General features: G+C 45.5%; 3 protein-coding genes across 3 annotated transcripts; all 3 read right to left on the bottom strand.

Moving 5' to 3' along the window:
- Positions 1–5,873: 5,873 nt before the first annotated feature.
- SH3BP5L (SH3 binding domain protein 5 like) lies at positions 5,874–19,962 on the bottom strand. Its single transcript, XM_073638038.1, has 7 exons — positions 19,779–19,962; positions 13,536–13,759; positions 12,858–12,920; positions 12,644–12,772; positions 12,119–12,280; positions 10,519–10,692; positions 5,874–6,622 (listed from the first exon to the last, which is right to left on the bottom strand). Exons 2-7 carry the CDS (start codon positions 13,722–13,724, stop codon positions 6,209–6,211), a joined length of 1,131 nt encoding a protein of 376 aa, XP_073494139.1. The 5' UTR covers positions 13,725–13,759; positions 19,779–19,962; the 3' UTR covers positions 5,874–6,208.
- A 7,427-nt stretch (positions 19,963–27,389) lies between these two features.
- On the bottom strand, positions 27,390–31,479 carry RPS5 (ribosomal protein S5). Its single transcript, XM_073642024.1, has 6 exons — positions 31,326–31,479; positions 29,762–29,867; positions 29,270–29,479; positions 28,380–28,508; positions 27,599–27,697; positions 27,390–27,511 (listed from the first exon to the last, which is right to left on the bottom strand). The coding sequence occupies exons 2-6, from the start codon at positions 29,864–29,866 to the stop codon at positions 27,443–27,445; spliced, it is 612 nt and encodes a 203-aa protein (XP_073498125.1). The 5' UTR covers position 29,867; positions 31,326–31,479; the 3' UTR covers positions 27,390–27,442.
- A 20,240-nt stretch (positions 31,480–51,719) lies between these two features.
- TEKTL1 (tektin like 1) lies at positions 51,720–127,137 on the bottom strand. The gene is made up of 8 exons (XM_073638037.1): positions 126,993–127,137; positions 71,828–72,267; positions 60,215–60,319; positions 59,877–60,021; positions 59,631–59,785; positions 58,657–58,752; positions 57,715–57,828; positions 51,720–52,096 (listed from the first exon to the last, which is right to left on the bottom strand). Exons 2-8 carry the CDS (start codon positions 72,248–72,250, stop codon positions 51,914–51,916), a joined length of 1,221 nt encoding a protein of 406 aa, XP_073494138.1. The 5' UTR covers positions 72,251–72,267; positions 126,993–127,137; the 3' UTR covers positions 51,720–51,913.
- Between the last annotated feature and the right edge of the window lie 16,915 nt (positions 127,138–144,052).

Raw genomic sequence — 144,052 nt, 5'->3', positions numbered from 1 at the left:
AGGACAACATCACCACTGGACCTACAGCCTGCTGATTGCCTTATCAATAGCAGGTAACTCCATTGGTATATCACTGACCACTGGTCACCCACTCACCCACCCCCAAAAAAACCTAACCAGCTTGTCTTCATCTCAGGTACCACTACCTTTAACCTCACTCCGCCTACCACAAGGAGCCGCCAATCAAGTATAGCAGATCTACGAACCTCTGTCTCCTAAAATCAACCACTCATATTGAGCACCTTGACAACCTGAGAAGCAAGACACTAGCCAACTATCCATTTACTTATTTTTTATTATTTATTTATTAATACCTTTTTATCCATTGTGTGTATTTAGTTTGGTGATACTTAACACCAATATTGAGCTTGGTGGTACCAAACACCAATTTTTAAACTACTCCCTTATTTTACGCGCAATTTTATATCGCCTGTGTATCTCAATAAAAGTCTAATTCTTTTAACCAAGCATCTCTCCCCTTCTTTCTCCAATCTCACTACCATTAGCGCGAATTTATATCTTTACCTTGACTTAGTTCAAACTCGGACATTCGTGGTTCCCTGTCCACAAATTCGCTGCCATTGCTAGTGACTAGCTTTACAGCGCCTCCTACACCCAATACCCGTTTTTTGTTAATTATTTTAATTTACTGAGATAATGCCTTTTGTGTTTTCATTGGCTGTAATCCATAATCATCAACATTAACAGAAATAAACACTGTAAATAGATCCCTCTGTGTGTAATGACTCTATATAATAGATCCCTCTGTGTGTAATGACTCTATATAATAGATCCCTGTGTGTAATGACTCTATATAATAGATCCCTCTGTGTGTAATGACTCTATATAATAGATCCCTCTGTGTGTAATGACTCTATATAATAGATCCCTCTGTGTGTAATGACTCTATATAATAGATCCCTCTGTGTGTAATGACTCTATATAATAGATCCCTCTGTGTGTAATGACTCTATATAATAGATCCCTGTGTGTAATGACTCTATATAATAGATCCCTCTATGTGTAATGACTCTATATAATAGATCCCTCTGTGTGTAATGACTCTATATAATAGATCCCTCTGTGTGTAATGACTCTATATAATAGATCCCTCTGTGTGTAATGACTCTATATAATAGATCCCTCTGTGTGTAATGACTCTATATAATAGATCCCTCTGTGTGTAATGACTCTATATAATAGATCCCTCTGTGTGTAATGACTCTATATAATAGATCCCTCTGTGTGTAGTGACTCTATATAATAGATCCCTCTGTGTGTAATGACTCTATATAATAGATCCCTCTGTGTGTAATGACTCTATATAATAGATCCCTCTGTGTATAATGACTCTATATAATAGATCCCTCTGTGTGTAATGACTCTATATAATAGATCCCTCTGCGTGTAATGACTCTATATAATAGATCCCTCTGTGTGTAATGACTTTATATAATAGATCCCTCTGTGTGTAATGACTCTATATAATAGATCCCTGTGTGTAATGACTCTATATAATAGATCCCTCTGTGTGTAATGACTCTATATAATAGATCCCTCTGTGTGTAATGACTCTATATAATAGATCCTTCTGTGTATAATGACTCTATATAATAGATCCCTGTGTGTAATGACTCTATATAATAGATCCCTGTGTGTAATGACTCTATATAATAGATCCCTCTGTGTGTAATGACTCTATATAATAGATCCCTCTGTGTGTAATGACTCTATATAATAGATCCCTCTGTGTGTAATGACTCTATATAATAGATCCCTCTGTGTGTAATGACTCTATATAATAGATCCCTCTGTGTGTAATGACTCTATATAATAGATCCCTCTGTGTGTAATGACTCTATATAATAGATCCCTCTGTGTGTAATGACTCTATATAATAGATCCCTCTGTGTGTAGTGACTCTATATAATAGATCCCTGTGTGTAATGACTCTATATAATAGATCCCTCTGTGTGTAATGACTCTATATAATAGATCCCTCTGTGTATAATGACTCTATATAATAGATCCCTCTGTGTGTAATGACTCTATATAATAGATCCCTGTGTGTAATGACTCTATATAATAGATCCCTCTGTGTGTAATGACTCTATATAATAGATCCCTCTGCGTGTAATGACTCTATATAATAGATCCCTCTGTGTGTAATGACTTTATATAATAGATCCCTGTGTGTAATGACTCTATATAATAGATCCCTGTGTGTAATGACTCTATATAATAGATCCCTGTGTGTAATGACTCTATATAATAGATCCCTCTGTGTGTAATGACTCTATATAATAGATCCCTCTGTGTATAATGACTCTATATAATAGATCCCTGTGTGTAATGACTCTATATAATAGATCCCTGTGTGTAATGACTCTATATAATAGATCCCTCTGTGTGTAATGACTCTATATAATAGATCCCTCTGTGTGTAATGACTCTATATAATAGATCCCTGTGTGTAATGACTCTATATAATAGATCCCTCTGTGTGTAATGACTCTATATAATAGATCCCTCTGTGTGTAATGACTCTATATAATAGATCCCTCTGTGTGTAATGACTCTATATAATAGATCCCTGTGTGTAATGACTCTATATAATAGATCCCTCTGTGTGTAATGACTCTATATAATAGATCCCTCTGTGTGTAATGACTCTATATAATAGATCCCTCTGTGTATAGTGACTCTATATAATAGATCCCTCTGTGTGTAATGACTCTATATAATAGATCCCTGTGTGTAATGACTCTATATAATAGATCCCTCTGTGTGTAATGACTCTATATAATAGATCCCTCTGCGTGTAATGACTCTATATAATAGATCCCTCTGTGTGTAATGACTCTATATAATAGATCCCTCTGTGTATAGTGACTCTATATAATAGATCCCTCTGTGTGTAATGACTCTATATAATAGATCCCTGTGTGTAATGACTCTATATAATAGATCCCTCTGTGTGTAATGACTCTATATAATAGATCCCTCTGCGTGTAATGACTCTATATAATAGATCCCTCTGTGTGTAATGACTTTATATAATAGATCCCTCTGTTTGTAATGACTCCATATAAGATCCCTGTTTGTAATGACTCTATATAATAGATCCCTCTGTGTGTAATGACTCTATATAATAGATCCCTCTGTGTATAGTGACTCTATATAATAGATCCCTCTGTGTGTAATGACTCTATATAATAGATCCCTGTGTGTAATGACTCTATATAATAGATCCCTCTGTGTGTAATGACTCTATATAATAGATCCCTCTGCGTGTAATGACTCTATATAATAGATCCCTCTGTGTGTAATGACTTTATATAATAGATCCCTCTGTTTGTAATGACTCCATATAATAGATCCCTCTGTTTGTAATGACTCCATATAATATAGGAGTTTTAATTTTTGTATTGAAGAACTGAAATAAATTAACTTTTTGATGATATTCTAATTTAGTGAGATGCACCTGTATACACAAAGTGCTACCCGCTGGTGATCCGCAGTCATGGTCCCCATGGGTCACCCTTCGGACAATTCTCCAGTTATCATAGAGAGTGAGGGTTTACTCCAGTGTGATGGTGAAGAACGGTGTTATTCCCCAAGTAGTCGCAGATCCACCAGTCTCGAGAGCCAGGCACGCAGGAGAGCAGCGATGACGGACCCTCGCCCGATACCGCTGCTCACCGGCACATTATAGGTCACATAGAACAAGTCTCCTCATGTGTCGCCTTAATATTTCATCATCTCATATGTGATGAATGGGACCTGCTGACAATAAACGCGGCAGAGAAGATGAGCCGCTGTCTGTATCGCTTTAAGGAGACGATCCTGAATACCAGGAGACGGAGACTACAGGAAGCGCGAGATGTCATTGTGCCGTACCACGTCGCCAGCTGTGCCAGCCTGATCACTACCAACCCCTGCTGCTCCTACACGACGCCTCGCGCCTCAGGTGTCTGCCACAAATGACATTCCCTGCAGAGTCGCCGGGGGCACGGTGCCCTCCAGGATGTGGGTCACCATGTACAGATGTGATATATTCCATCTTACCTGCCCATGTGCAGCTTCTCAGAGATAATGAGAGATCCCGCTGCACCTTACAGAAAGCCATCCATGCTCATACTGACCTCCGCGCCAATCCTGAGGGATGCCCTAAATTCTGAGCCGCGGTCACAACTCTGTATGTACAGTATATTAACGTCTGCGGGCACCACAGAGAGGGCTGTGATCCAACTATAGACGGTCAGAACAACTGTGTACCATGTGTGTACATGAACCTACCCGTACCGGGGGCTGGAGGCACCTACAAGGCTTTCGAATTAAGGTCAGGAGACCCAGAGCCGGCCCAAGCATTACGGTCCCTACTCGGACAGCAAAACGCGGATGTGTGAAACCAGGCTTATCAGAACAATGCTTCTTTCACCACATATCGGCCACTTCTTCCCAAGTGCCTTCTGAACTTATCATACACTCTGAAAGCTAATATCCATCTTCATGAAGGGCAGAGATGGACGGAAAACAAGTAGACAGGAAATTGCACTCAACTGCTGGTCACGCTCTGAGTGCCAGTGCTTAGTATGAACAGTCCTTTTGTGGTGGCTACTTCCAGCAGTCCCATAGAGAGTGGACGGCGTGTAGGTCGAGTGTGCGCACATCCGCTCCATTCACAGCAGGGCTGGAGCGCCCAGTTCTTGAGTTCAAGGGCGTCCTAACTGTGTTAGGAATAACCCCTTAAACTGTACCAACATGAGCCCAGTGGCAGCGGGCGCATGCTCATTGTGCGGATAAAACATCGGCCGGTGCACTCCGCCTCACTGCACCCACTGCCGGTGGACTCCATACTGGCACTTAAAGGGGTTGTCCGCTACTTACATGCATTTTAAAAATAGTGCAATGGTGGTGCTAAAATGTACATAAAAAACCCCAAATAGTCTCTTATTGGACCCCCGCTGCTTCGCAGTACTGCTGTGAATGTCAGCCACCGTTCTCCTCACTTCCTGTCACGGGCGTGTCAGAGGTGACAGACAGTCGCCCTGCAGTGGGTTGCAGGAGATCTCTACGTTTGGCATTGCAGACAGTTTCTTAGATAAGAGGCTGTCTTTAGGACTGAGTGGCTACCTCTCTCTTGCTAATTAGCTCTCTGGCCTGGGTGTATAAATACCTGGTGTGTCTGAGGGGGAGTCGCTGGCTATATTCATTTCTACTTGTGAAGCTTGGCAGGAGCAGTACTTCATCCTCTCTGGAGCTTGTGGCCATGTGCTTATTTGGATTTTATTTAAAGCTAAGCTATGTCCCCTGTTTTGTCCACCCTTGTTGTCTATAGAGTTTATTGGAGGTTGACTAGTGCTCATCTCCTTCCATCCCTAGCCGTAGCCACACACCAGGGAGAGTAGGGCGAGGCACCCGTGCGGCGATAGCTGAGGAGGAAATATAGGGACGATAGTTGAGACAGGGTGACGCTAGACCAGACTATGAGGTCTCCCCTTCCCCCTTTCCCTTTCCCCACTGTGTTGCACTAAGTATTCCCCACACATGGTGTGACACTTCCTCTACCAGCAGAGGGCGTCAGATGCCACTGCAAATAAGTCGCTCTTGATTGGCTGCAGTAATCACCTGACAGGCTGAAGAAAAACAGGGGTCATCAAGAACAGTACGGAGCAGCTGAGGGGGTCCATTACAGGAGTACATCTATTTTAGCACCATCACGGACCCATGGCTAGTAGTAGAGCACCCTTAAACCTGATGCTTTTTCACCTCAATCACTTTTATTAGAATTTGTCAGGTGTCACACCGTGGTACCCCCTACCCCCTACATCTGTCGTAGTCACAAGACGAGCCCGGAGGTCTCAGCACTCTACAGAGACACCACAACATATTTATTGAGAGTGACATAGCGCTGCATCAAACAGAGACAGTTCTCATAGCAGCGACACGCGTCGTCGTCCTCCTCCTCGTGTCCGTTCATGTCCTCAATACTGAAGAAACGTCCTCCTGTTCCGGCTACAAACACTTCCCTGCACCTAGAAGCTTTCTGCTGGAAAATGTCAATGGATTAGATTCAGGCTTGTGGCTTCTCCTCCCGGTTAGTTGTGTTACTCTCTGTCTCCACCAGAACAATCTTTTCTAGCCTCGTTGCCCCCATTAGTCTAACAGAACAAACCCCAGCCCCCTCCCCCAGCCCAGCCCCCGCTCACAGACTGACGCTCCTGTTATGTCTATACAACGCCATGCTAGCCCTGTCCCCTCCTCGCTCTCGGCTGGCGCTGCTCTCGCCTTCCTCGGGATCGGTGTCCCTCCCGTCCAAGCTGGTCACGTCGCTCAAACCTCTCAAGTGCTCCACAGAATCGCTTTTCTGCAGGTCGGACGCAATGGTCTGCAGACTGAGGAGGGAGACAGTGTCTGCCGACGGGCCCATGTCCCCATCAATTATAGAGGTGGGGGCTTCAGCTCCGAGAGGAGGGGCCCGCAGTGTTAATAGAGGCCCGTGTGTGCGTCGGGCATGGATCTCCTCACTGATCAGCTCCAGATTACGCAGAGTCCCGGAATATCGCAGCTTGGCCTGAGACACCTTGACTTCCAGAGAGGTGACCCGAGCCTTGTGTTCCTGCAAAACAATGATAAAGATCGCAATTAAAGGGGTAGCCCACCTGCAAAACGTACCGGATATGCACTGGACGGGTGCCCGCTAGGACCCCCACTAATCACCAGATAGAGGGACTTGTACAGAGGTCTGGATGTACACACGACGAGCCGATCCATTCACCCAGAGAAGAACTGGGAATGGTGGGGGTCTTACTGGCTGGACTCACCCGGTTTCAATGCTTACGGGTGTGATAATTTATGGGATACCCCTATAACAAGAACGTATGGCTTCAGCCCTGACCTAGTTCTGCTCATACAGCGGCGGTCTGTGATAGCACAGGCGCTCACAATATCATGTGTACTCCCATCCTCCAGCACTAGGATATACCATCACTTTATGATCACTGGGGGTCCGAGTTCCTACCACTCCGATCCTGAAAATGTAGCGTTGCCCCCCCTTCTGAATAGCACAGGAACAGCTGTGCAAACAGCGAAGGACACAAAACCTCACAGACAACCGGCACACGCCACAAATACCTGGAGTAAATGCCGCTGTTCTCCTGAATCCGGTGATGGGTTTCTCACCTTCCTGCGCCTCTCTGTTCCTGAGATACGGCCTCTTCTTCCCTTTAGGTAAATCTAGTTTTTGTTAGCCAAGTGGGCGTGGTTATCAACTTGCCAGTGGAAGCTTTTAAAAGACCACTCCCACTTGTAGAACAAGACTAGATTTATGTACAAGGAAAGAAGAGGCCATATCTCTAGAAGAGAGAGGCGCAGGAAGAAAAGAAACACAGCGCCGGATTCAGGAGAACAGCGGCATTTACACCAGGTAGAAAAGTGAAGTGCTATAAACTATAGCTGTGTCCCCTTCATTTTCAGGATCTGAGGGAGTTGGCCCCCCATGATCATAAAGTGCAAGCACATCCTATATATAATGTAAATGACCCCATGTCTGTAGTAACTTCAGCTTCTGAATGAAGAACGGTCACTGACAGCAAGCGGAGATCCTACAGCCAGAGTTATGGCAGAAAGCTGCAGAGGTTTTCTTGCTGCAGCACTTGAGCTCCACTAACACCAGACTGGAGCTGCCCTTTAATAGCTGTATAATGAGGTCTGGTACCGCTCGGATAACAGACGATATGTCCGGCTCAGACCTCGCAGAGATCAGCGCTTTGTCACACAGATGTGACTGGCACCGGAGGCATCATGCCCTGCGGTCCTGGAGGCATGATGCCCTGCGGTCCTGGAGGCATGATGCCCTGCGGTCATGGAGGTATGATGCCCTGCGGTCATGGAGGTATGATGCCCTGCGGTCATGGAGGTATGATGCCCTGCGGTCATGGAGGCATGATGCCCTGCGGTTATGGAGGCATGATGCCCTGCAGTTATGGAGGTACTGTATGATGCCCTGTGGTTATGGAGGCATGATGCCCTGCGGTCATGGAGGCATAATGCCCTGTGGTTATGGAGGTATGATGCCCTGCGGTTATGGAGGTACTGTATGATGCCCTGTGGAGGTATGATGCCCTGTGGTTATGGAGGTATGATGCCCTGTGGTTATGGAGGTATGATGCCCTGTGGTTATGGAGGCATGATGCCCTGTGGTTATGGAGGCATGATGCCCTGCGGTTATGGAGGTACTGTATGATGCCCTGTGGTTATGGAGGCATGATGCCCTGCGGTCATGGAGGCATAATGCCCTGCGGTTATGGAGGCATGATGCCCTGCGGTTATGGAGGCATGATGCCCTGTGGTTATGGAGGCATGATGCCCTGTGGTTATGGAGGCATGATGCCCTGTGGTTATGGAGGCATGATGCCCTGTGGTTATGGAGGCATGATGCCCTGTGGTTATGGAGGCATGATGCCCTGTGGTTATGGAGGCATGATGCCCTGTGGTTATGGAGGTATGATGCCCTGCGGTCATGGAGGTATGATGCCCTAAGGTCATGGAGGTATGATGCCCTAAGGTCATGGAGGTATGATGCCCTAAGGTCATGGAGGTATGATGCCCTGCGGTTATGGAGGTACTGTATGATGCCCTGTGGTCATGGAGGTATGATGTCCTGCGGTCATGGAGGTATGATGCCCTGTGGTTATGGAGGCATGATGCCCTGTGGTTATGGAGGCATGATGCCCTGTGGTTATGGAGGTATGATGCCCTGTGGTTATGGAGGCATGATGCCCTGTGGTTATGGAGGTATGATGCCCTGCGGTCATGGAGGTATGATGCCCTAAGGTCATGGAGGTATGATGCCCTAAGGTCATGGAGGTATGATGCCCTAAGGTCATGGAGGTATGATGCCCTGCGGTTATGGAGGTACTGTATGATGCCCTGTGGTCATGGAGGTATGATGTCCTGCGGTCATGGAGGTATGATGCCCTGTGGTTATGGAGGTACTGTATGATGCCCTGTGGTTATGGAGGCATAATGCCCTGCGGTCATGGAGGTATGATGCCCTGCGGTTATGGAGGTACTGTATGATGCCCTGTGGAGGTATGATGCCCTGTGGTTATGGAGGTATGATGCCCTGTGGTTATGGAGGTATGATGCCCTGTGGTTATGGAGGCATGATGCCCTGTGGTTATGGAGGCATGATGCCCTGTGGTTATGGAGGCATGATGCCCTGCGGTTATGGAGGTACTGTATGATGCCCTGTGGTTATGGAGGCATGATGCCCTGCGGTCATGGAGGCATAATGCCCTGTGGTTATGGAGGCATGATGCCCTGTGGTTATGGAGGCATGATGCCCTGTGGTTATGGAGGCATGATGCCCTGTGGTTATGGAGGCATGATGCCCTGTGGTTATGGAGGCATGATGCCCTGTGGTTATGGAGGCATGATGCCCTAAGGTCATGGAGGTATGATGCCCTAAGGTCATGGAGGTATGATGCCCTAAGGTCATGGAGGTATGATGCCCTAAGGTCATGGAGGTACTGTATGATGCCCTGTGGTCATGGAGGTATGATGTCCTGCGGTCATGGAGGTATGATGCCCTGTGGTTATGGAGGTACTGTATGATGCCCTGTGGTTATGGAGGTACTGTATGATGCCCTGTGGTTATGGAGGTACTGTATGATGCCCTGTGGTTATGGAGGTATGATGCCCTGTGGTTATGGAGGTATGATGCCCTGCGGTTATGGAAGTATGATGCCCTGCGGTCATGGAGGTATGATGCCCTGTGGTTATGGAGGTATGATGCCCTGCGGTCATGGAGGTATGATGCCCTGCGGTCATGGAGGTATGATGCCCTGTGGTTATGGAGGTATGATGCCCTGCGGTTATGGAGGTACTGTATGATGCCCTGCGGTTATGGAGGTATGATGCCCTGCGGTTATGGAGGTATGATGCCCTGCGGTTATGGAGGTACTGTATGATGCCCTGTGGTTATGGAGATATGATGCCCTGTGGTTATGGAGGTATGATGCCCTGCGGTTATGGAGGTATGATGCCCTGCGGTTATGGAGGCATGATGCCCTGCGGTTATGGAGGCATGATGCCCTGTGGTTATGGAGGCATGATGCCCTGTGGTTATGGAGGCATGATGCCCTGTGGTTATGGAGGCATGATGCCCTGTGGGTATGGAGGCATGATGCCCTGTGGGTATGGAGGCGAGGTGCACTCTCATCCTGACTGGTGAATGTCGCATCTCATCACTCCCAGTCATAAAAACCTGAATCACCCAAGAGACGGCGGCGATCCGCTCTACTTATCTGCCTCCTCTCTGCCGGAGCCCATACAATGAAGTCTGGGGGAGGGGCTGGATCATAGGGAACAGAAACGCTGCTGTCCTCGGCCGGGTATACAGAAGCCAGGCTAAGCTGCAGCTGTGCCGGCGTCACAATCAGAAAACGCGGTCCTGGACTTTACATTAGAGAGGCCTCTGTCGCGCATTTCTTTTTAGGATGAGTCACTCACCTCTAACACAGTATTAAACTGCGCCTTCAGCTCAAAGTATGGACGACTCTTGATGATGACGCGTTTCAAGCTTTTCTGCAACGTCTGAACTTTGGCTTCAGCTTCGTGACACTGACGCGTGACCCTCTGGTGCTCGTATTCACTGCGCAGCCGCTCCTCCTCGGCCTCGTTCACCTGTTACCAGGGGACAATTGGTAAGAAAAAACGGGAAGTCGACAATCTACAGAACTAAGTGAACATTCAGCTTTAGTGGCTCACCCTTTGGTTACAATGATCCCCAAGCTGTGCCCCCAAAGGCTGAGAATACCCCTGAGCCATCCTCTAAGAGACCCCCATCCTGTTATATGGCACAGCCAAATCCAGGCCAACCAGTGTGCCAACCATGGCTACCCAGGCCGCATATCACTACACTGAACAAGAACACCGTGCAAGAAGTGTAATGTGCACAGGAAAAATAAACTTTACACTTTGTATCCGTTTGCCTGGAGAGATTAAGGTCACGCTTTGATCCCTTCTCTTTTGCTTTCTACTTTTCAGACCCATCTTCTCTGAGATTCCAGCTTGTGGGGCTGCATGCTCATAACTCAGTGGACTTTTCCCGTGTCGATCCAGGGTCAGTGACAAGTTGATGTTCCCCGAGGAGCCGCAGGCCGAGAGCTCAGCGGGCGTCACCCGAGGAGCGGCAGGCCGAGAGCTCAGCGGGCGACACCCGAGGAGCGGCAGGCCGAGAGCTCAGCGGGCGACACCCGAGGAGCGGCAGGCCGAGAGCTCAGCGGGCGACACCCGAGGAGCGGCAGGCCGAGAGCTCAGCGGGCGACACCCGAGGAGCGGCAGGCCGAGAGCTCAGCGGGCGACACCCGAGGAGCGGCAGGCCGAGAGCTCAGCGGGCGACACCCGAGGAGCCGCAGGCCGAGAGCTCAGCGGGCGACACCCGAGGAGCCGCAGGCCGAGAGCTCAGCGGGCGACACCCGAGGAGCCGCAGGCCGAGAGCTCAGCGGGCGTCACCCGAGGCCGAGAGCTCAGTGGGCGTCACCCGAGGAGCTGCAGGCCAAGAACTCATTGGGCATCACCTGAGGAGCTGCAGGCCAAGAGCTCAGTGGGAATCACCTGTGGAGCTGCAGGCTGAGAACTCAGTGGGCATCCCTGTGTATTTGTAAGCTCTATGGATGATCCTTATGGAACTACAGACAGAGCCCAGTGGGTACCCCAGTAAGGAGCTGCAGGCCCAGAGTCTGATGGGCAATTTATGTACAGCTGCAGGATCAAAGAACAGAGGGCTTTACCCATGGGGGTGCACACTCTGCTCTATCGGCATTCCAGTGGTTGTTCCCTACAGACAAGGCTTGGCGTACAGAAGTCTGCATAGAAGCTGGATACACAGAACATTAGAATATAGTTAATAGAAACTAATAAAGAATTTGTTTTATTAGTTGCAAAGATTACCATAACCCATAAGGGACCTTAGACGAGTGGGATCACTGCCGTATTCATTCTAAATTTACATTTGGGGATCTGAAAACACATTATGTATAAAAATGTAGTAGAAATCACAGTGTCTGTTACCCTGAATAACCCCGATGCTGCCCTCCCCCGCTCTGACCTTGCAGGTTGCGTGGTTCAGCATTTCCTGCCATGTCGGGTCCAGCCTGTTCTTGTCCGCAGTGACTCCTTGCTCTGCCACAAACACCATCTCCCGGGCGGCGGCGTGCATGCTGACCGCCCTCTCGTACCGCAGAGCTGCGCTGTGCGTGTCCTGCTGAGCCTGAGACGGAAAATAAGAAGTCAGATGTTTGGTTCTCCTCCCGTTTCTCACCTTTGCACATTCCAACATTACTGGAGAGTGGAGGATTGTGCGACTTTCCACATTTATTGATGCCGGAACGTAAAAGTATTTTATAACAAGACGTTGTGCTGAAAGTCTACAGCCCTTAGTACAATTGAATGAACTCTATTGCTCTCTGTTAGCAGTCAATGCAGAGGCCGACTCTCTTATAAAGATACATACACGTGCATGGAGCAGACATTTCTGGGAACCATGAATATTTAATATCTCCTTCTGGTTAGCGGCTCCGAATATAAACCTGACGCTGACTGTCCCCCTCCCCCGGAGCAGAGGGAACGTTACCTCCTTGGCCAGTCTCCGGGCTTCGTAGTACGGTCTGGCTTTTTCGATACAGGCTCCAAGTTGTGTAGCCAAAGAGTTCAGGCGCCTGGCAGACTCGGTCAGTATGCGGCGGTAGGCAGTGCGGGCATCCTGCAGGGGGCAGTGTGCAAAATGTCAGTGCTCTGCAGGCCGACACTGCGATATAGAAGGATGGATGGCGGAGAGCGGCACTTACATCCAACTGCAGCTCCAGCTGGTTAATCTCCTCGCTCGCCTGGTTCAGACGCTCTAATTCTTCCTGAGGAACACAAGACAGAAGAAAATCAGTGGAGGAGACAAAGAGACCGAGACGAGGGGACGGGGGAGCGTCAAAGCAATGGTGAAAATGACAACTAGCTGCACACAAGGGAGCAGACGGGGCTGCGCTGGGGGTAATGCGTCACCTGTGCTGGGGGCCCCTAGGTAGTGGGACCCCGATCTATCAGATAAGTCATCTCTCTGCAATTCGCCATCAATTGGCTGTGAGAGGATTGGCAATCCCTGCGCCAAATATAAGGCCAGGAACCTGTACCCAATACCCGATCCCAACCCTCGGAGGGTGGAGATGATGCTTCGCTATTAGGGCGATACCCACTACCTATCTGTATATTTGGTGTATCGCACCCGTGCTCCCCGTTCACAGTAGCCCCCGCGCGCAGGAGCGGACACAGATTTTTGTATCGCAGATTATTCTTCATCCCGTCTTCAGCCTCCACCAAGTTCTGACAGCGAGGATAACCAGGGAGATTGTACAGGAGCCGATTATGTAATTTTGATGTTGAGGAGTGTCGGGGACAGTGCCAGTGCCCAAGGCTCAGACATGAACGAGGATTCCTTGAATACTGTGCACATCTTCCATGGGAAGTAAATATACCTGTATCCTGGGGTCCAGCTCCTCCTCCACTTCTCCCTCCTCTTTCTTCCCCTCGCTGGTGCTGTTGGCGGCTTTCTTGATGTTGCCCTCTCCATGTCCAGCAGGCACCTCCACATGGATGCTTCTCTCTCCCTCAGCGCCGGGCGTGGGCAGCCTCTCCTCACAGGGGGGTCCTTGTGTGACCTCCATAACGGGCAGCTTAGCCGTGCATGGTACCACGACAACTGCAAAACAGGAAAGTTACCAACCTGGCTAGGTGTAACCAAAACTGTGTAACGGTGGAGCAGATCTCCAACCATGACCACCCCAAACCTCTACATGGACCCCTCGCTGATCAAGCGCAGATCCAGGGCTCTGGTTATAACATACTTACCTCCAGTATACGCGACTTCTAGTGCCCCCTCCCCCACTGTATACAGATGTCCTCCAGTACAGGCGGCTCCTAGTGACCCCCTCCCCCACTGTATACAGATGTCCTCCAGTACAGGCGGCTCCTAGTGACCCCCTCCCCCATTGTATAAGGATGTCCTCCAGTACAGGCAGCTCTTAGTGACCCCCTCCCCCATTGTATAAGGATGTCCTCCAGTACAGGCAGCTCTTAGTGACCCCCTCCCCCATTGTATACGGAGGTCCTCCAGTACATGCGGCTCCTAGTGACCCCCTCCCCCATTGTATACGGATGTCCTCCAGTACAGGCAGCTCTTAGTGACCCCCTCCCCCACTGTATACGGATGTCCTCCAGTACAGGTGGCTCCTAGTGACCCCCACTGTATACGGATGCCCTACAGTACAGGCGCTCCTAGTGACCCCCACTGTATACGGATGTCCTCCAGTACAGGTGGCTCCTAGTGACCCCCACTGTATACGGATGTCCTACAGTACAGGCGCTCCTAGTGACCCCCACTGTATACGGATGTCCTCCAGTACAGGTGGCTCCTAGTGACCCCCTCCCCCACTGTATACGGATGTCCTACAGTACAGGCGCTCCTAGTGACCCCCACTGTATACGGATGTCCTCCAGTACAGGTGGCTCCTAGTGACCCCCTCCCCCACTGTATACGGATGTCCTACAGTACAGGCGCTCCTAGTGACCCCCACTGTATACGGATGTCCTCCAGTACAGGTGGCTCCTAGTGACCCCCACTGTATACGGATGTCCTACAGTACAGGCGCTCCTAGTGACCCCCACTGTATACGGATGTCCTCCAGTACCGGTGGCTCCTAGTGACCCCCTCCCCCACTGTATACGGATGTCCTACAGTACAGGCGGCTCCTAGTGACCCCCTCCCCCACTGTATATGGATGTCCTCCAGTACAGGCGGCTCTTAGTGACCCCCTCCCCCACTGTATATGGATGTCCTCCAGTACAGGTGGCTCTTAGTGACCCCCTCCCCCACTGTATATGGATGTCCTCCAGTACAGGCGGCTCTTAGTGCCCCCCTCCCCCACTGTATATGGATGTCCTCCAGTACAGGTGGCTCTTAGTGACCCCCTCCCCCACTGTATATGGATGTCCTCCAGTACAGGCGGCTCTTAGTGACCCCCTCCCCCACTGTATATGGATGTCCTCCAGTACAGGCGGCTCTTAGTGACCCCCTCCCCCACTGTATACGGATGTCCTACAGTACAGGCGCTCCTAGTGACCCCCACTGTATACGGATGTCCTCCAGTACAGGTGGCTCCTAGTGACCCCCTCCCCAACTGTATACAGATGTCCTCCAGTACAGACTGCTCCTAGTGACCCCCTCCCCCATTGTATACAGATGTCCTCTACTACAGACGGCTCCTAGTGACCCCAACACCCCATTGTATACGAATGTCCTCCAGTACAGGCAGCTCCTAGTAACCCCCTCCCCCACTGTATATGGATGTCCTCCAGTACAGACGGCTCATAGTGACCCCCTCCCCCATTGTATACCGATGTCCTCCAGTACAAGTGGCTCCTAGTGACCCCCTCCCCCACTGTATACGGATGTCCTCTACTACAGGCAGCTCCTAGTGACCCCAACACCCCATCGTATACGAATGTCCTCCAGTACAGACGGCTTCTAGTGACCCCCTCCCCCACTGTATATGGATGTCCTCCAGTACAGGCGGCTTCTAGTGACCCCCTCCTCCATTGTATACGGATGTCCTCCAGTACAGGCGCTCCAAGTGACCCCCTCCCCCACTGTATATGGATGTCCTCCAGTACAAGTGGCTCCTAGTGACCCCCTCCCCCACTGTATACGGATGTCCTCTACTACAGGCAGCTCCTAGTGACCCCAACACCCCATCGTATACGGATGTCCTCCAGTACAGACGGCTTCTAGTGACCCCCTCCCCCACTGTATACGGATGTCCTCCAGTACAGACGGCTCCTAGTGACCCCCTCCCCCATTGTATACGGATGTCCTCCAGTACAGACAGCTCCTAGTGACCACCCTCCCCCATTGTATACGGATGTCCTCCAGTACAAGTGGCTCCTAGTGACCCCCTCCCCCATTGTATACGGGTGTCCTCCAGTACATGCGGCTCCTAGTGACCCCATCCCCCACTGTATATGGATGCCCTCCAGTACAGACGGCTCCTAGTGACCCCCTCCCCCATTGTATAGGGATGTCCTCTACTACAGGTGTCTCCTAGTGGCCCCAACCCCCTATTGTATACGGATGTCCTCCAGTACAGACGGCTCCTAGTGACCCCCTCCCCCATTGTATACGGATGTCCTCCAGTACAAGTGGCTCCTAGTGACCCCCTCCCCCACTGTATACGGATGTCCTCTACTACAGGTGTCTCCTAGTGACCCCAACCCCCTATTGTATACGGATGTCCTCCAGTACAGACGGCTCCTAGTGACCCCCTCCCCCATTGTATACGGATGTCCTCCAGTACATGCGGCTCCTAGTGACCCCATCCCCCACTGTATATGGATGCCCTCCAGTACAGACAGCTCCTAGTGACCCCCTCCCCCATTGTATACGGATGTCCTCTACTACAGGTGTCTCCTAGTGACCCCAACCCCCTATTGTATACAGATGTCCTCCAGTACAGACGGCTCCTAGTGACCCCCTCCCCCATTGTATACGGATGTCCTCCAGTACAAGTGGCTCCTAGTGACCCCCTCCCCCATTGTATACGGATGTCCTCCAGTACAGGCGCTTCTAGTGACCCCCTCCCCCATTGTATACGGATGTCCTCCAGTACAGGTGGCTCCTACTGACCCCCTCCCCCACTGTATACGAATGTCCTCCAGTACAGGTGGCTCCTACTGACCCCCTCCCCCACTGTATATGAATATCCTCCAGTACAGGTGGCTCCTAGTGACCCCTCCCCCATTGTATACGGATGTCCTCCAGTACAGGCGCTCCTAGTGACCCCCTCCCCCATTGTATACGGATGTCCTCCAGTACAGGCAGCTCTTAGTGACACCCTCCCCCATTGTATACGGATGTCCTCCAGTACATGCGGCTCCTAGTGACCCCTCCCCCCGAGTTACACAAGGATTTCTTCTCTATGCACACAGAAAGCCAATCTGCCATTACAGGAGCACTGCATTATGGGAGCACAGTAATAGTTAAACTGGAACATATCGGGGCAGTCCCCCAATTCTGGGTCTCTCTCCACATAAGGGGGCACACTCCAGCATACAGGACAAGGCAAAGGTTTGGACCCCCCGTTCATGTAGTGGTTTCCTTGTTCTTATTGGAATGTGCACAATGTAGATTCAGCCTGAAGGCAGCAAAACCACAAAGGCAGGAACATGTATGGAAACAAGGAGTAAAGAAACACAATCCAGAATGTGTGTTACCCCCCACATCACTCACATTTCCCCCTATTACTCTGATAACGGCTTTACACCCCTCGTCTTCATCGGGTCGTTACCATGAATGGCTTCCAATGATCAGGTCGCCTCGTCAGGAGGTCATGTGAGGAATCACCGGCCATCAGGAAGTGTCTGCGACCATCAGGTGTTTTCAGAGGAAGTGTCAGTGCACAGCTCCATACAGGGCCGAGTCTATTCCACTACTGTCCTAAGCCAGAATACAGAAGGAAGCACACGGCGACCGTCCATCATTACTGTCAGACATGAAGGTCCATCATTCTAGAAAATTGCTAGAACCTTGAAAGCATCCTCCAGTGCAGTCATGACAGCCATCAATCGCTACAATGAAACGGTCTCTCAAGAGAACTGTCGCAGAAAAGAAAGACCAAGAGTGACCTCCGCTGCAGAGGATAAGTTCATCAGAGCTTCCAGCATTAGAGACCGCACACTGACACCACCTCAGAAAATGGCCCTCATAAATGATGCAGACACCAAGTATCAGACACTTAACATCGGCTGTTCAGAGGAGACTGCAAGAAGACGCTACTGAGGACCACAAATAAGAAGAGACTAGTATGCACCGAGCAACACGACGACCGGACATCAGAGTAGAGGAATCAGTACTGGGGTCAGAGGAGCCAAAAGGGGAGATTTTTGATAGGAACCCTCGTCTTTGTGTGATGCAGAAAAGGTAAACTGATGGTTCCTATGTATGTGTCCACCATGAGGAATGGATGGAAGTGTTATGGTGGGGGGGGGGCTCTGCTGAAGATGGTGGGGAGGGCTCTGCTGAAGATGGTGGGGAGGGCTCTGCTGAAGATGGTGGGGAGGGCTCTGCTGAAGATGGTGGGGAGGGCTCTGCTGAAGATGGTGGTGGAGGGGGGCTCTGCTGAAGATGGTGGGGGGGGGGGCTCTGGCTCTGCTGCTGATGGTGGTGGTGGAGGGGGGCTCTGCTGCTGATGGTGGTGGTGGAGGGGGGCTCTGCTGCTGATTGTGGTGGAGGGGGGCTATGCTGCTGATGGTGGTGGGGGGGGCTCTGCTGCTGATGGTGGTGGGGGGGGGCTCTGCTGCTGATGGTGGGGGGGGGGGGCTCTGCTGCTGATGCTGTAGGTGATTTATTCCAAACTCAAACGCACTTCCCTAGTATGGCGCCCACAGCATTCTGCAGCGACCGTCATCACATCCATCCAGGTATCTGAGGTGGGACGTGTTCTGCTCTGGGTCTCGCCTCTTGTGCTCCTTGTTTCCATGTGTCCTTTCCTTCCTTCCTTATTTTACTGCCTTTAGTCTGAATCTTCAACGTGCACAACAGGTGTCCACACATTACACTTGTACTGTACATATGGGTCTCCAGCAGTCACTATATACAGGGGGGGGGTCTTCAGCCGTCACTATATACTGGAGAAGGGGGTCTCCAGCAGTCACCATATACTGGGGATGGTCTCCAGCAGTCACCATATACTGGGGATGGTCTCCAGCAGTCACCATATACTGGGGATGGTCTCCAGCAGTCATTACATACTGAAAGGGGGGGGGGGGTCTCCAGTAGTCATTACATACTGAAGGGGGGGGGGGGGGGTCTCCAGCAGTCACTACATACTGGGGGGAGGGGGGTCTCCAGCAGTCACTACATACTGGGGGGGAGGGGGGTCTCCAGCAGTCACTACATACTGGGGGGGGGGGGGAGGGGGTCTCCAGCAGTCACTACATACTGGGGGGGGGGGAGGGGGTCTCCAGCAGTCACTACATACTGGGGGGGAGGGGGGTCTCCAGCAGTCACTACATACTGGGGGGGAGGGGGGTCTCCAGCAGTCACTATATATACAGGGGGATCTCTGGCTATTATTGGAGTCCTCAGTAGTCACTGTGTACAGGGGGTCTCGGTTGTTGTATACAGGGGTCTTTGCTTATTATGGGGGTCTCGGTTGCTGAATACGGGGTTTCTCAATTGCTATATATGGGGTCCTCAGTAGTCGTATACAGGGGGGTCTCGATTGCTGTATACGAGGGTTTCTGATTATTATGGGGGTCTCCATTAGTCACTGTATATGGGGGTCTCTGATTATTATGGGGGTCTCCAGTAGTAGCTGTATACGGGGGTCTCTGATTATTATGGGGGTCTCCAGTAGTAGCTGTATACGGGGGTATCTGATTATTATGGGGGTCTCCAGTAGTTGCTGTATAAGGGGGTCTCTGATTATTATGGGGGTCTCCAGTAGTCGCTGTATACGGGGGTCTCTGATTATTATGGGGGTCTCCAGTAGTCACTGTATACGGGGTCTCTGGCTATTATGGGGGTCTCCAGTAATTCAGTCCCGGCTGTGACTGTAAGACAGGACCTGGCATTGCTGGGACTTGTAGTCCCGTCTCCTGTCACACAGCCGTTGCCCAAGGGCCCTGCTCGCCCGCAGCAGTGACAGGAGCGGTCATTCACCCACCTGCTCTCGCTTCTTAGGCCATCCCGGGTCAGAGCCCCGCGGTGACGTCACGGAGCGGAGAATGACGTCACTCTCCCCGCCGGTGCCGTGTTGTGCTTGCACCCAGTTGCCTGGGATCTAGGCGGCGTCCGATCACCCGGAACCGGAAGTGCCACCAGAGGTTACTCCGTACGGCAAGATGGCGGAGCCCTGTGTGTGAGATCCGTACAGTTGGGGCCGCGGCGAGGACAGAGACCCCAGAGTGTAATGTCAGAGGTGACGACCCCCGGGGAGACCAGCGGCCGCGGTCCGCACTGCTGCCATGGAAACAGCGGAACGCCGGCGTCAGCGCCTGTTACCATAGAAACCACCCGCTTCTCCTCACTGAGAACTACAATTCCCAGGATGCCAAGTGATACACAAAGAAGCTGTATCTAATCCTGTGTGATACCGACTGCTAAGCCATGTATCTAAGCTCAACATGTAAAATAAAAAGTATAATAAAATGTAAAGGCTTCTGAATAGTTACCAAAGTATATGGCTTTATCTTTAGTCCGTAAATTTCCCTCAAAAAATCTAACAATTTGTCAACAGAGCGCAGGCTGCCCCCCGGGGTCAGCAATCCCCCCCAGCGTCAGCAATCCCCCCGGCCGCTGCCACGCCACGGGTGGGAAAGTCTCTGCAGATGGCGACAAAAAACTCATTTATTCTGTCACAAATATCCGATTTTCTTACCACTTATACTGATTTTATTATTTAAGCTCATTATCGCTGTAATCGGAGGGTCGGGCACGACCACTGCACTGATACCAAGGCGGCCACTGGGAGAAGGGGTGGTCACTGCCAGACACTCCCGGGTTTGGACGAAGGCCGAGTTCACATGAGCAGAAGTCCTGAGCCGCTGCTCTCCTGCCCCATATTAACAGAGAGCCCAGCAACGTGTCCAGTCCAGGCAATACGATCCATACAGACCGGGGACGCTCATGTAAACATGGTCTTACTCCACTCCCCAGGTCTAGACCGGAGTCTCTGCCGCAATGACAGCAAGAGAACAGAGCTGCAGCCAATCAGTGAGTTCTGCAACAACGTGAGATGACGGCACAAGCTACTGTGCTCGCTGATTGGCTGCTGTGCTGTCAGCGCTGCAAACAAGGTTACGTTCCCACGATCCAGGAATAGCAGCACTTTGGACACAGCGTGGTTTCACTGCATGCGATCACACAGGCAAATCCACATGTGCTCATTGAACCATGTGGATTTACCGCATCCCATCCATTCAATTGTGGAAATTTCTGTTGCAGAGACCAGCGTCTCCACAACTGAGACTGACATGCTGCGGCTCGTCCACCTGCACCTCCGGTGCGTCAACGCAGCAGCTAACAAACACAGTGGGCATGAGATTTCTATAAATCATCCACTGTGCTTCTAATGTAGAACGCAGCGCAGGTGAGCTGCATCCAAACCACTGCTAATCCGGATCATGGGCATCTACCCTAACAGACATCAGGGGAGAGACTCGGCACTGGACCAGGGGAGAAAAAGCAAGGCCCAATTAAAATTGGAAGAGAAGAACGGCACTCCTTTGGTGAATAGGTGCACGGATAGGGTCCCAACCCTTACGATGCAGTACCAATGCGCCGCATCAGTGATTGGTACTGCACGCACTTGTTTGGCAGTATATATAAAAATGTGCTTGGTATACGGAACATACAGGCCCCCCGGCAAAAAGCCCACGCGAAACGCGCGTAGGGGCTCCTGTTTGTTTGACTCAATTTGGCACTGTAGCACTTTACGGGTGAGTTTACTGGTCGTATACGCTATTGTGTTTTTTCTGGACAGAAGGCCCCTCTGGCCAATACTGGAATTACGTTGAACATGCATTAATTAATTGTTATAGGGACTTTACAATTGACCTTATATACTTTCCTCATATGGATTATGTCCCTTCGCATCTTAGTTCCTCCAGGTGTCTAGACATCCTATGTGCAATATTATATTACACAGCAGTGCCAAATTTGTCACACGTTTGTGTCTTTTTATCTCTCGCCCTTCACGATTATGTGTACGATTATTTCTGTTTTTAATGGATTTAATTTTTTATTATCGTTGTATTGACAGCTTCTTGGGTCACAACTCCTTTTTTGTTCAGTATTGTTTCATACATTTAGTCTGGGAGGATCCTTTTTTGATACTATGGTCCGTACCCATTTAAATAGTTCCATCTCATTTTGTATTATTGTCTTACTGTGTATTTTCACAGCTCTGCAAATGGAACAAATGGATCTTCGAGCACGTGAAAAAACGTGGCTCACAAAACTTGATCAAGTGTTCGGTGATGACACAAATGTGGGTTTTAACTGCAATACCAGGGAGGTGGATGACATGAATGCCAAAATGAGAGAGTTATTCAGTAAGAAAACCAAATTGTGGTGGAACAAGTCATTTCTGGAGCGGTATTTGGTGAAGGGCTTGATACCGAGAGGCTTACGGGTACAGGTGTTCCCTTCATTCATCGTTATGGATGATGTTTTTAAACAACAATGGGAAGAGCTTTCCTCTACCTGTTCCAGGGGTTTTATGAATTTACTCATCCACTCTAACGAGACAACCCTTGGGGAAATTGAGAAGGAAATCATCTCAATCCATGAATATTTGAGCACACACCTTTCCCCTGATGACATGACCAAATTAAATGTTGATATGGATAATGACTTTCGGAAGTGGGAGAAGGAGATTGTAATGGTGAAAACGAAGAAGTATCAGAGAGACTGTTCAGATTTTAAAACCAACCATGTGTATAAATGGAGGGGCAAGGGCATGGGGAGAAGAACATATACCCGTTCTGGTTCCCTCTCCTCCGTATCCTCGGTAGAAGATGGCCTCAAGCTAAACTCAAGTGTGAGTTCTACCCTAACTGAGAGACTGGGGACCAATAAACATTTCACGGTTTACAAAAAGAAAACGTTTAACAAACGTTAACTTACCCCTCCCCAATCGGCTGAGAAAAAGAGTAAAACAAACAACTTGGAGGTAATCAATTTATCTAAATATATATTAATACACAGCGTGAAGTGTTGGAGCTGGGTCTTAACTTTGTTCCTAATAATAATTTTGATTTTTTCACTGCAGTGAAGGATCTACATCTCTTCTTAAGGAAGATTATCCTACAAAAACTGGATACTAAGGCGGACCCTTTGACTGATTTTAATACTGAGGCTGAGCTGGAGGCCATCCGTATTTTGGAGGAATTGGAAGGGGAGAGTGCTGGAACTTCACCGGGTACTTTTCCCACATCTATCTATCCTAGATCTACCACATTTCCCCCCTTTTCACTTTGTCCCCAAGTAGAGATTTTTTGCAGATTGGTCACGGAGGATTTGAGATCTGTTCCTACATACAGAGTTGGGGACAACCTTAATAGCCAACAAAGAAAGGCACTCTGTGAACTGAGTTCACTAAAGGACGTGGTGTTCAAACCAGCGGATAAGGGAGGAAATGTGGTGATCTGGCCCATAGGGATGTACGAGCGTGAAGCATTTAGACAATTACGAGACAGAGAGGCCTATAAAGTACTATCACATAACCCCCAAATCAACTTCTCTAGACAAATTTTGTCAATATTAGAGAGGGCATACATACAGGGGATAATCCCAAAAAAGGTGTTTGACGGCCTTGTGGTCGACCACCCGATTGTCCTCACTTTTTACCTACTGTCCAAAGTTCATAAAAACCCGGAAAAACCCCCAGGGCGTCCGATTGTCTCTGGCATAGGAGGGCTGTGCGATCCTATATGCAAGTTTATTGAATACTATCTGTATCCTCTAGTTGAAACGCTGCCCTCCTATGTCAGGGACACCACGGACGTCCTGAGAAAGTTGGATGGACTTGTTTTGGAACCTGACATATTACTGGCCACAGCAGACGTGGAATCTCTCTACATGTGCATTCAACACCAACACGGTTTGGAGGCGGTGAGGTTTTATTTGACTATGAGTAACTTGGATACATCTATGTGTCATTTGATTTTGGAACTCTTGGAGTTCATCTTAACACATAATTATTTCACCTTTAAAGACAGGTTTTTCTTACAAAGACGCGGCACTGCGATGGGCACGGCGTGCGCGCCATCGTATGCAAATCTTTTTCTGGGCTACTGGGAGAGGGAGGTTTTCGGGGATGGCGTGTGCGCCGCTTCCCAGGCGCAGTGCTGGTATCGTTACATTGATGACCTGTTCATCATTTGGCAGGGATCTGCCAATGACTTACAGGCTTTTATAGCTGAATTAAATGAAAACCAATATAACATCAAACTTACTCACAAGTCAGATAGGCGACAGATTGATTTTTTTGGATATACAGATCTCAGTGCAGGCCAATGATAATATTCAGACTGATGTCTTCCGTATGGAGACCTCAGTCAATGCACTTTTGCATGCCACCTCCGCCCATATGTCCTCCACTATACAGGCCATTCCCATAGGCCAATTCTTGCGTGCAAAAAGGATTTGCTCTACACCAGAATTATTCGAAAAACAATCTGAAGAATTGAATGAGCGATTCATCTCGAGAGGATATAGCAAACGCAGTATTAAGAGGAGGTATAATAGGGCAAAAAATACTAACCGTGATCAACTTCTGTCCAGGAATAAGAACAAACACAAGCTGGGCTTGACGAATAGCCCACCAGTCAGGTTTATATCCACATTTAATAACCGATGGACGGACATCCGTAACATTCTGAGCAGACATTGGTCTTTTCTGAGAACTGATTATAATATTCAAAAATGTTTGCGGGAGAGACCACTCCTCACGGCGAGGAGTAAGAATATTAAGGATTTACTCGTGAGAAGTCATTATGTTTCAAATCCTTCTCTTCAATTTGTCACGGGTAAACGGAGACTTGGCTGTTTCCCCTGCGGCTCTTGCTTAGCCTGTCGGAACATCGTTCGCTCAGCAAACTTTTGTTCATCAGAAGCCAGGGAATTTAAAATGATGCAATACATTGCATGTAGCACAACGTATGTCGTGTATCATGCCACCTGCCCATGTGGTCTTATATACGTGGGCCTCACGTCCCGTGAATTACGTGTCCATACACGGGAATATGTGAGGGATATACGTGCAGCAGCAAAGGTGCAGGACATGACATTACTCAAGACCATACCCTGACATTTTAGGTCCCACCATGCCTGTGATCCAGATGGCCTCAAAATCAGGGGCATCGATCGTGTTCATGGTGGCACCAGGGGTGGAGATCTTAAAAAATCATTGGCCCAACTTGAATGTCGGTGGATAGTAAAGTTGGGCACTATGACCCCGTCTGGTCTGAATGAAAAATGAAGCTTCTCACCTTTCTTATGAATCTGATTTCCAATTTATTCATTATTTCTCTTTCTTCTTTTTCCTCCATTTCCCTTGTATATTGGCTTTGTAGATTAAGCCACCCTGGTATTGCTTTTTTAACTTCTTAATTTTGCTTGTTCTATGTTTATTTTATTCTATTTAGTGGTCTCCTCACTTACATCGTCTGCCATCAACTGTGCACCTTTGTGTTTGACTCCTTTGTGCTCATCATGGAAAAGTTATTCCAATATCATCTGCGGCAGCGCTCCATTTATTATGATCAGACACTATGTATATGATATGTATCAATTGATGTATTAAAATTTATGTCCTTTTTTGTATGTACACAGTTGTGATATGTATTGTAATTAATGTACATGTATATATTATTTCTGTGTGCTTTTCATATATGGTTACCTGCTAGCATTATGTTTTATATGTTCACAGTTTCTGTTAATGACACTGTACCCGTATGAGCGATACCACCTGGGTGCGCATGCGCGCGGCTGTCTCTTCACGTCCTGTCCCGAACGGCATCAGCACGGTACGATGCGTGTCACTGACGTCACAGGAAGTACTCTTCCTGACACGCACCGCTCACATGATCAGCCGAACGAGACGGAAATGACGTTTGAGACTCCGCCGCCATGCACCACATCAGTGATTGGTACTGCACGCACTTGTTTGGCGGTATATATAAAAATCCGCTTGGTACACGGAACATACAGCCCCCCCCCCCCCCCCGACAACGAAGCCCACGCGCGTAGGGGCTCCTGTTTGTTTGACTCAATTTGGCACTGTAGCACTTTACGGGTGAGTTTACTGGTCGTATACGCTATTGTGTTTTTTCTGGACAGAAGGCCCCTCTGGCCAATACTGGAATTACGTTGAACATGCATTGTTATAGGGACTTTACAATTGGCCTTATATACTTTCCTCATATGGATTATGTCCCTCCGCATCTTAGTTCCTCCAGGTGTCTAGACATCCTATGTGCAATATTATATTACACAGCAGTGCCAAATTTGTCACACGTTTGTGTCTTTATCTCTCACCCTCCACGATTATGTGTCCGATTAGTTCTGTTTTTTAATGTATTTAATGTCATTACATTTTATTATCGTTGCATTGACAGCTTCTTGGGTCACAACTCCTTTTTTGTTCAGTATTGTTTCATACATTTAGTCTGGGAGGATCATTTTTGATACTATGGTCCGTACCCATTTAAATAATTCCATCTCATTTTGATACAATAGATTAGTAGAATCCGACACTCAACAATTGATATTTATTGAAATTAAAGGAAGTGTATAAAAATATGACGTTTCAGTCTAATTGACCTTCCTCAGATATACACTAGAGGCATATTCAAAAATGCATGGAAGCTAGACTCCATGCATTGATATACTATTTCTTAATTTCAATAAATATTAATTGTTGAGAGTGGCGGATTCTACTAATTTCTTGCAAGACAATTAAAGACGAGGAAAAAAAAAAAAAAAGTTTTTCCGAAACGGAAAAATCCATTTAAGTCAAGAGAAAAGTATAGAGAAAAGATACAGCAGCATTAAATGGAAGCAGAGAACAGAGAGGACACCGGCTGCACATGGGAGAAAAAGGAGACAGTCACCAGATTCCTGAGGAGGCCGGTGACCAAAACCTCTTTGGTGACTGCAGTGAGATCTGGTGGCCGCTGATGCTGAGGGTTCAGTTTGCAGTAAGGTGCAGACTAAACGCTGAAGGTCTCCATGTCCGAACTCCAAGGTGTCTCCCTCTACTAACCGAAAAGCACAAAAATTCTCAAAACCACAAACAAGTCACAGAAATTTGGGGATTTTGTGTGTAGCGCAAAAAACAAGTTACAAGTTACTTTTTGGGCCTATGGATCAGGGGTCTGTCTGGAGAATTAAAAAGAAAAAAAAACACGGCACCAGCCACGGCCCCCACAGTGAAGCACGGCCCCCTTTCATGAAGGACTGAATAATCCTGACACTGCAGCAGTCAGTAAAAGGGGCATTTCACAATGAATATGGAGAACCCACTTGTTATATTATTTTGTTCAGCGATTTACAATGCAATAAACCAATGAAACAAACAGCAGAGAGTTTAACTTTTGCGGACAATCAAAATATTAAATTGGAGGAGGGATCATTTTGATTACACGTTTAATGTCCGCGTCCTGCTGATTCTGAGCCCACATTTTGCCATTTGTTGTGTACACAATTAATATTCGTGAATATAATGACACCCTCCCCCCCCCATTCTTCCACAAAGTACACAGACACGTGGTGACAGAAATATCTTTTAATTGACGTGAAGCATGAGCAGAGGACGGCGCCGACTTAACGGTTGGATTTGGCGACTCTCTCCAGTTCATCTTTCTTCTTGATGGCGTAGGAGTTGGATGAGCCCTGGAACGAGATAACAGAATGGTGGTCATCTCCCCCACATCTCACAACCCTGTCATGTGCCTTCCTGCAGATAATGGCGGCACTCACCTTGGCTGCGTTGATGAGCTCATCGGCCACACATTCAGCGATGGTCTTAATGTTCCTGAAGGCGGCTTCCCGAGCCCCAGTGCAGAGGAGCCAGATAGCCTGAAGAAGACAGAAATGTCAGTGAGCCGAGCGGTCATATCGGCATGTAGCGACCCCACCAATACCACCGAACCTCGTACACAACCATGAACCCTGACCAAAGAGCAGCCGAGAGCTGTAACCCCTGCCGTGCATGTAAAGAGCCCACAGCATCCGCCGCGTGTACAGCAGAGCTAGGATTGCAGAAATATCAGCCATGGTCAATAGCAATCATGGAAATAGGTGGCTATGCTCTTCTCTTACCATCCCCCCTCTCCCAAGGACCTAACACTGGCACCTGGGGCTGCCATCTCCAAACAAGCAGTCATTGATTTTAATTTTTAGTTTAACAAATTTCTTCCTGATGGTATAAGATGCCCACATCACCCATCGTCTCCCGCACAGACGCTGCCTGGTCCCATCACCAGTCAGTTTATCAGCTCCAGTAACACCCCTGGAGGTCACCTCTACAGCCAGCATCTGGCTGCCACGTCTTCAGTGAAAAGGGACTGGTGGGGGAGTAAGGTAACACCAGTGTGGGACTGCAGGGTACGGCGAGTGTAAACCCTAGTTAATTTACATCAGTGGCAGCTCTGGGGCTGGAGGACCTCTTTATATTCCATGCTAGATCCATTTCCCAATCATTTATAACCAGATATTTGCAGCCCACCACGCAGCAGACCCCAGAGGTCCCCACACGTACCTGGTTGACTCTTCGGAGGGGGGAAACGTCCACGGCCTGTCTCCTCACTGTTCCAGCTCTACCGATACGGGTGGAGTCTTCCCGGGGACCGCTGTTGATGATGGCGTTCACCAACACTTGCAGAGGGTTCTGGTAAAGAGCTGGATGTATTAGTGTCAGTGCGGCCGGACTCCGCTCACATCTGCAAATCTCCTCATCAACATCAAATTTCTGTATCCGCTTCACCCAATCCTAAAATCTACTGGATCACAGCCAGACTGATGGACCATCTACAGCGAAGGATTCATCCACATCTATGTAACCTGCAGTTATTCTACGGAGATGCACAGACCCTTAACTTGCCGTATACCCAGGAGGCTCTGTATATACCCGGGGCCGAGAACACAGCGAGAAGCTGCCAAAGGGAGCTGGATGCCAAAGTGGAGCCACAAAATTACAGGTGTACTGCAGTCTACATATTAGACCCATGATGGCCCAGTTTGGGGACCGGTTTCCCCGCTGTCCCCTAGCCGGTCGCAGCATTGAGCAATACACCTGGTACAGGGTGGCAGGAATCCCACGACACCAGGCGCCACCAAGTCATCATCACGATTTTGGGGCCAAGGGAAAAGCTCCAAAATCTGGTAATAATGGAGGTCCAAACACATCAGAGGTGATCGGCCCCATGAATGTGACATTACAGAGGAATTTATCAGAAAACAGCAAAGTCCTGAACACTTTCTTTATGATCAGAAGAAAACAGCTGCAAATACATCCCTGCAGAATACAGGCCACCAAAATACAGCCGAGAGCATCACCATCCCCCGCTGTACTGACGTAAGCATCTGAACATCAGCGTCTCCCCCCGCTCTGTATTACACTATTGTTCCCTGTTGTCAGCCAGTCCTCACCTCTCCAGTCAGCAGGTGAATGATCTCGAAGGCGTGCTTCACAATCCTGACGGTCATCAGCTTCTTGCCGTTGTTCCTCCCGTGCATCATGAGGGAGTTTGTCAGACGCTCCACAATAGGACACTGAGCCTTGCGGAAGCGCTTGGCAGCATAGCGCCCCGAGCTGTGAGGCAGGAATTTGGCGTATTTCTCCTTTACCGCAATGTAATCCTAAAGAACAAGAGGGGACAGAGAACAGTGTGAGCAGAAAGCCACCACAACCTGCAGGAATAGCCCTACAGATACCACCGTGATACCGGGCACAGACTCCTTACAGCCATATGTAGGGGGGAGGAAGGCCCACGTCAGGTGCCGACAGTCGCTCCATGCAGAAACGAGAGGCGCTGCACCACCCCTTTAATTCCAGCAATTTGCTGGCCAACATTGTGGGGTGACCACAGACATCACCATCCCCCACCTGCAGAGACCCCACTACTTCTAGCTGCCATTTACCTGCAGGGAGATGTCGCTGATCTGGACGTCATCTGTACTCCATTTCCCAAACAGTTTAATTTCAGGGGTCTCGGCCCCGACAGGAGCGATTTCCCACTCTGCCATTCTGTAAAGAGGAGGAGGTGGTTACATCTACGAATACACCGGAACAAGCAGCACAGACATCTAAGACAACGGCCCAGAGAGCAGCGGCCGGATGCAACAATGGCAGCGTTAACCTGGAGAATTAACGGTTCCCTAATAATCCCTTTAAGGCGTCAGCCTGCTCATCACTAACATCGTCCTGACATGGGATGTAATTGTTCATCTAGCAAGCGAAGGAGACAGATTGGTTTGGAAGTGCATTGTGGCCGTGATGAAGGGAGACCAGGAGACACCCCCAATGAACGTCCAGGATAATCTGCATGAGACTCCATTTCACAGCGCTGGCACTTTGGATCACTACCCATACAGACGGACCACCTGGCAGGATCTCAGACGGTTCTCTAACGGAAGGGGTAAATCAGAGTCACGTACCACGGCGGCCATAAGGGAGTCTACGCGACTGCACAGAATGTGGCACGGATCGTACACACTAATCCACATCTCCACATGTGAAAGGATCCGAAGCTGCAGATGATCGGTGTCCAGCGGATTCTGCAGCAAATCCACATTAAACTGGAGCCCGGATGGGGATTTCTGCTGTAATGTCATGTTAACTTAAAGGGGAAGGAAAAAGTCATCACCGGGATAACTGATGGTTGTCGGGGGGGTCCGGACCTCTGAGATCAGCAGAACAGGGCACTTTCCCCCCATTTTAATGGAGTGGCAGCCTGACCAACACTGCATTCATTCCCTGAGGCGGCTGGAAATAGCCGAGCGCGGCCCCAAAAAGCACACGGTGCACGGCCGCCCCATCCAGACATGTGCCCCACTCCACAGATGGGTGCGGGACTGGTGACCAGATCCTGACCGATCTAGAAGTGGATCAGGTGATCACTAAATCCAACACGTATTCATGGCCTTAATGGCCGCAGAAGCTTCCACCGCTGCCGATAACGGGGTGTCTCACCCCCTTGCGCAGAGACCGGTATACACAGCACGCACACACGGGTGCAGATCTCACACAGTGGGGGAACAGGCACCAAAAGGGACCTCAGTAACCACGCTGGGTCCTCGCTGCCTCCATGTAACTGTACATAGTGAGCACACAATCAATGCAGAGAGATCGCTCCTTACAGCAGCTGCGCTGTCGTTACAGTGTAGCAGGGTGGGACAGGAGGGATCTCAGTGGTGCGGGTCCGGGCCGCACGTGTGACTATGTACAGATAAATAACCAGTCTGTGTAATATATATACGATATATAGGTCAGTGCACACTGTGCGGCTCCTGCATGATGAGCTCACTGCAGTCCATACACTCTGCACATGTCCGGCCGCCATGGCTCCAGCTCCCGGAGCTCTAACATAACGGATTTTCTCTTCACATGTGCTCCGACCAATCCTCGTTGTGCCGCCCGGCCTCCCCCGCACACTTCCTCGCTATACCCGCCGTTATCGCCTCTCTTCCCACCGTTACTACTCACGTGTAAACTCGCCTAAGTCCTAACCGGTCGGCGCTCAGAGCGGAAAGAGGCCGGGGCGGGGTCTCCTGCTCAGATATACAGGGGCCCACACTTCCGCTTGGGCCTGGAACGCAGCCTCTCACCCTCACCCCTGAACAGGGCGCGCACTGTGTAAAAGATAGGACGTTGGCACGTAGATGCCATCTTTACTGAGGGCCACGTTTGAGACGTCACTTCCGGCCACCATTGATTAAAAGGGCAAGGTGATCGTTCAGACATAGCCCTGAAGGGGTAGACGACATGTTAAGTGCTGGACAAGCGGCGTGGACTTCTGACACGTGACGTGAGCCATCTTCGTGGGCCGTGAATCAACTTTATTGAGATTGTGCATCTGCTGTGAACACTGACACGTGACTTCTCCCTGCCCTATAAATACGTGGTTGCGCGCTGTGACGCATCAATTTTGATTGAGCAGCAGAGATGGTTATATGATGGGAAGGAAATTTTTAACCCCTTTACCCCCGAGGGTGGTTTGCACGTTAATGACGAGGCCAATTTTTACAATTCTGACCACTGTCACTTTATGAGGTAATTACTCTGGAACGCTTCAACGGATCCCCCTGATTCTGAGAATGTTTTTTCGTGACATATTGTACTTCATGATTGTGGTAAAATTTCTTCGATATCACTTGCGTTTATTTGTGAAAAAAATGGGAATTTGGTGAAAATTTTGCAATTTTCAAAATTTGAATTTTTATGCCCTTAAATCAGAGAGATATGTCACACAAAATACTTAATAAATAACATTTCCCACATGTCTACTTTACATCAGCACAATTTTGGAACCAAAATTTTTTTTGTTATGGAGCTATAAGGGTTAAAAGTTGACCAGCGATTTCTCATTTTTCCAACAAAATTTAAAAAACCATTTTTTTAGGGACCACATCACATTTGAAGTGACTTTGAGAGGTCTTTATGACAGAAAATACCCGAAAGTGACACCATTCTAAAAACTGCACCCCTCAAGGTGCTCAAAACCACATTCAAGAACTTTATTAACCCTTCAGGCGCTTCACAGGAATTGTTGGAATGTGGAAGAAAAAAATGAACATTTAAATTTTTTCACAAAAATGTTACTTTAGACACAATTTTTTTTTATTTTCACAGGGGTAACAAGAAAAAATGGACCCCAAAATTTGTTGTGCAATTTCCCCTGGGTACGCAGATACCCAATATGTGGGGAAAAACCACTGTTTGGGCACTCGGAAGGGAAGGAGCGCCATTTGACTTTTTGAGTGTAAAATTTGCTTGAATAATTAGCGGACGCCATGTTGCGTTTGGAGAGCCCCTGATGTGCCTAAACAGTGGAAACCCCCCACAAGTGACACCATTTTGGAAACTAGACCCCCCCCCCCAAGGCACCTATCTAGATGCATAGTGAGAACTTGGAACTCTCAGGTGCTTCACAAAATGATTTGTAAAAATGAAAAAGTGGGAAAAAAAAAACAACCCCAACCCTAACATTAGCAACGCCGTTCCTAGTACAGCGATACCAGAATCATATCGGGTTTTTATGATTGACCGCTATCACACACTAAAAGACACATATTTTGTAAAATCTAGTTTTTGCATCACCATATTTTGAGAGCTATAATTTTTCCATATTTTGGCCGACAGAGTCATGTGACGGCTTGTTTTTTGCGGGATGAGTTGACGTTTTTATTGGTGCCATTTTCAGGCACGTGACAATTTATATCGTATTTCTATGTTTTGGCGCTTTTACACAAAAGCTATTTTATAGAAAAAATTATTTTTTGCATCGCTTTATTCTGAGAGCTATAACTTTTTTATTTTTCGGATTATGGAGCTGTATGGCGGCTTGTTTTTTGCGGGACAAGATGATGTTTTCAGCGGTACCATTTTTATTTATATTCGTCTTTTTGATCACGTGTTATTCCATTTTTTGTTTGGCGGTATGATGATAAAGCAGTGTTTTTTGCTTCGTTTTTTATTTTTTATTTTTACCGTGTTCACTGAAGGGGTTAACTAGTGGAACAGTTTTATAGGCCAGGTCGTTACGGACACGGCGATACCAAATATGTGTACTTTTATTGTTTGTTTGTTTTTTTTTTCATAATATTTATTGATGGGTACATTATATTTTTATTTTTAGTGGATTATTTTTTTTATTTTATTTTTTTAACATTTTTTAATTTTTTTTTTTACTTTTGTACTTTGTCCCACTATGGGACTTTCACTTTTTTTTATTCTGATTGCCTGCATAGCACAGGAATGGAGCACCATCCCTGTGCTATGCAGGCAGTCAGCGCTGCACAGTGATAAGATTGTTTGGTCATGCACTGCGCATGACCAAACAATCTTCCTGCTGTCTGGTGACCCGGATGTTGTCATGACGACATCGGGTCGTCATGGCGACATCGGGTCGTCATGGCGACATCGGGTCGTCATGGCGACATCGGGTCGTCATGACGACATCGGGTCGTCATGGCAACATCCGGGAAGCCACGGCAGACAGCGCTGGAGGCCGGAAGAGGAGGTGAGTATACCGATCACCTCCCCTTAGCTACTGCAATGCTGCGATCAACTTCTATCGCAGCCTTGCGGGGGTTAATGTGCCGGGAGCGGTGCGGGACCGCTCCCTGCACATAGTACCGGGTGTCAGCTGTGACAATCAGCTGACACCCGGCGGCGATCGCGCCCGCACAGCCTGTGTGCGCACGCGATCGCGATGACGTACTAATACGGGTCAGGCTCTTAAAGCCCAGGGCACAGACGCGTATTAATACATCATGGGCTGTAAAGGGGTTAAAAAAAAAAAAATCTTCCAAAAACTGAGTTAAGCTTTTTCTGAAGTGGTTTCCACTTGATAAACATCATTTTAAATGACCCAAAATGCTCCTTTTGAGTGTAGACTTGGTGACCTGCAGGGGGCGCAGTGACCAGGTGTCACTGCCGGGGCTGCACCAGATTGTGGCTGCGTATCTGGACTTGACTGATGGGTGCCAACCGCTGTGTCTCTGTGGAGAATGGTTTCAGCCATGGAAGTCTCTGGTCTCCTCCGATACACTGTTGATGGGGCCTGGTGAGATGGATGTGCTCAGGCTGAAGTGATGGCTGCAGACTGTAGAGGGCACATCTAATACACATGAACATGCATGGCCATAGTCTGTGGATGCGCCATAAGTGTCTGCAGAAGGCCTCTAAGGAGATGAACATATTACTCACGTTCTCCCTTGAAGAACGAGTGTAATGTTATGTTGTGAGCTGTAACATACATTAATATTGTGTTTTGCCTGACAGTAAGGAGAGTCATAGCTAAGTTTGGGACTAGCCCAGCGTGGGAGGGGCTAAGCTGAAGGGACAGACAGTTTGTTTTCAGAAAGGGTCCTGTGTGGGTAGAAAGCAGACCTAAGGTCTAATGTGAGCTGCACCGCATGAGGTGGGTGTCCCTAACGTGAGAGGAGACCGAGATAAAAGATAGCGAGATCCTAGAGGTAAGTAAAAGAGAAGTGGCCAAAGAAACAGAGTGGTCGATCGGAGACTGGTTCTGGGTCAGGTCACCTAGCAGTACGGCCCAGGGTTTATAATTCGTAGAAATAACGGGCCTAGATGGGAGTGAAGTCTGTAAGACAGAGAGAGAGAGAGTGCCCCGGGCGGGAGTTCCAGAGTGTCAGTGACTCGCCCCCTGGGCCGTGGGGCACTCGGGACCGTGCTTCTGGGCAATGCTGGGAGTAGTAGTGGCGACCCGGTCCCGTGGCTCAGGGTGGTCAGACCAGTGGCAGCCTTTTATATGTTTAAGGTAATGTCCGACTACGCCACCCGTGGATTACGGTCAGGGAGGACCGCCGCTGCAAGGCAGACCGCTGAGGCTGGTGTTGGGGGTGCAGCAGGGAATAGTACAACTCCCCACGGGAGGAGTGTTGCCTCAGGGCAGTGTAATAGGATGCTGGGGATGATGGTGCAAGCGCAGCAGTAACCACACAGAGTCCAATAATGCAGTCCAGGGTCTTTTACTGCAGATCTTTTCACAGACCCACCAGGAGTACAGGGTAGGAATGGACCTGGGTGTCTGAGGGCATTCGGGCGAGCTCCGCTGGTCAGGGTGAGTGGGTAGGCCTACCGTTCTCTCTCTCTGCCCTTGCTGACTATCACCCCCTTTAGTGGTGTGATAGCCCACGTCCCTGAGCTTGCCGTGTACTACGCCTGTATGGCTTGCGACTCGGGCCTTAGGTACCTGTAGCTTCTCCGTGCTGTACCGGTCCCTCTGTGTGGCGGAGCCTCCAGGCGTCTTGGCCAAGGGACCTGAAATCCCTTGCGGGTTGGTTATCTGCAGGGCCTGCAACCCTGACAGCCTTGGACCCCAGTGTCCAGTTGTGTGGTCTCTCTCTGCCAGGACCGGCTCTCGTCGCCTCTGTCCCTGGCTTTCTGTTCCTCCTTTGCCTCCTGGACTCCTCAGCTGCGGCTGACCTGTCCCTCTCTTCTGGGAACCCTTCTGGATGCTTCAGAAGTGGATCCTGGTCTCCCTAACCCTGCCCTCAGTACCAGTTTTTATAGGGGCAGCCTGCTCCCCCTACTGGCCTGGGACAGGAGGTGCTGCATGCAAATGGTCCATGACCAGAGAACCTCCCTCCTGCTCTCAGACACAGCCTTACAAGTTTGTGGCATCCAGGCCTGGGGTGACACATTCCCCCCTAGGGGAAAGCTTAGTACTCCGGGACTAAACAAGAAACACGATACAGGGTATAAATTATAACATAAACATAACAGAGAAGAAAACAACAAACAACACCACATATTGAGTTCTTTAGGTCACAGTATGGCCTGTGACCGGGTGTCCATTTCACCCAATAAGGCGAAGTCTCAACCGGTGCGGGGACCTGTCCAAAGCAAACCCCAAACGTTGGCCCTGGGCGTGGCTGCAAGGCGAAGCAAACTACTTTGGACCTCTCGGGACCACGCCAGACAGGTTTTTCTTCCGTGGCCGTCTTCGCAAGAGGCACCAAGTGCAACTATTTACAAGGTAGTTCCGGTTATCCAAAGTTCATAACCTGTCAGTCCATATATCTAGACAAACTGGAGAAAACACTATTAGTTACAGGTAACAAACATATTAAATATATACATGGTACATTTAGATCTTGTACCTATATCCTCCAGCGAGCTGGTGTTTGACCCCTAGTGCTCCTGGTTGACCTCCTTAACCCACTGTCTGGTGGTGGACCAACCTGGCTTTCCCCACTATCATTGAGGGTATAGCTACTAGCTGGGTGTACAGGCAGGGCCGGCAGCTGTCTGCGGGTCCTTTGGCTTACCGCAGACATGGCAGGCTCACTGTCAGCAGAGGGTTGACTCTCCTGGGCTGCTGGCGTGGGTTCTTCCGCCTCTGGGGCCATTTGCTCTTCCTGTCCTCCTGTAGGCTCCTGCTGGGTAGGCTGAAGGAAGTGTAGGACGGGTACTACTATTGCGTCATTTATCTGAGTCCAGGTCCGGGGGAACTCTCCGAGAACTGTGCTGATCATCTCTTCCTTGTCCTCTGCGGGTTCAAGGTCATCTTGATCTTCACCTGGACTCTGTAGTTGCTCGGGGCACCGTTTTAGGTGGTCTCTGGAGACGTTGCTAGTGGTTTCTCCTCCATCCTTGGTAATCACACATACCTTCGGGTTGTCGTGGTCGGACTGCAGGACTGTGTACGGGTCTCTCTCCCACTGGTCATCCAGCTTGTGAAGCCTTCTCTTCCGCTTCAGGACCTGCTCACCAGGTTCCAGGGGACCAGCAGGGGCGTGTTGGTTGAAGAGCCTCTCTTGCTTTTCTCTCGCTTGAGCCAGACTCCTCTCCACACTCTCCTGTACCTTCTTGTACTGTAGCCGCCGTTCCTTATCCCAGTCCACGTCTGGGGAGGTGTCCTCAGGTGTCAGGACTCCCATTTCCAGGTCGATCGGCAGCTTATCTGGTCTTGCTTGCATCAGGTAAGCCGGGGTGCAATTTGTAGCATTCACCGGGATACGGTTGTACAAGTCAATCAGGTCTGGCAGCTTCTCCAGCCACAGGCTGCATTCTTCCAGGGGTAACGTCTTGAGAAGATCAATGATGATATTGTTCATCTTCTCACACCCGTTGGTTTGTGGGTGGTAAGGCGTTGTCCGAATCTTCCTACAGCCGTAGAGGTTGCAGAACTCCTGGAATACTTCAGCCTCAAACGCTGGACCTTGATCTGTCAAGACCTGTTCCGGATACCCATGTGGACAGCAGAAGTGTTGCTAGAAGGCTCTGGCCGCTGTTTGGACTGTCAGGTCTTTAACAGGAACCACTACCAGGAACCGGGAGTAATGGTCCACAATTGTCAGGGCATAATTGGCCGACCGGCTTGGAGCCAATTTCACATGGTCCAGAGCTACCAGCTCAAGAGGCTGCCTGGTGACGATGGGCCTCAAGGGTGTCTGCTGGCTGGTACGGTCCTTCCTTCGGAGGTGACATGGGCCGCAGTCCCTGCTCCACTTCTCGATGGCCCTTCTCATGCCGACCCAGTAGAACCGCTCTCTCAGTAGGAACTCCAGTTTCTTCCACCCGAAGTGTCCCGCTCTGTCATGGTAGGCCTCCAGGACCATTGCTGCATCTCGCCTTGGGACCACTATCTGCCAGGTCAGCTCGTGCGTCCGGTGGTTGACAAGCCTTCTGCACAGCTTACCCTCGTAGAGGAATAGCCTGCTTTTCTCCTTCCATATCTGCTTGGCTTCCTCTGGAGCGTCCGGGCCAGGGCTAGTGTCTTCCTGGGTTAACATGTCTTTCACCAGGCGTATTGCAGGGTCGCTATCTTGCGTTTCAGCCCAGCCATGGTGGGGTAAGGGGTTGAACAGGACGGTGGTTAAGTCCTTGTCTCTTACCCGGTGAGAGTACTGAGTGGCCCCATACCGGTGGAACGCAGGGAGCTCTATTTCCTCCAGCTCTTCCGAGTCGTCTTCTCCTTCAGGTAGGTGGGGCATTCTTGATAGGGTGTCTGCGTTGGCGTTGGTTCTGCCCGCCCGGTATTTGATTGTGAAGTCATAATTGGATAGCCGGGCCATCCACCGCTGTTCTAGGGCACCTAGTCTTGCATTGTCCAGATGTGTCAACGGGTTGTTGTCCATGTACACGGTGAACTTTGCGGAGGCCAGGTAATGCTTAAACCGTTCTGTGACGGCCCACACCACTGCCAAGAATTCTAGCTTGAAGGAGCTGTAATTCTCCGGGTTCCTTTCAGTGGGCCTCAGCTTCCGGTTGGCATACGCGATCACCCTTTCTCTGCCCTGTTGGTTCTGTGACAGTACGGCTCCCAGCCCTACATTAATGGCATCTGTGTGGCGGATAAAAGACTGGCCATAATCGGGGTAGGCCAGGATCTCATCCCCCGTGAGATCCATCTTCAACTGGCGGAAGGACTCCTCTTCCGGCTTGTCCCACTTGAAGGGTGGCTTGTGACTTCTGGATTTAGATTGCCCTATCAGGAGGTCCTGCATAGGGGCTGCCATCTTAGTGAACCCGGGGATGAACCTTCGGTAGTAGCCTACCAACCCGAGGAATTGCCTCACTTCCTTGATGTTAGAGGGGCTTGGCCAGCCCTTAATGGCTGTAACTTTGTCGGGGTCAGGGGCTACTCCCTCTGCACTCACCACGTGTCCTAGGTACTGGACCTTCGGTTTTAACAGGTGGCACTTTGAAGGCTTCACTTTCAGGCCGTAGCCTGCCAGGGCTTCGAACACCTCGGCCAGGTGCTTTAGATGGTCCTCGTAAGTCTTCGAATAGTCGATCACGTCGTCCAGGTAAAGGAGGACCGTCTCGAAGTTTCGGTGCCCTAGACAGCATTCCATCAGCCTCTGGAAGGTCCCTGTTGCGTTGCAGAGCCCGAAGGGCATACAGTTGAACTCACTCAGTCCCATCGGGGTGGTGAAGGCGGTCTTCTCCTTGTCAGCATCTGCCACAGGAACCTGCCAGTACCCACTAGTAAGGTCCAAAGTAGAGAAGAAATTAGCTGACTTTAGAGCTGCTAAAGACTCCTCTATCCTAGGTAATGGGTACGCATCTTTATGGGTGATACGATTGATTTGTCTATAGTCCACGCACATTCTCATGGTACCGTCTTTCTTTTTTACCAAAACCAAGGGAGCTGCCCAGGGGCTACAGCTATCTCTAATGACCCCAGCTTCTTTCATTTCTCTCAGCATACCTTTGGCGTTCTGATAATGTGCAGGGGGTACAGGCCTGTGTCTCTCTTTTATTGGTGGGTGGCTCCCCGTGAGGATATGGTGTTCTATCCCTTTTACTCTGCCGAAGTCTAGCGGGTGCTCACTAAAAATTATCTCGTACTCCTGAACCACCCGGTAGACTCCTTGTTTTTGGTGCAGGGGAGTGGAGTCAGCACCCACATGGAGTTTCTGGCACCAGTCCTCCTTTTGTTTCTGGGAGCCATTACCCTCCGCCTGTGGAGATGGAGGCAACGGTTCCACGGCCCTGATAGCTTTGTGCTCAACAGCAAACAGTTTGGCAAGTGTAGCGTACCTGGGTAGGTGTACCTCCCTCTCCCCAATGTTGAGAATGCGAACGGGCACCCTCCCATGATGGACATCAACCACCCCCCGGGCTGTCAAAATGGTGGGCCTGCTGTCTGAGTACACGGGTTCTACCATGGCTTGGTAGTCTCTGCCTCTCAACCCGATTGCAGTTCGACACCAGATCATCATTTCAATTTTGGGAGGCATGGACATGGGGAATGGGTCACTCATTCTTACGCTACCGATCTCACCACCAGACAGTTCTACCTGCTGCCGTCTCATCAGGGCTCTTATCTCTTTCTGGAGGACCCTCTGTTGGCTGGAGCTCGCATTCATCGACACCTGCTGTAAAATCACAATTACTTCTGAAAGATAGTTTTCAATTACATTAGTACCCACAGTTATTTTAGGGTGACTTTCACGACGGTCAATGTCCACAATGATCACTCCCTGTGCCGGCAGTTCCACCTTACCAATCTTGATGGTCATCTCTCTGAACCCCACCTGCGGCACGGGTTGGCCATTGCTGGCAATGATGCTTAAGTCATCGTCTGGGTAGCGGGTTATGTCAGCGTCACTCCAGTACCGCTTGAAAAGTACGTAGGGGATGGTAGTCACTTGAGACCCGGTGTCCAGCAGTGCACTCTTGGGGATACCGTCCAGCACTACGAGTAAGACCGGGCGTCCCCCCACGTACTTATCACGCCAATTAGACGGGCCTGATCACCTTATGCCTGGGGGTTGGCCCTCTGCCCCAGGTCGGACCCATTTAAAGTACAGTACCTTGCTATGTGTCCTGGCTGACTGCAACGGCGGCAAATCGGCTGTCCATCCTCAGTGTAGCGGTCGGCGGGCCTACCTCTGAACAGCGGGATCCTCCTCTGTCGACGCCACGGGACATCCTCCGGACTGGAAGCCAGCTCGATTGGTCTTGACGGTTCCACCTGCAACGACTGTACGGTCCTGGTTAATGCAGCCACACTTTGTTAGCTCCTGGACCTGATGGTGCGGGTCTGCAGGCTGGGATGGATTTAGGGCCTGTGCATCAGCCCCCACAAGGTCTGCGGGGTAGGGCGCTGCCCCCTGGTGGTAAGTGATGGCAGGGCGCCGGGAAGCTACAGCGCCACCTGCTGCGGGTTCTCTGAGCACCCGGATGGCCCGATCCTTGAACTGCGCAAAAGTCAAATCGGGGTTCTGTAGGGCCATGAGGCACAGCTGGGTTCTGTGGGCGCTGGACAGCAGACCTTCTATGAACTGGTCAGTCAATAGTTTATCAGAGTCCTGCACGCTACCAGGGTCAGCTTGTTTGATAGCTCTCAGGGCTTCTTGCAGGTTCAAGGCATAGTCTCTGATACTATCCTGGGCCCGCTGCTCACAGCCATAGAACCGCATTTTGATTTCTGCTGAGGTACGGGTATCAAAGGTACCCCGCAGCCGGGTCAGAATGTCCTTTACAGTCCTTTTCTCCTCATCTGACCATGATTTCACTTCCCGCTGGGCTGCACCGGTGAGCTGCCCCGTCAGAATGCTCACTTTCTGTTCTTCTGTCAGAGGATAAACTTTGAATAAACTGTGCAGTCTTTCCCTAAAGTCAGTTAAGGTATGGGGGTCCCCTGAGTATTGGAGTAGCCAGGCTGCTCCGGGGATGTAGGGCATAGAGAACGGCATCACCGCTGCTGCAGCCCCGCCGGTTGTAGAGGGCCCCTCCGTGTCCGTCATCTTCCTCCCCCCCCTAGTTAAGCGTGACCTACCTTCCGACGATCCTCTTCTCTAGGCCGCGGCTCCGCTGGTGCTGCTCCGTGTGAGGACCTTGCGTCACGTCCTGGTGACGTCAGCGTCGCTCTCTCTCCCTTCCAGGACCTTGCGCAGCGTTGGTGCGTAGGGCGGGGCTTCAAGTCTCGCGCGCTTTGGATGTCCACGCCCCTCTTCTTCCCGCGCGGCGTCCTGGAGATGGCGTCCGATGGCGGGAAAACGGCTGAAGATGGCAGGAAACGGCTCCGGATGGCGGGAAACTTCTTTTTAAGGTACGTGTACAGTCTTTTTCAGGCACGCAATACCCGTTTTGTGGCGGGTTGGTCACAATCCTGCCGACTACGCCAAAGCTGACTCGCCCCCTGGGCCGTGGGGCACTCGGGACCGGGCTTCAGGGCAATGCTGGGAATAGTAGTGGCGACCCGGTCCCGTGGCTCAGGGTGGTCAGACCAGTGGCAGCCTTTTATATGTTTTAGGTAATGTCCGACTACGCCACCCGTGGATTGCGGTCAGGGAGGACCGCCGCTGCAAGGCAGACCGCTGAGGCTGGTGTTGGGGATGCAGCAGGGAATAGTACAACTCCCCACGGGAGGAGTGTTGCCTCGGGCAGTGTAATAGGATGCTGGGGGTGATGATGCAGGCGCAGCAGTAACCACACAGAGTCCAATAATGCAGTCCAGGGTCTTTTACTGCAGATCTTTTCACAGACCCACCAGGAGTACAGGGTAGGAATGGACCTGGGTGTCTGAGGGCATTCGGGCGAGCTCCGCTGGTCAGGGTGAGTGGGTAGGCCTACCGTTCTCTCTCTCTGCCCTTGCTGACTATCACCCCCTTTAGTGGTATGATAGCCCACGTCCCTGAGCTTGCCGTGTACTACGCCTGTATGGCTTGCGACTCGGGCCTTAGGTACCTGTAGCTTCTCCGTGCTGTACCGGTCCCTCTGTGTGGCGGAGCCTCCAGGCGTCTTGGCTAAGGGACCTGAAATCCCTTACGGGTTGGTTATCTGCTGCAGGGCCTGCAACCCTGACAGCCTCGGACCCCAGTGTCCGGTTGTGTGGTCTCTCTCTGCCAGGACCGTCTCTCGTCGCCTCTGTCCCTGGCTTTCTGTTCCTCCTTTGCTTCCTGGACTCCTCAGCTGCGGCTGACCTGTCCCTCTCTTCTGGGAACCCTTCTGGATGCTTCAGAAGTGGGTCCTGGTCTCCCTAACCCTGCCCTCAGTACCAGTTTTTATAGGGGCAGCCTGCTCCCCCTACTGGCCTGGGACAGGAGGTGCTGCATGCAAATGGTCCATGACCAGAGAACCTCCCTCCTGCTCTCAGACACAGCCTTACAAGTTTGTGGCATCCAGGCCTGGGGTGACACATCAGTGACAGAAGATAAGTACTGGCCATACTGGCAATAGAGTTCCCCAGAGGAGTAAAGGATGTGGAACTGCGGGTTGAGGATAGGACTCTTACTAAACTGGACTGTAGTACTGAGATGGGTTATGGTGAAGTAAAGTGGAACAGTGGAGAAAGGGAAATGGAGACTGTGTGGAAAATGTTCCATATATATTCAGCTCTGGCTCAGGATAGCACGCGTGCTGGGACAAGCGTGCAATAGATTTCAAGTGCAATCTTTTAAAGTGCAGTTATACAATGGCACAAAGCTCATAATCCACTCTCCTCTCTTCTTCTTCACACAGGTATTTAATTCATCCATCCGTTTGTGTGCTGTCTGATAAGTGTGAACGGAGTCATATTCTCTAGCAACATTTTTCAATGGTATTTAATTCCTTGGTCCTGTGTACTTTTGGTTTTTGTTTTGGTTGTCCTGTTTCTATCTTAAAATGTTCAAAGACTTCAATTCACTGTTTTATGGCTTCTGTGTTTATCTTACATAGCAATGCCTGCTCTAGCCTTGTGCTAATTGGCTAATTACTCAGTTTGACCAATTGGTGCTGGTCTATAGCAGACATTTAATTTCATATATATTCAGCTCTGGCTCAGAATAGCACGCATGCAATCTTTTAAAGTGCAGTTATACAATGGCAGTTGGACAGGGCAGGAGACAGGTAAGGTGCATAAGACATTCATACAAACATGCTTCTCGGTCAGTCATATTGTATTATGCATTAGTCTTATCAATCTGCTTTTTATTTGTTTTCACTTCTGCTTTCTCACAACTCACCCGCCCTTCAACACATTCCGTGCACTCACTCTATATCAGCCCCTCCCTTCTCCCCTCTCCCATGTATAACTCTGAGGCTCTACTGAAATTCCTCACCCACTGCAAACCATCCTCTACCTCCATACAGCACTCAAAACCTTCATACAAATCATTAGACCACCTGTTCTTTCTCTTCTTTCTCCTTTTACTAGTCGCAGGCGACATCTCCCCCCAACCCTGGGCCCCCCTCCACTAGCATACATTACTCTCCTCCAGCTGCATTTAGAAACCCTGCCAATCTTATTAACGTTCAGTGCATGCCCTCCCCTATCGATTTTCCATTGTGCTCTCTGGAACGCACGGTCTGTGTGTAACAAACTAACTTACATCCATGATTTTTTTCCTCTCTAATTCCCTTAACCTTCTGGCTATCACTGAAACCTGGATTCAGCAGCCAGACACCGCTGCTGCTGCTCTCTCGTTTGGTGGGCTGAAATTTTCACATACCGCCAGACCTGGCAACAGACAGGGTGGAGGTGTTGATCTGCTACTTTCCTCACAATGTGCTTTCCAGGTCATCCCCCCGGTTCCCTCACTTATGTTTCCTTCCTTTGAAGTCCACACCGTCAGACTCTTTAAACCCTTCTCCCTGCGAGTGGCAGTTGTGTATCGCCCTCCAGGCTCCTCCTGCCAGTTCTTGGATCACTTTGCCACCTGGCTTCCTCACTTTCTATCCTCTGACATCCCCACCCTCATCATGGGCGACTTTAACATCCCCATCGATGATCGCCTCTCCCAATCTGCCTCTCATCTACTTTCTCTAACCTCTTCATTCCGTCTCTCACAGTTTACTAATTCTCCTACCCATGAAGACGGGAATACTCTGGACCTGTTTTTTTCCAGTCTCTGCTCGCTGGATGACTTTACCAACTTCCCTCTCCCGCTCTCGGACCACAACCTTCTTTCCTTCTCTGTTAAGAATTGTCTCTTCACCCGGGACACCCCCATTTACTAGACTTATAGGAACACACGTACCATTAATACCCAGCAGCTTATGGACAATCTCCACACCTCTTTAGCCCCCATCTCCTCCTTCTCCTGTCCAGACTTGGCATTGTCACACTACAATAATACACTGAAGAGTGCCCTAGATGAAGCGGCTCCTTCTACTCGCAGAAAGACCCGACACAGACAACGGCAGCCCTGGCACACAATGCAAACACGTTTTCTTCAACGTTGCTCAAGGTGTGCTGAGCGTCAGTGGAGAAAATCTCTTTTAGCAGAGGACTTCATCCACTATAAATTCATGCTCAAAAGCTATAACTTTTCCCTTCATCTGGCCAAACAATCCTACTTCACCACCCTCATCACTTCAATGTCCAACAATCCAAAACGACTTTTCGAAACCTTAAACTCCCTCCTGAAACCTAAAGCACAGGCCCCCACCACCAACCTCAGCGGGGAGGATCTGGCCACTTATTTCTTTGAAAAAATCAACCACATCCATCAGGACATCTCAGCCCAATCTCCTCAGTGCCTGGATCCCCTTCCCTGCCGCACTTCAAGCTCACTTGCCATCTTTGAGCCTGTCACAGAAGTAGTTACCCAGCTCCTCGCTTCTTCTCGGCCTACAACCTGCAACAGTGACCCCATTCCCTCACATCTTCTGCAGTCCCTCTCACCGGTGGTCACCACTCACCTGACTAAAATATTTAACCTCTCTCTTTCTTCAGGTATCTTTCCCTCCTCATTTAAACATGTCTTCATAACCCCTTTACTTAAAAAGCCATCCCTGGACCAGAACTGCCCTGCTAACTACAGACCTATCTCTAATCTTCCTTTCATCTCTAAACTCCTGGAACGCTTGGTCCACTCCCGTCTAATCCGCTATCTCTCAGATAACTCTCTCCTCGACCCTCTACAATCTGGTTTCCGCTCTTTACACTCCACTGAAACTGCCCTCACTAAAGTCTCTAATGATCTACTAACAGCCAAATCCAAAGGTCACTGCTCCCTGCTGATTCTCCTAGATCTCTCTGCAGCATTTGACACTGTGGATCACCAGCTCCTCCTCACTATGCTCCGCTCTATAGGCCTCAAGGACACCGTTCTCTCCTGGTTCTCCTCCTACCTCACTGACCGCTCCTTCACTGTATCTTTTGCCGGATGCTCTTCCCCTCCTCATCCCCTTACTATCGGGGTTCCGCAGGGCTCAGTCCTAGGCCCCCTCCTCTTCTCTCTATACACTGCCCCTATTGGACAAACAATCAGCAGATTTGGGTTCCAGTATCATCTCTATGCTGACGACACCCAATTATACACTTCTTCCCCTGACATCACCCCTACCCTAATACAAAATACCAAGGATTGTTTGTGTGCTGTGTCTAGCATCATGTCCTCCCTCTATCTTAAACTGAATCTCTCCAAAACTGAACTTCTTGTGTTTCCCCCCTCTACTAACCTAACTCTACCTAACATCGAAATTACCTTGGAGGGTTCAACCATAACTCCCAAGCAGCACGCCCGCTGCCTTGGGGTCATATTCGACACTAACCTTTTCTTTACTCCCTATATCCGATCACTCACTCGCTCTTGTCACCTGCATCTTAAAAACATCTCCAGAATCAGATCTTTTCTCACTTTTGAAACTGCTAAAACTCTTACTGTCGCTCTTATTCACTCTCGTCTGGACTACTGCAACTCTCTCCTGATCGGTCTCCCTCTTACCAAAATTTCCCCTCTCCAATCTGTCCTGAATGCGGCAGCCAGGGTCGTATTTTTGACCAGCCGCTTCACCGATGCCTCCACCTTGTGCCAGTCATTACACTGGTTACCCATTCGCTACAGGGTCCAATATAAACTCATTCCTCTCACCCACAAAGCTCTCCACAGTTCTGCACCACCTTATATCTCCTCTCTCATCTCAGTCTATTGTCCTACACGTGCCCTCCGTACCACAAATGACCTAAGACTAACATCCCCCATAATCCAAACCTCGCACCTCCGTCTCCAAGACTTCTCTCATGCTGCACCAGTTCTCTGGAATGCTCTACCCCAGACGATCCGATTGATGCCTAGCCCCGATGTCTTCAAGTGCGCTTTAAAAACCCATCTCTTTAAACAAGCCTACCACCTCAAATACCCAGGTAACTAACGTTCCCCTGTTCCCTCCTAAATACTATTCAGAATCTGCTCCCTACTGTTCATCTGTCTCTACACCCTCCATGCACACGATAACTGCACTCGGTAATTGAGTATTGCACTTGAACATACAGGCTGATGACCGGATCATACAGCTTTATATGACAATCCCGACTTATTATAATTGCCTGACCTGAAATAACAAGCACTTTCCACCTATTGTGTCCCCCCATTTCCCTGTAGAATGTAAGCTTGCGAGCAGGGACCTCACTCCTGATGTAACTGTTAAACTGTCTCACCTTGTATTGAATTTATTGTTTGTACATGTCCCCACTTAATTGTAAAGTGCTGCGGAATATGTTGGCGCTATATAAATAAAAATTATTATTATTATTATTATGAAGGAAATGTTCATCAGGTTGACTGCCTGCTATCTCCAGTATATAATCCCCAAGTTATAGTTTATTAAAAAGTTTATATTTGACTGGTAGTCTCCCTCATTGATGTCCTGGCCAACCAAAGTCATCGGTACCATGTGGCCTGCAAGGACTTATACAAGCTAAAAGTGGAGGTGTAACGTCATGTGGGGCGGTAGCCGTGGGGGAGGTACTCGTCTCTAAAGGTGGGCCTTCATGTAACGTGCTGGGGCATAAGAGACGAGTACCTCTCCCACAGCTGCAGCCCCACTCCACGTTACTCCTCCACTTGTTTTTTTTTTCATGGCCATTTTTTAGCTTGTATAATAAAGGCACAATTCTCATTTATTTTATTTGTTTTTCCTCCAGACTTTTCTACATGCATTGTCTTTAAATCTAGGGATGGGACAATCAATTTGCAGGACATTGACCAGGACCGCTGGACAGGAGGTCGACGTATCTCCCGACTCTCCTGAATAGTCAGGGCTGGTGCGATTATTGCAGCATGACGCACACACAACGTCGCACCAGTCCAGCTATTCAGAAGCCGAGAGATGCGCAGGTCTCCTGTCCAGTGGTCACATATTACTGTCCGACAGACTGGAGAACTTGGAATCAATTCTTCTGTGTCTAACCTAGAGCATGCTGGATTTGCAATAAAAAAAATTATATCATTTACACCCCGCCCCCCCCAAAAAAAGGTGCAAGTAAGTTGGCTACAGTTTCCAAAAAAGAAAATGGTGACCCATAAAACGAACCTAATGCACGGCCGGTGATGTCATGGGAGTGCGCGCAAGGCAGAGCACGAAATTTGAAAGTTTAAAGCGGCAGTCTGCGTGCGTTCCACGATGGAACGTAAAAGGCAGGGAGGACATCAGTCAGGTAATTATAAAAGCGCTTGCCTGTGTCTGGCTTCCCTGCTGTGCTGGAGACTGCATGATGGAGGATTTGGGAAAGCCAGAGACCCCATCTGAACCACCAATGGTACATGTGAGTGGGGGTAGGACTATCTGGGGGGAAGAGGGTAACCCACCAGAATTAGTCAAAGGGTCGCCTCCTAAATACCACAGTGCTGTTCTCCTATCTTAGGATAAAGGCTCCGCTAACCCACCAACAACTGTAAAGAAGGATAAAAAGTCGGGGGGGAAGATGAAGAGATGCCCCATATGTAATTGCAGGTTGCCTGAAGCATGGCTTAAACAGTTATGCGAAGGCTGCACTGCTAAAATTGTGAAGGATGAACAACCAACCATCCTTTCGGATATGAGGTCAATCATCAGAGAAGAGGTTCAGGCCTCCATTTCGGGTCTAGTTTCCTCCCAGATGCCTCAGCGGGACCCCGGGCAAAAAGACTGAGGTGGGAGATGGAGCTATCCTCAGAAGAAGAGCCCTTTTGCTTCTGAGGAGGAGGAGGAGGTATCAGCCCTTTCGGAGAGCCCGCCCCTCGCGTAAGCCAGATTATAAGGGTAAAAGAAAGTCTGGCAGAAGGTCCCTAGTATGGTGGACACTTCCAGAAAATCTCCAGGTGGGAGTAGCTTGGATCCCCTCCCCAGCACTAGTAATTACCACCGACGCCAGTCAGTCAGGGTGTGGCGCCCACGTAGAAGGAAAGCTCTTTCAGGGAACCTGGTCCCCAGAAATTCGTGCAAGGTCCTCAAATTATTACGAGCCGTGTGGAAGTTCTGCTCCAGAACAGACCATTATTTCTGGGAAGACATATAAAAGTCTTGTCAGACAACACAACAGCGGTGGCTTTTCTGCGGCATCAGGGAGGCCTAAGACACCCTTTAGTGCAGAGCCTTTCTAGGAAGATGTTTCTTTGGATAGAAAGAACAGCCCTATCTAGAACAGCTGTACACTTAGCAGGGGCTCAGAATCAGATAGCAGACTTCCTGAGCAGACGGAGGATATGTCCCACAGAGTGGGAACTGAATATGCAGGTCTTCCTCAACCTTACCCGTCGTTGGGGTACTCCAGAAATGGACCTCTTTGCAAGCAGAGAAAATTCCAAGGTCAGGAGATTCTATTCCCTAGATCTGCTAGACAATCCGGAAGGAATAGATGCCCTATCCCAGCAATGGAACAAGGGCCTGTTGTATACATTCCCTCCGTTAGCTCTGATACCGAGGGTACTAAGGAAAGTGCAGGAAGATCAGGCAAGGATAATACTGGTAGTACCTTTTTGGCCGAGGAGGAGCTGGTTTCCTCTATTGGCCAAGATGGCACTAAAAGACCCTGTCCAGCTTCCCTTGAGGAAGGACCTTCTTCATCAGGGTCCTGTGTTCTACCAAGAAGTAGACAGATTGCATCTTATGGCATGGATACTGAAAGGCAGATCTTGAAGTCCAGAGGACCTTCTGATCAGGTGATAACAACCCTACAGGCCAGTCGAAAACCGGTGACCTCAGCCATATATAGTAAGATTTGGAAAAAATTCTGCTCAGAATGTGGAGACTCAGCTATCGATGTTTCGAACCCAAATATCCCTAAGATTTTGGATTTTTTACAGGCTGGGTTTATCAAGGGTTTAAAACAAAGTACTCTAAGAGTTCAGGTCTCTGCCCTGAGCGTATTCTTTGATACGCAGTTGGCAGCAAATCCTTGCATAGCTAGGTTTTCCAGGGCGGTTCAGAGATTGAGACCATGGGTTAAGAGATCTGTTGCTCCCTGGGACCTCAATCTTGTACTTAATGCTCTTTATAAACATCCATACGAGCCGTGCAAAGATTTGACCATAGGCAGACTCGCCTTTAAGGCTGCTTTCCTGGTAGCAATTATAACTGCTAAAAGGGTGGGGAGATACAGGCCTTATCCACAAAGGACCCGTATTTACAGATTTATGAGGATAGAATAGTTCTTAGATTCGATCCATCCTTTTTACCCAAGGTCGCTTCTACCCATAATATAAATCAGGAAGTGCTACTTCCGTCCTTCTGCCAAAATCCTAAAAATCAAAAGGAAGTCTTCTTCCATTCCCTGGACGTTAGACAAGCAGTCATCACTTATTTAGAGGCCACCCAGGGTTGGAAAAAGGATCACCACCTGTTTGTCCAGTTTGGGGGTAGAAATAGCGATAAAAAAGCGTCAAAGACAATTGGCAGGTGGATTAAGTCTACTATAGGTCTAGCCTATGCGACAGAAGGAAAGTCTCCTCCTGTTTAATTGAGGGCTCATTCGACTGGATCAATGGCCACTTCTTGGGCAGAGAGAGCGGGGGCCTAGGTGGAGCAGATTTGTACGGCCGCCACTTGGTCTAACTTAAGTACGTTTTCTAGACATTACACGCTAGATGTTGTAGCCAGTCAGAGAATGGCGTTTGGTAGGAAAGTTCTCCATGTAGTGGTCCCACCCTAAAATCAATACTTTGGTATTCTCCATGGTGCTGTCAGGGGGACGTCCTGGAAAACTGTAATTAGTCTTACCGGTAGTTGTATTTCCAGGAGTCCATCCTGACAGCACAGTTAGTTCCCTCCCCTTATGTTATATATAGCGTGAAGTAACATTGTTATATAGAATTGTAATAAAAAATTATTTGTTTGTTGCAACCATCCTGGTGTGGTCCTTAGAAATAACACTGAGGGGTGGAGGTTGGGGAGGGCTTTTAACCTCTGTTTCCTGCCCCTGTAAGGATAAGAAGGACGTCCTCCATGGTGCTGTCAGGATGGACTCCTGGAAATACAATTACAGGTAAGACTAATTACCGTTTTTTGACCCAATTTGGACCCCAATTTTGCCCATTCAAGTGAATAAATCTGCAAATTATAATGGCCTGCACATGGATCCCATCGGCATTGCATCCATACCTATTTTTTGCTGACTGATTCTACAAGACGCCGGGAAGCCGCCATGTAGTGGATTGGTGAAAGTTGGTCGTGCAAGAAAAATCTGATGTGTGAATGAGACCGGAGTCCTTCTGCTGCTTTACTGAGTGCTTTTGATTGAGCCGCTGTCTGAGGCCGGCTCCACGTGTCTGCTCTTATCGTCATACCTGACCCCACCGGTGGACCTCCTGATCTACCCGCCTAATGGGCGCCTACAAGGTCAGGAGATCAAGTGTTACAATTTGAGCACGGCCCGTGTTTCAATTTCCCGTGATGGGCAAATCCGTCTTGGGTGACTCCTTTCTGTCCACAGACCCTCATTAACGTAATTCATCGCCATGTACACGGACTCTACGGTGATGACTGTGGAGGATTCGAGCAGATCATCCCCTCCATGGCGCTGTCTCGGCCTTGTGTTTCTTTTTAACAGGCGCCGTGCAGTACCACATTTCTCCTGCAGTGGGCGCTGCTTCCCCTGGCGATCACATCTGATTGCCGGGAGTCTCGGATGATGGAGCAGCTGTGGTTATCAGGACCTCATTTACAGAAGGAGGTGGACGGATAAAAAAAAACCTTTACATGTTAGTGGTCATTACATCTTTTTAATGTGTTGTTGGAGGCAAGTTTTCCCTGGATGATTTGGTACATGACGATTGTTCTTGTTGTCCCGTCTGATCCGTTCCATTGTTTTCCGGCTGTTCTTCCCCGTTCTGCTCCGTCTGTACCGGCGGACGTTACCTGATCTTGTATAATCCGCTCCTAATGATTTTTCCTCTTTTGCTCCCCTATAGGCACAGCCTCTCTCTCCGGCCCTTGGCGCTCCTGGTCCGCAGTCTCGCAGCCGCTCGGTCGATGCTTTCTCCTCGCAGCTTGTTCTCCTGATCGGTCTTTACTTTTAGCTGCGTGTCATGGAGGACGCCGATTCTTTCACGGGATTTACAGAGCGACTTCTGCAATGATGCAGAGCCCTGAGAAGAGATTACAGGTAATGAGGGGTTAACGTGATCCCATGTGTGATCTGTAAGTAAATGCTTTGTCCACGTCCCCAGTGAGGATTTATTCACATATCCATAGGGCTCCATTCACATCATGTTGCCGAAACCGCTGATATACTTTATATTCATTGGCATTTTAGTCAATGGTCAACGTTTGCTGCCATATGCCTATATAAAGTAGAAGACAGCAACGTGAGGTGAGGGCGACGTGACATCGCATCTTATGATTTCTTATGGCGTCACTTTGCGACCTATCGTGAAAACATCTGCAGCTCTGTCGCAGTAGATCGCAATGTGACATCATAGGGAATCATTAGATGGAGTGTCGCATTGTTAGGCTGTGTGCCCACGATGCGGCTTTAATGCCTTTCCGCCGCGAAAACGCATTAAAAACACATGTTAAGTTGTCTGCCATGTTCCCCAATGATAATCTGCATGTGCTGTGCACATGCTGCGGAAATTTCCGCTGCGGATTATCATTGCGGAAAAATCCGCAGCACAACCGTTTCTTGTGCGGAATCGCGGCAAAATCGCCGCCATTGACTTGCATTGGACCGCATAACATCCACATACATACGTGTATGCATGTGGATGTTATGCGGTTCAATGCGCGTATGGTACCCGGGTCTGGAGAAGGAGACTCTCCAACCCGGGTACCATTAGTAAAAAAAGAATTAAAATGTAAAAAATAAAAAAAACATTTATCCTTACCTCTCCGGCGGCCCCTGGTCTATTTCTCCGGTGGCGTGCTCTGTCCTCAGCGACCCGCGGTGTTCTGAAAGGACCTGCGGTGACGCCATTTAGTCATGTGATGGTCACGTGACCGCTGACGTCGGCGGTCGCGTGACCTGTCAGCTGACTAAATGACGTCAGCGCAGGTCCTTTCAGAACACCGCGGGTCGCTGAGGACAGAGCACGCCACCGGAGAAATAGACCAGGGGCCGCCGGAGAGGTAAGAATGTTTTTTTTTGTTGTTGTTTTTTACGTTTTAATTCTTTTTTTTTTTTTTTTTTTTTTTTTTTTATTTCTTTTTTTTTTTTACTATTGATGCTGCATTTAAAGCAGCATAAGTTGGTCACATACTATAATTCCATGCCAGTTGCATGGATTTATATAGTGTGACCAACTTGTCAAGCACTTTTTCAAGTGAAGCTCAAAATCGCTTGGAAAAGCGCTTGAAAAAACTCATGCAGAAATGCATGCAAAAACGCTTGAAAAACGCTTCTCCCTGCAGAAAAAACGCATGTAAAATCCACATGCGTTTTTTCTGCCAGGGAGATGCAGAAATGCTCAGGAAATTTCTGCTTCATTTCTGCATCGTGGGCACATAGCCTAACCCCGAAATCTCAGCGTCGCATGACGCATCGTTTTGTAGCCCAGGCCTGAAATCTGGTCCCACAAAGGTCAGAAGAAGCTGGACCCCCAGGCCATCAGCTGATCACGTCTCCAGCTTTGTCCTAAGACATCGTCTTGGTGAGACGAGCCCAAAAATTAAGTTATAACCTATAAAAATAATTGGTGTTGAGTTTCTGATCGTGGCGGATACAAGTGCTGCAACCCCCAGAATAAAGCACAGGTCACACAAGGGTGCATCGCTCCATGCATTTGTAAAGGACATATTGATATTCATGCTATAGCTACTCCATTTTTGCAGCTTTCTCCAAAAATCATGTTGTTATTACTATATACATTCTTTCATTCTTTTATCCTGCTTCACATGCAATTTTCTCACAAGAACTTTTTCTCTCAAGAACATTCTATGAGATACCCGGCTCCTGTTATCTAACTAGTCTGAGCCGGGATGTGTAACCTTGTAACTTTCCATCATGCACCGAACTAACGATAATATGACAATATGTGTGTTTCCGTAATAATTGTACTAACATTGGTTCAAGCCTGTAGTATGGCTGTAGATGATTGGCTATTGATATACTCAAAACCATATATAATGCTAAGTAGAAATAAACGGGGTTAGAGATTCTCGAATCCTCCCATACAGAACTTTGCCTCCGTCTGGTTTCCTGATTGCAATCAACCTTGTAACATAATAATTTGACACTCACTTGGTCAACCGTGAAGGGTCATTGCTGCCCTCCCTCAACACATTGTCTATGGGACTTGTAGCGGACGGCAGCTCTGGGCTATTAGCGCTAGTCCCATGGAAAATGAATGAAGCAGCAGTGACCATGCACAACCCGTCCTCTGCATACGGAGGGATTGGGGACTCCCATTCTTGGGATCCCAATGGATTTCAGTGTGTTCCCTACCTAAAATCATTAATCGTTGCAAATATATTATTGTAAAAAAATGCCCCATTTCTGATGTTTCACCCCCCCACATGTCCTGTCCCTGCGGTGTTTACCATTTATTTGCACATCCTCCAGTGTTCTCACAGGTCGAGCGTGCTCAGTTTACAATAACTGTCTGTCTGTCTTCACCACAAGGGGGAGCATCGACAGACAGGACGCTGTGGCTTTAAAGCGCACCTGTCAGCAGGATTGTGCTTAGTAAACCACATACACTGTCAGGTGGGCGCCTTTATACTGCGTAAAATGATACCTTTGTTGATGAAATCCGTCCTGTGGTTCTTTTATAATCATTACTTTCATTTCCGACATAATGATATGCATGTGCCCTGGTCATTATGTATTCATGTATTCCTATCTCTGCCTTGTGACAGGTCACTATGCTTTCAGTGACCTGCCTACTACTTTACATACTGACTGTGTAATTTGCATCACAAAGTGAAAATTACATTCCCCAAAATGGCTGCGGCGGCCAGCGCATGCGCAGTAGCACCTCTCGTTTTCCGAGCGATGCTACTGCGCACACGCGGGCACCATTTTGCTTTTGAAAAAAGAATTTGGGTGCAGCAATATGACGCCGCGGATGCGCAGTAGCATCTCTCGGCAATCGAGAAATGCTACTGTACGGGGGCCATATTGCTGCAGGCAAATTTCTTTTTCCTCTAGCGAAATGGCGTGTGCAGCAGCTAGGCGTCACGGCACCTAGCTACTGCGCACGTGCGGGCGCCATTTTGCTAGAGGAAAAAGAAATTTGCCTGCGGCAATATGGTACCCGCGCAGTAGCATTTCTTGGTTGCCGAGAGATGCTACTGCGCATTTGCGGCGTCATAGTGCTGCACCCAAATTCTTTTTCCAAAAGCAAAATGACGCCCACGTGTGCGCAGTAGCATCTCTTGGCAAACGAGAGCTGCTACTGCGCATGCGCTGGCCGCCGCGGCCAATTTGGGGAATGTAATTTTCACTTTGTCACAAATTACAGTCAGTATTTAAAATAGTAGGCAGGTCACTGAAAGCACAGTGACCTGCCACAAGGCACAGATAGGAATACATGAATACATAATGAGAGCACCAGAGCACATGCATATCATTATGTCAGAAATGAAAGTAAAGATTCTAAAAGAACCGCTGTATGGATTTCATCAACAAAGGTATCATTTTACTCAGTATAACGGCGCCCACCTGACAGTGTATGTGGTTTACTAAGCACAATCCTGCTGACAGATGCGCTTTAAAGGGATTTTATGTATTATGCAGGACGTCCCAGGAGACTGCTGTGCTCACAGCTACTTAGTCATGTCATGGCCGAAAGTGTTGGCACCCTTGAAATTGTTCCAGAAAATGAATTTTCTCCTAGAAAATGATTGCAGTTACACATGTTTTATTATACACATGTTTATTTCCTTTGTGTGTATTGGAACAACACAAAAAAAGAAAACACAGAGAAAAAAAGGCAAATTGGAAATAATTTCACACAAAACCTCATAAATGGACTGGACAAAATTGTGGGTAAAAAATTTTGTTTCAAGCATGTGATGCTCATTCAAACTCACCTGTGGCAAGTAACAGGTGTGGGCAATATGAAAATCACACCTGAAAACAGATAAAAAGGGGAGAAGTTGACTCAATCTTTGTATTGTGTCTGTGTGTGCGCCACACTAAGCATGGAGAACAGAAAGAGAAGAAAAAAACAGTCTAAGGACTTGAGAACCAAAATTGTTGAACATGAACATGTTCCTTTGTCCACAGTGCACAACATAATCAAGAGGTTTACAACCCATGGCACAGTAGCTAATCTCCCTGGACGTGGACGGCAGAGAAAAATTGATCAAAGGTTGCAATGCAGGATAGTCCGGATGGTGGATAAGCAGCCCCAATCAAGGTCCAAAGAAATTCAAGCTGTCCTGCAGGCTCAGGATGCATCAGTGTCAGCGCGAACTATCCGTCAACATTTGAATGAAATGAAACGCTATGGCAGGAGACGCAGGAGGATCCCACTGCTGACACATAAAAAAGCTTGACGGCAGTTTGCCAAAATGTACGTGAGTAAGCCAAAATCCTACTGGGAAAACGTCTTGTGGACAGTTGAGACCAAGATGGAGCTTTTTGGTAAAGCACATCATTGTACTGTTTACTGAAAACGGAATAAGGCCTACAAAGAAAAGAACACGGTACCCACAGTCAAATATGGTGGAGGTACAAAGATGTTTTGGGGTTATTTTACTGCCTCTGGGTGCCTTGATTGTGTGCAAGGCATCATAAAATCTTTAGATTACCAAAAGGATTTTGGGTCGCAATGTTGTACCCAGTGTCAGAAAGCTGAATTTGCTTCGTAGGTCATGGGTCTTCTAGCAGGACAATGACCCCAAACATACTTCAAGAATCCCCGAGAAATGGATGGAAACAAAGCGCTGGACAGTTCTGAAGTGGCAGCATGTCCGAATCTAAATCCTGTTGATCACCTGCGGAGAGATCTTACAATTGCTGTTGGGAGAAGACGTCTTCACATATGAGAGACCTGGAGCAGTTTGCAAAAGAAAGGTGTAAGAAGAAATAAATGTGTATAACTAAACATTTATAACTGCAATAATTTCCTGGGTGAAATACTTCATTTTCTGGCACAATTTCAAGGGTGCCAACACTTTTGGCCATGACTGTATATTGTTTTCTTTTGATGCTTGACCAACTAATGACACATGGCTCCTAGCCTGGTGCAGTTGGCTACTAAACCTAAACAGTATTTCCTTCACCTCTGGTTCAATGAAATATTCTTATTTTTTATATTAGTTTTTCACCTTTTTCGAGGGCTCCATTGGATGGATTTTTTATATATTTCTATTTATACCTGGAGGCTACAAGAAACGTATCCTGGACCCGTCCTAACGCTGGTGTATGGCGGGTCGCAGTGTATATTAGGTGCTGCCGGTAGCGGACCCTGCAGCTGTCGGTCAGATATGATCTAGAAGAGTTTTATGTTTCTGGATGCAGAAAAAAAAAATTCACTTACCCAACAGCGAGCGTAGGTGTGAACGGAACATCAAGCAACGCTAGAAAGTTGCAGAACTGTTCAGCATCCAGTGAACGCCCGGCAGACCTCAGAATACAATGGAACAATCTGTTTCCCGTTACTCCTGTATTCTCGCCTCTGACTAATCCTTTATGTTAACTGTGAACTCTGCCCCCCCCCCCCAAAAAAAAATATATATATATATATTTTTTTTTATGGGAATTTGTTGTGTAAGTTATCGTCATTCTGTATTATCCCTGGGCGGATATACCATACTGTACCTGTGAGATGAGGGTGCTCTCCGGGAGCTGGGTGCCCGGGTGCCTCTGGAGGATCCTTACTAATGGCCGATCTAAACGTTCTCGTACAGTGAGATCCAAGCTGGATACCGGGCCCTGTGCGCAGGGACAAAAAAACACTATCCGTACCAGTCACTTCAGAATAAGCTGTTGTATGAATGAAACGATTTTTGACAACTATGACTTGTGTCTTGCATTTTCACCAGTTTTCACCTTTGCAGGGACTATCTGTAATTTTCAGTTCCCTCTGAGCTGGTGAGTGGAGACTCGCTGCTATGTTGTCTCTCATACACAGCACACACAGAGACAGTAGAGCAGGATTCCCTCATGTCCATGTACAGAAGCCGCATCATGGTGGACATTATAGAGCAGTACTGAGCAGTGTACATGGGAATCCAGCACTCGGATGAGATAACACTCTTACTATAAGGCAACAAACATGGTCTGTGTGTTTCTGCCTCACCCATTGCACTTTAATAGGCAGCTGTAATCTGATTCCTCAGTGAGCTGGAAATTTGTTGTGACCAAAACATATTTTAGCAGTTCTTTAGAGGAGCTAGTGATTTACAAAGTAAGGGGAGGAAAAGGTGTGGCTCATAAGTGGAGAAAGAGGTGGGTTTCTCTAAGTTATATTACAAAGTTTCTTATAGTTGATTGTACTATTGATTTATGCAGTTTGTTGAAACAACTGCGACCATGATGTGCCACTGCTCATGTGCGAGTATGGCATATCTCCTCATTGATGTTAACGGAGAATCCTGCCTACTCTCCCATGTTCTCTCCTGCAAAAAAAACATCTCCATGTGATCTCTGGATTTAGGAAAGAATTAATGTTGTACAGGCAAACGCTGCTGACTCTATCAACCACCTACGAGCCATGCCTGGACTTGCTGTGATAACGGGCGGTCTGGCAGCGATACTGACCAGCTGTAGGAGCTGACCGGCCTCCAGCTCATCGTGAATTCTCTGCTGCCTTTGGGTCATGTTCTTCACATCTCCAGAAGTCAGAGTTAAATCCTCCTGCAATACATAGGCCAGAGCATCACTGACAGCCGGGGATTTACATAAATTGCTTCTATAATGTAGTTTTGCAGAGGAAAACACATTTAAAGGAGTATTTGGATCTTAGACAATTATGACGTATCTACGGTATGTTCCCTATGTCACAGAAACAGAAACGTGGCCACACACGTTCCCTCTCTGTTCACTGGTACGGAAGTGCTGAAAATTGCTGCGTAGGTACAGGACCCTCGTCTGTCAGACATTTATGTTAATGTCCGGGATGGGAATACCTCTTTTATGGACAGTGATCATATCCCTGGTGGTCTGAAGTGAGTTATTGCTTAAGTGTGTTCACAGATTATCAGCCCGAGGTGTCTAGTCATTATATTCGGCGTTCTCCGTCAGTCCCGTAGAGTATGAACAGAGCAGCGCTGCCCATGTGTGAACACCTTTCCATTAAAATGTGTGAATCCCCATTCTCATCATTAGTGGGGGTGATTCTGGGAGCACCAGCTGAATACCCAGTGTTTAGGGTAGTCTGTGACGGTAAAGAGATGATTATCTATGGTCCCTGGTGGTCTAGGGTACTTATGGATTCATATCTAAAAACTTCTAAACCACCTTAAGGTAAGTTAACACAAAGTCAACCACCCAAAATAATGCATCCAGTCCACTCATAATAACCTGCTCCTTTATTTCAACAGGAAAACCACCTAAACTACGTTTAATCCTCCCTCTTGACTCCCAGGGAATCTTCTTAAATGCTTTCTTCTCCTTAGTCACTTGACTAAGTGACTGGTAGCTGGGGGTCGGCAGGAGTCATTCTGTGCAGGACCCGGTCAGGAGGGCCATCGGGATCTCGCTCCACGCTCGTCAGGGTAGGTTCCTGTACGTACCCAGATACGGTTGCTCTCCGCAGCCTTCTTGCACAGGGCCTGGGTCACGCTCTCTTTCAAGTCTCGGCGGTCCTCCGGTTTATGCCAGTTCGGAGGTTGCGTGTTTCTGAATTTCTCACTTGTGATGAGAGCACTGCCGATGGCTGCCTGACAATCTGTACAAGAATGATGATGATAAAAGGGGCGTTATAATATGAAGAGCGCGCACAAAACGTTCGGTTTTCTCACAAGTTTGCCCCCTGGTACCTGTGTGCTCAGGACCCAACAGCTTAATGCCACCAGCTTGGTCTTGAGAATGGTGTCGGGGCCGGGCGTTCTCGCTGATGATGTCCAGCACTCGTCCCTTCTCTTTACTAAACTCCAAGAGCTTCTGACGATGACAGTAGAGAACCTGCGGGACCACAAGAACATGGAAGCAGCAAGACAGGGACTGTACAGTGCGAGGAGGTATGGCAATAGGTGGGACTGGAGTCCTGGGCGCTATACAGACTATGCTTCCTAATCATCCGGAGGAGGAATAGTCATTGACTATCAATTATGATGGAATGAGACGTAGAGCAAACCCCATATATATAGATAGTGACCTGGAGCTGCCGTGAGACTTCCTGCAGCTGACGCTCCGAGTGTCGTTTAAGGTCGTGAAGTCCTTTCTTCTCCTCTTGTAAGAGATGATCAGCTTTATCCAGATACTGAAAGTAAAGAAGCGTCAGAACGGAGGAAAATCATCATCCGCCATATACTAAATATATGAAGCTAATTTTGGCTCACATAGTTCAGGTGACTACATACATCCACAACGTTACCTCTATGATCTAGGAAACCAGTAAAAATACTGTGCCTTTCGGCACTCTACTCTTCATACTGACCTCAGATCTGTGTCCTCGCGCTTGGTTCTACTCAGTCACATGACTGGGCCGGTCACTGCCCACACGGGGTCAGGTCACTCATCCCCTGCTGCCGTCCTCACTGCAGTTATCTGATTGGCTATTAGAGAGCTATGGTTGTAACTATTGTCAGGGCCCGACTAGGAAGGACTGCGTACAAGCTGGAGGTTGTATACACTATGTACTCCAGTATCGGAGCTATATACTATTTTATATATATGAATATGAGAAGCGCATGGCCAAGTGTGTACGGACCCCTGAACATCACCCCTATATCTATTGTGGAAATTAAGGGAATATTCAGTTTGCCGGCAAAGGGTTTTCTGCCAGCTCCATCCAGACGAATGGGGTGGTAATAGAAATGTCTCTGCTGCATGTGAATGAAGCCTTCCTGCTGAATTCCCTGTGGCCTTTACTACAACCCCTGGCAAAAATTATGGAATCACCGGGTTCGGAGGATGTTCATTTAGTTGTTTAATGTTGTTTAAAAAAAGCAGATCACAGACATGGTACAAAACTAAAGTCATTTCAAATGGCAACTTTAGGGCTTTAAGAAACACTAAAAGAAATCAAGATTAAAAATGTGGTACTCAGTAAGGGTAATTTTACCAGTACGTCCATCATAACGGCATGACAGGAGTTAAGTCCTCTGTTCCTCTAGGGACAGGAAACACATGAGAGGTTAAGTCGTCCCCCCCCCCCCCCCCCCCCATCACACCCTCAGTGTTTTTCCTGTCCCTAGCAGGACAGGACGCTAGGGAGAGGTTCTCTCTGAAGATTAAAGAATACCTGAAAGCCAGGGGGATCGGGGGGGTCTGAACTCTCCCCTTCCTTCGGTCCAGAGGCTCCATGCTGATACCCCACTGAGCGGGGGTCCCTCAACCAGAAACCGCCATCATGCCGCTGTATCCCCCGGACAGGGGGCTCTGCTGAGCGTTGCGCTGCCCGCCGGCGGTGTCCTGAAGGGCCGGAGGCTGCGTGCGCTCCACGGAGCCTAGACTTCCGACCAGGAGACACCGGGGGCGGAATCAGGTAAGCGGACATCCGCTTTGGGCTGGCGTGCGTTCCAGGGTGGAACGCTCGCCACGTGGGCCTGTCCTTCCAAAGCGATGACTCCGGGAGGTGGAACTTCCGGCGGCCAGACCACACAGGTGCCTGGAGGCGGTGGTGAGCCTTCAGGGCACGTACTGGAAAACAAATGGCGACAGAATTAGGACGCATCCCTGCAGAAGCAGCGGTTGTCATTGGGACCGTGGCCTACTCACCTGGATCAGGTAAGACCCTACAAAAGGGTACACCTCAGGCCCACACACTCTGACACCATGGAATCCAATCCTACACGGTCAGAAGCCCCTTCAGAGTCCCTGGGCAGTGTGAGTACAGTCTTAGGCCCTTGCCTGGATAATTGAACCCTGTAATCCAGGACAGGTCTTTTATTAGCAAATATCCTGTCTCCTTTTTTTCTGAATTAGGATAGGGGAGCCCAGAGGTCCAGATCGTCCTCCAAAAAATCAAGAAAATGTGTATCCTGTAACTCTAAGCTTCAGGACTCATATTAAAAGCGGCTGTGTAAAGAATGTATAGCTGAGGTTTTAAAGGAAGAAAAAGCTTCCTTTTTGCCGGATATGAGATCTATGATCTGTGAGGAGGTCCAGAACACAGTCTCGAGCCTTATACCTTCCCATACACAGCCGTCACCCCAAATAGTTCAACCCTCTCATCGCTAGAAAAGACCCAGGTGGGAGATGGAAGAGTTGTCTGAGGAAGGGGAATATTTAGACTCGGCATCAGAGCACAGTCTGGAAGAGGACGAGGATCGCTTCTCTCAGTTACCCTCACAAGAGAGAAAAAAATATATCTTCTCTGCAGAACATACGGATGAGCTATTGAAATCCGTTAGGCATACTATGAACTTGGAGGACACTCAGTTCTCCCACTCCTGACAAGATGAAATGTTCGCAGGTCTGAGGACTCAGAGAAATAGTGTTCCCAGTAAATGAGCATTTAAAAGCAATGATTATGGAGGAATGGGAAGAAGTGGAGAAAAGACTCATTGTGCCAAGAGACTTTAAATCCCGTCTTCCTTTCAGACTCTCTTCCTATGTTAAAGCTGGCGACACAATTCATGGCTGATGCCTCGACCGAATCGGTCAGATTCGCAGCTAGATGTAGTGTACTATCTAATACCGCTAGACCGGCAATATGGCTAAAAACGTGGTCGGGTGATAGCCACTCAAAAAATAAGCTGTGCTCAATTCCTTTTTCGGGTACCCGGGTCTTTGGTCCAGTGTTGGACGAGATCCTAGAGAGAGCGTCCGACAAGAAAAAAGGGTTTCCCGAGGATAGGGTTAAGAGATACCGGCCCTTTCGTGAAACCCGTCGCTCCCCTAAACGTGATTACAGGGGTAAAGGTAAGACAGGGAGATGGTCTTACAGGAAGGAAGGGAGGAAAGGACAGAGCAGATCAGGTCTCCTCTGGGGCCCCAGCTAGACCATGATGCCATTGGAGTGGGGGGCAGGCTTCGTTTCTTTCAGGACAAGTGGGCGTCCATTACAAAAAATCAATGGATCCTGCGTTCCTTAGGGGAAGGTTACAAAATAGACTTTTCCCATACTCCCCCCTCATCGTTTCCAAATCACTCGTCCTCGCTCCCCCGTAGATCTCAGAAGTTTATGGCAGGATATATTAGTCCTTCAATCCCTACAAGTGGTAAAACAGGTCCCCCCTTCAGAGCAGGGTTTAGGCCATTATTCCTCCCTCTTCTCGGAGTTAAAACCCTCAGGCAAACGCCGTACGGTTATAAACCTCAAGCCCTTAAACCAGTCGGTGGAATACAAAAGGTTCAAAATGGAAACTATAAAAACCAGCATTCCATTGATAGAGAAGGGATCGGTAATGTTCACCCTAGACCTCAAGGATGCATATTACCATGTTCCAATTCACCCAAGTCACCAGCAATACCTAAGGTTCACTCTAGAGCAAGAGGACACAGTACACCACTTTCAATTCACTTGCCTACCCTTCGGTCTGTCCTCGGCCCCCCGAATATTTACAAAGGTTATGACAGAAGTAGCGGCCTTCTTAAGAACACAGGGGATTGTAATCATCCCTTACCTGGACGATATACTGTTGGTGGCCGAGTCTTCTTCTCAGTCAACAAGATCATACGATCAAAACCCTGGAATATTTGGGGTGGAACATCAATTGGGAAAAGTCAAGCCTCCAACCAAGTACCACAAAGGTATTTCTAGGGGTACTTTTACATTCCAGTCTTCAGAAGTCCTCCTCGCCTCAGGAGAAATGGGAAAAAATAAAACTGGAGATTTACAACTTCGAGAAGCGAAAGACCACCTCAATCAGATCTGCCATGCGGATCTTAGGATTAATGACTTCATGCATTCCGAGCGTGAAATGGGCACAGGCCCGTTCAAGACCGTTACATAAATCAATCCTGTCAGTTTGGAACAGACGACCGTCGGGATTAGACAAAAAAAGGACTGTCAAGGGAGCTAAAAAAAAACTCCCTTTCCTGGTGGACAGACCCTTCGAACTTAGAAAATTCAGTAGACTGGATCCTTCTTCCTTCAATCCAAATCCATACGGATGCCAGCCAAAAGGGCTGGGGAGCAAGCATAGGAAACAGATATCTACAAGGGATGTGGCCGAAAGAGATACGACACAGGTCGTCAAATTTCAGGGAGCTAAGGGCAGTCTGGGAAACTCTTCAAAGATGTCAACATTTGCTCAGAGGAAATCACTTAAAAGTTTTCTCAGACAACAGCACCACCATCTCTTTTCTTCGTCGACAAGGAGGTCCAAGAGGAAATGGTTACAATCCTTGGCGGCAAGAATTTTCCACTGGGCGGAGAGAAATGTTCTTTCAATATCGGCTATTCATGTAAGGGGGTCCGAAAACGTGGTAGCAGAGCAAGAGTTGGTCCCTCAGATTGGGAACTGAATCCAGATGTTTTTCATCAAATCATTCAACGATGGGGCACCCTATCCATAGACCTGTTCGTGACCAGAAAAAAAGAGGAAGCTGCAGCGCTTTTTCTCCTTTGACCCAGCTGACAGCCCAGAAGGAATAGATGCCCTTTCTCAATCATGGGGAACAAAACTGGTGTATGCCTTTCCTCCAGTCCCTCTCATCTCAAGAGTACTAAGGAATATCCAACAGGAGAGAGGAGCTCTTATCCTGATAGCACCTTACTGGCCCAAAAAGAGCTGGTTTCCTCTGCTACACCGGATGTCGGTGGATCTCCCATTCAGACTCCCAGCCAGGAAAGATCTTCTATCGCAGGGTCCCTTATTACATCCGAACATCCAATTCCTCCAGCTGACAGCATGGAACCTGAGAGGCAGATCCTAGCCTCTAAGGGTCTTTCTCATCGAGTGATTACAACTCTCCAAACCTATAGGAAACCAGTAACGTCAGCCATCTATTCTAGAATCTGGAGACAGTTCTGTAGCTTTGCAGGTGAGTCTGTGGGAAATTCTTCTCATCCCAATATTCCAAAGATACTGGATTTCCTCTAACAGGGGTTTGATAAGGGTCTAAGACCAAATACGTTAAAGGTTCATATTTTGGCCCTAAGTACTTTCTTGGACTACTACTTGATAGACCACCCATGGATATCAAGATTCATAAAAGCAACTTCTCGTTTAAGACCTACGATAAAGAGTCTGGTACCGCCGTGGGATCTGAACCTTGTGTTCAGAGCTTTATGTAAGTCTCCCTTTGAACCCCTGGAAGAGACATCAGTAGACCTGCTCTCTATGAAATCAGCCTTTCTTGTGGCAGTTACTACAGCGAAGCGGGTAGGTGAGATCCAGGCTCTCTCAGTTCTGGACCCATACCTTAAGATCCTGGAGGACAGATTGATTCTTAAACTGGATCCCTCCTTTCATCCTAAGGTGGTGTCCAGTACTAACCTGAATCAAGAAATAATACTGCCATCTTTCTACCAGTCTCCCAAAAATGAAAAGGAAAAATCCTTCCATACCTTGGATGTCAGGAGGGCAGTTATTCGGTATATAGAAGTCACAGCCCCCTGGAGGAGAGACTCAAACCTTTTTCTGCAATTCTCGGTTGTGAATAAAGGCAAGAAAGCTTGTAAGCCGACTCAAGCAAGGTGGTCAACAAGGACTATCGCCCTCGCATATGAATCAGAGGGGAAGGATCCACCAATTTCCCTTTAAAGCTCATTCCACTCGAGCAATCTCCGCTTCTTGGGCAAAGAAAGCGGGGGCATCAGTAGGCCAAATCTGCCAGACAGCTACCTGGTCTAATATATCCACATTTAGTAAACATTATAAGTTAGATGTATCGTTCAGTCAACAATTAGCCTATGGCCATAAAGTCCTTCAGGCAGTAGTCCCACCCTAAACGTTCCAATTTTGATTTGGTATGTCTCCTGTCGTGCCGTTATGATGGACATACTGGTAAAATAGGAATTATTCCTACCGTTAATTACGTTTCCAGGAGTCCATCATAATGGCACCATATTTCCCTCCCCTGCTCTTGACACTAATGTGAATGTAACATTGGTATATCTATATAATAAAATAGAGTTGCATCCATCCTGGTTGATGATTAGTACAAACACTGAGGGTGTGATGAGGGGGTGGGGGGGGCTTTTAACCTCTCGTGTTTCCTGTCCCTAGAGGAACAGAGGACTTAACTCCTGTCGTGCTGTTATGATGGACTCCTGGAAACGTAATTAATGGTAGGAATAATTCCTATTTTTTTCAGACCAAGCAGAGGGAAAAATTATGGAATCACTCAATTCTGAGGAAAAAATTATGGAATCATGAAAAACAAACACACAAAAGAACACTCCAATACATCACTAGTATTTTGTTGCTCCACTTCTGGCTTTAATAACAGCTTGCAGTCTCTGAGGCATAGACTTAGTGAGTGACAAACAGCACTCTTCATCAATCTGGCTCCAACTTTCTCTGATTGCTGTTGCCAGATCAGCTTTGCAGGTTGGAGCCTTGTCATGGACCATTTTCTTCAACTTCCACCAAAGATTTTCAATTGGATTGAGATCATCCCCAAACATCCTTTCAATTGATGGGATAAGAAAACTGTCCAAAATATAAATGTAAATTTGGGCATTTATTGAAGATGTAATGACAACCATCTCCCCAGTGCCTTTACCTGACATGCAGCCCAATATCATCAATGACTGTGGAAATGTGCATGTTCTCTTCATGCAGTCATCTTTATAAATCTCATTGGAACGGCACCAAACAAAAGTTTCAGCATCATCACCTTGCCCAATGCAGATTCACGATTCATCACTGAATATGACTTTCATCCAGTCATCCACAGTCCACGATTGCTTTCCCTTACCCCATTGTAACCTTGTTTTTTTCTGTTTAGGCGTTAATGATGGCTTATGTTTAGCTTTTCTGTATGTAAATCCCATTTCCTTTAGGCGGTTTCTTACAGTTCGGTCACAGACATTGACTCCAGTTTCCTCCCATTCGTTCCTCATTTGTTTTGTGCATTTCCTGTTTTAGAGACATATTGCTTTAAGTTTCCGGTCTTGACGCTTTCATGTCTTCCTTGGTCTTCCAGTATGTTTGCCTTTAACAACCTTCCCATGTTTGTATTTGGTCCAGATTTTAGACACAGCTGACTGTGAACAACCAACATCTTTTGCAACATTGCGTGATGATTTACTTTCTTTTAAGAGTTTGATAATCCTCTCCTTTGTTTCAATTGACATCTCTCGTGTTGGAGCCGTGATTCATGTCAGTCCACTTGGTGCAACAGCTCTCCAAGGTGTGATCACTCCTTTTTAGATGCAGACTAACGAGCAGATCTAATTTGATGCAGGTGTTAGTTTTGTAAATGAAAATTTACAGGGTGATTCCATAATTCTTTCCTCAGAATTGAGTGATTCCATAATTTTTTGCCTCTGCTTGGTCTGAAAAAATTACCCTTACTGAGTACCACATTTTTAATCTTGATTTCTTTTAGTGTTTCTTAAAGCCCTAAAGTTGCCATTTGAAATTACTTTAGTTTTGTGCCTTGTCTGTGATCTGCTTTTTTTCAACAACATTAAACAACTGAATGAACATCCTCCGAGCCCGGTGATTCCATAATTTTTGCCAGGGGTTGTAGAATTTGGGACGTCTGCCAAGAACTTTTGAGCCGTGAATGTCACGACACTGTTGTAGGGTATAACGGGGCTAGGGGCTCCTTCCCTATCCCTAAAGATAGGAGCGCCCTAGCTATCCCTGCTCCTCGGCTTACTTCTGAAGGGCCACGTGCCTTGCTGAGCTCCTAAATAAGGAAAGTGGGGAGTAGTAGTGTATAAGAATACACAAACCAGACTGTGGAGACATGGGGTCTCCCGTGGGTGTAATACTACTCAGCCAACACAGGGTGAGGGTAAAACCGTGTCGCAAAACTTTATTGAACCACCAAACGGACAGTAAACACATATAACAGTCCCAGCAAAAACCCAAGATGGTACAACATTACACAGTCTCACCCTTCTGCTGGCCCGCCTGGGATAGAGCAACTGTGACTTTGGGACTTTCAGGGCCAACTACCTCAACCAGTGGCCCCCTGCTTTTGGTGGGCCCCCCCAGAGAGGAGGTAGTGGCAAGCTTAGGAAGGTGACAGTCCATTGAGGTACAAGGCCAGGAGACCCGAGGGTCCCACCCTGGCCTCTCTTGAGACTTTCCATGGGGCCAAATGACCGGCTAGTTCCAATCTGGCTTCTCCGAATGTTTCTGTGGGTTCCAAGCAACTGGAGGGTCCCACCTGGCAGCCCCCCAAACAACATATCCATGGGGCTAGGTGACTTCATCGTCCCAACCTGGTCTCCCCAAATGTATCCATAGGCTCTCTGATGGTCAGTGTAGCAGATCCGTATCTTTCCAGTCAGGCCCATATACCCTTTGGCTGGAATCATGTAGAATCCAAATCTGTGTCTCTTTGGATAAAGCCATGCTACCAAGCTGATGGTCTGAGGAAAGTCTGATCTTTGATTCTGCTTGTAAAGTGTCTTTCAATTCTCTGTTTAAAATCTGTCTGCTACAGAGGCATATGTTCTTTTAATAGTTCCAAGTGTCCTTTCAATTACACATCCACAGGGCAAGGGTTAGGGAGGGTATTATTCCACAGGGCTCAGGTCTCATTGTTTGTGTGTTTAATTAACCCACACAGCCGGCATAGCAGGGGGGCTCTTGTAAATAAACATCTAGCTGGCCTTAGTACAATATGCAATTAGCATAGTAACAAACATCATTGTTTCAGAACCAAGAGAAGACAACATTCAGGGTTATACAAATACTGGTCTATCCTTCTTGACCCACCAAAGAAACACACACAAGTTCTAAAGTTAACACACACTATAGTGCATTTCTCTTGGCTTAACAAATCTAGACGCCTGGCTGATTAAGATTCTAAGCTGTTTCGTCACACAGACTAACCAAGGAAGATGTACAGGCATAAATGAAAATACCAATCATACAAATATGCACTCACAGAGTGGCCTGCTTCACACCTCGTTTTTGTAGTTGATTTGACGCATCCATTTGTACTGTAAAAATATGCCATTTTGGATGTCGCTGAGTTCTTTAGTAAAACTCATTATACTTCGTGTTTGGCTGATAAATTATTTCTTTTTTTGGGCCCTATTCATTGTGCCGTTTGTGCCATGGAAGAGGCATAAAATTGCAATTGAGGCAATATTTTTTTGCAAAACACGTAGTTGATTTTTGGCATTCTGTATTTTTATGCTGGTTTTGCCAATTTCTTTTGGCGTAAATTATAGCAGAGATGTACTCCAATCGGTAAGTAAAAGGGTGAGTCAAAAAAAATCCGCACTCTGGCTGCAGCAGAATTTATTTCAGAAAAGACAAATATATATTTTTTCTCCCGGGTTTTTCAATACACTTTGTCCATCTATCGGCACGCATTTGTAAACAATATTTTAAGCTAAGCTGCGAGCCAGGAATGCACCGCTGTCTTCACCTCTTCATCAAATGATGATAATCCGCCATCACTCGTCTATCCAACAGAATCAGATCATGTGGACGGGCGTCCGGCTCCTTCATGGCTGACACTTATGCACATCTCCATCCATTCATATGCACTTCTTTATGACAAAACACTTTGTTCATATTGTGCACAAAGTCTTCTATAAACATTGGCACCAGACTCACTCAGACCACAAAAAAAATCTCTGCTCCTCTTTCTTGAAAATCGCAAATAGGACGGCCATTGTTTCTTCCATCACAATCACAAATGAACTGACGTAACACGTTAAAATCTGCAGACCGTGACCGGGGAGACTGCGACTTCATACAGAAAGTGCTGATAAGACAGTGCAGCCAGGAGAAGTTTTAATATAACTGTTATGATCTGCAACATGAACTAAGGAAATATAGGGGAAGGCTGTCCCTACCGTAAGACTAAGCTGAATCCCTATGGTGTAGCGGGCTGCCTGTTCCTAGCGAACAGACCCGCCTTAGTCCTCAGCTAGTCTGAACAAAGACCTATAGCATTAAGGGAGGGGTCCCTAAAAGAACTAAGGACTGGGACAAAAATGGGACACCTCCTAAACAGAGAAGTAGTTGCAGAACACAAAAAGACAAACTGACAAAAAGGTACTAGAGGTCCCAGAAGGACCAAGCGAACTGACAGAGAAAGGCACAGAAGCACCTGGCTAGAGAAACAGTCAAACACTAAAGTCCAGCACAGCCAAAAGGGCGTAGCTGGAATATAAAGGCAAATGGTCACGTGACCGCAAAACACAAGATGGAGAAAACAGACAGGAGGGTTCTAACAATAACCTGAGAACCAGAAAATTTTTGACTCTCCATATATTTCTGACTTTGAGCCACTTAATATATTTGTCACTTTTGACTCCAGCAGACTCTTCATCAAGATTGGAGGATAAAACGCCACTTGATGTATTGCCCCCTTTATTTTCAGTGTTTTTTCATTAACATAAGTGATGGCAAATAACTAGCATACATGGTCGGGGAGTGTCAGTGTCCATGAGAAATGCCTGTTGCTTCTCCATATCGATGGGAGACACAAAAGATCATAATGTTTGAATATTTATGGATAGTATCGTGTGGGATTGGTGAATGCACCATTTGCAGCGGATGCAGCTGACTGCTGCTAAAGGCAGGACTGACTATAACGCTGATCTCTGCCCTGCAAACCTCAGATAAATATGATCATGGTATCTAAGAGGATAGACTAATATGGCTGGCTTCTTGTGCGGCACATTGGCGCAGTTTCTTCACTTCTGTACCACTATTACGGGGTGCCGATGGGTTGCAGTGGCAGCTGAGACATAAATATGGCCGTAGGTCTGCCATTACTCTGGTATTTATTAGGCACTGCCATAGAATGGACCTAATAGGGGTCTTGTGACACTAGACACTACTCACTGGGAAGTAAAGAGGTCTGGGGTCAGATACCAAGAGGGCTCGTCATAAATTAAGTGATTAGTCAAAGGCATAGTTGGGTAACAGTCAGAATTCCGGGAAGGTACCGGATCAAGAGAAAAGGGCTAGGCAAATGGATGGTCAAGGCAAGGTCCAAGGTCAGGCAGCAAAGATCAAATACAGGAACATGGAGAACAGAGCAAGTGCACCCCATTTTAGCAAAGCTACAACTGGCAGTAATTGAAGGTAGAGAGCCAGGTAATCAATTGAATAGCAGACACATCGAGGAAGCCTTGACACATCGAGAAAGCCTTGGCACGTCCCGGTCTGATTGGACGACTAAACTGTCACTCACTTTCCAGACACACCCATAAGCGGAATCGTGACAACTCCTGGCCTGAGGTAGACATCTATCCGATATTGAAAAGTGTGGCCCAATTTTTTTTTAAATAAATTCTTATGAAGATATTACCTGCCTTTCTTTCGCACTCATCAGCGATTTTCTCACCCCCTTTTTGCATCTCAATTTGTTTATTTTTTTTTTTTCCGGATAAAGGATAGGTGATAACTCTTACACTGGTGAGGGTCTTCTGAGGTTGGACCCCCCCACTGATCTAGAATAGCTTCTTTCTGGAATACGTTTTTTTAACACCTAAAAGCACAATACACCTAGGTGATTTATTTTACCAGAATAACTAGTTAGCAAAGGGTGTGAAAGAAATGACAAATCTACTTTTTTTGGAGCGTGCACATATTTTTGTTCCAGCGGTCTTATCCCTGACTACTTGAGTACTTCTGACAACTTTTACCCACCGATAGATGGTCTACCGTTATGTAATGCTACCTTTGGTCAGTAGGAGGCATGTATTAAAGCAGTGATCTCTCACCCTCTCGCTCATGGGTCTCGTACTGCGCAGCTGGGCGGTCTCGTTATTTGTCAGGATGTCTCTTCTAGTATTCGCATGAGATCTCTCTAGAATGCCCCTCTGTTTCTGCAATCTATGGATATGTTGCTCCGTCTCCCACAAGGCTTGTCTCAGGATGGACATTGCGGTTCTGGTTTCTCTCATGTATCCGCGGGCATAAATATTGCAAGTGTCGATAATGAGGTCGCGGTTGAAGGGTGGAGGTGTAGGGCGATATCCTCTAATCTTCATCTGGGAGATCTCATCCTCTGCTCTCATCTTCTCAGGTGGGGTTAGGGTAGACGGGAGACACGAGAAGGGAGGTAAACTAAAATCCTGCGCCAGGCGGATGGTCTTATAGGAGGCATCTCGCCAGGTGGCCGATCCCACAGAAGTGTCCGCCATGGAGTGAGCGGAGGGTCCTGAATCACAGAAATAAAACAAACTTATCACAGAAGTGAATCTTATACAACTGCTGGAACGTTAGTATATCATTTTTCTCAATCATTATTGGTTTGCATTGCAAAAATCTGAATTGGAGAAGAGCTCCACCAATTCTAATTTTAATGCGAAATTTTGTACTGATTAATTCCATATTATTACTGCATAAGGGAGCTCTATGTATGGTAAGCTAACTGCACATGCATACTGAGTCAACAATAATCTGCACTTTTCAATCAACTTCCAGAAAAGACAAATAGATAACTTTTCAACATAATCTCCCTACTTTTCCATACATTTTGTCAATCTGGCAACAAGTTTTCGTATTCCCTCGTTAAAATTTTTTAGGTTGAGCTGTGACCCTGGATTGCACCGCAGTCTTCACCTATTCATCAGTCGTGAATCTTTGGCAGAGTCCCAGACAATGGTAACCATCTTTTTTCCAACTGATTGACTTTTGTACTTTTTCTTGGTCAGCGATTGATTGTCTCCATTATATACTCTACCTTTACTCTCTGGCTCATTGTGATGAATCCATGTCCAAAGGATGATCCTTTTTAAGAAACTTTCACCTTCCTTAGAGTATCGGTCCAACCTGTTTCTGCAGATGTCCAAACTCTCTTCTGTTTCTGCTTTTCCGTGAGATGTTTCAGTCCCATCTTGCACAAACTTTTCGAAAACTCAAGTTTGTTGTGGATTATCACATAGGCTGAGCCATGGCCGCTTTGCAAATGATTTGCCACATAATCACTTGTCACTTATCCAACAGAATCGGTTAATGTGCAACGCAGCAAAATGCTGTCATCAGCCATGGACGGGCGTCCGGCTCCTTCTTCATGTCAGACGTTTGCAACCTTCCTTGCACTTCTCCACCTATTCATACACCATTCTTTGCGACAAATCACTTTCTCCATAAAATGTACAAAGTCTTTGATCAAAATTGACCCTTTCAGACCACGAAAAAAATGAATAGCTGCTCGCTGCTTTTTTTTTCCTGCAAGTGGAGCAGCCATTGTTTCTCACACCGCAATCACTAAAAAACCTGATGAAATATGTTCAAATCTTCAGAGCAGCAAACAAGGAGACAGCGACATCATACAGAAAGCGCTGACAGTGTGGCCAGCAGAAGTTTAAAAACTAGAGTGCAGAAAATTTTTGACTCTCCCTCTTATACAGTGGCATGTAAAAGTTTGCGCACAACTGGTCAAAATTACTGTTGTTGTGAACAGTTAAGCAAGTTGAAGATGAAATGATCTCTAAAAGGCTTAAGGTTAAAGATGACACATTTATTTTGTGTTTTAGGCAAAAATATATAGTCATCTTTTATATTTTAAAAATTACAAAAAGGAAAATGGGCGTCACCTGGCCTTTCCTAACGATGGTGAACAAGCCATAACCCTAAGACTGCATGCCCACGATGCCGATTTAATGCGTTTCCGCAGCGCCATTTCCGCAGCAAAAACGCATTAAAAACGCATGTTTGTCTGCCAGGTTTCCCAATGATAATCTGCATCTGCATATGCACATGCTGCGGAAATTTCCGCTGCAGATTATCATTGCAGAAAAATCTGCAGCACAACAATTTCTTGTGCATAAACGCGGCGAAATCGCCGCCATTGACTTGCATTGAACCGCATAACATCCGCATGTGCACATGCGGATGTTAAGCAGTTCAATGTGCAGATGGTACCCGGGTCTGGAGAAGAGAATACTCTCCTCCAGACCCAGGTACCATTAGTCAAAAAAAAAAATTATACTCGCCTCTCCGGTGGCCCCCGGTCTCCTTTCCGGTGGCGTCCTCGGTGTCCCGCGGTGTTCTGAAAGGACCTGCGCTAACATCACTTAGTCATGTGATGGTCACGCAACCGCTGACGTCGGCGGTCATGTGACCTGTCAGCTGACTAAATGATTGTAGAAGGATCATCTTTATTCTCATTTGCACAAGGAAAGACAAGAAGCAATGGGATGAAACTAAATGGGAGGAGACACAGATTAGATATTAGAAAAAACTTTTTGACAGTTAGGGTGATTAATGAGTGGAACAGGCTGCCACGAGAGGTGGTGAGTTCCCCTTCAATGGACGTCTTCAAACAGAGGCTGGACAGACATCAGTCTGAGATGATCTAGTGAATCCTGCTTTGAGCAGGGGGTTGGACCAGATGACCCAGGAGGTCCCTTCCAACTCTACCATTCTATGATTCTATGATTCTATGTCAGCGCAGGTCCTTTCAGAACACCACGGGACACAGAGGACAGAGGACGCCACCGGAGAAAGAGACCAAGGGCCACCGGAGAGGTGAGTATATTTTTTTTTTTTTTTTTTACATTTTAATTCTTTTTTTTACTATAGATGCTGCATTTAAAGCAGCATAAGTTGGTCACACAATATAAATCCATGCAGTTTGCATGGATTTATATTGTGTGACCAACTTATCAAGCACTTTTCCAAGTGATGCCCAAAAATCACTTGGAAAAGTGCTTGAAAAAAACGTGTGCGGAAATGCATGCAAAAACGCTTGTCCCTGGCAGGAAAAACGCATGTACAATCCGCAAGCGTTTTTCTGCTGAGGAGATACAGAAATGCTCAGGAAAATTTCTGCATCATTTCTGCATCGTGTGCATATAGCCTAACAGGCTAATTATGGTCTGAAACCTTGGTCCAACGTATCTGAGCACACAAATCTCCAAGGGTGCCCAAACTTTTGCATCAGCCCATTTCCCTTTTTGTAATTTTTAAAATGGAAAAAAAAAAAAGACTCTTTTTGCCAAAAATACAAAGGAAATGTGTCATCTTTAACTTTAGGCCTTTTAGAAATTATTTAATTTTCAACTTGCTTAGCTGTTCACAATAACAGTAATTTTGACAAGGGGTGCCTAAACTTTTCCATGCCACTGTATATAGTCAGTATTGAAATCAATGGGAGCTGTATATATTTCTAATAGTGAGCTTCCCCTAGTGGCGGCAGTAGATGACTGCAATGGCAAGCAGGGCAGTCATTCAGAGAGGAGTCTCAGCACCTGGCCAATGTCAGGATCCACTGCTCCTCTCTGCTTTCAGGTGTCCCTGCAGCTTTCCTTATACAGGACGGCAGGAGAAGATGCGCAGGACGCTCTTATGTCCTGCTCGCCGCCTCTGACGCAGGACATTGGGGGGATCCTCTCTGCACTCTGACACTGCTTACTGAATGCCTCACTATATTTCTGTAACTATTAAATGTTGTTCCTGCTGGGACTCCAATACAGGACCTGCTGTATGGGAGGCAGAAACATTAACAGTGAGCAGGATTTTCTCAGCCTAAAAACCCCAAAAGATTTATTGTTATAAGTTGTCTTCTGCCTCTAACTTTGGACTCTCTATTAGTTGGGAAACTACAACTCCCAGCAGGTTTAGTTTCCTCTTAGGATCAGTAACACATTGACATCTCCAAGTACACGGCTGCATTTGATCTGCAGCGTCTTGGGAAATACTGTCTAGACTTGAGCATTGCTCACATTTGATAAAGTGCGTCCATTGTTATATGAAGGTGGCCAGACTGGGACCGAGCCAGGAACTTGATGACACAATGTCATAGTGAGCCAGACACAAAGTAACGCAGGCTGCGCAGGACTAATGGAGCAGAACCGGGGACAGAGCTGAGTACCACCCCGGACCACCGGTCACATATTAGATGAGATTGCACTCAGTCATGTAATTTTGCCGAGGTGCTAAAGACAGCACAGCAGTGTGCGGGTACAGTAGAGGATACAAATGTAATGATCCATGTCCAGTGCCGATTTTTGGAGCTTCCTCTACTAGAAGGGAGTATTGTGTGTACCTCCATGGATGGGGTGCGGGAATAATATCATATGCTAGACCCCACATTATACAAAGGAGTCAGTACAGAAGAGTCTCCTGATCACCAATGGATTTATGAGCGCGAAAGAAAAGACAACAGATAAATGGAGAGATACACAGATATGAGGTGGAGAGAGATGAGAGATACATAGATATGAGGTGGAGAGAGATGAGAGATACATAGATATGAGGTAGAGAGAGATGAGAGATACACAGATATGAGGTGGAGAGAGATGAGAGATACACAGATATGAGGTGGAGAGAGATGAGAGATACACAGATATGAGGTGGAGAGAGATGAGAGATACACAGATATGAGGTGGAGAGAGATGAGAGATACACAGATATGAGGTGGAGAGAGATGAGAGATACACAGATATGAGGTGGAGAGAGATGAGAGATACATAGATATGAGGTGGAGAGAGATGAGAGATACACAGATATGAGGTGGAGAGAGATGAGAGATACACAGATATGAGGTGGAGAGAGATGAGAGATACACAAATATGAGGTGGAGAGAGATATAGATATGAGGTGGAGAGAGATGATAGATACACAGATAGGAGGTGGAGAGAGATGAGAGATACATAGATAGGAGGCGGAGAGAGATGAGAGATACATAGATATGAGGTGGAGAGAGATGAGAGATAGATATGAGGTGGAGAGAGATGAGAGATACATAGATAGGAGGTGGAGAGAGATGAGAGATACATAGATATGAGGTGGAGAGAGATGAGATTCACAGATATGAGGTGGAGAGAGATGAGAGATACACAGATATGAGGTGGAGAGAGATGAGAGATACATAGATATGAGGTGGAGAGAGATGAGATTCACAGATATGAGGTGGAGAGAGATGAGAGATACACAGATATGAGGTGGAGAGAGATGAGAGATATAGATTTGAGGTGGAGAGAGATGAGAGATATAGATATGAGGTGGAGAGAGATGAGGGATACATAGATATGAGGTGGAGAGAGATGAGAGATATAGATATGAGGTGGAGAGAGATGAGATACATAGATAGGAGGTGGAAAGAGATGAGAGATACATAGATATGAGGCGGAGAGAGATGAGAGATACATAGATATGAGGCAGAGAGAGATGAGAGATACATAGATATGAGGCAGAGAGAGATGAGAGATACATAGATATGAGGCAGAGAGAGATGAGAGATACATAGATATGAGGCGGAGAGAGATGAGAGATACATAGATATGAGGCGGAGAGAGATGAGAGATACATAGATATGAGGTGGAGAGAGATGAGAGATATAGATTTGAGGTGGGGAGAGATGAGAGATACATAGATAGGAGGTAGAGAGAGATGAGAGATACATAGATATGAGGCGGAGAGAGATGAGAGATACATAGATATGAGGCGGAGAGAGATGAGAGATACATAGATATGAGGCGGAGAGAGATGAGAGATACATAGATATGAGGTGGAGAGAGATGAGAGATATAGATTTGAGGTGGGGAGAGATGAGAGATACATAGATAGGAGGTAGAGAGAGATGAGAGATACATAGAAAGGAGGTGGAGAGAGATGAGAGATACATAGAAAGGAGGTGGAGAGAGATGAGAGATACATAGATATGAGATGGAGAGAGATGAGAGATACACACATATGAGGTGGAGAGAGATGAGAGATATAGATTTGAGGTGGAGAGAGATGATAGATACACAGATATGAGGTGGAGAGAGATGAGAGATACAGATATGAGGTGGAAAGAGATGAGAGATACATAGATAGGAGGTGGAGAGAGATGAGAGATGAGAGATACATAGATATGAGGTGGAGAGAGATGAGAGATACACAGATATGAGGCGGAGAGAGATGAGAGATACATAGATATGAGGTGGAGTGAGATGAGAGATACATAGATATGAGGCTGAGAGAGATGAGAGATACTTAGATATGAGGTGGAGAGAGATGAGAGATATAGATTTGAGGTGGAGAGAGATGAGAGATACATAGATAGGAGGTGGAGAGAGATGAGACATACACAGATATGAGGTGGAGAGAGATGAGAGATACATAGATAGGAGGTGGAAAGAGATGAGAGATACACAGATATAAGGTGGAGAGAGATGAGAGATACATAGATAGGAGGTGGAGAGAGATGAGAGATTCACAGATAGGAGGTGGAGAGAGATGAGAGATTCACAGATAGGAGGTGGAGAGAGATGAGAGATTCACAGATAGGAGGTGGAGAGAGATGAGAGATTCACAGATAGGAGGTGGAGAGAGATGAGAGATACACAGATATGAGGCGGAGAGAGATGAGAGATACACAGATATGAGGTGGAGAGAGATGAGAGATTCACAGATAGGAGGTGGAGAGAGATGAGAGATTCATAGATAGGAGGTGGAGAGAGATGAGAGATACATAGATAGGAGGCGGAGAGAGATGAGAGATACATAGATAGGAGGCGGAGAGAGATGAGAGATACATAGATAGGAGGCGGAGAGAGATGAGAGATACATAGATAGGAGGTGGACAGAGATGAGAGATTCACAGATAGGAGGTGGAGAGAGATGAGAGATTCACAGATAGGAGGTGGAGAGAGATGAGAGATTCACAGATAGGAGGTGGAGAGAGATGAGAGATACATAGATATGAGATGGAGAGAGATGAGAGATACACAGATAGGAGGCGGAGAGAGATGAGAGATACACAGATATGAGGTGGAGAGAGATGAGAGATACATAGATATGAGGTGGAGAGAGATGAGAGATATAGATTTGAGGTGGAGAGAGATGAGAGATATAGATATGAGGTGGAGAGAGATGAGAGATACACAGATATGAGGTGGAGAGAGATGAGAGATATAGATATGAGGCGATGAGAGATACATAGATTTGAGGTGGAGAGAGATGAGAGATATAGATTTGAGGTGGAGAGAGATGAGAGATATAGATTTGAGGTGGAGAGAGATGAGAGATATAGATATGAGGTGGAGAGAGATGAGAGATACACAGATATGAGGTGGAGAGAGATACATAGATATGAGGCGGAGAGAGATGAGAGATTCACAGGAGGTGGAGAGAGATGAGAAATACACAGATATGAGGTGGAGAGAGATGAGAGATACACAGATATGAGGCGGAGAGAGATGAGAGATACATAGATAGGAGGTGGAAAGAGATGAGAGATACACAGATATGAGGTGGAAAGAGATGAGAGATACATAGATATGAGGTGGAAAGAGATGAGAGATACATAGATATGAGGTGGAGAGAGATGAGAGATTCACAGATAGGAGGTGGAGAGAGATGAGAGATTCACAGATAGGAGGTGGAGAGAGATGAGAGATTCACAGATAGGAGGTGGAGAGAGGTGAGAGATTCACAGATAGGAGGTGGAGAGAGATGAGAGATACACAGATATGAGGTGGAGAGAGATGAGAGATACATAGATATGAGGTGGAGAGAGATGAGAGATATAGATATGAGGTGGAGAGAGATGAGAGATTCACAGATAGGAGGTGGAGAGAGATGAGAGATTCACAGATAGGAGGTGGAGAGAGATGAGAGATTCACAGATAGGAGGTGGAGAGAGATGAGAGATTCACAGATAGGAGGTGGAGAGAGGTGAGAGATTCACAGATAGGAGGTGGAGAGAGATGAGAGATACATAGATAGGAGATGGAGAGAGATGAGAGATACACAGATAGGAGGTGGAGAGAGATGAGAGATACACAGATAGGAGGTGGAGAGAGATGAGAGATATAGATAGGAGGTGGAGAGAGATGAGAGATATAGATAGGAGGTGGAGAGAGATGAGAGATATAGATAGGAGGTGGAGAGAGATGAGCGATATATAGATAGGAGGTGGAAAGAGATGAGAGATACATAGATATGAGGTGGAAAGAGATGAGAGATACACAGATATGAGGCGGAGAGAGATGAGAGATATAGATATGAGGTGGAGAGAGATGAGAGATACATAGATATGAGGTGGAAAGAGATGAGAGATATATAGATATGAGGTGGAGAGAGATGAGAGATTCACAGATAGGAGGTCGAGAGAGATGAGAGATTCACAGATAGGAGGTGGAGAGAGATGAGAGATTCACAGATAGGAGGAGAAGAGAGAGGAGAGATTCACAGATAGGAGGTGGAGAGAGATGAGAGATACATAGATATGAGGTGGAGAGAGATACATAGATATGAGATGGAGAGAGATGAGAGATACATAGATATGAGATGGAGAGAGATGAGAGATACATAGATATGAGGTGGAGAGAGATGAGAGATACATAGATATGAGGCGGAGAGAGATGAGAGATATAGATTTGAGGTGCAGAGAGATGAGAGATACATAGATAGGTCGAGGGAGATGAGAGATATAGATATGAGGTGGAGAGAGATGATAGATACACAGATATGAGGTGGAGAGAGATGAGATATATAGATAGGAGGTGGAGAGAGATGAGAGATATATAGATAGGAGGTGGAAAGAGATGAGAGATACATAGATAGGAGGTGGAGAGAGATGAGAGATACACAGATATGAGGCGGAGAGAGATGAGAGATACATAGATATGAGGCGGAGAGAGATGAGAGATACATAGATATGAAGCGGAGTGAGATGAGAGATACATAGATATGAGGCTGAGAGAGATGAGAGATACACAGATATGAGGTGGAGAGAGATACATAGATATGAGGCGGAGAGAGATGAGAGATTCACAGATAGGAGGCGGAGAGAGATGAGAGATTCACAGATAGGAGGTGGAGAGAGATGAGAGATTCACAGATAGGAGGTGGAGAGAGATGAGAGATTCACAGATAGGAGGTGGAGAGAGATGAGAGATACATAGATATGAGGTGGAGAGAGATGAGAGATTCATAGATATGAGGTGGAGAGAGATGAGAGATACATAGATATGAGGCGGAGAGAGATGAGAGATATATAGATATGAGGTGGAGAGAGATGAGAGATACATAGATATGAGGCGGAGAGAGATGAGAGATACATAGATATGAGGTGGAGAGAGATGAGAGATATAGATATGAGGTGGAGAGAGATGAGAGATACATAGATAGGAGGTGGAGAGAGATGAGAGATACACAGATAGGAGGTGGAGAGAGATGAGAGATACACAGATAGGAGGTGGAGAGAGATGAGAGATACATAGATAGGAGGTGGAAAGAGATGAGAGATACACAGATATGAGGTGGAGAGAGATGAGAGATACACAGATATGAGGTGGAAAGAGATGAGAGATACATAGATATGAGGTGGAGAGAGATGAGAGATACATAGATATGAGGTGGAGAGAGATGAGAGATTCACAGATAGGAGGTGGAGAGAGATGAGAGATTCACAGATAGGAGGTGGAGAGAGATGAGAGATTCACAGATAGGAGGTGGAGAGAGATGAGAGATTCACAGATAGGAGGTGGAGAGAGATGAGAGATTCACAGATAGGAGGTGGAGAGAGATGAGAGATACATAGATATGAGATGGAGAGAGATGAGAGATACACAGATATGAGGTGGAGAGAGATGAGAGATACACAGATATGAGGCGGAGAGAGATGAGAGATACATAGATATGAGGTGGAGAGAGATATAGATTTGAGGTGGAGAGAGATGAGAGATACACAGATATGAGGTGGAGAGAGATGAGAGATACACAGATAGGTGGAGAGAGATGAGAGATACACAGATATGAGATGGAGAGAGATGAGAGACACAGATATGAGGTGGAGAGAGATGAGAGATATAGATATGAGGCGGAGAGAGATGAGAGATACATAGATATGAGGTGGAGAGAGATGAGAGATATAGATATGAGGTGGAGAGAGATGAGAGATACACAGATATGAGGTGGAGAGAGATGAGAGATACACAGATATGAGGTGGAGAGAGATGAGAGACACAGATATGAGGCGGAGAGAGATGAGAGATACATAGATAGGAGGTGGAAAGAGATGAGAGATACACAGATATGAGGTGGAGAGAGATGAGAGATACATAGATATGAGGTGGAAAGAGATGAGAGATACATAGATATGAGGTGGAAAGAGATGAGAGATACATAGATATGAGGTGGAGAGAGATGAGAGATTCACAGATAGGAGGTGGAGAGAGATGAGAGATTCACAGATAGGAGGTGGAGAGAGGTGAGAGATTCACAGATAGGAGGTGGAGAGAGGTGAGAGATTCACAGATAGGAGGTGGAGAGAGGTGAGAGATTCACAGATAGGAGGTGGAGAGAGATGAGAGATTCACAGATAGGAGGTGGAGAGAGATGAGAGATACATAGATATGAGATGGAGAGAGATGAGAGATACACAGATATGAGGCGGAGAGAGATGAGAGATACATAGATATGAGGTGGAGAGAGATGAGAGATTCATAGATATGAGGAGGGAGAGATGAGAGATAGATAGATATGAGATGGAGAGAGATGAGAGATACATAGATATGAGGTGGAGAGAGATGAGAGATACATAGATATGAGGCGGAGAGAGATGAGAGATACATAGATATGAGGTGGAGAGAGATGAGAGATATAGATTTGAGGTGGGGAGAGAAGAGAGATACATAGATAGGAGGTGGAGAGAGATGAGAGATATAGATATGAGGTGGAGAGAGATGATAGATACACAGATATGAGGTGGAGAGAGATGAGAGATATAGATAGGAGGTGGAGAGAGATGAGAGATATAGATAGGAGGTGGAGAGAGATGAGAGATATAGATAGGAGGTGGAGAGAGATGAGCGATATATAGATAGGAGGTGGAAAGAGATGAGAGATACATAGATATGAGGTGGAGAGAGATGAGAGATACATAGATATGAGATGGAGAGAGATGAGAGATGCACAGACATGAGGTGGAGGGAGATGAGAGATACATAGATATGAGGCGGAGAGAGATGAGAGATACATAGATATGAGGTGGAGAGAGATGAGAGATATAGATAGGAGGTGGAGAGAGATGAGATATATAGATATGAGGCAGAGAGAGATGAGAGATACATAGATATGAGGCAGAGAGAGATGAGAGATACATAGATATGAGGCGGAGAGAGATGATTGATACATAGATATGAGGTGGAGAGAGATGAGAGATATAGATTTGAGGTGGGGAGAGATGAGAGATACATAGATAGGAGGTAGAGACAGATGAGAGATACATAGAAAGGAGGTGGAGAGAGATGAGAGATACATAGAAAGGAAGTGGAGAGAGATGAGAGATACATAGATATGAGATGGAGAGAGATGAGAGATACACAGATATGAGGTGGAGAGAGATGAGAGATATAGATTTGAGGTGGGGAGAGAGGAGAGATGCATAGATAGGAGGTGGAGAGAGATGAGAGATATAGATATGAGGTGGAGAGAGATGATAGATACACAGATATGAGGTGGAGAGAGATGAGAGATACAGATATGAGGTGGAGAGAGATGAGAGATATATAGATAGGAGGTGGAAAGAGATGAGAGATACATAGATAGGAGGTGGAGAGAGATGAGAGATACATAGATATGAGGTGGAGAGAGATGAGAGATACACAGATATGAGGCGGAGAGAGATGAGAGATACATAGATATGAGGCGGAGAGAGATGAGAGGTACATAGATATGAGGTGGAGTGAGATGAGAGATACATAGATATGAGGCTGAGAGAGATGAGAGATACTTAGATATGAGGTGGAGAGAGATGAGAGATATAGATTTGAGGTGGAGAGAGATGAGAGATACTTAGATATGAGGTGGAGAGAGATGAGAGATATAGATTTGAGGTGGAGAGAGATGAGAGATACATAGATAGGAGGTGGAGAGAGATGAGAGATACACAGATATGAGGTGGAGAGAGATGAGAGATACTTAGATATGAGGTGGAGAGAGATGAGAGATATAGATTTGAGGTGGAGAGAGATGAGAGATACATAGATAGGAGGTGGAGAGAGATGAGAGATACACAGATATGAGGTGGAGAGAGATGAGAGATATAGATATGAGGTGGAAAGAGATGAGAGATACATAGATATGAGGTGGAGAGAGATGAGAGATTCACAGATAGGAGGTGGAGAGAGATGAGAGATGCACAGATAGGAGGTGGAGAGAGATGAGAGATTCACAGATAGGAGGTGGAGAGAGATGAGAGATTCACAGATAGGAGGTGGAGAGAGATGAGAGATACATAGATATGAGATGGAGAGAGATGAGAGATACACAGATATGAGGTGGAGAGAGATGAGAGATACACAGATATGAGGCGGAGAGAGATGAGAGATACATAGATATGAGGCGGAGAGAGATGAGAGATTCATAGATATGAGGTGGAGAGAGATGAGAGATTCATAGATATGAGGTGGAGAGAGATGAGAGATACATAGATATCAGGTGGAGAGAGATGAGAGATACATAGATATCAGGTGGAGAGAGATGAGAGATACATAGATATGAGGCGGAGAGAGATGAGAGATACATAGATATGAGGCGGAGAGAGACGAGAGATATAGATATGAGGCGGAGAGAGACGAGAGATATAGATATGAGGTGGAGAGAGACGACAGATACATAGATAGGAGGTGGAGAGAGATGAGAGATACATAGATAGGAGGTGGAAAGAGATGAGAGATACCTAGCTAGGAGGCGATGAGAGATACATTGATATGAGATGGAGAGAGATGAGAGATACACAGATATGAGGTGGAGAGAGATGAGAGATACATAGATATGAGGTGGAGAGAGATGAGAGATACACAGATATGAGGTGGAGAGAGATACATAGATATGAGGCGGAGAGAGATGAGAGATTCACAGATAGGAGGTGGAGAGAGATGAGAGATTCACAGATAGGAGGTGGAGAGAGATGAGAGATTCACAGATAGGAGGTGGAGAGAGATGAGAGATTCACAGATAGGAGGTGGAGAGAGATGAGAGATACATAGATATGAGATGGAGAGAGATGAGAGATACACAGATATGAGGCGGAGAGAGATGAGAGATACATAGATATGAGGTGGAGAGAGATGAGAGATACATAGATATGAGGCGGAGAGAGATGAGAGATACATAGATATGAGGTGGAGAGAGATGAGAGATACATAGATATGAGGCGGAGAGAGATGAGAGATACATAGATATGAGGTGGAGAGAGATGAGAGATATAGATATGAGGTGGAGAGAGATGAGAGATACATATATAGGAGGTGGAGAGAGATGAGAGATACACAGATAGGAGGTGGAGAGAGATGAGAGATACACAGATAGGAGGTGGAGAGAGATGAGAGATACATAGATAGGAGGTGGAAAGAGATGAGAGATACACAGATATGAGGTGGAGAGAGATGAGCGATACACAGATATGAGGTGGAAAGAGATGAGAGATACATAGATATGAGGTGGAGAGAGATGAGAGATACATAGATATGAGGTGGAGAGAGATGAGAGATACATAGATATGAGGTGGAGAGAGATGAGAGATTCACAGATAGGAGGTGGAGAGAGATGAGAGATTCACAGATAGGAGGTGGAGAGAGATGAGAGATTCACAGATAGGAGGTGGAGAGAGATGAGAGATTCACAGATAGGAGGTGGAGAGAGATGAGAGATACATAGATATGAGATGGAGAGAGATGAGAGATACACAGATATGAGGCGGAGAGAGATGAGAGATACACAGATATGAGGCGGAGAGAGATGAGAGATACATAGATATGAGGTGGAGAGAGATGAGAGATATAGATTTGAGGTGGAGAGAGATGAGAGATACACAGATATGAGGTGGAGAGAGATGAGAGATACACAGATATGAGGTGGAGAGAGATGAGAGACACAGATATGAGGTGGAGAGAGATGAAAGATATAGATATGAGGCGGAGAGAGATGAGAGATACATAGATATGAGGTGGAGAGAGATGAGAGATATAGATATGAGGTGGAGAGAGATGAGAGATACACAGATATGAGGTGGAGAGAGATACACAGATATGAGGTGGAGAGAGATACATAGATATGAGGCGGAGAGAGATGAGAGATTCACAGATAGGAGGTGGAGAGAGATGAGAGATTCACAGATAGGAGGTGGAGAGAGATGAGAGATACATAGATATGAGATGGAGAGAGATGAGAGATACACAGATATGAGGTGGAGAAAGATGAGAGATACACAGATATGAGGCGGAGAGAGATGAGAGATACATAGATAGGAGGTGGAAAGAGATGAGAGATACACAGATATGAGGTGGAGAGAGATGAGAGATACATAGATATGAGGTGGAAAGAGATGAGAGATACATAGATATGAGGTGGAAAGAGATGAGAGATACATAGATATGAGATGGAGAGAGATGAGAGATACACAGATAGGAGGTGGAGAGAGATGAGAGATTCACAGATAGGAGGTGGAGAGAGATGAGAGATTCACAGATAGGAGGTGGAGAGAGGTGAGAGATTCACAGATAGGAGGTGGAGAGAGGTGAGAGATTCACAGATAGGAGGTGGAGAGAGGTGAGAGATTCACAGATAGGAGGTGGAGAGAGATGAGAGATACATAGATATGAGATGGAGAGAGATGAGAGATACACAGATATGAGGTGCAGAGAGATGAGAGATACACAGATATGAGGCGGAGAGAGATGAGAGATACATAGATATGAGGTGGAGAGAGATGAGAGATTCATAGATATGAGGTGGGAGAGATGAGAGATAGATAGATATGAGGTGGAGAGAGATGAGAGATACATAGATATGAGGCGGAGAGAGATGAGAGATACATAGATATGAGGCGGAGAGAGATGAGAGATACATAGATATGAGGCGGAGAGAGATGAGAGATACATAGATATGAGGCGGAGAGAGATGAGAGATATAGATTTGAGGTGGGGAGAGAAGAGAGATACATAGATAGGAGGTGGAGAGAGATGAGAGATATAGATATGAGGTGGAGAGAGATGATAGATACACAGATATGAGGTGGAGAGAGATGAGAGATATAGATATGAGGTGGAGAGAGATGAGAGATATAGATAGGAGGTGGAGAGAGATGAGAGATATAGATAGGAGGTGGAGAGAGATGAGCGATATATAGATAGGAGGTGGAGAGAGATGAGAGATACATAGATATGAGGTGGAGAGAGATGAGAGATACATAGATATGAGGTGGAGAGAGATGAGAGATACATAGATATGAGATGGAGAGAGATGAGAGATACACAGACATGAGGTGGAGGGAGATGAGAGATACATAGATATGAGGCGGAGAGAGATGAGAGATACATAGATATGAGGCGGAGAGAGATGAGAGATACATAGATATGAGGCGGAGAGAGATGAGAGATACATAGATATGAGGTGGAGAGAGATGAGAGATATAGATATGAGGTGGAGAGAGATGAGATACATAGATAGGAGGTGGAAAGAGATGAGAGATACATAGATATGAGGTGGAGAGAGATGAGAGATTCACAGATATGAGGTGGAGAGAGATGAGATATATAGATATGAGGCAGAGAGAGATGAGAGATACATAGATATGAGGCAGAGAGAGATGAGAGATACATAGATATGAGGCGGAGAGAGATGATTGATACATAGATATGAGGTGGAGAGAGATGAGAGATATAGATTTGAGGTGGGGAGAGATGAGAGATACATAGATAGGAGGTAGAGAGAGATGAGAGATACATAGATAGGAGGTAGAGAGAGATGAGAGATACATAGAAAGGAGGTGGAGAGAGATGAGAGATACATAGAAAGGAAGTGGAGAGAGATGAGAGATACATAGATATGAGATGGAGAGAGATGAGAGATACACAGATATGAGGTGGAGAGAGATGAGAGATATAGATTTGAGGTGGGGAGAGAGGAGAGATGCATAGATAGGAGGTGAAGAGAGATGAGAGATATAGATATGAGGTGGAGAGAGATGATAGATACACAGATATGAGGTGGAGAGAGATGAGAGATACATAGATAGGAGGTGGAAAGAGATGAGAGATACATAGATAGGAGGTGGAGAGAGATGAGAGATACATAGATATGAGGTGGAGAGACATGAGAGATACACAGATATGAGGCGGAGAGAGATGAGAGATACATAGATATGAGGCGGAGAGAGATGAGAGGTACATAGATATGAGGTGGAGTGAGATGAGAGATTCATAGATATGAGGCTGAGAGAGATGAGAGATACTTAGATATGAGGTGGAGAGAGATGAGAGATATAGATTTGAGGTGGAGAGAGATGAGAGATACATAGATAGGAGGTGGAGAGAGATGAGAGATACACAGATATGAGGTGGAGAGAGATGAGAGATACTTAGATATGAGGTGGAGAGAGATGAGAGATATAGATTTGAGGTGGAGAGAGATGAGAGATACATAGATAGGAGGTGGAGAGAGATGAGAGATACATAGATAGGAGGTGGAGAGAGATGAGAGATACACAGATATGAGGTGCAGAGAGATGAGAGATACACAGATATGAGGCGGAGAGAGATGAGAGATGCATAGATATGAGGTGGAGAGAGATGAGAGATTCATAGATATGAGGTGGGAGAGATGAGAGATAGATAGATATGAGGTGGAGAGAGATGAGAGATACATAGATATGAGGCGGAGAGAGATGAGAGATACATAGATATGAGGTGGAGAGAGATGAGAGATACATAGATATGAGGCGGAGAGAGATGAGAGATACATAGATATGAGGCGGAGAGAGATGAGAGATATAGATTTGAGGTGGGGAGAGAAGAGAGATACATAGATAGGAGGTGGAGAGAGATGAGAGATATAGATATGAGGTGGAGAGAGATGATAGATACACAGATATGAGGTGGAGAGAGATGAGAGATATAGATATGAGGTGGAGTGAGATGAGAGATATAGATAGGAGGTGGAGAGAGATGAGAGATACATAGATATGAGATGGAGAGAGATGAGAGATACACAGACATGAGGTGGAGGGAGATGAGAGATACATAGATATGAGGCGGAGAGAGATGAGAGATACATAGATATGAGGCGGAGAGAGATGAGAGATACATAGATATGAGGCGGAGAGAGATGAGAGATACATAGATATGAGGCGGAGAGAGATGAGAGATACATAGATATGAGGTGGAGAGAGATGAGAGATACACAAATATGAGGTGGAGAGAGATGAGAGATACACAGATATGAGGTGGAGAGAGATGAGAGATACACAGATATGAGGTGGAGAGAGATGAGAGATACACAGATATGAGGTGGAGAGAGATGAGAGATACATAGATATGAGGTGGAGAGAGATGAGAGATACACAGATATGAGGTGGAGAGAGATGAGAGATACACAGATATGAGGTGGAGAGAGATGAGAGATACACAAATATGAGGTGGAGAGAGATATAGATATGAGGTGGAGAGAGATGATAGATACACAGATAGGAGGTGGAGAGAGATGAGAGATACATAGATAGGAGGCGGAGAGAGATGAGAGATACATAGATATGAGGTGGAGAGAGATGAGAGATAGATATGAGGTGGAGAGAGATGAGAGATACATAGATAGGAGGTGGAGAGAGATGAGAGATACATAGATAGGAGGTGGAGAGAGATGAGAGATACATAGATATGAGGTGGAGAGAGATGAGATTCACAGATATGAGGTGGAGAGAGATGAGAGATTCACAGATATGAGGTGGAGAGAGATGAGAGATACACAGATATGAGGTGGAGAGAGATGAGAGATACACAGATATGAGGTGGAGAGAGATGAGAGATACACAGATATGAGGTGGAGAGAGATGAGCGATACACAGATATGAGGTGGAGAGAGATGAGATACACAGATATGAGGTGGAGAGAGATGAGAGATATAGATTTGAGGTGGAGAGAGATGAGAGATATAGATTTGAGGTAGAGAGAGATGAGAGATACATAGATAGGAGGTGAAGAGAGATGAGACATACACAGATATGAGGTGTAGAGAGATGAGAGATACATAGATAGGAGGTGGAAAGAGATGAGAGATACACAGATATGAGGTGGAGAGAGATAAGAGATATAGATATGAGGTGGAGAGAGATGAGAGATACATAGATAGGAGGTGGAGAGAGATGAGAGATTCACGGATAGGAGGTGGAGAGAGATGAGAGATTCACAGATAGGAGGTGGAGAGAGATGAGAGATTCACAGATAGGTGGAGAGAGATGAGAGATACATAGATATGAGATGAGAGATACACAGATATGAGGTGGAGAGAGATGAGAGATATAGATATGAGGTGGAAAGAGATGAGAGATACATAGATATGAGGTGGAGAGAGATGAGAGATTCACAGATAGGAGGTGGAGAGAGATGAGAGATTCACAGATAGGAGGTGGAGAGAGATGAGAGATTCACAGATAGGAGGTGGAGAGAGATGAGAGATACATAGATATGAGATGGAGAGAGATGAGAGATACACAGATATGAGGTGGAGAGAGATGAGAGATACACAGATATGAGGCGGAGAGAGATGAGAGATACATAGATATGAGGCGGAGAGAGATGAGAGATACATAGATATCAGGTGGAGAGAGATGAGAGATACATAGATATGAGGCGGAGAGAGATGAGAGATACATAAATATGAGGCGGAGAGAGATGAGAGATATAGATATGAGGTGGAGAGAGACGAGAGATATAGATAGGAGGTGGAGAGAGACGAGAGATACATAGATAGGAGGTGGAGAGAGACGAGAGATACATAGATAGGAGGTGGAGAGAGACAAGAGATACATAGATAGGAGGTGGAGAGAGATGAGAGATACATAGATAGGAGGTGGAAAGAGATGAGAGATACCTAGCTAGGAGGCGATGAGAGATACATTGATATGAGATGGAGAGAGATGAGAGATACACAGATATGAGGTGGAGAGAGATGAGAGATACATAGATATGAGGTGGAGAGAGATGAGAGATGCATAGATATGAGGTGGAGAGAGATGAGAGATACACAGATATGAGGTGGAGAGAGATACATAGATATGAGGCGGAGAGAGATGAGAGATTCACAGATAGGAGGCGGAGAGAGATGAGAGATTCACAGATAGGAGGTGGAGAGAGATGAGAGATTCACAGATAGGAGGTGGAGAGAGATGAGAGATTCACAGATAGGAGGTGGAGAGAGATGAGAGATACATAGATATGAGATGGAGAGAGATGAGAGATACACAGATATGAGGCGGAGAGAGATGAGAGATACATAGATATGAGGTGGAGAGAGATGAGAGATTCATAGATATGAGGTGGAGAGAGATGAGAGATACATAGATATGAGGCGGAGAGAGATGAGAGATATATAGATATGAGGTGGAGAGAGATGAGAGATACATAGATATGAGGCGGAGAGAGATGAGAGATACATAGATATGAGGTGGAGAGAGATGAGAGATATAGATATGAGGTGGAGAGAGATGAGAGATACATAGAAAGGAGGTGGAGAGAGATGAGAGATACACAGATAGGAGGTGGAGAGAGATGAGAGATACACAGATAGGAGGTGGAGAGAGATGAGAGATACATAGATAGGAGGTGGAAAGAGATGAGAGATACACAGATATGAGGTGGAGAGAGATGAGAGATACACAGATATGAGGTGGAAAGAGATGAGAGATACATAGATATGAGGTGGAGAGAGATGAGAGATACATAGATATGAGGTGGAGAGAGATGAGAGATTCACAGATAGGAGGTGGAGAGAGATGAGAGATTCACAGATAGGAGGTGGAGAGAGATGAGAGATTCACAGATAGGAGGTGGAGAGAGATGAGAGATTCACAGATAGGAGGTGGAGAGAGATGAGAGATACATAGATATGAGATGGAGAGAGATGAGAGATACACAGATATGAGGTGGAGAGAGATGAGAGATACACAGATATGAGGCGGAGAGAGATGAGAGATACATAGATATAAGGTGGAGAGAGATGAGAGATACACAGATATGAGGTGGAGAGAGATGAGAGATACACAGATATGAGGTGGAGAGAGATGAGAGATACACAGATATGAGGTGGAGAGACATGAGAGACACAGATATGAGGTGGAGAGAGATGAGAGATATAGATATGAGGTGGAGAGAGATGAGAGATACACAGATATGAGGTGGAGAGAGATGAGAGACACAGATATGAGGTGGAGAGAGATGAGAGACACAGATATGAGGTGGAGAGAGATGAGAGACACAGATATGAGGTGGAGAGAGATGAGAGATATAGATATGAGGCGGAGAGAAATGAGAGATACATAGATATGAGGTGGAGAGAGATGAGAGATATAGATATGAGGCGGAGAGAGATGAGAGATTCACAGATAGGAGGTGGAGAGAGATGAGAGATTCACAGATAGGAGGTGGAGAGAGATGAGAGATACATAGATATGAGATGGAGAGAGATGAGAGATACACAGATAGGAGGTGGAGAAAGATGAGAGATACACAGATAGGAGGCGGAGAGAGATGAGAGATACATAGATAGGAGGTGGAAAGAGATGAGAGATACACAGATATGAGGTGGAGAGAGATGAGAGATACATAGATATGAGGTGGAAAGAGATGAGAGATACATAGATATGAGGTGGAAAGAGATGAGAGATACATAGATATGAGGTGGAGAGAGATGAGAGATTCACAGATAGGAGGTGGAGAGAGGTGAGAGATTCACAGATAGGAGGTGGAGAGAGGTGAGAGATGCACAGATAGGAGGTGGAGAGAGATGAGAGATTCACAGATAGGAGGTGGAGAGAGATGAGAGATACATAGATATGAGATGGAGAGAGATGAGAGATACACAGATATGAGGTGCAGAGAGATGAGAGATACACAGATATGAGGCGGAGAGAGATGAGAGATACATAGATATGAGGTGGAGAGAGATGAGAGATTCATAGATATGAGGTGGGAGAGATGAGAGATAGATAGATATGAGATGGAGAGAGATGAGAGATACATAGATATGAGGCGGAGAGAGATGAGAGATATATAGATATGAGGTGGAGAGAGATGAGAGATACATAGATATGAGGCGGAGAGAGATGAGAGATACATAGATATGAGGCGGAGAGAGATGAGAGATATAGATTTGAGGTGGGGAGAGAAGAGAGATACATAGATAGAAGGTGGAGAGAGATGAGAGATATAGATATGAGGTGGAGAGAGATGATAGATACACAGATATGAGGTGGAGAGAGATGAGAGATATAGATAGGAGGTGGAGAGAGATGAGAGATATAGATAGGAGGTGGAGAGAGATGAGAGATATAGATAGGAGGTGGAGACAGATGAGCGATATATAGATAGGAGGTGGAAAGAGATGAGAGATACATAGATATGAGGTGGAGAGAGATGAGAGATACATAGATATGAGATGGAGAGAGATGAGAGATACACAGACATGAGGTGGAGGGAGATGAGAGATACATAGATATGAGGCGGAGAGAGATGAGAGATACATAGATATGAGGTGGACAGAGATGAGAGATATAGATAGGAGGTGGAGAGAGATGAGATACATAGATAGGAGGTGGAAAGAGATGAGAGATACATAGATATGAGGTGGAGAGAGATGAGAGATTCACAGATATGAGGTGGAGAGAGATGAGATATATAGATATGAGGCAGAGAGAGATGAGAGATACATAGATATGAGGCAGAGAGAGATGAGAGATACATAGATATGAGGCGGAGAGAGATGATTGATACATAGATATGAGGTGGAGAGAGATGAGAGATATAGATTTGAGGTGGGGAGAGATGAGAGATACATAGATAGGAGGTAGAGAGAGATGAGAGATACATAGAAAGGAGGTGGAGAGAGATACATAGAAAGGAAGTGGAGAGAGATGAGAGATACATAGATATGAGATGGAGAGAGATGAGAGATACACAGATATGAGGTGGAGAGAGATGAGAGATATAGATTTGAGGTGGGGAGAGAGGAGAGATGCATAGATAGGAGGTGGAGAGAGATGAGAGATATAGATATGAGGTGGAGAGAGATGATAGATACACAGATATGAGGTGGAGAGAGATGAGAGATACAGATATGAGGTGGAGAGAGATGAGAGATATATAGATAGGAGGTGGAAAGAGATGAGAGATACATAGATAGGAGGTGGAGAGAGATGAGAGATACATAGATATGAGGTGGAGAGAGATGAGAGATACACAGATATGAGGCGGAGAGAGATGAGAGATACATAGATATGAGGCGGAGAGAGATGAGAGGTACATAGATATGAGGTGGAGTGAGATGAGAGATACATAGATATGAGGCTGAGAGAGATGAGAGATACCTAGATATGAGGTGGAGAGAGATGAGAGATATAGATTTGAGGTGGAGAGAGATGAGAGATACTTAGATATGAGGTGGAGAGAGATGAGAGATATAGATTTGAGGTGGAGAGAGATGAGAGATACATAGATAGGAGGTGGAGAGAGATGAGAGATACACAGATATGAGGTGGAGAGAGATGAGAGATACTTAGATATGAGGTGGAGAGAGATGAGAGATACTTAGATATGAGGTGGAGAGAGATGAGAGATATAGATTTGAGGTGGAGAGAGATGAGAGATACATAGATAGGAGGTGGAGAGAGATGAGAGATACACAGATATGAGGTGGAGAGAGATGAGAGATATAGATATGAGGTGGAAAGAGATGAGAGATACATAGATATGAGGTGGAGAGAGATGAGAGATTCACAGATAGGAGGTGGAGAGAGATGAGAGATGCACAGATAGGAGGTGGAGAGAGATGAGAGATGCACAGATAGGAGGTGGAGAGAGATGAGAGATTCACAGATAGGAGGTGGAGAGAGATGAGAGATTCACAGATAGGAGGTGGAGAGAGATGAGAGATACATAGATATGAGATGGAGAGAGATGAGAGATACACAGATATGAGGTGGAGAGACATGAGAGATACACAGATATGAGGCGGAGAGAGATGAGAGATACATAGATATGAGGCGGAGAGAGATGAGAGATTCATAGATATGAGGTGGAGAGAGATGAGAGATTCATAGATATGAGGTGGAGAGAGATGAGAAATACATAGATATCAGGTGGAGAGAGATGAGAGATACATAGATATGAGGCGGAGAGAGACGAGAGATATAGATATGAGGCGGAGAGAGACGAGAGATATAGATATGAGGTGGAGAGAGACGAGAGATACATAGATAGGAGGTGGAGAGACATGAGAGATACATAGATAGGAGGTGGAAAGAGATGAGAGATACCTAGCTAGGAGGCGATGAGAGATACATTGATATGAGATGGAGAGAGATGAGAGATACACAGATATGAGGTGGAGAGAGATGAGAGATACATAGATATGAGGTGGAGAGAGATGAGAGATGCATAGATATGAGGTGGAGAGAGATGAGAGATACACAGATATGAGGTGGAGAGAGATACATAGATATGAGGCGGAGAGAGATGAGAGATTCACAGATAGGAGGTGGAGAGAGATGAGAGATTCACAGATAGGAGGTGGAGAGAGATGAGAGATTCACAGATAGGAGGTGGAGAGAGATGAGAGATACATAGATATGAGATGGAGAGAGATGAGAGATACACAGATATGAGGCGGAGAGAGATGAGAGATACATAGATATGAGGTGGAGAGAGATGAGAGACATAGATATGAGGCGGAGAGAGATGAGAGATACATAGATATGAGGTGGAGAGAGATGAGAGATACATAGATATGAGGCGGAGAGAGATGAGAGATACATAGATATGAGGTGGAGAGAGATGAGAGATATAGATATGAGGTGGAGAGAGATGAGAGATACATAGATAGGAGGTGGAGAGAGATGAGAGATACACAGATAGGAGGTGGAGAGAGATGAGAGATACATAGATAGGAGGTGGAAAGAGATGAGAGATACACAGATATGAGGTGGAGAGAGATGAGCGATACACAGATATGAGGTGGAAAGAGATGAGAGATACATAGATATGAGGTGGAGAGAGATGAGAGATACATAGATATGAGGTGGAGAGAGATGAGAGATACATAGATATGAGGTGGAGAGAGATGAGAGATTCACAGATAGGAGGTGGAGAGAGATGAGAGATTCACAGATAGGAGGTGGAGAGAGATGAGAGATTCACAGATAGGAGGTGGAGAGAGATGAGAGATACATAGATATGAGATGGAGAGAGATGAGAGATACACAGATATGAGGCGGAGAGAGATGAGAGATACACAGATATGAGGCGGAGAGAGATGAGAGATACATAGATATGAGGTGGAGAGAGATGAGAGATATAGATTTGAGGTGGAGAGAGATGAGAGATACACAGATATGAGGTGGAGAGAGATGAGAGATACACAGATATGAGGTGGAGAGAGATGAGAGACACAGATATGAGGTGGAGAGAGATGAGAGATATAGATATGAGGCGGAGAGAGATGAGAGATACATAGATATGAGGTGGAGAGAGATGAGAGATATAGATATGAGGTGGAGAGAGATGAGAGATACACAGATGTGAGGTGGAGAGAGATACACAGATATGAGGTGGAGAGAGATACATAGATATGAGGCGGAGAGAGATGAGAGATTCACAGATAGGAGGTGGAGAGAGATGAGAGATTCACAGATAGGAGGTGGAGAGAGATGAGAGATACATAGATATGAGATGGAGAGAGATGAGAGATACACAGATATGAGGTGGAGAAAGATGAGAGATACACAGATATGAGGCGGAGAGAGATGAGAGATACATAGATAGGAGGTGGAAAGAGATGAGAGATACACAGATATGAGGTGGAGAGAGATGAGAGATACATAGATATGAGGTGGAAAGAGATGAGAGATACATAGATATGAGGTGGAAAGAGATGAGAGATACATAGATATGAAGTGGAGAGAGATGAGAGATTCACAGATAGGAGGTGGAGAGAGATGAGAGATTCACAGATAGGAGGTGGAGAGAGATGAGAGATTCACAGATAGGAGGTGGAGAGAGGTGAGAGATTCACAGATAGGAGGTGGAGAGAGGTGAGAGATTCACAGATAGGAGGTGGAGAGAGATGAGAGATTCACAGATAGGAGGTGGAGAGAGATGAGAGATACATAGATATGAGATGGAGAGAGATGAGAGATACACAGATATGAGGTGCAGAGAGATGAGAGATACACAGTTATGAGGTGGGAGAGATGAGAGATAGATAGATATGAGGTGGAGAGAGATGAGAGATACATAGATATGAGGCGGAGAGAGATGAGAGATACATAGATATGAGGTGGAGAGAGATGAGAGATACATAGATATGAGGCGGAGAGAGATGAGAGATACATAGATATGAGGCGGAGAGAGATGAGAGATATAGATTTGAGGTGGGGAGAGAAGAGAGATACATAGATAGGAGGTGGAGAGAGATGAGAGATATAGATATGAGGTGGAGAGAGATGATAGATACACAGATATGAGGTGGAGAGAGATGAGAGATATAGATATGAGGTGGAGAGAGATGAGAGATATAGATAGGAGGTGGAGAGAGATGAGAGATATAGATAGGAGGTGGAGAGAGATGAGCGATATATAGATAGGAGGTGGAGAGAGATGAGAGATACATAGATATGAGGTGGAGAGAGATGAGAGATACATAGATATGAGGTGGAGAGAGATGAGAGATACATAGATATGAGATGGAGAGAGATGAGAGATACACAGACATGAGGTGGAGGGAGATGAGAGATACATAGATATGAGGCGGAGAGAGATGAGAGATACATAGATATGAGGCGGAGAGAGATGAGAGATACATAGATATGAGGCGGAGAGAGATGAGAGATACATAGATATGAGGCGGAGAGAGATGAGAGATACATAGATATGAGGTGATGAGAGATATAGATATGAGGTGGAGAGAGATGAGATACATAGATAGGAGGTGGAAAGAGATGAGAGATACATAGATATGAGGTGGAGAGAGATGAGAGATTCACAGATATGAGGTGGAGAGAGATGAGATATATAGATATGAGGCAGAGAGAGATGAGAGATACATAGATATGAGGCAGAGAGAGATGAGAGATACATAGATATGAGGCGGAGAGAGATGATTGATACATAGATATGAGGTGGAGAGAGATGAGAGATATAGATTTGAGGTGGGGAGAGATGAGAGATACATAGATAGGAGGTAGAGAGAGATGAGAGATACATAGAAAGGAGGTGGAGAGAGATGAGAGATACATAGAAAGGAAGTGGAGAGAGATGAGAGATACATAGATATGAGATGGAGAGAGATGAGAGATACACAGATATGAGGTGGAGAGAGATGAGAGATATAGATTTGAGGTGGGGAGAGAGGAGAGATGCATAGATAGGAGGTGGAGAGAGATGAGAGATATAGATATGAGGTGGAGAGAGATGATAGATACACAGATATGAGGTGGAGAGAGATGAGAGATACATAGATAGGAGGTGGAAAGAGATGAGAGATACATAGATAGGAGGTGGAGAGAGATGAGAGATACATAGATATGAGGTGGAGAGACATGAGAGATACACAGATATGAGGCGGAGAGAGATGAGAGATACATAGATATGAGGCGGAGAGAGATGAGAGGTACATAGATATGAGGTGGAGTGAGATGAGAGATACATAGATATGAGGCTGAGAGAGATGAGAGATACTTAGATATGAGGTGGAGAGAGATGAGAGATATAGATTTGAGGTGGAGAGAGATGAGAGATACATAGATAGGAGGTGGAGAGAGATGAGAGATACACAGATATGAGGTGGAGAGAGATGAGAGATACTTAGATATGAGGTGGAGAGAGATGAGAGATATAGATTTGAGGTGGAGAGAGATGAGAGATACATAGATAGGAGGTGGAGAGAGATGAGAGATACACAGATATGAGGTGGAGAGAGATGAGAGATACATAGATAGGAGGTGGAGAGAGATGAGAGATACACAGATATGAGGTGCAGAGAGATGAGAGATACACAGATATGAGGCGGAGAGAGATGAGAGATACATAGATATGAGGTGGAGAGAGATGAGAGATTCATAGATATGAGGTGGGAGAGATGAGAGATAGATAGATATGAGGTGGAGAGAGATGAGAGATACATAGATATGAGGCGGAGAGAGATGAGAGATACATAGATATGAGGTGGAGAGAGATGAGAGATACATAGATATGAGGCGGAGAGAGATGAGAGATACATAGATATGAGGCGGAGAGAGATGAGAGATATAGATTTGAGGTGGGGAGAGAAGAGAGATACATAGATAGGAGGTGGAGAGAGATGAGAGATATAGATATGAGGTGGAGAGAGATGATAGATACACAGATATGAGGTGGAGAGAGATGAGAGATATAGATATGAGGTGGAGAGAGATGAGAGATATAGATAGGAGGTGGAGAGAGATGAGAGATATAGATAGGAGGTGGAGAGAGATGAGCGATATATAGATAGGAGGTGGAGAGAGATGAGAGATACATAGATATGAGGTGGAGAGAGATGAGAGATACATAGATATGAGGTGGAGAGAGATGAGAGATACATAGATATGAGATGGAGAGAGATGAGAGATACACAGACATGAGGTGGAGGGAGATGAGAGATACATAGATATGAGGCGGAGAGAGATGAGAGATACATAGATATGAGGCGGAGAGAGATGAGAGATACATAGATATGAGGCGGAGAGAGATGAGAGATACATAGATATGAGGCGGAGAGAGATGAGAGATACATAGATATGAGGTGGAGAGAGATGAGAGATATAGATATGAGGTGGAGAGAGATGAGATACATAGATAGGAGGTGGAAAGAGATGAGAGATACATAGATATGAGGTGGAGAGAGATGAGAGATTCACAGATATGAGGTGGAGAGATATGAGATATATAGATATGAGGCAGAGAGAGATGAGAGATACATAGATATGAGGCAGAGAGAGATGAGAGATACATAGATATGAGGCGGAGAGAGATGATTGATACATAGATATGAGGTGGAGAGAGATGAGAGATATAGATTTGAGGTGGGGAGAGATGAGAGATACATAGATAGGAGGTAGAGAGAGATGAGAGATACATAGAAAGGAGGTGGAGAGAGATGAGAGATACATAGAAAGGAAGTGGAGAGAGATGAGAGATACATAGATATGAGATGGAGAGAGATGAGAGATACACAGATATGAGGTGGAGAGAGATGAGAGATATAGATTTGAGGTGGGGAGAGAGGAGAGATGCATAGATAGGAGGTGGAGAGAGATGAGAGATATAGATATGAGGTGGAGAGAGATGATAGATACACAGATATGAGGTGGAGAGAGATGAGAGATACATAGATAGGAGGTGGAAAGAGATGAGAGATACATAGATAGGAGGTGGAGAGAGATGAGAGATACATAGATATGAGGTGGAGAGACATGAGAGATACACAGATATGAGGCGGAGAGAGATGAGAGATACATAGATATGAGGCGGAGAGAGATGAGAGGTACATAGATATGAGGTGGAGTGAGATGAGAGATACATAGATATGAGGCTGAGAGAGATGAGAGATACTTAGATATAAGGTGGAGAGAGATGAGAGATATAGATTTGAGGTGGAGAGAGATGAGAGATACATAGATAGGAGGTGGAGAGAGATGAGAGATACACAGATATGAGGTGGAGAGAGATGAGAGATACTTAGATATGAGGTGGAGAGAGATGAGAGATATAGATTTGAGGTGGAGAGAGATGAGAGATACATAGATAGGAGGTGGAGAGAGATGAGAGATACACAGATATGAGGTGGAGAGAGATGAGAGATACATAGATAGGAGGTGGAGAGAGATGAGAGATACACAGATATGAGGTGGAGAGAGATGAGAGATTCACAGATAGGAGGTGGAGAGAGATGAGAGATGCACAGATAGGAGGTGGAGAGAGATGAGAGATTCACAGATAGGAGGTGGAGAGAGATGAGAGATTCACAGATAGGAGGTGGAGAGAGATGAGAGATACATAGATATGAGATGGAGAGAGATGAGAGATACACAGATATGAGGTGGAGAGAGATGAGAGATACACAGATATGAGGCGGAGAGAGATGAGAGATACATAGATATGAGGTGGAGAGAGATGAGAGATTCATAGATATGAGGTGGAGAGAGATGAGAGATACATAGATATGAGGTGGAGAGAGATGAGAGATACATAGATATGAGGCGGAGAGAGATGAGAGATACATAGATATGAGGTGGAGAGAGATGAGAGATATAGATTTGAGGTGGAGAGAGATGAGAGATATAGATATGAGGTGGAGAGAGACGAGAGATACATAGATATGAGGTGGAGAGAGATGAGAGATACATAGATAGGAGGTGGAAAGAGATGAGAGATACCTAGATATGAGATGGAGAGAGATGAGAGATACACAGATATGAGGTGGAGAGAGATACACAGATATGAGGTGGAGAGAGATACATAGATATGAGGCGGAGAGAGATGAGAGATACATAGATAGGAGGTGGAGAGAGATGAGAGATACACAGATATGAGGTGGAGAGAGATGAGAGATTCACAGATAGGAGGTGGAGAGAGATGAGAGATTCACAGATAGGAGGTGGAGAGAGATGAGAGATTCACAGATAGGAGGTGGAGAGAGATGAGAGATTCACAGATAGGAGGTGGAGAGAGATGAGAGATTCACAGATAGGAGGTGGAGAGAGATGAGAGATACATAGATATGAGGTGGAGAGAGATGAGAGATACACAGATATGAGGCGGAGAGAGATGAGAGATACATAGATATGAGGTGGAGAGAGATGAGAGATATAGATTTGAGGTGGAGAGAGATGAGAGATATAGATATGAGGTGGAGAGAGATGAGAGATACACAGATTCGAGGTGGAGAGAGATGAGAGATATAGATGTGAGGCGGAGAGAGATGAGAGATACATAGATATGAGGTGGAGAGAGATGAGAGATATAGATTTGATGTGGAGAGAGATGAGAGATATAGATATGAGGTGGAGAGAGATGAGAGATACACAGATATGAGGTGGAGAGAGATACATAGATATGAGGCGGAGAGAGATGAGAGATACATAGATATGAGGTGGAGAGAGATGAGAGATTCATAGATATGAGGTGGAGAGAGATGAGAGATACATAGATATGAGGTGGAGAGAGATGAGAGATACATAGATATGAGGCGGAGAGAGATGAGAGATACATAGATATGAGGTGGAGAGAGATGAGAGATACGTAGATATGAGGCGGAGAGAGATGAGAGATACATAGATATGAGGTGGAGAGAGATGAGAGATACATAGATATGAGATGGAGAGAGATGAGAGATACACAGATATGAGGTGGAGAGAGATGAGAGATACACAGATATGAGGCGGAGAGAGATGAGAGATACATAGATATGAGGTGGAGAGAGATGAGAGATACACAGATATGAGGTGGAGAGAGATGAGAGATACACAGATATGAGGTGGAGAGAGATGAGAGATACACAGATATGAGGTGGAGAGAGATGAGAGACACAGATATGAGGTGGAGAGAGATGAGAGATATAGATATGAGGTGGAGAGAGATGAGAGATATAGATATGAGGTGGAGAGAGATGAGAGATACACAGATATGAGGTGGAGAGAGATGAGAGATACACAGATATGAGGTGGAGAGAGATGAGAGACACAGATATGAGGTGGAGAGAGATGAGAGACACAGATATGAGGTGGAGAGAGATGAGAGACACAGATATGAGGTGGAGAGAGATGAGAGATATAGATATGAGGCGGAGAGAAATGAGAGATACATAGATATGAGGTGGAGAGAGATGAGAGATATAGATATGAGGCGGAGAGAGATGAGAGATTCACAGATAGGAGGTGGAGAGAGATGAGAGATTCACAGATAGGAGGTGGAGAGAGATGAGAGATACATAGATATGAGATGGAGAGAGATGAGAGATACACAGATAGGAGGTGGAGAAAGATGAGAGATACACAGATAGGAGGCGGAGAGAGATGAGAGATACATAGATAGGAGGTGGAAAGAGATGAGAGATACACAGATATGAGGTGGAGAGAGATGAGAGATACATAGATATGAGGTGGAAAGAGATGAGAGATACATAGATATGAGGTGGAAAGAGATGAGAGATACATAGATATGAGGTGGAGAGAGATGAGAGATTCACAGATAGGAGGTGGAGAGAGGTGAGAGATTCACAGATAGGAGGTGGAGAGAGGTGAGAGATGCACAGATAGGAGGTGGAGAGAGATGAGAGATTCACAGATAGGAGGTGGAGAGAGATGAGAGATACATAGATATGAGATGGAGAGAGATGAGAGATACACAGATATGAGGTGCAGAGAGATGAGAGATACACAGATATGAGGCGGAGAGAGATGAGAGATACATAGATATGAGGTGGAGAGAGATGAGAGATTCATAGATATGAGGTGGGAGAGATGAGAGATAGATAGATATGAGATGGAGAGAGATGAGAGATACATAGATATGAGGCGGAGAGAGATGAGAGATATATAGATATGAGGTGGAGAGAGATGAGAGATACATAGATATGAGGCGGAGAGAGATGAGAGATACATAGATATGAGGCGGAGAGAGATGAGAGATATAGATTTGAGGTGGGGAGAGAAGAGAGATACATAGATAGAAGGTGGAGAGAGATGAGAGATATAGATATGAGGTGGAGAGAGATGATAGATACACAGATATGAGGTGGAGAGAGATGAGAGATATAGATAGGAGGTGGAGAGAGATGAGAGATATAGATAGGAGGTGGAGAGAGATGAGAGATATAGATAGGAGGTGGAGACAGATGAGCGATATATAGATAGGAGGTGGAAAGAGATGAGAGATACATAGATATGAGGTGGAGAGAGATGAGAGATACATAGATATGAGATGGAGAGAGATGAGAGATACACAGACATGAGGTGGAGGGAGATGAGAGATACATAGATATGAGGCGGAGAGAGATGAGAGATACATAGATATGAGGTGGACAGAGATGAGAGATATAGATAGGAGGTGGAGAGAGATGAGATACATAGATAGGAGGTGGAAAGAGATGAGAGATACATAGATATGAGGTGGAGAGAGATGAGAGATTCACAGATATGAGGTGGAGAGAGATGAGATATATAGATATGAGGCAGAGAGAGATGAGAGATACATAGATATGAGGCAGAGAGAGATGAGAGATACATAGATATGAGGCGGAGAGAGATGATTGATACATAGATATGAGGTGGAGAGAGATGAGAGATATAGATTTGAGGTGGGGAGAGATGAGAGATACATAGATAGGAGGTAGAGAGAGATGAGAGATACATAGAAAGGAGGTGGAGAGAGATGAGAGATACATAGAAAGGAAGTGGAGAGAGATGAGAGATACATAGATATGAGATGGAGAGAGATGAGAGATACACAGATATGAGGTGGAGAGAGATGAGAGATATAGATTTGAGGTGGGGAGAGAGGAGAGATGCATAGATAGGAGGTGGAGAGAGATGAGAGATATAGATATGAGGTGGAGAGAGATGATAGATACACAGATATGAGGTGGAGAGAGATGAGAGATACAGATATGAGGTGGAGAGAGATGAGAGATATATAGATAGAAGGTGGAAAGAGATGAGAGATACATAGATAGGAGGTGGAGAGAGATGAGAGATACATAGATATGAGGTGGAGAGAGATGAGACATACACAGATATGAGGCGGAGAGAGATGAGAGATACATAGATATGAGGCGGAGAGAGATGAGAGGTACATAGATATGAGGTGGAGTGAGATGAGAGATACATAGATATGAGGCTGAGAGAGATGAGAGATACCTAGATATGAGGTGGAGAGAGATGAGAGATATAGATTTGAGGTGGAGAGAGATGAGAGATACTTAGATATGAGGTGGAGAGAGATGAGAGATATAGATTTGAGGTGGAGAGAGATGAGAGATACATAGATAGGAGGTGGAGAGAGATGAGAGATACACAGATATGAGGTGGAGAGAGATGAGAGATACTTAGATATGAGGTGGAGAGAGATGAGAGATATAGATTTGAGGTGGAGAGAGATGAGAGATACATAGATAGGAGGTGGAGAGAGATGAGAGATACACAGATATGAGGTGGAGAGAGATGAGAGATATAGATATGAGGTGGAAAGAGATGAGAGATACATAGATATGAGGTGGAGAGAGATGAGAGATTCACAGATAGGAGGTGGAGAGAGATGAGAGATGCACAGATAGGAGGTGGAGAGAGATGAGAGATGCACAGATAGGAAGTGGAGAGAGATGAGAGATTCACAGATAGGAGGTGGAGAGAGATGAGAGATTCACAGATAGGAGGTGGAGAGAGATGAGAGATACATAGATATGAGATGGAGAGAGATGAGAGATACACAGATATGAGGTGGAGAGAGATGAGAGATACACAGATATGAGGCGGAGAGAGATGAGAGATACATAGATATGAGGCGGAGAGAGATGAGAGATTCATAGATATGAGGTGGAGAGAGATGAGAGATTCATAGATATGAGGTGGAGAGAGATGAGAGATACATAGATATCAGGTGGAGAGAGATGAGAGATACATAGATATGAGGCGGAGAGAGATGAGAGATACATAGATATGAGGCGGAGAGAGACGAGAGATATAGATATGAGGCGGAGAGAGACGAGAGATATAGATATGAGGTGGAGAGAGACGAGAGATACATAGATAGGAGGTGGAGAGAGATGAGAGATACATAGATAGGAGGTGGAAAGAGATGAGAGATACCTAGCTAGGAGGCGATGAGAGATACATTGATATGAGATGGAGAGAGATGAGAGATACACAGATATGAGGTGGAGAGAGATGAGAGATACATAGATATGAGGTGGAGAGAGATGAGAGATGCATAGATATGAGGTGGAGAGAGATGAGAGATACACAGATATGAGGTGGAGAGAGATACATAGATATGAGGCGGAGAGAGATGAGAGATTCACAGATAGGAGGTGGAGAGAGATGAGAGATTCACAGATAGGAGGTGGAGAGAGATGAGAGATTCACAGATAGGAGGTGGAGAGAGATGAGAGATTCACAGATAGGAGGTGGAGAGAGATGAGAGATACATAGATATGAGATGGAGAGAGATGAGAGATACACAGATATGAGGCGGAGAGAGATGAGAGATACATAGATATGAGGTGGAGAGAGATGAGAGACATAGATATGAGGCGGAGAGAGATGAGAGATACATAGATATGAGGTGGAGAGAGATGAGAGATACATAGATATGAGGCGGAGAGAGATGAGAGATACATAGATATGAGGTGGAGAGAGATGAGAGATATAGATATGAGGTGGAGAGAGATGAGAGATACATAGATAGGAGGTGGAGAGAGATGAGAGATACACAGATAGGAGGTGGAGAGAGATGAGAGATACATAGATAGGAGGTGGAAAGAGATGAGAGATACACAGATATGAGGTGGAGAGAGATGAGCGATACACAGATATGAGGTGGAAAGAGATGAGAGATACATAGATATGAGGTGGAGAGAGATGAGAGATACATAGATATGAGGTGGAGAGAGATGAGAGATACATAGATATGAGGTGGAGAGAGATGAGAGATTCACAGATAGGAGGTGGAGAGAGATGAGAGATTCACAGATAGGAGGTGGAGAGAGATGAGAGATTCACAGATAGGAGGTGGAGAGAGATGAGAGATACATAGATATGAGATGGAGAGAGATGAGAGATACACAGATATGAGGCGGAGAGAGATGAGAGATACACAGATATGAGGCGGAGAGAGATGAGAGATACATAGATATGAGGTGGAGAGAGATGAGAGATATAGATTTGAGGTGGAGAGAGATGAGAGATACACAGATATGAGGTGGAGAGAGATGAGAGATACACAGATATGAGGTGGAGAGAGATGAGAGACACAGATATGAGGTGGAGAGAGATGAGAGATATAGATATGAGGCGGAGAGAGATGAGAGATACATAGATATGAGGTGGAGAGAGATGAGAGATATAGATATGAGGTGGAGAGAGATGAGAGATACACAGATATGAGGTGGAGAGAGATACACAGATATGAGGTGGAGAGAGATACATAGATATGAGGCGGAGAGAGATGAGAGATTCACAGATAGGAGGTGGAGAGAGATGAGAGATTCACAGATAGGAGGTGGAGAGAGATGAGAGATACATAGATATGAGATGGAGAGAGATGAGAGATACACAGATATGAGGTGGAGAAAGATGAGAGATACACAGATATGAGGCGGAGAGAGATGAGAGATACATAGATAGGAGGTGGAAAGAGATGAGAGATACACAGATATGAGGTGGAGAGAGATGAGAGATACATAGATATGAGGTGGAAAGAGATGAGAGATACATAGATATGAGGTGGAAAGAGATGAGAGATACATAGATATGAAGTGGAGAGAGATGAGAGATTCACAGATAGGAGGTGGAGAGAGATGAGAGATTCACAGATAGGAGGTGGAGAGAGATGAGAGATTCACAGATAGGAGGTGGAGAGAGATGAGAGATTCACAGATAGGAGGTGGAGAGAGGTGAGAGATTCACAGATAGGAGGTGGAGAGAGGTGAGAGATTCACAGATAGGAGGTGGAGAGAGATGAGAGATTCACAGATAGGAGGTGGAGAGAGATGAGAGATACATAGATATGAGATGGAGAGAGATGAGAGATACACAGATATGAGGTGCAGAGAGATGAGAGATACACAGTTATGAGGCGGAGAGAGATGAGAGATACATAGATATGAGGTGGAGAGAGATGAGAGATTCATAGATATGAGGTGGGAGAGATGAGAGATAGATAGATATGAGGTGGAGAGAGATGAGAGATACATAGATATGAGGCGGAGAGAGATGAGAGATACATAGATATGAGGTGGAGAGAGATGAGAGATACATAGATATGAGGCGGAGAGAGATGAGAGATACATAGATATGAGGCGGAGAGAGATGAGAGATATAGATTTGAGGTGGGGAGAGAAGAGAGATACATAGATATGAGGTGGAGAGAGATGAGAGATATAGATATGAGGTGGAGAGAGATGATAGATACACAGATATGAGGTGGAGAGAGATGAGAGATATAGATATGAGGTGGAGAGAGATGAGAGATATAGATAGGAGGTGGAGAGAGATGAGAGATATAGATAGGAGGTGGAGAGAGATGAGCGATATATAGATAGGAGGTGGAGAGAGATGAGAGATACATAGATATGAGGTGGAGAGAGATGAGAGATACATAGATATGAGGTGGAGAGAGATGAGAGATACATAGATATGAGATGGAGAGAGATGAGAGATACACAGACATGAGGTGGAGGGAGATGAGAGATACATAGATATGAGGCGGAGAGAGATGAGAGATACATAGATATGAGGCGGAGAGAGATGAGAGATACATAGATATGAGGCGGAGAGAGATGAGAGATACATAGATATGAGGCGGAGAGAGATGAGAGATACATAGATATGAGGTGGAGAGAGATGAGAGATATAGATATGAGGTGGAGAGAGATGAGATACATAGATAGGAGGTGGAAAGAGATGAGAGATACATAGATATGAGGTGGAGAGAGATGAGAGATTCACAGATATGAGGTGGAGAGAGATGAGATATATAGATATGAGGCAGAGAGAGATGAGAGATACATAGATATGAGGCAGAGAGAGATGAGAGATACATAGATATGAGGCGGAGAGAGATGATTGATACATAGATATGAGGTGGAGAGAGATGAGAGATATAGATTTGAGGTGGGGAGAGATGAGAGATACATAGATAGGAGGTAGAGAGAGATGAGAGATACATAGAAAGGAGGTGGAGAGAGATGAGAGATACATAGAAAGGAAGTGGAGAGAGATGAGAGATACATAGATATGAGATGGAGAGAGATGAGAGATACACAGATATGAGGTGGAGAGAGATGAGAGATATAGATTTGAGGTGGGGAGAGAGGAGAGATGCATAGATAGGAGGTGGAGAGAGATGAGAGATATAGATATGAGGTGGAGAGAGATGATAGATACACAGATATGAGGTGGAGAGAGATGAGAGATACATAGATAGGAGGTGGAAAGAGATGAGAGATACATAGATAGGAGGTGGAGAGAGATGAGAGATACATAGATATGAGGTGGAGAGACATGAGAGATACACAGATATGAGGCGGAGAGAGATGAGAGATACATAGATATGAGGCGGAGAGAGATGAGAGGTACATAGATATGAGGTGGAGTGAGATGAGAGATACATAGATATGAGGCTGAGAGAGATGAGAGATACTTAGATATGAGGTGGAGAGAGATGAGAGATATAGATTTGAGGTGGAGAGAGATGAGAGATACATAGATAGGAGGTGGAGAGAGATGAGAGATACACAGATATGAGGTGGAGAGAGATGAGAGATACTTAGATATGAGGTGGAGAGAGATGAGAGATATAGATTTGAGGTGGAGAGAGATGAGAGATACATAGATAGGAGGTGGAGAGAGATGAGAGATACACAGATATGAGGTGGAGAGAGATGAGAGATACATAGATAGGAGGTGGAGAGAGATGAGAGATACACAGATATGAGGTGCAGAGAGATGAGAGATACACAGATATGAGGCGGAGAGAGATGAGAGATACATAGATATGAGGTGGAGAGAGATGAGAGATTCATAGATATGAGGTGGGAGAGATGAGAGATAGATAGATATGAGGTGGAGAGAGATGAGAGATACATAGATATGAGGCGGAGAGAGATGAGAGATACATAGATATGAGGTGGAGAGAGATGAGAGATACATAGATATGAGGCGGAGAGAGATGAGAGATACATAGATATGAGGCGGAGAGAGATGAGAGATATAGATTTGAGGTGGGGAGAGAAGAGAGATACATAGATAGGAGGTGGAGAGAGATGAGAGATATAGATATGAGGTGGAGAGAGATGATAGATACACAGATATGAGGTGGAGAGAGATGAGAGATATAGATATGAGGTGGAGAGAGATGAGAGATATAGATAGGAGGTGGAGAGAGATGAGAGATATAGATAGGAGGTGGAGAGAGATGAGCGATATATAGATAGGAGGTGGAGAGAGATGAGAGATACATAGATATGAGGTGGAGAGAGATGAGAGATACATAGATATGAGGTGGAGAGAGATGAGAGATACATAGATATGAGATGGAGAGAGATGAGAGATACACAGACATGAGGTGGAGGGAGATGAGAGATACATAGATATGAGGCGGAGAGAGATGAGAGATACATAGATATGAGGCGGAGAGAGATGAGAGATACATAGATATGAGGCGGAGAGAGATGAGAGATACATAGATATGAGGCGGAGAGAGATGAGAGATACATAGATATGAGGTGGAGAGAGATGAGAGATATAGATATGAGGTGGAGAGAGATGAGATACATAGATAGGAGGTGGAAAGAGATGAGAGATACATAGATATGAGGTGGAGAGAGATGAGAGATTCACAGATATGAGGTGGAGAGATATGAGATATATAGATATGAGGCAGAGAGAGATGAGAGATACATAGATATGAGGCAGAGAGAGATGAGAGATACATAGATATGAGGCGGAGAGAGATGATTGATACATAGATATGAGGTGGAGAGAGATGAGAGATATAGATTTGAGGTGGGGAGAGATGAGAGATACATAGATAGGAGGTAGAGAGAGATGAGAGATACATAGAAAGGAGGTGGAGAGAGATGAGAGATACATAGAAAGGAAGTGGAGAGAGATGAGAGATACATAGATATGAGATGGAGAGAGATGAGAGATACACAGATATGAGGTGGAGAGAGATGAGAGATATAGATTTGAGGTGGGGAGAGAGGAGAGATGCATAGATAGGAGGTGGAGAGAGATGAGAGATATAGATATGAGGTGGAGAGAGATGATAGATACACAGATATGAGGTGGAGAGAGATGAGAGATACATAGATAGGAGGTGGAAAGAGATGAGAGATACATAGATAGGAGGTGGAGAGAGATGAGAGATACATAGATATGAGGTGGAGAGACATGAGAGATACACAGATATGAGGCGGAGAGAGATGAGAGATACATAGATATGAGGCGGAGAGAGATGAGAGGTACATAGATATGAGGTGGAGTGAGATGAGAGATACATAGATATGAGGCTGAGAGAGATGAGAGATACTTAGATATAAGGTGGAGAGAGATGAGAGATATAGATTTGAGGTGGAGAGAGATGAGAGATACATAGATAGGAGGTGGAGAGAGATGAGAGATACACAGATATGAGGTGGAGAGAGATGAGAGATACTTAGATATGAGGTGGAGAGAGATGAGAGATATAGATTTGAGGTGGAGAGAGATGAGAGATACATAGATAGGAGGTGGAGAGAGATGAGAGATACACAGATATGAGGTGGAGAGAGATGAGAGATACATAGATAGGAGGTGGAGAGAGATGAGAGATACACAGATATGAGGTGGAGAGAGATGAGAGATTCACAGATAGGAGGTGGAGAGAGATGAGAGATGCACAGATAGGAGGTGGAGAGAGATGAGAGATTCACAGATAGGAGGTGGAGAGAGATGAGAGATTCACAGATAGGAGGTGAAGAGAGATGAGAGATACATAGATATGAGATGGAGAGAGATGAGAGATACACAGATATGAGGTGGAGAGAGATGAGAGATACACAGATATGAGGCGGAGAGAGATGAGAGATACATAGATATGAGGTGGAGAGAGATGAGAGATTCATAGATATGAGGTGGAGAGAGATGAGAGATACATAGATATGAGGTGGAGAGAGATGAGAGATACATAGATATGAGGCGGAGAGAGATGAGAGATACATAGATATGAGGTGGAGAGAGATGAGAGATATAGATTTGAGGTGGAGAGAGATGAGAGATATAGATATGAGGTGGAGAGAGACGAGAGATACATAGATATGAGGTGGAGAGAGATGAGAGATACATAGATAGGAGGTGGAAAGAGATGAGAGATACCTAGATATGAGATGGAGAGAGATGAGAGATACACAGATATGAGGTGGAGAGAGATACACAGATATGAGGTGGAGAGAGATACATAGATATGAGGCGGAGAGAGATGAGAGATACATAGATAGGAGGTGGAGAGGGATGAGAGATACACAGATATGAGGTGGAGAGAGATGAGAGATTCACAGATAGGAGGTGGAGAGAGATGAGAGATTCACAGATAGGAGGTGGAGAGAGATGAGAGATTCACAGATAGGAGGTGGAGAGAGATGAGAGATTCACAGATAGGAGGTGGAGAGAGATGAGAGATTCACAGATAGGAGGTGGAGAGAGATGAGAGATACATAGATATGAGGTGGAGAGAGATGAGAGATACACAGATATGAGGCGGAGAGAGATGAGAGATACATAGATATGAGGTGGAGAGAGATGAGAGATATAGATTTGAGGTGGAGAGAGATGAGAGATATAGATATGAGGTGGAGAGAGATGAGAGATACACAGATTCGAGGTGGAGAGAGATGAGAGATATAGATGTGAGGCGGAGAGAGATGAGAGATACATAGATATGAGGTGGAGAGAGATGAGAGATATAGATTTGATGTGGAGAGAGATGAGAGATATAGATATGAGGTGGAGAGAGATGAGAGATACACAGATATGAGGTGGAGAGAGATACATAGATATGAGGCGGAGAGAGATGAGAGATACATAGATATGAGGTGGAGAGAGATGAGAGATTCATAGATATGAGGTGGAGAGAGATGAGAGATACATAGATATGAGGTGGAGAGAGATGAGAGATACATAGATATGAGGCGGAGAGAGATGAGAGATACATAGATATGAGGTGGAGAGAGATGAGAGATACGTAGATATGAGGCGGAGAGAGATGAGAGATACATAGATATGAGGTGGAGAGAGATGAGAGATATAGATTTGAGGTGGAGAGAGATGAGAGATACACAGATATGAGGTGGAGAGAGATGAGAGATATAGATATGAGGTGGAGAGAGATGAGAGATACATAGATAGGAGGTGGAAAGAGATGAGAGATACCTAGCTAGGAGGCGATGAGAGATACATAGATATGAGATGGAGAGAGATGAAAGATACACAGATATGAGGTGGAGAGAGATGAGAGATACATAGATATGAGGTGGAGAGAGATGAGAGATACATAGATATGAGGTGGAGAGAGATGAGAGATACATAGATATGAGATGGAGAGAGATGAGAGATACATAGATATGAGGTGTAGAGAGATGAGAGATACATAGATATGAGGTGGAGAGAGATGAGAGATTCATAGATATGAGGTGGAGAGAGATGAGAGATACATAGATATGAGATGGAGAGAGATGAGAGATACACAGATATGAGGTGGAGAGAGATACACAGATATGAGGTGGAGAGAGATACATAGATATGAGGCGGAGAGAGATGAGAGATTCACAGATAGGAGGTGGAGAGAGATGAGAGATTCACAGATAGGAGGTGGAGAGAGATGAGAGATTCACAGATAGGAGGTGGAGAGAGATGAGAGATTCACAGATAGGAGGTGGAGAGAGATGAGAGATACATAGATATGAGATGGAGAGAGATGAGAGATACACAGATATGAGGTGGAGAGAGATGAGAGATACACAGATATGAGGCGGAGAGAGATGAGAGATACATAGATATGAGGTGGAGAGAGATGAGAGATACATAGATATGAGGTGGAGAGAGATGAGAGATTCATAGATATGAGGTAGAGAGAGATGAGAGATACATAGATATGAGGCGGAGAGAGATGAGAGATACAAAGATATGAGGTGGAGAGAGATGAGAGATATAGATATGAGGTGGAGAGAGATGAGAGATACATAGATAGGAGGTGGAGAGAGATGAGAGATACACAGATATGAGGTGGAGAGAGATGAGAGATTCACAGATAGGAGGTGGAGAGAGATGAGAGATTCACAGATAGGAGGTGGAGAGAGATGAGAGATTCACAGATAGGAGGTGGAGAGAGATGAGAGATTCACAGATAGGAGGTGGAGAGAGATGAGAGATTCACAGATAGGAGGTGGAGAGAGATGAGAGATTCACAGATAGGAGGTGGAGAGAGATGAGAGATTCACAGATAGGAGGTGGAGAGAGATGAGAGATTCACAGATAGGAGGTGGAGAGAGATGAGAGATACATAGATATGAGATGGAGAGAGATGAGAGATACACAGATATGAGGTGGAGAGAGATGAGAGATACACAGATATGAGGCGGAGAGAGATAAGAGATACATAGATATGAGGTGGAGAGAGATGAGAGATATAGATTTGAGGTGGAGAGAGATGAGAGATATAGATATGAGGTGGAGAGAGATGAGAGATACACAGATTCGAGGTGGAGAGAGATGAGAGATATAGATATGAGGCGGAGAGAGATGAGAGATACATAGATATGAGGTGGAGAGAGATGAGAGATATAGATTTGATGTGGAGAGAGATGAGAGATATAGATATGAGGTGGAGAGAGATGAGAGATACACAGATATGAGGTGGAGAGAGATACATAGATATGAGGCGGAGAGAGATGAGAGATACATAGATATGAGGTGGAGAGAGATGAGAGATTCATAGATATGAGGTGGAGAGAGATGAGAGATACATAGATATGAGGTGGAGAGAGATGAGAGATACATAGATATGAGGCGGAGAGAGATGAGAGATACATAGATATGAGGTGGAGAGAGATGAGAGATACGTAGATATGAGGCGGAGAGAGATGAGAGATACATAGATATGAGGTGGAGAGAGATGAGAGATATAGATTTGAGGTGGAGAGAGATGAGAGATACACAGATATGAGGTGGAGAGAGATGAGAGATATAGATATGAGGTGGAGAGAGATGAGAGATACATAGATAGGAGGTGGAAAGAGATGAGAGATACCTAGCTAGGAGGCGATGAGAGATACATAGATATGAGATGGAGAGAGATGAGAGATACACAGATATGAGGTGGAGAGAGATGAGAGATACATAGATATGAGGTGGAGAGAGATGAGAGATACATAGATATGAGATGGAGAGAGATGAGAGATACACAGATATGAGGTGGAGAGAGATACATAGATATGAGGCGGAGAGAGATGAGAGATTCACAGATAGGAGGTGGAGAGAGATGAGAGATTCACAGATAGGAGGTGGAGAGAGATGAGAGATTCACAGATAGGAGGTGGAGAGAGATGAGAGATATAGATATGAGGCGGAGAGAGATGAGAGATACATAGATATGAGATGGAGAGAGATGAGAGATACACAGATATGAGGTGGAGAGAGATGAGAGATACACAGATATGAGGCGGAGAGAGATGAGAGATACATAGATATGAGGTGGAGAGAGATGAGAGATTCATAGATATGAGGTGGAGAGAGATGAGAGATACATAGATATGAGGCTTAGAGAGATGAGAGATACATAGATATGAGGTGGAGAGAGATGAGAGATATAAATTTGAGGTGGAGAGAGATGAGAGATATAGATATGAGGTGGAGAGAGATGAGAGATACATAGATAGGAGGTGGAAAGAGATGAGAGATGAGAGATATAGATATGAGGTGGAGAGAGATGAGAGATACATAGATAGGAGGTGGAAAGAGATGAGAGATACATAGATATGAGGTGGAGAGAGATGAGAGATACATAGATATGAGGTGGAGAGAGATGAGAGATACATAGATATGAGGTGGAGAGAGATGAGAGATACATAGATATGAAGCGGAGAGAGATAAGAGATACATAGATATGAGGTGGAGAGAGAGGAGAGATATAGATTTGAGGTGGAGAGAGATGAGAGATACATAGATAGGAGGTGGAGAGAGATGAGAGATATAGATATGAGGTGGAGAGAGATGATAGATACACAGGAGGTGGAGAGAGATGAGAGATACATAGATAGGAGGTGGAAAGAGATGAGAGATACACAGATATGAAGTGGAGAGAGATGAGAGATATAGATATGAGGTGGAGAGAGATGAGAGATACATAGATAGGAGGTGGAAAGAGATGAGAGATACACAGATATGAGGCGGAGAGAGATGAGAGATATAGATATGAGGTGGAGAGAGATGAGAGATACATAGATAGGAGGTGGAAAGAGATGAGAGATACACAGATATGAGGTGGAGAGAGATGAGAAATACATAGATAGGAGGTGGAAAGAGATGAGAGATACACAGATATGAAGTGGAGAGAGATGAGAGATATAGATATGAGGTGGAGAGAGATGAGAGATACATAGATAGGAGGTGGAAAGAGATGAGAGATACATAGATAGGAGGTGGAAAGAGATGAGAGATACATAGATATGAGGTGGAGAGAGATGAGAGATACATAGATAGGAGGTGGAAAGAGATGAGAGATACATAGATAGGCGGTGGAAAGAGATGAGAGATACATAGATAGGAGGTGGAAAGAGATGAGAGATACATAGATAGGAGAAGGAGAGAGATGAGAGATACATAGATATGAGATGGAGAGAGATGAGAGATACACAGATATGAGGTGGAGAGAGATACACAGATATGAGGTGGAGAGAGATACATAGATATGAGGCGGAGAGAGATGAGAGATTCACAGATAGGAGGTGGAGAGAGATGAGAGATTCACAGATAGGAGGTGGAGAGAGATGAGAGATTCACAGATAGGAGGTGGAGAGAGATGAGAGATATAGATATGAGGCGGAGAGAGATGAGAGATACATAGATATGAGGTGGAGAGAGATGAGAGATATAGATTTGATGTGGAGAGAGATGAGAGATATAGATATGAGGCGGAGAGAGATGAGAGATACATAGATATGAGATGGAGAGAGATGAGAGATACACAGATATGAGGTGGAGAGAGATGAGAGATACACAGATATGAGGCGGAGAGAGATGAGAGATACATAGATATGAGGTGGAGAGAGATGAGAGATTCATAGATATGAGGTGGAGAGAGATGAGAGATACATAGATATGAGGCTTAGAGAGATGAGAGATACATAGATATGAGGTGGAGAGAGATGAGAGATATAGATTTGAGGTGGAGAGAGATGAGAGATATAGATATGAGGTGGAGAGAGATGAGAGATACATAGATAGGAGGTGGAGAGAGATGAGAGATACATAGATATGAAGCGGAGAGAGATAAGAGATACATAGATATGAGGTGGAGAGAGAGGAGAGATATAGATTTGAGGTGGAGAGAGATGAGAGATACATAGATAGGAGGTGGAGAGAGATGAGAGATATAGATATGAGGTGGAGAGAGATGATAGATACACAGATATGAGGTGGAGAGAGATGAGAGATACATAGATAGGAGGTGGAAAGAGATGAGAGATACACAGATATGAAGTGGAGAGAGATGAGAGATATAGATATGAGGTGGAGAGAGATGAGAGATACATAGATAGGAGGTGGAAAGAGATGAGAGATACACAGATATGAGGTGGAGAGAGATGAGAGATATAGATATGAGGTGGAGAGAGATGAGAGATACATAGATAGGAGGTGGAAAGAGATGAGAGATACATAGATATGAGGTGGAGAGAGATGAGAGATACATAGATATGAGGTGGAGAGAGATGAGAGATACATAGATATGAGGTGGAGAGAGATGAGAGATACATAGATATGAAGCGGAGAGAGATAAGAGATACATAGTTATGAGGTGGAGAGAGAGGAGAGATATAGATTTGAGGTGGAGAGAGATGAGAGATACATAGATAGGAGGTGGAGAGAGATGAGAGATATAGATATGAGGTGGAGAGAGATGATAGATACACAGATATGAGGTGGAGAGAGATGAGAAATACATAGATAGGAGGTGGAAAGAGATGAGAGATACACAGATATGAAGTGGAGAGAGATGAGAGATACAGATATGAGGTGGAGAGAGATGAGAGATACATAGATAGGAGGTGGAAAGAGATGAGAGATACATAGATAGGAGGTGGAAAGAGATGAGAGATACATAGATAGGAGGTGGAAAGAGATGAGAGATACATAGATATGAGGTGGAGAGAGATGAGAGATATAGATATGAGGTGGAGAGAGATGAGAGATACATAGATAGCAGGTGGAAAGAGATGAGAGATACATAGATAGGCGGTGGAAAGAGATGAGAGATACATAGATAGGAGGTGGAAAGAGATGAGAGATACATAGATAGGAGAAGGAGAGAGATGAGAGATACATAGATATGAGATGGAGAGAGATGAGAGATACACAGATATGAGGCGGAGAGAGATGAGAGATACATAGATATGAGGCGGAGAGAGATGAGCGATACACAGATATGAGGCGGAGAGAGATGAGAGATACACAGATATGAGGCGGAGAGAGATGAGAGATACATAGATATGAGGCAGAGAGAGATGAGAGATGCATAGATATGAGGTGGAGAGAGATACACAGATATGAGGCGGAGAGAGATGAGAGATACACAGATCTGAGGCGGAGAGACATGAGATATACACAGATCTGAGGCGGAGAGAGATGAGAGATACACAGATCTGAGGCGGAGAGAGATGAGAGATACACAGATATGAGGCGGAGAGAGATGAGAGATACATAGATATGAAGCGGAGAGAGATGAGAGATACATAGATATGAGGCGGAGAGAGATGAGAGATACACAGATATGGGACGGAGAGAGATGAGAGATACACAGATATGAGGCGGAGAGAGATGAGAGATACAAAGATATGAGGTGGAGAGAGATGAGAGATACATAGATAGGAGGTGGAAAGAGATGAGAGATACATAGATAGGAGTTGGAAAGAGATGAGAGATACATAGATAAGAGGTGGAAAGAGATGAGAGATACAGTGCCTACAAGTAGTATTCAACCCCCTGCAGATTTAGCTGGTTGACACATGCGGAATTAACTTGGCATTGTGACATTTGTACTGTAGATCAGCCTGGAAGTGGGAAATGCACTGCAGCAAATTTTGTTTTTGTTTTGTTTTTTTGTTATTTTTTAAAACGTAAAAAGTTAATTCAGAGTGTCATTTATTATTCAACCCCTCAAACCACAAGAATTCTGTTTGGTCCCCCTAAAGTATTAAGAAGTAGTTCAGGCATCAAGAATAATGAGCTTCACATGTGTGGATTAAAGATCTCTTTTGCCAGCCTTTTCTGACTATTTAAGACCCTCCCCAAACTTGTGAACAGCACTCAGACATGGTCAACATGGGAAAGACAAAGGAGCATTCCAAGGCCATCAGAGACAAGATCGTGGAGGGTCACAAGGCTGGCAAGGGGTACAAAACCCTTTCCAAGGAGTTGGGCCTACCTGTCTCCACTGTTGGGAGCATCATCCGTAAGTGGAAGGCTTATGGAACTACTGTTAGCCTTCCACGGCCAGGACAGCCTTTGAAAGTGTCCGCCCGTGCCGAGGCCAGGCTTGTCCGAAGAGACAAGGCTAACCCAAGGACAACAAGGAAGGAGCTCCGGGAAGATCTCATGGCAGTGGGGACATTGGTTTCAGTCAATACCATAAGTAACGTACTCCACCGCAATGGTCTCCGTTCCAGACGAGCCCGTAAGGTACCTTTACTTTCAAAGCGTCATGTCAAGGCTCGTCTACAGTTTGCTCATGATCACTTGGAGGACTCTGAGACAGAGTGGTTCAAGGTTCTATGGTCTGATGAGACCAAGATCGAGATCTTTGGTGCCAACCACACACGTGACGTTTGGAGACTGGATGGCACTGCATACGACCCCAAGAATACCATCCCTACAGTCAAGCATGGTGGTGGCAGCATCATGCTGTGGGGCTGTTTCTCTGCCAAGGGGCCTGGCCATCTGGTCCGCATCCATGGGAAGATGGATAGCACAGCCTACCTGGAGATTTTGGCCAAGAACTTCCGCTCCTCCATCAAGGATCTTAAGATGGGTCGTAATTTCATCTTCCAACAAGACAACGACCCAAAGCACACAGCCAAGAAAACCAAGGCCTGGTTCAATGGGGAAAAAGTCAAGGTGTTGGAGTGGCCTAGTCAGTCTCCTGACCTTAACCCAATTGAAAACTTGTGGAAGGAGCTCAAGAATAAAGTCCACATGAGACACCCAAAGAACCTAGATAACTTGGAGAAGATCTGCATGGAGGAGTGGGCCAAGATAACTCCACAGACCTGTGCCGGCCTGATCAGGTCTTATAAAAGATGATTATTAGCTGTAATTGCAAACAAGGGTTAAAATATTAAACATAGGGGTTGTATAATAATTGACCCACACTTTTATGTTTAAAATTTAATAAAATTCAACTGAGCAACATAACTTTTTGGTTTGTAAGATTTATGCTTCTGTTCATAAAACCTACTCTCGTTTGCAGTTTGAAGGCTCTAACTTATTTGCATCTTATCAAACCAGCTAAATCTGCAGGGGGTTGAATACTACTTGTAGGCACTGTACATAGATATGAGGTGGAGAGATGAGAGATATAGATATGAGGTGGAGAGAGATGAGAGATACATAGATATGAGGTGGAAAGAGTTGAGAGATACACAGATATGAGGTGGAGAGAGATGAGAGATATAGATATGAGGTGGAGAGAGATGAGAGATACATAGATATGAGGTGGAGAGAGATGAGAGATTCACAGATATGAGGTGGAGAGAGATGAGAGATATAGATATGAGGTGGAGAGAGATGAGAGATACATATATAGGAGGTGGAAAGAGTTGAGAGATACACAGATATGAGGTGGAGAGAGATGAGAGATATAGATATGAGGTGGAGAGAGATGAGAGATACATAGATATGAGGTGGAGAGAGATGAGAGATACATAGATAGGAGGTGGAAAGAGATGAGAGATACCTAGCTAGGAGGCGATGAGAGATACATAGATATGAGATGGAGAGAGATGAGAGATACACAGATATGAGGTGGAGAGAGATGAGAGATACACAGATATGAGGTGGAGAGAGATACATAGATATGAGGTGGAGAGTGATGAGAGATACATAGATATGAGATGGAGAGAGATGAGAGATACACAGATATGAGGTGGAGAGAGATACACAAATATGAGGTGGAGAGAGATACATAGATATGAGGTGGAGAGAGATGAGAGACACATAGATATGAGGCGGAGAGAGATGAGAGATACATAGATATGAGGTGGAGAGAGATGAGAGATATAGATTTGAGGTGGAGAGAGATGAGAGATACATAGATAGGAGGTGGAAAGAGATGAGAGATACATAGATAGGAGGTGGAAAGAGATGAGAGATACATAGATAGGAGGTGGAAAGAGATGAGAGATACATAGATATGAGGTGGAGAGATGAGAGATATAGATATGAGGTGGAGAGAGATGAGAGATACATAGATAGAAGGTGGAAAGAGTTGAGAGATACACAGATATGAGGTGGAGAGAGATGAGAGATATAGATATGAGGTGGAGAGAGATGAGAGATACATAGATATGAGGTGGAGAGAGATGAGAGATACATAGATAGGAGGTGGAAAGAGATGAGAGATACCTAGCTAGGAAGCGAAGAGAGATGAGAGATACATAGATATGAGGTGGAGAGAGATGAGAGATACATAGATATGAGGTGGAGAGAGATGAGAGATTCACAGATATGAGGTGGAGAGAGATGAGAGATATAGATATGAGGTGGAGAGAGATGAGAGATACATATATAGGAGGTGGAAAGAGTTGAGAGATACACAGATATGAGGTGGAGAGAGATGAGAGATATAGATATGAGGTGGAGAGAGATGAGAGATACATAGATATGAGGTGGAGAGAGATGAGAGATACATAGATAGGAGGTGGAAAGAGTTGAGAGATACACAGATATGAGGTGGAGAGAGATGAGAGATATAGATATGAGGTGGAGAGAGATGAGAGATACATAGATATGAGGTGGAGAGAGATGAGAGATACATAGATAGGAGGTGGAAAGAGATGAGAGATACCTAGCTAGGAAGCGAAGAGAGATGAGAGATACATAGATATGAGGTGGAGAGAGATGAGAGATACATAGATATGAGGTGGAGAGAGATGAGAGATTCACAGATATGAGGTGGAGAGAGATGAGAGATATAGATATGAGGTGGAGAGAGATGAGAGATACATATATAGGAGGTGGAAAGAGTTGAGAGATACACAGATATGAGGTGGAGAGAGATGAGATACATAGATATGAGGTGGAGAGAGATGAGAGATACATAGATAGGAGGTGGAAAGAGATGAGAGATACCTAGCTAGGAGGCGATGAGAGATACATAGATATGAGATGGAGAGAGATGAGAGATACATAGATATGAGGTGGAGAGAGATGAGAGATACATAGATATGAGGTGGAGAGAGATGAGAGATACATAGATATGAGATGGAGAGAGATGAGAGATACACAGATATGAGGTGGAGAGAGATACACAAATATGAGGTGGAGAGAGATACATAGATATGAGGTGGAGAGAGATGAGAGATACATAGATATGAGGTGGAGAGAGATGAGAGATATAGATTTGAGGTGGAGAGAGATGAGAGATGAGAGATACATAGATAGGAGGTGGAGAGAGATGAGAGATACATAGATAGGAGGCGGAGAGAGATGAGAGATATAGATTTGAGGTGGGGAGAGATGAGAGATACATAGATAGGAGGCGGAGAGAGATGAGAGATATAGATATGAGGTGGAGAGAGATGATAGATACATAGATAGGAGGTGGAGAGCGATGAGAGATACATAGATAGGAGTCAGAGAGAGATGAGAGATATAGATTTGAGGTGGAGAGAGATGAGAGATACACAGAGAGGAGGCGGAGAGAGATGAGAGATACATAGATATGAGGTGGAGAGAGATGATAGATACACAGATATGAGGTGGAGAGAGATGAGATATAGATATGAGGTGGAGAGAGATGAGAGATACATAGATAAGAGGTGGAAAGAGGTGAGCGATACATAGATATGAGGTGGAGAGAGATGAGAGATACATAGATATGAGGTGGAGAGAGATGAGAGATTCATAGATATGAGGTGGAGAGAGATGAGAGATATAGATAGGAGGTGGAGAGAGATGAGAGATACATAGATAGGGGGTGGAAAGAGATGAGAGATACATAGATAGGAGGTGGAAAGAGATGAGAGATACATCGATATGAGGTGGAGAGAGATGAGAGATTCACAGATATGAGGTGGAGAGAGTTGAGAGATACATAGATATGAGATGGAGAGAGATGAGAGATACATAGATAGGAGGTGGAGAGAGATGAGAGATTCATAGATAGGAGGTGGAGAGAGATGAGAGATACATAGATAGGAGGTGGAGAGAGATGAGAGATACATAGATAGGAGGCGGAGAGAGATGAGAGATATAGATTTGAGGTGGAGAGAGATGATAGATACACAGATATGAGGTGGAGAGAGATGAGAGATACATAGATAGGAGGTGGAGAGAGATGAGAGATACATAGATAGGAGGCGGAGAGAGATGAGAGATATAGATTTGAGGTGGAGAGAGATGAGAGATACATAGATATGAGGTGGAGAGAGATGAGAGATACATAGATATGAGGTGGAGAGAGATGAGAGATTCATAGATATGAGGTGGAGAGAGATGAGAGATATAGATAGGAGGTGGAGAGAGATGAGAGATACATAGATAGGAGGTGGAAAGAGATGAGAGATACATAGATAGGAGGTGGAAAGAGATGAGAGATACATAGATAGGAGGTGGAAAGAGATGAGAGATACATCGATATGAGGTGGAGAGAGATGAGAGATTCACAGATATGAGGTGGAGAGAGTTGAGAGATACATAGATAGGAGGTGGAGAGAGATGAGAGATACATAGATAGGAGGTGGAGAGAGATGAGAGATATAGATTTGAGGTGGAGAGAGATGAGAGATACATAGATAGGAGGCGGAGAGAGATGAGAGATACATAGATAGGAGGCGGAGAGAGATGAGAGATATAGATATGAGGTGGAGAGAGATGATAGATACACAGATATGAGGTGGAGAGAGATGAGAGATACATAGATATGAGGTGGAGAGAGATGAGAGATACATAGATAGGAGGCGGAGAGAGATGAGAGATATAGATTTGAGGTGGAGAGAGATGAGAGATACATAGATATGAGGTGGAGAGAGATGAGAGATTCATAGATATGAGGTGACGAGAGATGAGAGATTCATAGATATGAGGTGGAGAGAGATGAGAGATACATAGATAGGAGGTGGAGAGAGATGAGAGATATATAGATATGAGGTGGAGAGAGATGAGAGATATATAGATATGAGGCGGAGAGAGATGAGAGATACACAGATAGGTGGAGAGAGATGAGAGATACACAGATAGGAGGCGGAGAGAGATGAGAGATATATAGATAGGAGGCGGAGAGAGATGAGAGATATATAGATAGGAGGCGGAGAGAGATGAGAGATATATAGATATGAGGCGGAGAGAGATGAGAGATACACAGATATGAGGTGGAGAGAGATGAGAGATACACAGATATGAGGCGGAGAGAGATGAGAGATACACAGATATGAGGCGGAGAGAGATGAAAGATACACAGATATAAGGCGGAGAGAGATGAGAGATACACAGATAGGAGGCGGAGAGAGATGAGAGATATAGATTTGAGGTGGAGAGAGATGAGAGATACACAGATAGGAGGCGGAGAGAGATGAGAGATACATAGATATGAGGTGGAGAGAGATGATAGATACACAGATATGAGGTGGAGAGAGATGAGATATAGATATGAGGTGGAGAGAGATGAGAGATACATAGATATGAGGTGGAAAGAGGTGAGAGATACATAGATATGAGGTGGAGAGAGATGAGAGATACATAGATATGAGGTGGAGAGAGATGAGAGATTCATAGATATGAGGTGGAGAGAGATGAGAGATATAGATAGGAGGTGGAGAGAGATGAGAGATACATAGATAGGAGGTGGAAAGAGATGAGAGATACATAGATAGGAGGTGGAAAGAGATGAGAGATACATCGATATGAGGTGGAGAGAGATGAGAGATTCACAGATATGAGGTGGAGAGAGTTGAGAGATTCACAGATATGAGGTGGAGAGAGATGAGAGATACATAGATAGGAGGTGGAGAGAGATGAGAGATACATAGATAGGAGGTGGAGAGAGATGAGAGATACATAGATAGGAGGTGGAGAGAGATGAGAGATATAGATTTGAGGTGGAGAGAGATGATAGATACATAGATAGGAGGTGGAGATAGATGAGAGATACATAGATAGGAGGCGGAGAGAGATGAGAGATATAGATATGAGGTGGAGAGAGATGAGAGATATAGATTTGAGGTGGAGAGAGATGAGAGATACATAGATAGGAGGTGGAGAGAGATGAGAGATACATAGATAGGAGGCGGAGAGAGATGAGAGATATAGATTTGAGGTGGGGAGAGATGAGAGATACATAGATAGGAGGAGGAGAGAGATGAGAGATATAGATATGAGGTGGAGAGAGATGATAGATACATAGATAGGAGGTGGAGAGAGATGAGAGATACATAGATAGGAGGCGGAGAGAGATGAGAGATATAGATTTGAGGTGGAGAGAGATGAGAGATACACAGATAGGAGGCGGAGAGAGATGAGAGATATAGATATGAGGTGCAGAGAGATGATAGATACACAGATATGAGGTGGAGAGAGATGAGATATAGATATGAGGTGGAGAGAGATGAGAGATGCATAGATAAGAGGTGGAAAGAGGTGAGAGATACATAGATATGAGGTGGAGAGAGATGAGACATACATAGATATGAGGTGGAGAGAGATGAGAGATTCATAGATATGAGGTGGAGAGAGATGAGAGATATAGATAGGAGGTGGAGAGAGATGAGAGATACATAGATAGGAGGTGGAAAGAGATGAGAGATACATAGATAGGAGGTGGAAAGAGATGAGAGATACATAGATAGGAGGTGGAAAGAGATGAGAGATACATCGATATGAGGTGGAGAGAGATGAGAGATTCACAGATATGAGGTGGAGAGAGTTGAGCGATACATAGATATGAGATGGAGAGAGATGAGAGATACATAGATATGAGGTGGAGAGAGATGAGAGATACATAGGAGGCGGAGAGAGATGAGAGATATAGATTTGAGGTGGAGAGAGATGAGAGATACATAGGAGGCGGAAAGAGATGAGAGATATAGATTTGAGGTGGAGAGAGATGAGAGATACATAGATATGAGGTGGAGAGAGATGAGAGATACATAGATATGAGGTGGAGAGAGATGAGAGATTCATAGATATGAGGCGGAGAGAGATGAGAGATATATAGATAGGAGGTGGAGAGAGATGAGAGATATATAGATATGAGGCGGAGAGAGATGAGAGATACACAGATATGAGGTGGAGAGAGATGAGAGATATATAGATAGGAGGCGGAGAGAGATGAGAGATATATAGATAGGAGGTGGAGAGAGATGAGAGATATATAGATATGAGGCGGAGAGAGATGAGAGATACACAGATATGAGGTGGAGAGAGATGAGAGATACACAGATATGAGGCGGAGAGAGATGAGAGATACACAGATATGAGGCGGAGAGAGATGAGAGATACATAGATATGAGGTGGAGAGAGATGAGAGATATATAGATATGAGGTGGAGAGAGATGAGAGATAGATATGAGGTGGAGCGATATGAGAGATACATAGATATGAGGTGGAGCGATATGAGGTTGATATCACCGGGGCAGATCTGGGATTAGTGGACCTTTATCTCATCACCATATATAATATATTTCTCGCCTTCTTACCGTCCAGCTGTGATCAGTCTTTCGCTGTGATCTCTGCAGTCACATTAGTTGTCTGTCTGCTCCTCTGCCCTGTTGCTGTCTCTCGGCCGGTGTGTGCGTGTCTCTCAGGATACAGTTACTATGTACAGTGTGTCATGTTTTCGCCTATTGAGATCCCTTCACACAATGTCACAGTGTAACAAAGCCGCTCCTGATCCTGCTCCAAACTCTTCCGTCATCATCATTTCACCTTATAAAGCTCCTCTCGGGAGCTGAGCGCCCGGCGTTACAATGCAGCAACCCTATAAATGTCAGCAGTCTGCTGGGTATGCGGTGCCAGTCTCATGTAACCACAGGTAGTGATTATGGTAAAAACTGTCAGGAAGTGAGAGTTGGTTTTGCTCAGAAGTCGTGGATAATAACAGTAGACAGACACTTCAGAAACTAATTACACCCTAAAACAATAATTCTCCTTGTGGGATATGCAGCACAAGGTCACACAAATCAATCTGCTAGTGCAGTCATATAGGGGACTTAGTCCCTAAATAAACCATACCTGAACTCTAGATTTTACTGTCCAGGAATTTTTTTATAATTTAATATGTAAATTAGGGCTCCTCAGCGCACCGTTGATGTGTCCAATAGATCAGCACATTATTACGCCTCTCAGTTAGTATGGGATGCATCTCCCCTTAGCTTGATTGACAGCTCTAGCTTGCCCAGAGCAAGTGCTGCCTGAATTGCATGTGCGCACTGACACAGAGTCAGTGCGCAATCTCCTTTTCTCACTCTTTACTGTGGTCGCCGCTCCCTACACTGTTATATGCATCAGTAAAAACCTGGGAGTCTGAACTGAAACGTAAATTGGTGTGCATGCAAAATATAAATGCATGTTCACATAAGGCCATTAGACAGAAAAAAAACCAAGACAAAAGCACAATACACAAATACCCAAAAGTAAATGGATAAATCGCAAAGTGCATAAAAATAATGCTAAATAATAAAGGGTATTTAGTTAACATAAATTTTAATCAAAATAATGTAAAAGCCATCCCGCCACGTCACGGCATCCCTTATGGGCCACCCTTTTTCTGAGCTGGAAGGTTCATTCTGCCTCTCAGGTCCATGCTTCTACTAAGGGTTCAGTCTCTCTGCCCTTATCCATATGTATGTCACTTGACAAATGGTAAGGTTTCATTATTAGAGTTAGGACTGTCCCATAAGGGTTGCTGTGACGTGGCAGGATGGCTTTTACATTATTTTGATCAAAATTTGTTAACTAAATACCTTTTATTATTTATCATTATTTTTATGCACTTTGCGATTTATCCATTTACTTTTGGGTATTTGTGTATTGTGCTTTTGTCTTTGGTTTTTATCCCTCAGTGTAGCAAGCGAATGCTACAGTGAGGAGCGAAGAAGGGGAGTGCGCACTGACACCGTGCGCCGCTGGGCTCCAGGAGAATCAGTGTGCACACACGATTCAGGCAGCACTCGCTCCGGGTAAGCAAGCGCTGTCAATCAAGCTAAGGCTGATAAGTTTGCTAATATTTTCTGCCTCCTTAGGAGAGGCCTGATGACACCCAACCCACAGGACTACACAGGACAACCTGATACATATGTGACGCAGAGGTCTACCTGGCTAGTTTCCCTTTGTATTATGTTATTTCGGGTTTCGCTTTACAACAGGCTCATTTGTATTTAATTGCAGCATATAAGGTTTAGGTTGTGATTTGTGTTTATTTTTTAAGTCCCTCTTCTTATATTTGCCTTTTTGGTATTCATTGAATTTTTTTATCCAACTTCTTCAAAATTTCTGCGCATGGGTCCTGACTTTTTTGCACAAAATAAAAAAAAAAAAAGCTCTTTAGTTTTCTTTTCACTTTTTTCCTCCTTTGTTACATGTTCTGCTAAAATGTCACAAAATTTGCGCAAAAATTTCAGACGTAAATAACATCACTGGCTGCAAATATCTGGAAAAGTGTCTATATATACAGTGGGGAAAATAAGTATTTGATACACTGTTGATTTTGGAAGATTTCCCACCTACAAAGAATGGAGAGGTCTGTAATTTTTATTGTTGGTACACTTCAACTGTGAGAGACCGAATCAAAAAAAAATCTAGAAAATCACATTGTATGATTTTTGCATAATTAAATTTCATTTTATTGTATGAAATAAGTATTTGATCACCTACCAACCAGTAAGAATTCTGTCTCTCACAGACCTGTTAGTATTTCTTTAAGAAGCCCTTCTACTCTGCACTCATTACCTATATTAATTGCACCTGTTTGAACTCGTGACCTGGATAAAAGGCACCTGTCCACACACTCAATCACACTCCAACATCTCCACCATGGCCAAGACCAAAGAACTGTCTAAGGACACCAGGGACAAAATTGTAGACCTGCACAAGACTGGGATGGGCTACAGGACAATATGCAAGCAGCTTGGTGAGGAGGCAACAACTGTTGGCGCAATTATTAGAAAATGGAAGAAACACAAGATGACTATCAATCTCCCTTGGTCTGGGGCTCCATGCAGGATCTCGCATTGCGGGGTAAGGATGATTCTGAGAAAGGTCAGGAATCGGCTCACAACTACACGAGAGGACCTGGTCAATGACCTGAAAAGAGCTGGGACCACAGTCTCAAACAATATTGTTAGTAACACACTGCGCTGTCACGGATTAAAATCCTGAAGGGTATGCAAGGTCCCCCTGCTCATGCCAGCACATGTCCAGACCCGTTTCAAATTCGCCAATGACCATCTGGATGATCCCGAGGAGGCATGGGAGAAGGCCATGTGGTCAGATGAGAACAAAATAGAACTTTTTGATATCAACTCCACTCGCAGTGTTTGGAGGAAGAAGAAGGATGAGTACATCCCCAAGAACACCGTCCCAACCAGGAAGCATGGTGGGGAAACTTCATACTTTGGGGGTACTTTTCTGCAAAGGGGACAGGACGACTGCACCATATTGAAGGGAGGATGGATGGGGTCATGTATCTTGAGATTTTGGCCAACAACCTCCTTCCCTCAGTAATGGTATTGAAGAAGGGTCATGGCTGGGTCTTCCAGTATAATAATCACCTGAAACACACAGCCAGGGCAACTAAGGAGTGGCTATGTAAGAAGCATCTAAAGGTCCTGTAGTGGTCTAGCCAGTCTCCAGACCTGAACCCAATAGAAAATCTTTGGAGGGAGCTGAAACTCAATGTTGCCCAGCGACATCCCCAAAACCTGAAAGATCTGGAGAAGATCTGTATGGAGGAGAGGGTCAAAATCCCTGCTTTATTGTGTGCAAACCTGGTCAAGAACTACAGGAAATATCTGACCTCTGTAATTGCAAACAAAGGTTTCTGTACCAAATATTAAGTTCTATTTTTCTATTGGATCAAATACTTATTTCATGCAATAAAATGCAAATTAATTATGTAAAAATCATACAATGTGATTTTTCTGGATTTTATTTTTAAACTCGGTCTCTCACAGGTGAAGTGTACCTACGATAAAAATTACAGACCTCTCCATTCATTGTAGGTGGGAAAACTTGCAAAATCGGCAATGTATCAAATACTTATTTTCACCCTGTATATATGTAGCGAACACAGAAAAGACAGAAAGTTAAAAAATAAATAAATGAGCGACAATCAAAAATGGACTAAAAACACCAAAAACTAGACATAAAAAGGCTCAAACGATATAATGAATCGGGCCCAATGCTATTACGATCTGGAAGCCTCTGACATTGTGTTCTGTGTTGTAATAATTAGCAACATTTCACTAAATAGTGGAAATAAGAAGAATCAACATGCAAGTATTCGTAATCCGTAAACATCTCATTAATTGCCCCTCCATGGAAATTGCTAATTGGGAAGCGATTATTGCTGTGAAATCACAATCCTAAATGAAATTGGAAGTGGAAGTTAATTATGTGGGGGATACAGAGGCACAAAGGATGTTTTCCTAGTGGAAATCATTTGTAGCAACCTGACAAATACTGAAAATGTTAATTGCTTTGGTAGTTTTGTGTATGGTGAGGTTACATTGATAAAAGTAGTCCCTGTGGGTGTTACTGACCCATCCCCACTCTGTGTATCAATATACGCCGCCTTTAGAGTATGAAGGTGACGATACCCCGTAACTCGAGGTACCTACCACAAGGCACAATATGGACCCATTTCAAGTTACTAGACAAATCCTGCATAGGACATACAAATCAGTGGGTGACAAAAGGTCTGAGATGACAGTTAGATTGCCTTCATCTACATTTGCATTAAAAATTATTCACTCCCAATTACAAATTATTTTTTTAGTGAAATTTACAAACTTTCTGCTGTTTACAATCAACCAGTCAAACAAGAAGTATGTAATCGGTGCAATACCACTAATATAACAAGAGGTTTCTACAAATTCAAAGCAAATTGGGAATCTACTGCAGTCTCCGATTTATTCACCCCATCATGACCAGCAACTTTAGTACTCCATATAGTACCTCTGGCTGTTGTGACCTGCCGCACACGTGATGCAGAGCCAGACAACGGCTTTTGTCAGCAATCCTTAGGGTTCTTAGCAAATCCTAATGGGCAATGCCTTGTTTAAAATGATCCTATCAAAGATTTTCTACGGTGGTTCAAGTCAGGTGACTATGACGGACACTCCAAAATCAGGACTTCCTTTGAAACCAAGCCTTTGAGGTATGATAATACCATTCTCCTGTTGCAAATGCCAATGTCACACAAGGATTTCCTAATACTTGATTGAATTTATATTGCCCTCCACTCTGCAAATCTCCAGTGCCAGAGGAAGCAAAGCACCCTCAGAGCATCACCCAGCTAACTCCATGCTTCACTGTTGACATTACCCAAGCCACTGCCATGCTTTACTGTAGGCTTCACTGTAGGCATCACTGAGCCCCCCCCAAGCTTCACTGTAGACATCACTGAGCCCCCACCATGCTTGACTAGTAGACATCACTGAACCCCTGCAAAGCTTCACTGTAGACATCACAGAGCCCCTGATGACGTGATAGTGTATTCCAAGACGTATGAGGACCATTTGAAGCACCTGGCGGGGGTATTTGAGTCGTTGTCCCAGTATGGGATGAAATTGAAGCCTTCCAAGTGCCACCTGCTCAAAAAGAAGGTTCAGTACCTGGGGCACATCGTCAGTCCAGAAGGAGTAGCACCAGACCCGGAGAAGGTCACTGCCATCCAGAAATGGCCGTAACCGAAGAGTCTCAAGGAGGTACGTCAGTTCCTGGGACTGGTTGGGTGTTACCGGAGGCAGTACCTTTGCAAGATCTCGTGGTAGGACAGTCCCACAGAGGCAAGAACCCCCCCTTCCAGTGGGGTAAAGAGCAGGCTGAGTCCTTTGCTGTGATGAAAGAGATCCTGACTGGCGAAGAAATCCTGGCCTACCCTGACTACAGCCAACCGTTCCTGCTGTACACTGATGCCAGCAGTGAGGGACTGGGAGCTGTGTTGAGTCAGAAGCAGTATGGCAAGGAGAAGGTGATCGCCTATGCTAGCAGGAAGCTTCGTCCGACTGAGAGAAATCCGGACAACTATAGCTCCTTTAAGTTGGAGCTCCTGGCCTTGGTCTGGGCCATCACTGAACGATTCAAGCACTACTTGGCCTCCAGTAAATTCACAGCTTACACTGACAACAACCCCTTGACTCATTTAGAGACAGCTAAGTTGGGAGCCATGGAACAGCGTTGGATGGCCCGACTGTCAAACTATCAGTTCACCATCAAGTACAGGGCAGGCCACAAGAACGCCAACGCCGATGCCCTATCCAGAATGCCGCACCAGTCGGATACTGAAGAAGTGGTGGATGACCTGGAGGAGATTGAGCTACCTGCCTTCCACAGAAATGGGATGGTCCACGAGGAGCACACCTCCAGGAGGTATCGTGGTAAGACACTAAACCCTTTGCCTCATCACAGTTGGAAGGAGACCCAGGACAGTGACCCGGTTGTCAGCCGAATCAAAGAACTGATAACCCAGGAAGGTTCCTCCCTGGAGAAGGACATGTCTCCACAAGCCAAGCAACTGTGGAATCAGAGAAGCCGGCTGTTCATCTATAGAGAGAAGCTGTGCCAAAGGTATGTCAACCCTAGGACCCATGAGATGGTAAGCCAGATCGTAGTGCCCAGGACAGACATCCAGATGGTGTTGGAGGCCTACCACGATCAAGCGGGGCACTTTGGCTGGAAGAAGCTAGAAACCCTGCTGAAGAATCGGTTTTATTGGGTTGGAATGCGGAGTTCCATAGAGAGGTGGTGCCGGGATTGTGCACCCTGTAGCCTCAGAAGAAAAGACTACAGCAGCCAGAAGGCACCCCTGCAGCCCATCAAGACAACTCTACCTTTGGAGATCGTTGCCTTGGATCACATCAAGCTGTCACCCAGCTTGTCAGGATACTCCTATGCCTTGACCATGGTGGATCACTACTCCCGGTTCCTGGTGGTCGTCCCCGTCAAGGATCTGACGGCAGAGACAGCAGCGAAGACATTTCAAGCGTACTTCTGCAGGCCCCATGGATACCCGGAGCAGGTGCTGACTGATCAAGGCCCTGCCTTTGAAGCCGAATTGTTCAAGGAGTTCTGCCATCTGTAGGGGTGTAAGAAGATCCGGACTACACCATACCACCCCCAAACCAATGGGTTATGTGAAAAGATGAATGACAGTCATCGACCTGTTGAAGATCTTACCGCTAGAGGAGAGAAATCAGTGGCCAGACAAACTACCTGACCTGGTAGATCTGTACAATCACATACCTGTGAGTTCCACCAATTGTACTCCAGCGTACCTCATGAGAGCAAGACCCGGAAAGTTGCCCATGGACCTGGAGCTTGGAGTGGTAGAGCCAGAAGCAGATATGTCCACTGAAGACTGGGATACAACTCGACAGGAGCAGTACAAGAGAGTACAGGCCTGTGTCGAAGACAGTCTGAATAGGGAAAGAGACAAACAGGAAGCACAGTACAACAAGAGTGCACCAGCAGAACCCTTAACACCTGGAGAAGTTGTGCTATAACGAAAGAGAAGAAGTCACAAGCTCGATGACGAGTGGGAAAGAGAGCCTTACGCTGTGTTGGATTCCAGGTTCGACAATAGAAAAACCTGTCTAATTAGCAAAGACGGAGGAAGAACAACTGCAACCGTATCAAGAGACCATCTGAAGTTGTGCCCAAGTCTGTTGAAGCACCAGGAGGAAGTGCCTCTCACCGTACTGGTGGAGCCTAAAGAAGAAGTACTCCATACTGACTTAGGAGATTTCCCAGCAGATGGGCCTCAACTTGGTGGAGCTGTAATAATACCTGTGATGCACTTCTACCAACAGCCAGAAGACTCTCCACTGCAAGTAAGACCTGTAAGTGCCCCAGAAGAGCCTGCTCAGGAAGAATCCCCGGAAGAAGGATCACCGGCTGAAGCAGAGCCAGTAGGCCCAGTAACCAGTGTACTTGCCAGTCCCATAGAGAGGTTAAGGCAGTCTTGCAGTCCACCAACACATAGAGTGGAAAATAGCGCAAGCATCCACACTACACGCATCCTAGTACTACGTAGGTCATCGCGTAGCACCAAAGGCCAGACCCCTGTCAGGTATAAGGAGTAAGTTAAAAATACCTGCAGTATAAATAGTTACCCAGTAGGGTATTGCATAATGTTTATTGTATAAACTGATGATGTGTTTATTAAGCAACCCGTAAGGGTATATATAAAGGACTCGGTGGCTGAGGACTGTGAGCAGCCCAAAAACTGTTCATGTACATAGTTGCACTCCCTGGAGTGCCCCTTAAGTGACCACGGAACAAAAACCTGTTTGGCGTGACCGAAGACGTGGTCCAGGACCTGGATTACCTATGCCCTGTAGCCACGCCCAGGGCCTACGTTGAGGGTTTTCAGGCGCGTCCCTCATGTTCCTTCATCGGTGAAATGGACACCAGGTTCCGGGACTTGCTGTAATTTTAATGTTATTATTGTATTATAATGTTACCTGTAACGTTCAAGAAAAGTGCCTCCCATAAAGGGAAGAAATGTTATTGTTAAACCTGTTTTTGAAAAATGCTTCAATCCAGGAGTACTGAGTTTTACTAGGGGGGAATGTAGCGCCCTGCTGCGCATTGGTGCCACAGAACCCAGAAGGGTGCATGGATGGACTTCTCCACAAAAGGCCCTAACACATTCACACACCTCCACCCTACCACGTCAGACCAGCAGAGGGAGCCCTGATAGGGATATATATAGGGAGGGTGGAGCCAGGCAGCTCAGTTTTTAGAGTCAGTGTGGTTAGTTCAGTTCCTGCTCAGACACAGAGAGGGACAGAGCTCAGAGTGAGCAGAGAGCGTGCTGACGCTCAGAGAGCAGTGAAGAGAGCAGCAAGCTGGCTGCTGTGCTTAAGCGAGCCAAGGCCTACAGCACGTGTGGAAGATCTAGTGAGGGCCTTGAGTGGGCCAAAGGCGAGAGGAGAAGGAAGAAGTAGCGAGGGGGCAGAGGAGCATACCAGGCTCACCCAAATATATATACTGGACACCGGGTCCGCGCCTACGGGGACCCTTTACACCCAGTAGGAACCACCGGAACCCCTGGAGGACTACAGGTCCCAGGTTTGCCAAACACTGACTACAGTACCAGGACTAGAAGTCAAGGAGGCCCCAGCGTCCAGGGAGAGTGATCTCCAAAGAGAAGGCCCTACCACCAGGTCAGCAGGCGCAAGGGAGAGAGAGACGGTAACCAAGCTAGGCCTAGTTCCAGGCAGGCCAGAAGCTTAGCAAGAAAAGCCACATATCAGGAGGCCCTATACCCGCTCACTGGGGAGAGTCCAAAAGTGCACCCTTCGCCCGGAGTACCCTGGACCGTGCTTGCACCATCACCAGTAAAGGTACTGAAGCTTACCCCCGTGTGAGTGTCCGTCTTTCCTCCGGGACCGTCCTGCCGTCTCTCCCCAGCATCCTCCATTACACCCCACGCTGCCCTGGAGCTAGCTGTACCTGTGGAGAGCCACACCATCCCTGCTGCCGTAACACCCGCTCCAGAGGACTGCTCCGCAGCGGCGGCACCCCTTTTGCCGCATTCCACAGGTGGCGTCACGAACAATCCCAAAAACCTCATATAAAAATATCCCCTTTTTGTACTGACCACCCTGGGTCACGGACCGGGCCAGCCACAGTGATATCCCCCAACCGGCATCCAGAGGCCCGGCTGCCGAGTACCCCACGGCCCAGGGGGCACGTCACATACAAAAACACTCACCAAACAGAGTGGGAAAAAAACAAATGAAAAGAGGAATAGGAGGAACTCCAGGAGTCCAACTAAGCAGTTAACCCTTGCAGCACCAGAGCAAAGAAAGTCAAAACTGCTAATATGACGGTGAAGCCGTTATAACTACCACAGGCGTATGTGTCACCAGACGCTGACAATATGGGTGTCTGGGAGAGTATTGTGTCTCTTTACAATATGGGTCTGAGCCATGAGAAAATAGGTAGTAACAGAAGGAAAAACAGGTGAGAAAGCTGGAGACAAATTCAGATTTTACTTACAGGAAGAAGAAATCTCCCTCCTCCAAACCTTTATTGTATGTTGTATCCTGTGAATTGTAATGTGGGATCACAACACTTCAGCTATAGGATTGGTTCAACACTAGTGCAGAGCTTGCTCTGGAATGGCAGCAGGCAGGTGTCAATGCATCTGCATGCACAGTAAGGTGAGACTTTTGGAGGCTGCCTGGTGACAAGAAAGGCAACTAAGAAGCCAAGAAAAACATCAATCTTAGATTGAAATGCTGTAGTAAGTATAGGGAACGGACTGCAGATGACGTGGGTAAAGTAATTTTCTCAGATGAAGTCCCCTTCTGACTGTTTAGAATATCTGGAAGAATGATTGTCCGGAGAAGAGAAGGTGAGCGCTGCCATGGGTCCTGTGTCTGCCATCAGTAAAGCCTCCTGAGATTACTCATGTGTGGGGGCTTCTCATCCATGGAGGGGTCTCACTCCTTATACCTAATACCATGGCCATGAATGAAGAACAGGATCTAAATCTCCTCTGAGAGCAACTTCTCCAAATCATCCAGGACAATGTGGTGATGATGCTTATTCAAAAAACATTGAAATTTCAGGTCCATGGCCGGGAAACTCATCAGATCTCAATCCCATTGAGAACCTGCTGTTAATGCTCAAAAAGCGGAGGAGAAACAAAAAAACAACTTGTGCTCAATTCTTAGCCCTGGTGAAACAAGAATAGGCGGTGATCAGTCGGGATCTGCCCAGAATCTGATATCAAATATCCAGCTGCCGCGGTGAAGGGCAGAAGTCTGGAGAAATAGGAGTCAGTGCTGGAAATATTGAGGCGTCACAGAAACTTCAGGGTTTGTCAATAAAAGTGTAAAAATGTATGAAGTGTTTATAATTGTATATCAGTAACTATAGAAACATCCGACTAAAAGATCTAAAACTACTGAAGCAGCAAACTGTGAAACCCAAAATTTGTGTCTGTCTCAAAATTTTTGGCCATGACTTGTATATCCTTGCAGGTGCACCTGTGACCCCAACACCTTAGCTTATCAAGCATGTCTTCTATTTAGGTGGGAGTCTTAACAGATAAAGTTTCTCCTTGTGGAGAGCGCCAAGTTTGCATATGGAAACATATAGGCCATGCTATACTCCCCCCCCTTCCCATGTAATCTCCAAATAGGGACCAGGACCTTAGTATCAACTATCGGAGGTAGCAATCTTAAAAGTCAATATCAACAATTTAAAGGCCCTTGCCACGACTTAATATAGGAAGCCAAACCTATCACACATCCAACCATTTCGGTTTCTTTGCACTGATGAGGGGCAAAACCCCCTAAATGAGTCTACAAATGGAGCTTCTAGTTTGACTTCCTATCCAAAGTAATGTAGCAAGGCCCTTTAAACATCGATATTGATTTTTTGTATTTTTTTTTATTGCTATCTCCAATAGATGACACTGGAATCAATATTTGCATATTTATTTGGAAGTGAAGTTGCAGCATTTGGTTGGCATTGTCTCTTTAACATTAAGCTTTTGCACTTTTCTCTGTGTATACTGTAGACTGGAGGGGGTGACTTTAAGCCTTCAAAGATGTTCTGGAGTATTTGTCTAGGGAAGGGGAGCATCAAAAGCTGCCATATTGACCTCCTTGATAAAGGACATCTCTGCCTTGGAAGAGATTTATTGGGTCTGTACTTTTGCCATTAATTATTAGGACTGGATTGGCACCTTCGTTAATGTGTTGGACTTATGTGAGCAGATTAGGGCTAAAGTTACGTCTGACCCAGGTGGCGTATAGACAAGTCCATGACTCTTTGTCAAAGGCGAGGTCAAGCAATATGGATGGACACTTCCCAATAATATGTCTGACAATGTTATAGGATTAGGCGATCACTCATAGCTAAAACATTTTACTAAACAGTGAAAATGTCTAAGGTCTCGTTAGTGTCTCCGGGGAAGAGATGTTATTGTAGAAATTGTTTCGACAGAGGACAGGCAGGTTACTCAATGGTGGTTAATGCTCCACAGAGATATGCCAGTTTAAGGCTATAAATCTCTGTTTATCAGATACGACATGTCTGGATCCCAATTTTGCTCCAGTTTTGCATTTTATTATTTTACTGTGCATTTTATATAATAATTATTGGTCATCGAATTGATATTTTTGATATTCCGATCAATGCTATCATTTGATGCAAGAGTATACAGCCAGTTAGTCATCGAAGCTTCACAACTGGACATATGATGGTTTTATAGTTGCCATTTGCTTGTTAGTATTTTCATATATTGAGAACAGATTATGATTTGGAGGATGCCATTTTTCGTTGTCTCTTGTTTTTAAACCACCATGTTGTCGTTCCTAATTCTCATAGATTGAGGCCCCCAAGTAATTAAGAATACACATGAAGATTGATTTTATAGACTACAGTGGTGGCCAGAAGTATTGGCACCCGTGCAATTCTGTCAGATAATACTCAGTTTCTTCCTGAATATGATTGCAATCACAAATTCTTTGGTCTTATTATCTTCATTTAATTTGCTTGCAAGGAAAAAACACAAAAGAGAATGAAGCAAAAATCAAATCATTGATCATTTCACACAAAACTCCAAAAATGGGCCAGACAAAAGTATTGGCACCCTCAGCCTAATACTTGGTTGCACAACCTTTAGCCAAAATAACTGCGAACAACCACTTCCGGTAACCATCAATGAGTTTCTTACAATGCTCTGCTGGAATTGTAGACCATTCTTCTTTGGCAAACTGCTCCAGGTCCCTGATATTTGAAGGGTGCCTTCTCCAAACTGCCATTTTGAGATCTCTCCAGAGGTGTTCTATGGGATTCAGGTCTGGACTCATTGCTGGCCACCTTAGAAGTCTCCAGTGCTTTCTCTCAAACCATTTTATAGTGCTTTTGGAAGTGTGTTTTGGGTCATTGTCCTGCTGGAAGACCCATGACCTCTGAGGGAGACCCAGCTTTCTCACACTGGGCCCTACATTATGCTGCAAAATTTGTTGATAGTCTTCAGACTTCATAATGCCATCCACACGGTCAAGCAGTCCAGTGCCAGAGGCAGCAAAGCAACCCCAAAACATCAGGGAACCTCCGCCATGTTTGACTGTAGGGACCGTGTTCTTTTCTTTGAATGCCTCTTTATTTTCCCTGTACACTCTATGTTGATGCTTTTTCCCAAAAAGCTCTACTTTTGTCTCATCTGACCAGAGAACATTCTTCGAAAACGTTTTAGGCTTTCTCAGGTAAGTTTTGGCAAACTCCAGCCTGGATTTTTTATGCCACGGGGTAAGAAGTGGGGTCTTCCTGGGTATCCTACCATACAGTCCCTTTTCATTCAGACGCCGACGGATAGTACAAGTTGACACTGTTGTACCCTCGGACTGCAGGGCAACTTGAACTTGTTTTGATGTTAGTCGAGGTTCTTTATCCACCATCCCCACAATCTTACGTTGAAATCTCTCGTCAATTTTTCTTTTCCGTCCACATCTAGGGAGGTTAGCCACAGTGCCATGGGCTTTACACTTCTTGATGACACTGCATACGGAAGACACAGGAACATTCAGGTCTTTGGAGATGGACTTGTAGCCTTGAGATTGTTCATGCTTCCTCACAATTTGGTTTCTCAAGTCTTCAGACAGTTCTTTGGTCTTCTTTCTTTTCTCCATGCTCAATGTGGTACACACAAGGACACAGGACAGAGGTTGAGTCAACTTTAATCCATGTTAACTGGCTGCAAGTGTGATTTACTTATTGCCAACACCTGTTAGGTGCCACAGGTAAGTTACAGGTGCTGTTAATTACACGAATTAGAGAAGCATCACATGATTTTTCAAACAGTGCCAATACTTTTGTCCACCCCCTTTTTTAGGTTTGGTGTGAAATTATATCCAATTTGGCTTTAGGACAATTCTTTTTGTGTTTTTTCATTGAAGACAAATTAAATGAAGAGAATAATACCAAAGAATTTGTGATTGCAATCATTTTCAGGAAGAAACTGAGTATTATCTGACAGAATTGCAGGGGTGCAAATACTTTTGGCCACCACTGTATATGCAATTGTAGAAAACCCTTGGGTCTGACGTATCAGATATGTGCGGCTTGAAAGCCTCTGGATGTATGAAATTTATTTCTATTCACTGACAACATTCATAGATCACAAAATGGCTATAGAAGGAATTAATACAAACTGTATTAAAACGTTTTAAATTTTATATATTTGTTTATACTATATGTCTATATGTACAGTGGATATGCAAAGTCTACACATACTTGTTAAAATGCCAGGTTTTTGTCTTGTAAAAAAAAAAAATCAGCCCAAAAATAATAATTTCAGAATCGTTTCCACCTTTAATAAAACTAACTAAACGATAATAATGTGGTTGTGCTCAGAATCGGCCACTTACACGTAACCTTTTGGTAAATAGTAGTCAGTGCATGGATGCCGTCATCTACCGAGATTCTGATGAATCCCATAGAAAGTTTTGCTGTTCTAGGAGGATTTTCCTGACAATTTCTTTCAATTTAATAGCAAAAGCCGTGGTCTGAAAACAGCTGACAACACAGCAAAGGGATCTCATTGTTTACAGTTATCAGTCAGGAGAAGGGTACAAAAATGTTTTTCCAAGGCATTAGATCTACCATGGATACTGTGAAGACGTCATTAACAAATGGTTTAAATTTAGCACAACAGTGACATTACCTAGAATTGGATGTCCCTCAAAAATTGATGAAAAGACCAGAAGAAAATAGGTCCAGGAGACTGCCAAGAGGCCGACAGCAACATTAAAGGAGCTGCAGGAATTTCTGGCAAGCACTGCTTGTGTACGATATGTTAAAAGAATGTCTTGTGTTCTTCATATGTCTGGCCTGTGGGGTAGGGTGGCAAGATGGAAGCCTTTTCTTACAAAAAAAAACAAAAATCCATAGCCCAGCTATGTTTGGCCAAAATCTACATAAAGTCTGACAAAAGTATATGAGAAAATGTTATGGTTTGATGAGAGCAGGGTTGATCTTTTTGGCCATAATTCCGAAAGCAAAGCCAACACTGTGCATCGCCAAAAGAACCTCCACACCCACAGTGAAGCATGGTGGAGGTAGCATTATGCTTTGGGGCAAATTTTTCGATTGCTGGAAATTAAGCTTTAGTCAAGGTAGAGGGAATTATGATCAGTTCCAAATATCTGTCAATTTTGGAACAAAACCTTCAGGCATCTGCTAAAAATCTGGAGATAATGAGGAATTTCACATTTCAGCATGACAACGACCCTAAGTGACCTCCAAGTAACCAAAAGAATGGCTTCACCAGAAGAAGATCAAGGTTTTGGAGCAGGCCAGCCAGAGCCCAGACCTGAATCCAAGTGACAATCTGTGGTGACCTGAAGAGGGCGCTGTATGCAGGAGATGCCCCTGCAATCTGACAGATGTTGTGATACTGCAATAAAGAGATTGACTATTCTAGATGTGGCGTGCTGATAGAATCCGACCCAAAAAGACTGAATGCTGTCAGGAATGTCTTGGTGTAAGGGTGTGTAGATTTATACAACCACATTATTTTAGTTCTTTCTTTTTCCACCTGAAAAGATTTCTCAAGATTTTTCAATTGATTTGTACAGATCATGGACAAGATTAAAGGTGGAAATAGTTCTGAAATAATTCTTCTTGGTAGGAGCTTTTTTTTTTTTAAGCTGACAAAAACCTGGCTTTTTAACAGGGCATGTAGACTTTTTATATCCACAGTGTGTTTATGTGTGTATATATGGGTGTTTATGTATATATGTTATACATAAACACACACACACATATACATAAACACATACACACATACTGTATGTGTGTGTATGTATATATATGTGTGTATATGTGTGCATATATATATATATATATATATATATATATATGTGTGTATGTGTATATACATATACAGTACAGACCAAAAGTTTGGACACACCTTCTCATTTAAAGATTTTTCTGTATTTTCATGACTTTGAAAATTGTACATTCACACTGAAGGCATCAAAACTATGAATTACCACATGTGGAATTATATACTTAACAAAAAAGTGTGAAACAACTGAAAATATGTCTTATATTCTAGGTTCTTCAAAGTAGCCACCTTTTGCTTTGATGACTGCTTTGCACACTCTTGGCATTCTCTTGATGAGCTTCAAGAGGTAGTCACCGGAAATGGTTTTCACTTCACAGGTGTGCCCTGTCAGGTTTAATAAGTGGGATTTCTTGCCTTATAAGTGGGGTTGGGACCATCAGTTGCGTTGTGCAGAAGTCTGGTGGATACACAGCTGATAGTCGTACTGAATAGACTGTTAGAATTTGTATTATGGCAAGAAAAAAGGAGCTAAGTAAAGAAAAACGAGTGGCCATCATTACTTTGAGAAATGAAGGTCAGTCAGTCCGAAAAATTGGGAAAACTTTGAAAGTGTCCCCAAGTGTAGTTGCAAAAACCATCAAGCGCTACAAAGAAACTGGCTCACATGAGGACCGCCCCAGGGAAGGAAGACCAAGAGTCACCTCTACTTCTGAGGATAAGTTTATCCGAGTCACCAGCCTCAGAAATCGCAGGTTAACAGCAGCTCAGATTAGAGACCAGGTCAATGCCACACAGAGTTCTAGCAGCAGACACATCTCTTCAACAACTGTTAAGAGGAGACTTTGTGCAGCAGGCCTTCATGGTAAAATAGCTGCTAGGAAACCACTGCTAAGGACAGGCAACAAGCAGAAGAGACTTGTTTGGGCTAAAGAACACAAGGAATGGACATTAGACCAGTGGAAATCTGTGCTTTGGTCTGATGAGTCCAAATTTGAGATCTTTGGTTCCAACCACCGTGTCTTTGTGCGACGCAGAAAAGGTGAACGGATGGACTCTACATGCCTGGTTCCCACCGTGAAGCAAGGAGGAGGTGGGATGGTGTGGGGGTGCTTTTCTGGTGACACTGTTGGGGATTTATTCAAAATTGAAGGCATACTGAACCAGCATGGCTACCACAGCATCTTGCAGCGGCATGCTATTCCATCCGGTTTGCGTTTAGTTGGACCATCATTTATTTTTCAACAGGACAATGACCCCAAACACACCTCCAGGCTGTGTAAGGGCTATTTGAACAAGAAGGAGAGTGATGGGGTGCTATGCCAGATGACCTGGCCTCCACAGTCACCAGACCTGAACCCAATGGAGATGGTTTGGGGTGAACTGGACCGCAGAGTGAAGGCAAAAGGGCCAACAAGTGCTAAGCACCTCTGGGAACTCCTTCAAGATTGTTGGAAGACCATTTCCGGTGACTACCTCTTGAAGCTCATCAAGAGAATGCCAAGAGTGTGCAAAGCAGTCATCAAAGCAAAAGGTGGCTACTTTGAAGAACCTAGAATATAAGACATATTTTCAGTTGTTTCACACTTTTTTGTTAAATATATAATTCCACATGTGTTAATTCATAGTTTTGATGCCTTCAGTGTGAATGCACAATTTTCATAGTCATGAAAATACAGAAAAATCTTTAAATGAGAAGGTGTGTCCAAACTTTTGGTCTGTACT

The sequence above is a fragment of the Phyllobates terribilis genome, unplaced genomic scaffold (genome assembly GCF_046119375.1).
Source record: "Phyllobates terribilis strain yellow unplaced genomic scaffold, ASM4611937v1 Scaffold_7__3_contigs__length_470593459, whole genome shotgun sequence".
Classification (NCBI taxonomy): Eukaryota; Metazoa; Chordata; class Amphibia; order Anura; family Dendrobatidae; genus Phyllobates; species Phyllobates terribilis.
Note: the sequence above shows the minus strand (reverse complement) of the source record. Positions and strands in the feature narration are given on the sequence as shown.

Coding starts and splice junctions, on each gene's coding strand:
- SH3BP5L (XM_073638038.1), bottom strand. CDS start 13,724: ATGGAGGTCACACAAGGACCCCCCTGTGAGGAGAGGCTGCCCACGCCC. Junction 12,773..12,857: donor AGCTGGAGCTGCAGTTGGAT/GTAAGTGCCGCT, acceptor TGCCCCCTGCAG/GATGCCCGCACTGCCTACCG. Junction 6,623..10,518: donor AGTTTAATACTGTGTTAGAG/GTGAGTGACTCA, acceptor ATTGTTTTGCAG/GAACACAAGGCTCGGGTCAC.
- RPS5 (XM_073642024.1), bottom strand. CDS start 29,866: ATGGCAGAGTGGGAAATCGCTCCTGTCGGGGCCGAGACCCCTGAAATT. Junction 28,509..29,269: donor TTCACCTGCTGACTGGAGAG/GTGAGGACTGGC, acceptor GCTCTTTACCAG/AACCCTCTGCAAGTGTTGGT. Junction 27,512..27,598: donor AGCTCATCAACGCAGCCAAG/GTGAGTGCCGCC, acceptor ATCTCGTTCCAG/GGCTCATCCAACTCCTACGC.
- TEKTL1 (XM_073638037.1), bottom strand. CDS start 72,250: ATGGCGGACACTTCTGTGGGATCGGCCACCTGGCGAGATGCCTCCTAT. Junction 60,320..71,827: donor CGAGACCCATGAGCGAGAGG/GTGAGAGATCAC, acceptor CTTTACTTTCAG/TATCTGGATAAAGCTGATCA. Junction 52,097..57,714: donor AGAGCACCCTCATCTCACAG/GTACAGTATGGT, acceptor ATCTCTTCTCAG/GGCTCTGCATCATTGCAGAA.